Source organism: Trichosurus vulpecula, chromosome 7 (genome assembly GCF_011100635.1).
Source record: "Trichosurus vulpecula isolate mTriVul1 chromosome 7, mTriVul1.pri, whole genome shotgun sequence".
Classification (NCBI taxonomy): domain Eukaryota; kingdom Metazoa; phylum Chordata; class Mammalia; order Diprotodontia; family Phalangeridae; genus Trichosurus; species Trichosurus vulpecula.
This window is the reverse complement of record NC_050579.1, coordinates 54161981-54306159: the sequence shown is the minus strand read 5'-3', so window position 1 is coordinate 54306159 and position 144179 is coordinate 54161981. Positions and strand designations below refer to the sequence as shown.

Sequence of the window (144179 nt, the reverse complement as noted above, 5' to 3'; positions counted from 1 at the left end):
ATCAGAGATGTTTGTGCAAAAATTCTCTCCGTCCCCCGTTTTCTGCTTTCATTTTAATTTTTGTTGCATTGGTTTTGTTTGTGCAAATTTTTTTTTAATTTTATATAATCAAAATGATCTGTTTTACATTTTGTGATGATTTCTGTATTTTCTTTGGTTCTAAATTCTTCCCTTATCCATAGATTGGAGAAATAAACTATTCCATGCTCTCTTAATTTGCTTATGGTGTCATACTTTATGTGTAAATCACATAACTGTTTTAACCTTATCTTGGTATATGGTGTGAGATGCTGGTCTATACCTAGTTTTTGCCATACTGTTTTCTAACTTTCCTGGCAGTTTTTGTTAAATAATGAGTTTTTGTTCCAAAAGCTTGGATCTTTGGGTTTATCATATACTAGACTACTATGGTCATTTATTATAACGTAATTTGCACCTCATCTATTCCACTGATCCACCACTCTATTTCTTAGCTGGTACTAAATTGTTTTGACAATTATTGCTTCATAACAGAGTTTGAGCTTTGCTATGGCTAGATCACCTTCCTTCACATTTTTTCATTGATTCCCTTGATATTTGCTCTTCCAGATGAATTTTGTTATTATTTTTTCTAGCTCTATAAAATAATTTTTGGTAGTTTGATTGGTATGGCATTGAATAAGTAGGTTACTGTAAGTATATTTAAAAAGGTAAAGAAGTTTGAGGAATGTCTCTTCATTCTTCCTGTTATCAGGGAAAACTAAGTATACCTAAAAAAGAAGATAAAAGAAGAGATATAAATAGGTAGGTAAACTATTTATTAAGTACTAATTACATGCCAGGCACTGTGCTAAGTGCTGGGAATACAAATACAGGCACAAAGAAAGAGAGTCCCTGTCCTCAAGTAATTTATATTCTAAGGGGGCATGGGATTAAAAGAAGACATTAAAGGGATCTAGAAATTGTGGGGAGAGTGCTTATGCAGAGTCCAGAGTGGAACTGGGAGGAGTACGATCTTGGCTGGCTTGGATACCTCCTCAAATGGAGGTTCATGGAAGGCATCACCAATTAGAAGAGGGGAAGGAGGGCAAGTAAACAAAGTGTAAACAAAGAAGAAAAAGAGTTCCGCTGCGGCAGAGTATCTTAATGTTTGTCAGGAATTTGGGCAGTAAAAGAATAAAGAGTTAAGGATGAATACACAGAAGAGAAAGGAAAGAAGGATTGTCAAACTCTTGTGGTGAATAAAATAGGCATGATGTTCTTCTGAAGGGAAGTAGTTGAACCCTTTAAGGAAAAAAAAATTATTTCCTAAAGAAAAACAATGTGGATCCACAGGTACTATTAAATAAAAGTCATCCCAGTAAGGGTTAACAGGAAAGCAAGCAAGTAGTAGTGGCTGGTAATTCTCCAATGAAAGGAACTGAGCCAGCAAGTTATTTGTCAACCTGCTATCAATAAGGTTGAAGTTTGCTGTCTTCCTGGGGGCATGCATTCATGTGATAGAGAACCGTTCAAGACTTGTCAAATTGGATACCAACTATCTACTGGTGATTCACATTACCATAGATAATATTGTCAAAAGGAATCTTTAGAAGTTCAATAAAGATTACAAAGTTTGGGCAAAAAACTGAAAACCTTAGGGGCCTAGATAGTGTTTTCATCACATGGACTAATCAAAAGAAAGGGCTTTAGAAGAAAAAGAAAAAATTTGGGAAGTAAATAGTTGGTCAGAAAGGGGAAGTTGGGAATGGGATTTGGGTATCTGGACCATGGATTAAAATATAGTAATGGTATGTACCTGGCCAGGGATGGAACTTATCTAACAGGGCTAGGTGGTGCAATGGACAGAGTGTCAGACATGAAGTCAGGAAGAACTGAGTTGAAACCTGGCTCCAGACACTTACTAGCTGTGTGACCCTGGTTAAGTCACTTGACCCTGTTTGCCTCAGTTTCCTAATCTGTAAAATGAACTAGAGAAGGAAATGGCAAACCTCCAATATCTCTGCCAAGAAAACCTCTGATAAAGGGGTGATAGAGAGTCAGGCATGACTGAAAATGACGAAGCAATAAAAAGTTCTTTTAACTGAAAAAGGAGGAAGAGGGAGAAACCTGTCTAAAAGCTATCGGTTATGTGGTGCTTTACAAAGATTTTCTCATTTTATGCGCACAACAATCCTGGGAAGTAGGTGTTATAATTAGTCCCATTTTAGAAATGAGGAAATTGAGGGAGATTTAATGACATGCCTAGTGTCACACAACTAGTAAGTGTTCAAGCTAGATAGGAACTCATGACTTCCTGACTCCTGGTCTAGCACTCCATGCACTGTGCCTTGTATATCCACCAAACTGGATACCATAGGATCTAGTAGGGACAATGTAGGAAGAATAATGGACAGTAGAGACACCAAGAAATCCACCAAGAATGGATTTGTCATGAAAACACATGGCTGTAAATGGCTGTAAATGTCTCTAAACAGAGGCACAGCATATGGAAAACGAGAAAAGTGAATTACAGAATCTAACAGAATTATAGAATTGAGGACAGTGTCTGGCACATAGCAAAAGATTAACAAATGTTTGTTGACTGACTGACATGAAGTTGCTTTGATGGAACTGAGGAGATTTAGCCTACAGAAACAAAGGATTAGGGGAAACATAGATGTGTTCAAGGATGTGAAAAGATGACATATGGAAACAATTTTAGTCCAGCTCTACTTGTCCCCAGAAGGCCTTTTTACAGTAGAAACAAAGCAAAGAAGTTGCAAAAAGGCAAATTTAAGTTAGAGGTAAGGGAAAATTTCCTTTCAACTAGAGTTCTCCCAAAGAACAATGGACTGCCTCTGGAGGTCCTTAGGTTGTGTCCCCTTTCTTTTTTTTTTTTTAGACGGGGGAAGGTAGGGCAATTGGGCTTAAGTGACTTGTCCAAGGTCACACAGCTAATAAGTGTGTCAAGTGTCTGAGGCTGGATTATGAACTCAGGTCCTTCTGACTCCAGGGCCGGTGCTCTACTCACTGCACCACTTAGCTACCCCTTCCTTAGGTTATGTCCCCTTTCGAAGGAGATTTTCAGACAAAGGGTCAATGGCCACTTCTGGTATATTACAGGGATTCTCCTTCAGTCATGGACTAGGATAGACAGGCTTGGGATACCTTACAACTCTGAAATTTGGTGATTTTATGGTATGCTACTAGCCACAAGCCACTTGTTCCTCTGATTGACTTTTAGCTGTGGATATCTCCTGGCTGCAGGCAGCATCACCCACACCCAATGGGTGACTCAATGACCCTAGAGAATCTTGCGTTAGATTCCCAAATGGATGATACCACTTAGAGTTCTAAGCAGTTAGAAAAGGAACCCATTACTATTAGAAACTAACATATTCTGTAAAAACAAATCATGCTAATTTCCATTTCCGAAGATGTTAATAGATGGGTAGATGAGGGAATAACTACAGTCATTGGGTACCTTGATTTCTTATGGCTTTGATAAAAGTCCCCATGCTATCGTTAGAAATGAGATGGAGACATGTGGGCTTATAGATAGAATGGTTTTGGGGATTTGTGGTTGGCAGAACCACCTTAGCCTACCCTCAATTCCAGTGTCTTTCCTCTGTTGGCTATATCCAGTTTATCTTCTATATAGCTTGTTTGTACATATTTGTTTGCATGTTGCAATTTGTTCCATTGGGTTGTGAGCTACTACTATCTTATGACTTTCAGTGTGATTAGCACAGTGCCTGGCACGTAGGGAGCACTACCTTCTTAGGCAACCCTTTATTGGACTGTTCAAATTGTTAGGACTTTCTTCATATTGATCAAAAAATTTCTTTCCTGCAAAGTCCTAGCTGTGTGCTCTGGGGTCAAGCATGATAAGTCTACTGATGAGAGATCTCTTATACAGAGAAAATTAGACTTGAAAAAGGGGACTCTGGTCCTGTAGCTCTTTGTGTATGGTGCCATGAGCAATGAACTTCTTTATAAATTCTTTTGGAGGATGGTGATAATGTTGATGGGCAAAAGGAAAAAAAAATGTCTTTCACATTTGAAGAAAATACCCCAATGACTTTCTTAACCATGAAGAATCAGAAATGTGAATTTGACCTAGAGGTCATCCTCTAAAAAGAATGAAGCAGATTGGAAAGATGGATAAAATGACCCCTTTCTATGAAGCAGGCATGTGTTGTTATCTGTCCATCCACTGACCATTCTGCAGAGCCAAAGTATCAAGTATCATACTCTGGAGAAGCAGGCATTAGTGCAGGACATCCCCATTCCCACCCCCTAACAACCGTCAAGTTTTTGCCTTTGACCTCTGGAACCTTATGGTATTGAAGATGAAATCTCAGTTTTCCTTGACCAAGGCACTCGATGGACTGTCTTTGCATCAACACACCCCACAGGCACTGCACCCCAGAGAAGGAGGGAGTGTCACTGGAAAAGAATGTGCTGCTAAGGGTCATAGAGTTATTTCTCTTCCTTTCTCTGATTTACCCGATTGTACTGTGGATGTTTTCATGTTGACTCAGAAAGGAAGCAGCTAGTTATAAAGCCAGCTACCATCTCCATTAGCTCCCCTCTGATTCCTCCACAGGGTCTCTGCTCCCCCTGGGCAGGCCTGGGTGTGGATCAGATTTAAGAGGGTATGAAAGCAATGACACGGCAGGATCATTATTTTGATACATCTTCCCCTTGTTCTTCAAAGGGTAACCTATCCCTAGTTGGAGAAGGGAGTTTAAGGAGGAAGACTAGTAGAATTGGAGAAACCAGAGGCTTGTACAAGGAACTTCACCATCCTGGGTCTCAATTTCCTCATATGTAAAATGCAGAGAGGCAAGCTTCATATTAAGAAAAAAAACCTCTTCTTAATGATTAGAACTGTCCCAGTGTGGAATGGGCTGACTTCAGAGGTGGCAGGGGTTGGAGGGAGTTCCTTCTCATTGGAGATCTTCAGGCAGAGCCTGAATGGTCACTGGTCAAGTGTGTTATTGTGGAGATTTTGGGGGGTATGAATTAAGCTGAATTTCCTTTCAGTATGTTTGTGTAATTCTGAGTGAATTGAATGAGATAATAACTCACATAGAACTTAAGATTTAGGCAATCTGCTGTTTGATAAACCCAAAGACCCCAGATCCTGGGATAAGAGTTCAGTGTTCGACAAAAACTGCTGGGAAAACTAGAAAGTAGTATGACAGAAATTGGGCATAGACCAACATCTGACACCATATACCAGAATAAAGTCCAAATAGATGCATGATCTGGGTATAAAGGCTGATACTATAAACAAATTAGGGGAGCAAGGAATAGTTTATCTGTCAGATTTATGGAGAATGGAGGAATTTATGAACAAACAATAAATAGAGAACATTATGAAATGCAAAATGGATAATGTTGATTACATTAAATTGAAAAGTTTTTGCACAAACAAAGCCAATGCAACCAAGATTAGGAGGGAAGCAGAAAACTGGGAAAGAATTTTTACAACTAGTGTCTCTGATAAAGGCCTCATTTCTAAAATATATAGAGAATTGAGTCAAATTTACAAGAATACAAGTCATTTCCCAATTGATAAATGGCCACAGGATATGAATAGGGAGTTTTCAGAGGAAGAAATTAAAGCTATCTATAGTCATATGAAAAAATGCTCTAAATCACTATTGATTAGAGAAATGCAAATGAAAACAACTCTGAGGTACCACATCACACCTATCAGATTGGCTAACATGACAAAACATGAAAATGATAAGTGTTGGAGAAGATGTGGAAAAATTGGAACACTAATTCATGGAGCTGCGAGCTCCATTCTGGAGAGCAATTTGGAACTATGCCCAAAGACCGGTAAAAATGTGCATACCCTTTGACCCAGCAATACCACTTCTAGGGCTATATCCCAAATGATCATAAAAACAGGAAAAGGACCCACACGTACAAAAATATTTATAGTAGCTCTCTTTGTGGTGGCCAAGAACTGGAAATTGAGGGGATGCCCATCAATTGGGGAATGACTGAACAAGTTGTGGTATATGAATGTAATGAAACACTATTGTGATATAAGAAATGATGAACAGGTAGACTTCAGAAAAACCTGGAAAGTCTTATATGAACTGATGCTAAGTGAAGTGAGCAGAATCAGGAGAACATTGTACATAGTAACAGCCACAATGTGCAAGGACTGATTTTGACAGACTTAGCCCATCTTAGCAATGCAAAGACCTAAAACATTTCCAAAGGATTCATGCTGGAAAATGCCATCCACATCCAGAGAAAGAACCGTGGAGTTGGAATGCAGAATGAAGAAGACTATTTTCTGTTTTGTTTTATTTTGTTTTTCTTTCTCATGGTTTTGCCCATTCATTATAATTCTTCTATACAACATGACTAATATGAAAATGTGTTTAATAGGAAAGTATTATGTAGAGCCCATATCAGTTTCCATGCTGTCTTGGGGAGAGGGAGGGGAGGAAGGAGGAGAAAATTTAAAACTTATGTAAGTGAATGTTGAAAACTAAAAATAAATAAATTAATAAATTGGATTAAAAAAGAACTTAAGATTTACTAGATGCTTTCTGAGGTACATAGATCAATTATTATAACCCTTATTTTACAGAGGTTGCTGATCTTCAGAGAGGTTAGGCAAGTTGTCCAAAGTCATGCAGTTAGTGGGATTTGAAGCCGGATATTCCGACTCTGGGTCCAACATCCTTTCTATTCTATGTCTCTCCAAGATAAGCTCTTGGATTCCCTCTCTTCCTTACTCTTATTAACCTATTTTTTTTTAATCTTCAGTATGTGTGTTATGGGTTGGGCATGAGTCAGACCAGTCCCATGATAATAAAATGAGATTTACTTAACCATAGCATGGGAAATAATATTTAACAAGAATATACATGGAGGACACGCAGAGCTGGTTCCCCTGAGTGAAGTGTTCCTGCCTCTGAGTTGCCCATCATGGTCCATCAGCCATGTAAAAGGACATACCTGATGCTCTTTGTGGCTGTTTTGTACTCAGATGACTGGTATATATCATGAATAGCCTGAACCTTTAGTTCCCTGAGCCAACTAAGTCTCAAGAATGGTTTCAATTCCTTTTAAGAAAAAAAAAACCTAGTAAAAAATACGACCCATATGTTTGAAAATATTTATAGAAGCTCTTTTTGTGATAGTAGACAATTGGAAATTGAGAGGATACACATCAACTGGAGAATAACTGAACAAGTTGTGGTATATGATTGTGTTGGAATCCTATTGTGCTGTAAAAAATGATGAGGGAAATGACTTTAGAAAAAGCTGGGAAGACTTCTTTGAGCTGATGCAAAGTGAAGTGAGCAGAAGCAGAACGTTGTAAATGGTAACAGCAGCATCGCAACAATAACCAACTGTGAAAGACTTAGCTGCTCTGATCAATACAATGATCCCTGACAGTTCAAAGAACTCATGATGAAAAATGCTATCCACCTCCAGAGAGAGATCTAATGAACTCTAAATACCGATTGAAGCATATTTTTTCCGCTTTCTTTTTCTTGTTTTATTTTTGTTTGCAACATGGCTAATGTGAAACTATGTTTTGCATGACTTCATATGTATTGAATTTGCAAATGAAAATAAAAATTTAAAAAAGGGAAAAAATCATGGTGGGGGGATTCGGATACTGTTCCCACCACACCACAACTTCTAAGCTCTCAATTTCTGCCTCTTCTCCCAGCCCTGTGCTCTGTGTATATTTTCCTCCTATCACATTCTTGACTCTTGGGTTGATCAATTAAACTACATATTCTCCTTTACCCTTGAATCCACTGCCTCATATCACTTGTCATGCTTTGCTAAATCTCAATCCTGGATTGTCTCCACCATCTGCCTTCCCTGCTTTCATTCACATGTTTCTGAGTCATGCTGGAGAAGTCAAGTAACCATAACGACTTGGTATGCTCTAGGAGAGCATTTCCACTGGCCCTTTTCTCTCAGGAAAAAGGAAATGTTTCTCTACCCACTCCCCTCCACAGGGTGTGTCAGCTCATGTGGCCCAGGCAGTACATACTCCCATGTGTGCTATGTATACTGGGCTAAGGACCAGTTGAAAATAGTCTCCGCCTTCAACACTTCAACAGATCCATTTCTTCCAGGTGGAGAATGTGGCCTGGATGAATATGGATGAATGGACTGATGTCATCCAAGATGGAGAACTCTAAGGTTATATCACAAGACTGTCCTGGGACCTATTCTGCTCAACACAGGATCATAGGGTCATACATTTAGAGCCAAAAGTGACCTTGAAAGGCCATTGGGTACAAGTCCTTCACTTTATCGATAAGGAAACTGAGCCACGGCGTAGTTAGGTGATTTACCCAGGATCGTATAAGTAGTAAGTGTCTGTTCAGTCGTTCAGTCATTTATCAGTCATGTCTAATTCTCCGTGACCCCATTTGGGATTTTCTTGGTAAAGATACTAGAGTCGTTTGTCATTTCCTTCTCCAGGTTATTTCACAGATGAGGAATTGAAGCAAATAGAGTTAAGTGACTTGCCCAGGGTCACACAGCTAGTACGTGTCTGAGGTTAGATTTGAACTCAGGAAGATGAGTCTTAACACCAGGCCTGTTGCTCTATCCACTGTGCCACCTAGTGGCCCCATGATTTAAACCCAGGTCTTCATGACTCCAAGTCCAATGCCATACCCACTACTCCATGCTGCCTTTCTCATCTTAACAATCACCTTAACAATACCATAAGATGTTTGAGAGGTGGGGTAAGGGGGGAGTGTCGTATAGTAGAAAGAACACTAGCTCTGGAGTTATAAGATTTGGTTTCAAATCCTGTCCCTGAGGCTTACTACTATGTCTTTTAACCATCTTCTGTTTTCTCATCTGTAAAATGAGGGGCTTAGATTAGATGACCTCTGAGATTTCTTCTAGCTCAAGAATCTACGAACCTGTGAGCATCAGTTTTAGAAATGCTACAAAGCTTTATTTTGAATGACAGCTTCAGAATTCAAAACATTCTCAGCAGGCTGAAATGAATGGATCCTAACCAAGAAGTTGAAATTTAACAGGGAGAAATGTGAAGTTCTGGACTTAACTTCAAGAAAATCAGGAGGAAAAGTATGCAGTGGGGAAGATGAGACTTGACAGAGAGACTTAAGGGGGTTTAGTAGACTGTAAGTTTAGTATAATTCAACAGTCTGACTTGGCAGCCCCAAAGCGAATATGATCTCAGGATACATTTGTACAAGTTTTGTCTCCAGGTTGTTAGAGGTAATAAACAGGACCATTCTCCTGTGCTCAGATCAGACCATTATCTGTGCTGTGCTGTTCATTTCTGGGCATCTTATTTAAGAGGAACCTTGGCAAACTAAAGTGGATCCAGATGACAGCAAACAGAATAGGAAGGATCTGGAAACCGTATCATATGAAGAACAGATGAAGGAGCTGGGGATGTTGAGTTTGGAGTCCAGAAAACTTAGAGAACACAGGACAATTTTCTCCAAAGAATTAAATTCTATATGGTTTCAAAGGGTATCATAAACCACATTTAGAGATCACGGGATGGTTTGCAAAATTTGCTCTCCTTCAACAACTCTGTGAGCTAGGTGCTGTTACTATACCCATTTTATAGATGTGGAAGCTGAAGCAATGAGGAGTGAACTGATTCATAGGATCGTAGATTTAGAGCTGGAAGAGGCCTTTGAGTCCAACCCTACCTTTGCGTAGATCATAGATATCATAGATTTAGAGATCATACTTTTAGCTTCTCCTAAGTGACATGCTGTAGGTTGCCTTGTTATGTAGCACATTACCAACTAGTGGAAGTAATTAAGAAGAAGCTGAATGACCGGCTGTTCTTAGGAATATCATAGAGGGGATTTCTATATTGGCCAGAAGTTTGACTTAAATGGCTGGTCAGATCCCTTCTTACTTTAAGATTCTCTGAGTAAGTGAAAGGAAGTGTCTCATCTCTGCCTTGGGGTCACATCTCTGAGTAGAGTTTTTGATGATAAAACCATAAATTTAGTCCTGGTAAATGAGGAATTTGACAGGTTTTTATGGATCAATTTAATTTTGAGAAAAGTTTCTGGATGATTAGAGCTATGCAAAAGTCTAGTAGGCTACTTCCAAGGAGCCAGCAAATTACCCATCTACAATGTCAAAGTAGAAGGAGTCAGCTTCTGTTTAGATAGAGTTTGGACTAGGTGCCCCTAGGGGCACCTAGTCCATCGAACCCTAGGAAGCTACAATTCTAGCATCTCTTTAGAGAAGTGAAATGTTTCTACCATAGCACATACCAGTCAACCTGCCTCTGCACCTATTTCCTTTCCACATTAGGGAGAATGTTTTGGAATGTTCTTTTCCCCCACCCCAATTTTTCAAATGGAAAAATGAAACAAGTGCATTTAATTCCATAGAAATGGGACATTTATTTTCCAACTTTATTTTTCTTTCTTCTTTCAGATCTTTGCTAAAGCAGCTTGGCCAGGGGCTCCCTGGATGCTGCTTCAAGGCTCTGGAGTGAGAGTTTTCAAGCATTATAGGCACAGATGTTTTGGAAATTTAGAGAAGTTAGATTTTGTCCAAAGCAGTGGTCTGGAAGTGATGACCTGTTTCCAGCTAATGTGGTAATCCTTTTCAATTCAGTATTTTAAAAAAATTCTGCACATGCCCAGGGAACAGTTTTAACTCTTCAGAATGACTTTCCTACAATGGACACTTTGATATTGCTATCATTGCTTTGTTGGGGGGATTCGGGGACTGTTATTGTGATGTCTCTAATAGGAAGTCACTTGATAAAGGGAAATGTATCATTAGCTTGGCATAGTGGATAGAGTGCTGGGATTTGGAGGCAGAAGGACCTGAGTTCAACTCCTGCCTTAGACTGTTATTAGCTCTGTGACCTTGGGCATCACACTTGACCTCTCTCACAGCTTCAGCTTTTTAATTTGTAAAATTAGAATTTGCTAATTTCCTAATAAAATATAAATTAAATTTCCTAAAATAATATAAAATAAATTTCCTAATTTGTAAAATTCCTAATTTATAAAACTCTATAAGGTTATTGTAAAGACCATGGCAAGTCTTCTCTATTTTGAAAAAAAAACAACTCATTAGATCCTACCATCCCCTCAAGCTATCGTCTTATATGTCTCTTCCCTTTCATAGTCAAACTCCTAGAAAAAGCTGTCTCCATCAGTTGCCTGTATTCCTCTCACTCATTTCTTAAGCTTGGTTCTGACCTCTCCACTTGCTTGAAAACTTACTCCCTCCAGTTGCCAATAATTTCTTACTTGTTGAGTCTGATGTCCTTTTCTCTATCATGATCCTTCTCAACCTATGTGTGTCACTTGACATTTTATGATATTGATCTCCTTCTACTCATGGATAATTTCTCCTCTCTGGGATTTTTCAATACTTCTCTCTCAGTTCTCCTCCCATTTGTTTGATTGCTCATCCTTAATTTTTTTTTTGCTGATTCATTTTCCATATCATTCTGACTAATTATGAGTGGAACCTCAAGACCCTGTTCTAGTCCTTTTTTTCCTCTTCTCTCTAGTCTATAGAGTCTCATTCGCTCCAGCTGTATGTAGATGACTCCTGAATCTAAATGTTCATCCTCAGTTTCTCCTGACCTCCAGTTGTATATCTCTAATTGCTTATTGGATATTTCTTATCCCCACAAACCTTCCATTCAAGTTTCCCTATTTCTGTCAATGGACCACCAGCCATCCAGTAATTCCTCACTTTCCTTCTCTTTGCATATACAATCAGTTTTCAAATTTTGTTGTTTCTACTTGCATAATTTCTCTTACATCTGTCCACTTCTTTCTACTTATTTGGTCACCAATCTTGTTCAATGATGACAGAACTGCTGAAATAGCCTTCTAATTAATTTTCCTTCCTTAAGCCTCTCCTTTCTTTAATCTATCCTTAATAGTAGAGTGCAAGTCTGACCACATTCCTCCCCTACTTGCCAAAATATCTTCTTGCCAAATTTACCCAGGCTTGAAACTTGCTTAGGAAGATTTAGGTTCAAATCTTATCTCAGTCACATGCTAGCTCTGTGATCTTGGGCAAGTCATTTAACCTCTCTTTGCCTCAGTTTTCTCATTTGTAAATTGAAGGGGTTAGACTCAGTGGTCTCTAAAGTTCTTTCCAATTCTCATTCTATGATGCTGTGATCTCTGACCCCTCTTTTTGTCTTCATCTCTAACACCAATCTTTTATCAAGTCCCTATTGATATTTTATTCATAGTATCTCTTACATTCACATTTTTCATTGCTACCCTAGACCAGGTCCCCATCATCTTCTAGCTGGACTATTTTATACAACAACACAATAACTAGTATCCTTGCCTCCAGTTTATTCTTCCTATATCCTACACAATTAGAGTAATTGTCCTCAAACATTGTTTATAGCTCAGTAGGCTACAGTGGCTCCCTATTGCCTATTACCTAAAAATCCAAACATCCTCTTCTTGGACTCTGAGGCTTTCTATCAATTTCCTTTTGACCCTCCTCTCCCCATCCTCTTTCCCCTTTATCCTTTGGAAAAATGGAAAAAGATATACAAAAATTCACTGAAGAGAAGAACTCATTTAAAAAGCAAAATTGAACAAAATGTAAAAGGACATTAAAAAAAAGCTCTCTGAAGATAGAAATCCCTTTAAAATGAGAATTGGGTAAGTGGGAGCTAATGACTCCACAAGACATCAAGAAACAATAAAAGAAAATCAAAAGAATGAAAAATAGAAGAAAATGTGAAATATCTCATTGGAGAAACAACTGACCTGGAAAATAGAAGCAGGAGAGATAATTTAAGAATGATTGGACTACATGAAAGCTATGATCAAAAAAAGAGCCTGGACAGCATTTTTCAAGAAATCATCAAAGAAAATTACCCTGTTGCCCTAGAACCAGAAGGTAAAGTAGTCATTGAAAGAATTCACTGATCACCTCCTGAGAGATATCCTAAAGTGAAAACTCCCAGGAATATCATAGCCAAATTCCAGATCTCCCAGATCAAGGAGAAAATATTGCAAGAAGCCAGAAAGGAACAATTCAAGTATCATGGTACCACAGTCAGGATAAGACATAAGATTTAGTACCTTCTACATTAAAGGATTAGAGGTCTTGGAATATGATATTTTGGCAGGCAAAGGAGCTAGGAGTACAATCAAGAATTATTTCTGTAGCAGAACTGAGTATAATCCTTCAGGGGGAAAATGGATAATCAATGAAATAGAGGACTTTCAGGCATTCCTGGTGAAAAGACCAGGGCTGAATAGAAAATACGACTTTCAAAAACAAGACTCAAGAGAAGCATGAAAAGGTAAAAATGAAAGAGAAATCATAAGGGATTCAATAAGGTCAAGCCATTTACTCTCCTACATGGGAAGATGATACTTGTAACATCTGAGATCTTTATCATTATTAGGGCAGTTAGAAGAAGTATACATAGAACTGAATATGATGGGATGATATCTAAAAAATCTAAAATCTAAAAAATAACAGTAAAGTGTAAGAAAGGAATGCACTGAGAAAAGGGGAAATGGAGAGATAGAACTGGGTAAACTATCTCACATAAAAGAGGCATGAAAGAACTTTTACAGTGTAGGAGAAGATGGGAGAGTGATTGTTTGAATATTACTCCTATTGGAATTGGCTCAAAAAGGGAATAACAGACACACTTGGTTGGGTATAGAAATTGTTCTTACTCTACAGGAAAGTAGGAGAGGAAGTGGATAAGAGAAGGGGGGCTGATAGAAGGGATGACTGGTTGGAGGAGGCTGTAGTCAAAGCAAAACACTTTTGAGGATGGACAGGGTAAAAGAGAGAGAGAGTAAAAATAGGGGAAAATAGAATGGAGGGAAATACACAGCAATCATAACAGTGAAAAAAATTTTTAAAGAAAGTTTCCCTGATAAAGGCCTCATTTCTCAAATATACGGAGAACTGAGTCAAATACATAAAAATAAGAGCCAGTCTCCGGTCAATAAATGGTCAAAGGATATGAACAGGAAGTTTTCAGACAAAGTAATTAAACCTATCTATAGTCAAATGAAAAAATGTTCCAAATCACTATTGATCAGAGAAATGCAAACTAAAACAACTCTTAAGCACCACTTCACACCTATCAGATTGGCTAATATGATAGAAAGGAAAATGATAAATGTTGGAGGGGATGTGGGAAAATTGAGACTAATGCACTGTTGGTGGAGTTGTATACTGATTCAACCATTCTGTAGAGCAATTTGGAACTATGCCCCAAAGACCATAAAACCATGCATATCCTTTGACCTAGCAATAGCACTACTAGGTCTGTATTCCAAAAGGGATAAAAAACGAAAAGGAAAAGGATTATACAAGAATATTTATAGTAGCTTTTACTCTGGTGGCAAAAAAATTGGAGGTTGAGGGGATGCCCATCAATCTGGGAATGGCTGTTGTGGTATGATTGTGATGGAATGCTGTTGTGCTATAAGAAATAATGAGCAGCTTCTGATGTTAAAAGATGAAAAGGATGGCTTGGCACTCAGTCTTCAAGAATCACAGAACCTCCTTCAGAAAGGAAAAGAGAAAGAGATACAGTTTGAAGGGCAAGTGAAAGCACTTGAAACCCAAATTCAAACATTAAAAGCCAATGAAGAACAGATGATTAAGAAAACCAGAGTGAGTAAGGCGGCCATGGAAAACCTAAGACAGCAACTGTTAGAGCTTCATCATTCTGACTCTCTACAGTGAGTTAAAGAGCAACATGAAAATATTGTTTTATGCCTCAGAAATAAGTATGAAGACCAAGTGACATCTTTACAGAAGAATTTGGATGCTACAAATGCTGTACTTCAAGAGCAGAAAGACATTTGTTGTCATCTATGAGATCACGTGAAACAAATAGAAAGATCACAGGAAGAAAACAAGATAGAAAAAACAGAAATAATCAACAGATTAATGAAGAATCTGGAGGAGAGTCAAAAGCTGTGTGCTTCTTTGCTAGAAACAGGATTGGTACAAGAGATGAATCAATTATGGCTCCGGCTTCAGCAAGCCCAGAGTGCACATACTCTGAGTGACAACATGAACAGGGCTTTACAAGAATTAACAGAATTGAAAGGGTAAATTTCTCTCTATGAATCTGCTGCAAAACTAGGAGTATTGGCTCAGAAAAACCTGGAAAGACTTATATGAACTGATGCAAAGTGACATGAGCAAAAGCAGGAGAACATTGTTCATAGTAACAGCAATTTTGTACAATGATCAACAGTAAATGACTTAGCTGTTTTCAGCAATACAATGATTGAAGACAGTTCCAAAGGACTTAAGATGAGAAATGCTATCCATTTCCAGAGAAAGAACTGATGGAGTCTTAATGCAGATCAAAACATGCTTTTTAAAAATTTTCTCTTTTTTCTTTCTTCCTTCCTCCCTTCCTTCCTTCCTTCCTTCCTTCCTTCCTTCCTTCCTTCCTTTCTTCCTTCCTTCCTCCCTCCCTTCCTCCCTCCCTTCCTCCTTCCTCTTTCTTTCTTTCTCTCTTTTTTCTTTCTTTCTTTCTCTCTTTTTTCTTTCTTTCTCTCTTTTTTCTTTCTTCCTTTCTCCCTTCCTTCCTTCCTTTCTTTCTCTTTCTTCCTTCCTTCCTTCCTTTCTTCCCTCCTTCCTTCCCCCCCCTCTCTCTTCTTACAACATGACTAATATTGAAATGTATTTTACAAGACTGCACATGTATACCCTTTATCAGATTGCTTGATTTCACAATGAGGGGGTAGGGGAGGGAGAGAGGGAGAGAATTTGGAACTCAAAATTTTTTAAAAAAATAAATGCTTAAAATTTTTACATGTAATTGGGAAAAATAAAATATTAAATAAAAATAAAATAAAACAGGAAAGATCTCAGAGGAAAGGTACTTGGGGGCAGGGAGCAAAACTCCAGAGGGTAGCTGAACCAGATTGAAATATGAATGAAAAATTTTAACAAATAAATGAAAATATAATACAACATAGAAAATAAATGGTAGCTCTTTTTAACTCTTATTACTATCTGTCAAAAGAAAAAGCCTGTGACCAGCAAGCCACAACTGTGTGTTTACTTGCATCCACATTGTCCACATAGATTGGCCTCAAAGACCCCCCAAAAGTAATTTCTCTATGAACCACATTTCAGTGATATTCAGCCAATGATGGATTCTACAAAGGAAAAACCTGTACTTTTTGAGTTTGGTCGATCCGACTTTAGCTCAGAGTCTAGAGAGTTGAGTTCAGAAAGTTGAAAACTCAGCAGAGGAAATAACATAGCAGATTAAATGGTTTTGAGCCATAACAAAGAGAGTTTTCCTTGGAAACTGTCTTTGTTTCCTTTAATCAAAAGTAATTCCTCTCAGGCTATAGGAAAATACAAACCAGAACTTTGGTCAGTTTGAATAGTCTGCTCCCTTAGATGTCAGACAGTTAGTCAGTCAACAAACATTTATTGAGCTTACTATGTGCCAGTCACTGTGCTAAGCACTGGGGTTACAAAGGAAGCTAAAAGAGAGTCCCTACCTTCAAGGAGCCCACCTCCTGATGGGGGAGACAATGTGCAAACAACCATGTGCAAACAGGTGCATGGGCCCCTTCTCCTGACTCCAAATATGATTGTAGGATATAAGAGGCAGGATCAAGAGGATATTAGCTTGTAGAAAGGATTTAAGGGGCAGGATCAAGGGGATGTTAGCTTTGTGGAAAATTGCTTCCTTTGATAAGGAGCCTAGAGCTAGAAGTAGCCTGAGAAGTCTTGTTGGTTAACCTCCCTACTCTCCATTTCACAGATGAAGAAACCAAGACCCAGAGACAGTTAGTGACTTGCCCAAGGTGATACAGGTAAAAAATAGCAAGACAGATTTGAACCTTAGGCCTTTGTCTCCAAATCTACTGTTCTTTCCATGGTGGCACACTACTGTTTGGGTTGCTTAGTTGATTCTTAACTTCCTAGCTCACCAAGTATTTTTATAAGGCCAATGCGCATCATTATTTGTTGTTATTAGGCAATGGAAGCTTGATGTGGTCTAATCATCTTGTATTGTGGAGTTGTGAAGCTTGGGTGTTATAGAAATATCCATTATGTAGAACGGTGTGGTCAGGTAACTGACAAATGCACAGAAGTCAGGACATAATAAAATGACACATTAGGCTTAGCACAATTAATTTCTTTTTTTTTTTAAATGTAATTTTATTTTTTTTCAGTTGACAACAATCTATTTTCTATTTCTCCTGCCCCTCCCCTGTTAAAAAAGAAAAAAAAACCCAAAATCCCTATAACAACTATGCATAGTCAAACGAAACAAATTATACCATGTGCCATATCCAAAAATTATATGTCTCATTCTACATCCTGAGTCCCTCACATCTCTCTGAGGGGATGAGTAGCATTTGTCCTCATTGGTCTTCTAGAATCATGGTTGGTCATTGCATTAATCAGAGTTTGTAAGTTTTTCAAGGTGTGTCTTGCCAATGCTGTTGTTATCATATAAGCCAAGGGTGTTGAACCCATGGCCTACAACATGCCTGAACCAGATTAAAATGTAATTGGGAAATACATGACAAAATAAATAAAAATGCAATAGAACTTACATGATATTAATGCAGTTTTCTAACTCAACTTTTGGCCCAAAAGGACAGAGGTCTTTTTGTATGCTTTGGGGGTAGCCATTTCTATTTTTTAAATAATATTTTTTCCAGTTACATGTAAAGACAATTTTAAACATTCATTAAAAAATTTTGAGTTCCAAATTTTTCTCTCTCCCTCTCCCCTCCCCCTCTCTAAAATGGTAAGCAATTTGATTTAGGTTATATATGTGAATCATGTAAAACATATTTCCATATTAGTCATGTTGTGAAAGAAGAAACAGACCAAAAGGAAAAACTAACTATGAAAAAAAATAAAGAAAGTGAAAATAGTCGGCTTTGATCTCTATTCAGAGTCCATTAGTTCTTTCTCTGGAGGTGGGTAGCATTTTCCATCATGAGTCTTTTGGAATTGTCTTGGATCATTGTATTGCTGAGAAGTGCTAAGTCATTCATAGCTGATCATTGCACAATGCTGCTGTCCCTATTTCTATCTGAGCATGACACCACTGGTATAAATTTTTCTCCTGTTCTGCCTCCTTCACTCTGACACACTCAGTTTCCATTATAGCATCTCCCCACCCTTTGCCCTGTAGCTTTCTGCACCAGCCTGGGCCCTGAACAATCCCAAATATTAATTGTACATCAATACTAGCACTCCACATCTGGAGTAAGGGCCCAGAATTACAGGGATTGTGGAGTCCACAGATCCTTACAGTATTGAAGAAGCATCTCTCTTACTGCTCCTTCCCTATTCTCCATATACAACATCCCATCTCCTGCATCCATGAATCTGCACAGGATATCTATTACACCTGGGCTACCCTCCCCTCTCTCCTCTGGCTCTTAGAATCCCTGACTCCTTCAAGGCTCAAATCAACTGTGACCTCCTTTGTGCAATTTTTACTGATCTCTTCCCATTAATTAGTGCTTTTGCCCCCAGTGATTTTTCATTTATTTTGCATATATCTTTCCTTTCCTCATCTATACATGAGTCGTTTTCTCTTCCTCCACCCCCACCCCAATACGCACACCAGTAGAATGCTATTTGAGGGCAGAAGAATTATTTTCCTTTTTATCTTTATATATCACCCTATAAAGTGCCAGGAACAAAGTGAATGGGTATTTAATGGGTGCTAATTAAATGGGCAGCTAGGTGACTCAATATATAGTGTCAGGCCTAGGGTCAGTCAAGAAAACTCATCTTCATGAATTAAAATCTGGCCTTGGACACTTACTAGATGTGTTACCCTGGGTAAGTCACTTACCCTTGTTTGCCTCAGTTCTTCATCTATAAAATGAGCTGGAGAAGGAAATGGTAAACCACTCCAGTATCTTTGCCAAGAAAACCCCAAATGGAGTCAAAAAGAGTCAAACATGATGGAAACAGCTGAACAACAATAAAAATTGAATGGAATTGGATTGCATGATGCCTGACTGCCTTGAACTAGATTCTAAATTATTTCATGTGAAATTTTGAGAACTAATATGCTCATTTCATGATCTTGACAAGAAACATAGAATCCTAGACTCTGAAGAGATTTTAGAGATCATCTATACCAATTTTTTTGCCTTGGATGGATCTCCTCTGAAGTGACTCTAACAGCAACAACCACCATAATAATAAGTGGCATTTATTCAGAACTTACTCATGTGCCAGACACTATGCTAAGCCCTGGGGATTCAAAGAAATGTGAAAACATAGTTTCTCCTCTCAAGGAGCTCACATTCTAATGAGAGAGACAACAGGCAGATGTTAAGAGTCAGCATGGACAACTATGTACATGCAAGATACATACAGTGTAAATTGGAGTTAATATCAGAGGAGAGGACATTAGCAGCTTTGGGAACCTTGTAGAAGGTAGAATTTCAAGGAAGCCAGGAAAACTAGGAGACAGATGTGAGGAGGGAAAACATTCCAAGGATGGAGAATATGTACATGCACTCCCCTCACTCCATGCCAGTACGTGTAGGAGTAACGGCAATAAGGCCAGGGTTTCTGGGTCATGGAGTACTTTGTAGGGAGTAAAGTATAAGAAGATTGGAGAAGGAGGAAGGGGCCTGGTTGTGAAAGACTTTAGATGGCAAACAGAGCATTTTATGTTTGACTTTTAGGTAATAGGGAGCTATGGGAGGTTATTGAGTAGAGGGGCGATTTAGGTACATCACTTCAGTAGCTATCTTGTTATCATCATTGGTTTGAGGAGACTGGCTACCAAATGGTGCAACCCTAGGAAGTGAGGGAATGTTGCAAGCCTCATCTTGTGGATTACTCAACACATAGTGTTTAATGTTTCCTCGCATCGCTTGCAAGGTTTGTTTTGGATGTTACCACATCAAGGTTGGGCCAACTTTATGGCTCATGAGAGGGCAATGGGCTTTGCAATGTCCCATCACAGGCACAGGAAGCCTGCTGCGTATCCCCCATGCAGCCTCCTTGTACAAGTGTGCCCAGTAAAGACAAGGAGGACTGGGCCATGGATGAGCACCCACCCATCAGCCAGCCCAGTATGATTCTCACCTCTTTCCCCATTGTTTCTGGGTGTACTCAGGAAATGTGAGTCCATGTAAGGACAACCTAGGGAAAATGTAATCAGGAAGGACAATCGGGTGCTGTATCAAAATAATGTTTGTAGAGATGAGTTGGGGATTAGCTGAATTACCAATAAACCTTACTGTAGAACTCTAGTTCAGACTGGGAACCAAGGACCCTTAAGTTGCTACATTTCACATTCCGGAAAGGATGAAACCACAGTGGCTTTCTTGATCTCCGTGGGTGTGTTTACCCTTCTTTCTGTGTACATAACCCCTGGGAGAGGTGCCATTATCTAATCCCATCCTGGAACACCAGATTCTTTATCTGTAGGAGACAGTGCTATTAGATTGCCTATGTCCTGGCACCCAAGCACTCTGCTGGCCAGGGTTTCAAATCTTCTATCCTAGAGACTTGGTAGTTTTGGCAAAGTTACAGAAGGGAAGAGGGGAAGCTGCTTTGTATTAACTCTCTCTGTTGCCCTTGGGTATTATGGCTATGACTTCAGTTCATTACTGGGGCTTCAGGACTCATCTCATAGACCAGGGAGGTCTTCACACTGGGTTTTCCTTCGGAATGAATGAAGGTCTAAGCCCCAGAAGGGCCATCTTAGAGTCTTGGCCTAGGGCTTAATGGCTTTGGTCAGTGGGATGAATTTGGTAAGACCTTTGGGGGACTGGATATTTTGTAAAGGGCTTATGGTCAAGTCACATGAAATGGTGCTCTTAAATCAATTTTTAACAGAATTGATGCCTGCTATTGTGGATGCTGTGTTTGTTGGCAGAACAGGGTAAGATAGGCCCACAGAGGAGGTCTCACATGGGATGTGGACTGGGTGGTAGTAGTGGGAGAAGTGGGCCATCTGGTCATTTCCTTTTCTAACTAATTATTCTTGCTTCTCAGGTGCTATATGCAGTTGTCTCTAAGCTACTAAAGGACAGCAAGTGCTGTCAGTACCTTCTAAATTTTGCCCCGTGAGACAAAGCTCCAATTGCTCCACCCTAGCTACAGCTCTGATGACTCCTCATTATATAAGGGGTCTTAGATCCTTGGAAGAAAAGTAAGTGATATGAAAAGAAGTTTAATTTGGAGAATCATAATTCACTATCAATAATACACCCTATGAATGTAAGCTGATATGTAGATCCTGAGATGATTTCTCCCTGCCAGCACCTCCCCAGGCTAATAAGTATGTGGTTCAAGAGTATAAAATTATTGTTTTCTTTTTTTTTTGGAGGGGGGAAGGCAGGACAATTGGGGTTAAATGACTTGCCCAAGGTCACAGAGCTAGTGTGTCAAGTGTCTGAGGTCAGATTTGAACTCGGGTCCTCCCGACTCCAGGGCCAGTACGCTACTCACTGCCACCTAGCTTCCCTGTGTAAAATCATTCTAATGTGCACATAAGGAAAACAACACAATAGGAGAATAAATCCTCTAGGGGAAAATACTATAATGCTTTCAAAAGCCACATTTAAATGTTTCTTTTGATTTATCATAGAATCATAGCTGCTGCTTTGGATTATCCAGGTCACTCCAGGGCACATAAGAAGAGGATAGCTATGTGCAATTGGTTGTATTTGTTCTTCTGGAAAGTTCCTGTGTTTAATCGTCTTTTAAGTTTTTGTCGACACATTCAGGCCGAGGAAAAGTTATCTGTGTGGGTAATCAAATGAGATAATATATGCAGAGTGTTTCATGAACCTCGTTAATTATGATGCTAATAGCTGACATTTACATAGCCTTCAAGATTTACGAAATTATTTATATGCTGTGTTGATCTTCATAACAACCTTATGAGACAGGTCTTCTAGCTGTAATTATTACCATGTGAAATCACAGGCCTCTGTGTTTATTCAGACCCCTCACTCGGCTGCACCTGGTTATATACGTAAGTAGACAGACAGACAGACAGATAGATGTATGGATAGATAATAGAAGGATAGATAGACTTGTTGTTGTTGTTTCAGTCATGTCCAACTCTTCATGACCCCATGTGGTGTTTTCTTGACAAAGAGACTGGAGTGGTTTGCCATTTGTTCTCCAGCTGATTTTATAGATGAGGAAAGTGAAGCAAATGGGGCTAAGTGACTTGCCCAGAGTACATAGCTATAAGTGTCTGAGGCTAGATTTGAACTCAGGAAGATGAGTCTTTCAAACTCCAGGCCTAGCACTCTATCCATTGCACCATCTAGCTGCCCCTGAATGGACGGATAGATGTATGCATAGATGGTTAGATGGATAGACAGACACACAGAAATGAATGCATTGACAGATGATGCATGGATGGACGGAAGAATAGATAGATAGACTGATAGGTATATGGACAGACAGATAAATAGATGGATTGATGGATAGGAAGGCGGGTAGATGGAAAGAGAGGGAGAGAGGAAGGAAGGAAAAAAGGAGGGGGTGAGAGAAAGAGGGAGAGAGGGAGAGAGAGGAGGGAGAGAGAGAGAGAGAGAGACAGAGAGAGAGACAGAGAGAGAGAGAGTCACTATATTGCCTTTTCGGTTAAACTCCCATAATCTGGGCAATTTTTGTTTTTCCTGCAGGGGTAGTTAAACCAATCTCTTTTTCTTTGCCATGGATCTAGTGAAAAGAATTGGTGGTGTTTTGGTGCTCTATTCAATTATTTCAATGCTCAATGTCATTTCTTTTTCTATAGCATCTCTCCTGTAGGTCTACTTCCCAATCCACACAACTACCACCCTCGTTCAAGCCCTCATTCCTTCTTATCTGGAATCCTGCCTCAAGTCTCTGCTCATTTCCAACCATATTCTAGAGACACCAATGTGACTTTCCCGTGGTGCAGCTTTGATCAGATCACTCTGCTACTCAATGACTCCGGTGGTTCTCTGTTGCCTTTAGGATGAAATATAAACTACTTGATACTCAAAGCTCTTCCTTCATAAACCGGCCTCTTCCTCACCTCCCAGTGTACTCACACTTTTCTCACTTCCTCACAACCTGTATGCCAACCATATCGATCTAGTTACTGTTCCACACAAATGATGCATTTCACTTGGATTGAACACCATGCTTAGAGTGCCTTCCATCTCCACCTCTGCCCCATGTAATTTCTCATTTAATCTTCACAACAGCCATGTTAGAGACCTATTGCCAACAGTGTTACCATTTTACAAATGAGGAAACTGAGTCTCAGGGAAGTTATGTGCCTTGCTCCAGGTTACACAGTGAAGAGGCCAGGTTTAAATTTGAGTGCAGGTTTGGCTCCACTTGATTTCCAGGGTACATACCCATGAACCCTGGAAAAGACAATCACAAGAGGAAGAGGTAGGGAGAGGTAACATGGTGACTATCTTCAGATTTTTGAATGGCCATTAAAGAAGAGGGAGTAAAATTTTTCTGGGTTCTTTTAGAAAACTGAATTAAAGACTGGTGAGTAAAAGTTGGAGAGGAAGATTTGGGCTCAATATAAGGAAAAACTATTTTGCAGTTAGGATTTCAGAATCTCAGAATTGGAATGATTCTCAAAGGCCATCGAGTCCCGCCAATAACTGAACAAGAATCCCTTCTGTACCATATCCGATAGCTTTAGACTGAAGACCTATTGATGGGAAACCAGCTATCCTTTGAAATAATCCATGCCACCAGTGCATAACTGTAATTGTTAGGGAAATTTTTCTTGCATAAAGCCTGAATCTCCCTCCTATTCTGCCCTCTGGCAACTTTTGGGAAAACACCTATTGAAGGAAATAAATAGGCAGAGAAACTCTATGAAGGACTTAAGTCATGCCAACATTTATTAAGGACCTACTATGTGCCAGACATTCTGCTAAACACTGAAGATACAAAGAAAAGCAAAAGATAATTCCTCTGCCCAAGGGGCTCACAGTCTAATGGGCGAGACAACATACAAACAACTATGTATAAAACAAACTATATAAATAGTTTAATACAAACTATAAACAAAACAAGTATAAGTATATAAATAAGTGTATATATATATATGTATATATAAAATAAGCATATATAAGGATAAATAAATAATTAACCGAGGAAAGACATTAGAATTAAAACGGTTTGGGAAAGCCTTCCTTCAGGCTTCCTTGCCTCTTCTGCTTTTCAGTCCCTTTTGTGTGTTGTCTTCTTGCTTTAGAATGGAAGCTCCCAGAGGGCAGGGACTGGCTTTCTTTTTGCTTGTATTTTTATCCCTAGGACTTAACAGTTCCCAGCTCATTTTTGTTGTGGTTGTTGAGTCATTTCAGTCATGTGTGACTCTGTGATCCCATTTGGGATTTTCTTGGCAAAGATTTTGGGTTGTTTTCTCATTTCCTTCTCCAGCTCATTTTACAGAGGAGGAAACTGAGGCTAGCAGGGTTGAGTGACTTGCTTAGGGCTACACATAAATGCTCATTACCTTTACAAGAGCCTCCTAATTATTCTCCCAGCTTCTAGTGCCTTCCACTCCAACCCATTCTCCATATAACTATTAAAATAATTTTGGTAAAGCACATGTCTGACTACGTATCTTTCTTTTATAAGAATTTTCAGTGGTTCTGGTTGGCCCATAGAATCAAATACAAGGTCCTTAGCTTGGCATTTAAAGTCCTTCACAGTCTGTCTCCCATTTACCTTTCTAGATTTATTTCACATTACTTCCTTCACTCACTCGATGTTCTGCTCAAATTATTCTATTTGCTATTTTTCAACTCAGTATTTAATTTCTCTCCCCCTTCTCTTTGCACAGGCTGTCCTACATACTTGGAATATGCTCCCTCCCCTATTCTGCCTCACGAAGGAAGGATAAAAGGATTTATTAAGTACTTACTACCTTCCTCGCACTCTGTGTGTGTGTGTGCGTGTGCGTGTGCGTGTGTGTGTGTGTGTGTGCGAGTGTGTACTTTATAAATATTATTTCATCTTCAGACAACCCAGGGATGTAGGTGGTATTATTTTCCTCATTTTGCAGTTGAGGAAACTGAGGCAGACAGAGATTAAATGACCCTCCCAGAGTTATATAGCTAGTAGGCATCTGATGCTGATTTTGAACTCAGGTCTTCCTGACTCTAGATCCAGTGCTCTGGGCACTATGGTGCATGCTAGCTGCCTCTCAGAATGCTTAGTTTCCCTTCAAGGCTCACATGTGCGGTTTCCTTTAGGAGGTCTTTCCTGATCCCCTATTTGTTAATGCTCTCCTTTCTCAAATCATAATTTAAATGTTGTGTTCCTTCAACAGAATATTACCTTCCTGAGGGCAGGAGCTGTTTCCTGTTTATTTTCATATTGTCTTGTACATAGCAGGTGTTTCAAAATACATGCTGAATTGAGGATTACCTCACTCATTTTGGAAACAGAGTCTTTATTAACATAGATCAACCTTACCACCTCTTTTTGTCTCTCCCATTTGTTCTGTCCTTGCTGTCTTTCTCTCTTGGTGTGTCTGCAATTTCCCACTTCCTGTCTTGGTTCTTCTGTTCTGCAGCCCATTAAATGTAGATTTAGTTCATGCTTCCTCATGCTTCCTCCTCCCTATCCCAATCCATCTACTTCCAGACACCAAGGTAGTGGAAGAGGAAGAGAATTAAGAATTTGAATCACAGAGGACAAGAGTGTGACCAAGCAAAAGATAGGTTTTAATATTTTGATTCCTTTCCATTTCATTTAATTAAATTAAAGGAAATATCTACTAAGCCCCTCCTACTACATACAAGGCATCTTACTAGGTGTTGGGGTTACAAATATAAAAACAAAACTGTCCCTGACCTTAAAGGACTTAGGGATCATTCTCTTCCTCCTACCATTAGCTCAAGGTCAGGAGGTAGGGATGGGGGTAGGTGTAACATGTACAAAAGAGATGGTGACGAAGTTTATGGAGTCCAGGCAAATCCTACAGGTGCATTGTGGATAAGGGTCTCTGATTGATGCTCCTGGACTTGTCACCATGATGCTCAATTGCAGTTGGCCAACCTGGTATGTTTGAATCCTTGCCCCGCCACTCAGGAGCAGTGGAATCCTGAGCAAGGATTGCGTCCCAGTTTTGCCCATCTGTAAAATGAGGATGGTAATAATCCTAATACCCAACTCCCAGGTTCTTTTTCAGGATCAAATGTTCCTTAAGAGCTGTATAACGTTGGCCAGTCATTTAACCTCCTCGGATGTCAGCATGCTCATTTTTTAAATGAAGGGGTTGGTCTAGATGGTCTCTGAGGTCCCTTTCAATTTTAGACATGTGATCCCATGAGCCCATGAAATGTTAATGCGTGGAAAGTGCTTTATATCTTGCAAGTGCCATGTAAATAGAAGCTTGGCTGCAAGATGGTGCGGTGGATAGAGTGCTGGCATCGAGTCAGGAAGACTCATCTTCCTGAGTTCAAAACTGGCCTCAGACACTTACTATCTGGGTAACCCTGGACAAGTCACTTAGCCTTGTTTGCCTCAGTTTCCTCATCTATAAAATGACCTGGAGAGGGAAATGGCAAAACCACGCCAGTATCTTTGCCAAGAAAAGCCCAAAATAGAGTCACGGAGAGTCAGACATGACCGAGAAATGACTGGACAGCAAGAATAAATAGCTTCTATTGTTGTTGCTGTTGTTTTAACGAATAATGCTGTTTGTGCCACTCTTCTAAATACTTGAAACGAGCCCTTCTATTGGTTAAGAGAAAACAGAATTCTGATGTTTACCATCCGGAGTTGGGACTGGAGGTCCAGCTCATGCTCCAGATGGCCTCCATATGCTAACAGTCTGATCCTTCTCAGTTCATTGTGTATTCAGGATGCAGATTTGAAGAGCCCTATAGGTTTTTCCCCACTTTGTGTTTATACACTCTCCATGCAGGATGTGTGTATTCTGTATTAATTATATTTTTATTGCTTTTCTTTGGACAAAGCTTCATTTAATCCACAAACCATTGGAGATGACTTTCTCTTTTTGACTCACCAAATACACACAAACCACAGGCCAATAAGACGGTGATTAAAGGTCTTTATAGAATAAATCTCTCCTTGACTAGAGCTTTGCCTTCTGTTACCACAAGTCATCAAAGCCCTTTGATGTGTGTTGGGCCCTCTTGCTCACAGACCTCAGCTTTATCATCACTTAGCAGGACTATGAATCTTAATACCAGTGTGAATGTTAAGTTTAGAAGAGGTCATGTCCAACAGGAGATACATAGGGAAGTTGGAGTTCAGGCCGGGAAATCAGAAAAAAAGGGAGGGGTGGGGAACTAAAATGAAAGGTAAGTCCAGAAGAAAGGAAAAGAAAATCAGCAGAGACTGGGAAATCTTTCCCAGCTGGAGACCTTGCTCTATGTTGAGTTCCTGGGCCAGTATCTGTAGTTGACGTCATTCCTACCTCGAAAGGCAGCAATGGATACAAAAAAGATAGAATGCATCTGACTTAGGGGTAGACATGCACACACTTTGGCCTCTTGGTGCTTATCCAGTGCTGAATTATGGGGCAGGCTCCAAAAAGTTCAAATTGCCCAGTGATATGTTTTCCAGAAATGAATGTGCATACCCTGACTCAGGGCTGAGTTTATGGGGCACCAAATTTCTGGGCGCAAATGCAAGCAATTCACTCCATTATCTGTATAGCTGGCCTCACACAGACAAAGACAAAAGAGTTGCTTTGGGCAACTATTCATCGAAAGGGGCGCTAGCTGTCCATCAGTTCTGATATTAGATGGTTTGAGTTCTTAGCAACAGTTTTCTAGCAAAGTTCTCCCTGGAGCAATGGTAAGTCTCATTTTTCATGGTTTTCATAATCTTCTTCCCAAAATAGACCAATATTTTTTGTTTAATGGATGAAAAAGAGATGGTAATTATGACAACAACTCTTATAGCCCCAGAGCTGAGCCAGCTAAAGAGCAAAGGAATGGAGATGGATTTTTTTTTCTTTTAAAGCCACATTCTTCAAATATGACAAACTGTAAATAAACCCTATAGTGCTTGCCGAGCCCAAGTAGAGTGGTGGAAACACCACATATGGGCACTGGAGAGCTCCAGTTTGGGTTTTTCAAAATGTTTCAGAACACTCCTGACATGGCCTGGCTGTTGGAAGCCATCTGCTTAAAAAGGAATGAAGACAAGCTCTTGGCGGTTGGTGAAGGCTGCCAGTTTTACGCACTTAATTTTGAAACCTCTCATTCGCCACTGCAGCAACTGCCCATTTTCGGATCAAGGATAAGTGTGTAGGAAGAGATTCTTGGGTCTTGGATAAGCTGCCCCAGTTAGAGTAAGGATTAGTCGTTTAGTTGTTTTCAATCACGTCCAATTCTTTGTGACCCCTTTTTGAGGTTTACTTGGCCAAGATATTGAAGTGGTTTTCCATTTTCTTCTCTAGCTCGTTTTACAGATGAGGAAACTGAGGCAAACAGGTTAAATGACTTGTCCAGAGTCAGATAGCTAGTAAGTGTCTGAGGCTAGATTTGAGCTCAGTTTTTCCTGACTCCAGGCCCTGCACTCTATCCACTGTACTGCCTAGCTGCCCCTAGTTTTATTGGACACAGCTTAAGGATCTTGGCAATGTAGAAGGAGATCAGGGCTTTGATGGGCCTTTCTCGGCCCCCTTCTCATCTTTTACAAGTAGAAATGAATCTGTTTCCTCCAGTGAGCACATATTGTATTTCCCACATAGAATGTAAGCACCATGAGGACAGGGACAGTTTTCCATTTTGTCTTTATAGCTCTAGAACCTTGTAAACAACAGGTGATTGTTGGAAGAAATGCTTATTGGATTGGAAAGGACTTGCCCAAGTTTATGTGGAGAGTGAAAGACCCTGAACAGGGTCTATAAGTCCTCCAGATACTCCTTAGCTCACATCCAAGCCACCCATCCTCATCTCTACTGGCAGAGCAGCCTTTGCTCAGCTAACATCTGTTCCTAGAAACCCAGCTCACTTCCATAGCTCAGATGGATCAAAATGGAAGGAACAGATATTTCAATAGATTCCCCCTCTCCCATTGGAGGGTCTCCTGATGATATTTTACCATTTCCTCCAGAGGACAGAGAATCACATCAGGCAGGAGCCCAGTCAGAGGCCCAAATGACCAAGACAAGTGTCTGGGTGTCCTCCTATCAAATACAAATTGTATAACAAAAGTAAGTTAAAATGCTAATTACTAAAGGTTTGTTTTTTTTTTTTTTGGCTGGGGGAGATCCGAAGGGATAGTAACAATAAGTTATTTACCTACTGACTTAAGACTTACAAAGTGTTTACTTCATGACTCCCTGAAGGGGGTACTATGAGGTATACGCTCATTCGGAGGGCTGAATTCTGCTATGACCGTTAGGGTAGGCCTCATTACTTTATAGTAGCAATGGTTGCCATTTACACAACACTTTAAGGTTGGCAAAGTATGTTGCATACCTTTTCTCATTTCATCCTCATGATCTGTGAAATAGGTGTTTGTGTTGCTCCCATTTTATAGACAAAGAAGTGGAAATGTAGACTTGTCTAAGATCATATAGATTTAGAAAGGGAGGAGAAAGTGAGGCTGGTGACCTTGCACAGCCCTCCATCACCCAAATCAAAGTCAACTGCAAGTCATGTTATCACTTCCCTGATGTCATGGCCCTCTTTGAGAACGAAGGACAAACACACAAAATTTAGAAAGCATCTGTGGCAAGATTTGAACCCAGATCTGCCTCTTCAAAGTGAGTATTGCTTAATATATGCTTATTTCCTTCCTTCCTAACTCAGAGGATAAATCACTTAAACTTATCTTGGCCTCAGTTTCTTCATTTGTGAAATGAAGGAGTTGAACTAGCTGGCCCGAGGTTCCTTCCAATTCTAGACCTATGAAACTATAATCCAAAATCAAACGCTATTCACCACACTAGCCTACTACTGTTGGAATTGTTGTTAATCCTTATATATTTTGTTTGCCTACCTAGACTGTAAGGCCTTCAGGTGAAGGGAATAGCTTATATTTGTCTCTCTCTTCCCCTCCACCTCCTGTCTAGCAAACAATCAGCAGACAATAAATAACCACCTATTGTGTGCAGATCAGTTAATGAGCATTTATTAAGCTCCTCCTATGTACCAGGCACTGTATACACAAAAGAAGCATACAAAATACAAAAAGAATACAAAAAAGAAATACAAAAAGAAGCAAAAGACATCCTGTCTTCAAGGAGCTCACAGTCTAATGGGGGAGACAAAAAGTAAACAAATATGTACAAACAAAGTATAGACAGGAACAATAAAAATGACAGTGGCAATGCAGTAGAATTAAGAGGAGTTCCTGTAGAAAATGGGATGTTAGTTAAGTCTTGAAGGAAACTGGGAAATCTAGTAGGCGGAGATGAGGCAGGAGAACATTCGAGGAATGGGGGACATTCAGAGAAAATGCCCAGAGTCAAGAGATATAGTGCCTTATTCAGTGAAGAGCCAGGAAGTCAGTTGTCACTGAATTGAAGAGTATGTGGTAGGGAATAAGACATAAAAAGAATGGAAAGGTAGGACAGGGCTAGGTCATGAAGGACTTTGAATGCCAAACAGAGCATTTTGTATTTAATCCTGGAGGCAATAGTGAGTTCAAGGTGTGTGTGTGGGGTGTGTGTGTGTGTGTGTGCGCATGCGTGTGTACATTGGTGGTGTTAATGGAGGAGTGGAGGGGTGGGAAAAGTATCAGACATGGTCCAAATCACTGGAAGCTGAATGGAAGACGGACTGGAGTGGGGAGAGACTTGAGGATGGCAGAGCCACCAGTAGTCTATTTTAATAATACAGACGTGAGGTGATGAGGGCCTGCAACGGGGTGCATAACTATAATTTTTTGAGCTATTTGAGCTAGTTAAGAAAAAAAAGATCCACACACAATTACTGTCTCCTCCCATTATTGTGGATAATTTAGAATTAGCTGTTAAATATAATTATTACTGACTTTGGGTTTAATGCTATCCAACAGATCTTCCTCTCCCTGACAACCTATATAAATACACAAAGAAGACAAGTGTTCAAGATGGCGGCGATAGTTGGCATAAAGGAAGGGCAAGTGTAGCAGAGGAGAGAAGGGGACATATTCAAGAGATGTTGCATTGGTGAAAGAATACTGTAGACAGGACTTTGTATATGATAAACCATTCGTGGATGATGTAGAGGGTGCTGGCTCATACCATCTGTGTGACATCACACCAGTCCCCTTTTGAACCTTATTTTCCTCATCAATAAAATGAGGGGATTTCACTGCATAGTCTTTAAGATTCTTTACAACTCTAAAATTCCTCTGTAAGTAGTAAATTATCTCCCTTTGGAAAATGACGAAACTAAGGTCCAGAGACAAAAAATGTTATGTCCCATGGTCACCCAGCCAGTATGTCTGAGAGCTATGATTCTCAGCCAGGTCCCAAGACACCAGGTTCAGCCCTCTTTCCACCAAGCCACACTCCCTGTCAGCACGGAAAGTCTACAGCCTGGCTGAGCACTTGGAGAATTATAATTAGTGTCTCCAGGCTCTGGAGAATAAGCCTTTGCCTCCAGTAATCTCCTGGCAAGAGTTAACTCTAAGGTGTAGCTGAAAGAATGTGGAGCCGGCTGGATCCAGCAGGAGGGGCCGCCCGCCTGGACTCGGGTATTGCAATCAGAAGACGGCCCAAGTCCGAGTTCCAGAGCCCTTTGAGGAGGTGCCAGGGCTGACACATGTTTCCAATTCTCAAATGTGATCTTGAGACAGTGTACAAGTTGCACTTTCATTTTGTCAAAGTGAGAGGCATGGTGAGGTCGAGATAAAGGGAGAAGCACCGCTTTTTTGGAGGCTGTGCCCAGCAGGGGCAGCCAATGCCAGCCAAGAACAGGAGCTCATCCCCATCCCCAGAGCCTCACCTCTGGAGAGCTGGCCACGGAGAGAGCATGCCCTCCTCCCCTTGAGCTTTATCCCAGGTGGGCTTTCTTTCCCACCCCTTTGGGGAGTAGAGAGAATGGAGATGATGTGTTTGAAGGAGTGTGGTCCTCAAGCGGATTTGTTGGTTTTTTGGGTTAGCATCCTTAAGTGTTCAGCCTGGAAATACCATGCATCTTAATTCAGTAGAGGGTGACCTGCAGTTTAAAACTGAAGAGAGATCTTAACCCTGATTGCTAGTGGTACTCATGAAGTTTTGGACAGAATGTTTCCAAGTTAAGCTGAGCCAAGACAGAGGGATGCTTTTGAGTCATCCAGTGGAACTAGGCTATTAGAGACACTATCTAGTATATTGGAAAGAGCATGAGCTCCAGAGTCAGAGGACCTGGGTTCAAATCTAATCCCTAATGCTTATGGCTCATGTGACCTTAGGGAAGTCATTCGTAGTCAAGAGGACCCCGGTCCTACTCCTACCCCAGATACGTCTTAGCTCTGTGACCCTGGCCAAGTTACTTAATCTTTCTCAAACTCAGTTTCCCTAGCTTGCATTAGGTGGCCACTGAGGTCCTCTCTAGCTACAGATCTATGTTCCAGTGAAAGATCCTTGTTAGCCTACTCTATACTGACACATTAATAATTGCAGTTAACATTCATACAACTCTGGGGTTTGCAAAGTACCTGTCAAATCTTATCTCATTTGAGCCTCACCATAACACAGTGATGTAGGTGTTATTATCCCCGTTTTACAGGTGAGGAAATTGAGTCGGAAAGAAATTAATAACTTTCTAAGGTTCAATCACAACTATTAAGTGTCTGAGAAGGGATTTGAACTCAGATTTCCCTGATTGGAAGTCTTCCAATCTATCTACTGTATCACACGTTGGGAACAGACTCTTCCTTACTTCTCTTTCATTCTCAGTAGATTTACAAATATTCCAGATGAAATTAATAACATATTTCTGTCATGCTTTTCCTACAAGTTTTTTCAAGCAGGTATTTAAATACTGTTATCATTATCACTATTACTTGAAGCTTTGTAAAGCGCTTTATATACCTTGTCTCCTTTGAGCCTCTTAACAACACTGTGGGGTTGGTGTGAAGTGGAAACTGAGGATCACAGAGATGAAAAGACTTACCCAGAATCACAGTAAATGTCTGAGGTGATGTTTGACCCCAGGTCTTCCTGACTCCAAGTTTATCGGTCTCTCCATGTTGCCTTTTTAAGTAATGTTATTTCCAATTGGCAGATGAGGAAACTGAGGTTCAAAAACCCCAAAGTAGCCTATGGCTATTTACTAGCTGTATGACCATGGGCAAGTCACTTAACCTTGTTTATCTCAGTTCCTCATCTGTAAAATGAGCTGGAGAAGGAAATGGCAAACCATTCCAGTATCTGTGCCAAGAAAACCCCAAATGGGTCACGGAGAGTCAGACATGGATTGAAATGACTGAACAACAACCTGGTCCTAGTAAATGTCAGAGCTAGGACTTGAAGTCAGGGGTTTTGACCCCAAATGAAGTACTCTTTTGCAGTACACCACAGCTGTACTGATTGCCTTTTGTATGTAATAATCATAGGATCCCCAGAAGGGCCCTTTGAGGTCATCAAAGCCAACCCTGTCTTTTGACAGGTGTGAAAACTGAGTCCAGAACAGGTCAACTGACTTGCTCAAAGCTCTGTGAGAGGCCCTGTGGCAAACCCAGCAAAATATAAGAATAGTGTGTATTCTCAAGGTATTTCCACCTTGTTAACTGGTCTCTTGGCTTGGGGGTTGGGAGGAGGGTGGGGAATGAAGGCAAGTTCTGCCTGATGAGGGGAATTGGCTGGTGTGAGCAGGTCTGCCCATTTTGCTCCTGAACATTTGTCAAGAGAGAGAGAACTACACTAAGAGTTGTTCCCATGAACTCAGGTGAACTTTAGGAAGGTGAGGGATTGTCAGAATCAGACAGGAGTGTATTGGGGCAAAACAAATTCCGCATATTGGACACGTGGAAACTCTTAGAGCCAGTGGTTTATAAATCTGCCAAGTGGCCAGGGAGTAAACACATCAGGGAAGAAACATGGGGTAGCTCTCCTGCAGCTGATGCACGCAAGCTGAAAACAAGACTCTTTGCAGCCATCTGCCTCATGAGAGCCATAGGACTGGATTCAAGAAACATGCTTGAGGTGCCGAGTAAGATGGGGGCACCTCCTTGTGGGAGCAGCCCAGGCATCTCCTCCCCTGGGGGTGGAGCACCAGCCTTGGAGTCAGGAAGACATTCTTCTTCATCACTGACTAATGACCTTATGTTTAAGCAGGGTTAATTAGCTGTTTGGTCCCTGCTGAAAATCTGTATCCACATTATAGGTCTTCTGCTTTTAGGGGAAGCAGATTTCATCTGGGTCTGGTCCTCTAGCAGAGGAGAGGTCAGAAGGACAAGTATGGGACATTAGCCAGAGTCAGGCAGCATATTCCTCTCATCTCTGGGAACCAGGAGTTTTGCCTGAAGCTGAGAAAGGTAAAGAATTGTATCATTTGGGAGGATGAAAAGGGGTCTGGACACATTTATTTGGGCATTGTGGGGGATGCTCTTGAGGGAAGATGGGAGAAGAGGAAGAGAGGGATGGGCCTTAAACTTTCAGAGTTTTGGGAGAAACTAGACAGAAAGGGCCTGATGGACATAGTGTTGGAAAAATTCCTTTGATTGTGCAATGGCTGTTCTTCTGCACAGAATAATGTGAAATTTTGGGGTGTTTTTCCAACGTGAGTTGGAGCCTGCACATTGCTGGCCTCTGTGTCCCTGGAGGCAGCCTGGGGTAGGTCTATAAACCAGAGCTCCCTCCAGTGTGTGGGAGCAAGAGACCAGGCAGCTGAAACCACCAGGCCAGCAATTGTTCTCTTGGAACCCTCCAAATGGGGTACAGCCAAACTGATATCCTTCTGTGTTGTGTGAAAACATTTGCTCCCATGTTGGGACTCCACACTTCGGCTCAGGGCAAATTTTGTATTTGAGAAAAGTGGGGGAGTGAGGAGAGTCAGTGACCAGATGTTGCTGAGATCCTCTCACACCTGGCGATGCTGGGATGATAGCTACAGCTGAAGCCCTGGTGCTAATAGCTTCTTCTCTACAATCAATTTTTAGGGAAGTCAGTAGGCTCAGGTAAATTCTTCTCTAACCTTTCACTCCAGGTGTTTCTGCAATTGCCTGGTTTAAGTTCTTAAAAATACCTTTGGAAACTTTTTTTTCCTTCAAAATTCCTAATTGCCTTGTGTGCAAGATATATCCTTCCAGCGCCGTGTATAGTGGTGTGACAGCTTGTAAGGGAAACCTGTCCCAGCCAGGAGCTTCCTGAGTGGGATTTCTCCCAGGGGCCCCTTTAACCTTCTCTAGGATTTGTTAAGGCATGTCAATGCTGCACAGGAAAGAGGCCCCAGCAGCTAAATCTGGGAAGGCCAGATCCCTTGGTGCTGAGAATCCCAGTTGCTTTTTACAAGCAGCAAAAGAAGAAGAAGTGAGATCTTGAAGGATGGAGCTCTCTCCCTCTCCATGGTCCCTATCTCAAATAGTACCTCAGCACAGAATGTTCTGGGGGTTTCTTTCACATAAATCTTTATTCTGGTAGTAGCTTTGATAGAAAAAACAGGGCACATTTCATCATGTCTCTCAGGCCAAGCTCCCTGTTTCTCATCTGCCTAGTTTAGTCATGGGGGTAGGGAAGGAGAATGTTGCAGAAAGCATTAACAACTCAATGCATATTTTTCTTGGGAAGACTTTGGCCAATTTTCATGGGGAGAAAACTGGGAAAGAAATCTCACTTGGGGAAAAAAATGAAAGGATACAAATGTTAAATGTCAGTCAGTTCTGGGGCTGTAAAAGTGGTTTTAGGGTAGGAGAAATGGAAGGCACCTAGGAAGAATACAGCCTAAGGAGAAAGATCCTGGCTAGCCAGCTCTCAATCTTAACATAGATTGACTCCCTTGGAGTCATAGACATAAACTCTCTCATCTGATTATAGACCTAAATCTGGACAGGACTTCAGAGATCTTCTGGTCCAACTGCCTCATTTTACAGATGAAGAAACTGAGGTCCAGAGAGGTTTAAATGACTTGCTTAGGGTTATATAGTTAGTATCTTGGATAGGATTCAAATCCAGGTCTTCTCAATTCCAAACTCTGTGTTCTAGCCACTAAATTATCATGCTCTGTGAGTTCAGCTTCCCGACAATGCTCACTCTGCTGCTACAGGTTCTGTAGCCTAGTGGGAAGAGCCCTAGATAAAGACTCAGGAGCCCTGAATTCTTGTCCTGACTCTTATCTCTCTTGTTTTATTTATTTTTTTAAAATGAAAAGAGAACAAAGTCATCTTACGAAAACTGTATCTCACTTTGTAGATTTAAAAAAAAAATAACTTGCAATGGCTTTGTGTTACTCAGGACAAAAAGTCACTCAGACTTTCTAATCCTTGGTTTTCTCATTTGGAAAATGGGGATGGGAATACCTGCCCCTGCTACCTCACTGGATTGTGGAAAGAATAAAAGAGATATAATGGCGGAACAATATCAGTGCTGGATTTGGAGTCAGATGCTAGCTGTCTGACCCTGGGTAAGTCACTTTAATATTTATGTGCTTCAGGCAACTCCATAGGGCTTATCTGCTAAGCCAGTGATGGGCTGGATATTCATGGGAGGAGTTAAGCTTAGGAAATTGCAGATCTTTTCTGGGTCTGTAAAATGAGATCGCAAATATAAAAACATTTTGCTCATCTGTTATGCGTTACACATGTATGGGATTAGTTTGATCTGAAAAAAATGAGAAGGGGATAAAAACTTTGAATTTATTGGGGGAACAAAAGAGCAGAAGAGCCCCCCATGCTGTCTGGGAAGAGACTTCCTCTTTTTTTTCTTCTCTTTTTGTTTATTTCCTCTTCTCAGGGTCTGGTCTCCTGCTTCTTTACAGAAGCAGTACTTGCTGCCATCTTTGGAAACTTACGGTCTCCGTTGCAGGGGAGAAGCTAGCGCAAGAATGTTCTCGTTATATGCCCATAAATTGATTTTCTCCGAAGTACCCATGATATTACTGTTGGAGGGAAAATCTTTTGGCGGCAAGTGGGCATAAGGGCTTTTAGAGAGGGGTGAATCTTCATAGATGGGAAGACTTTCGAAGGTCAAAAAGTTTTTGTTGGACCTGAAATAATGTCACTAGATTATAAGCTGAGAACCAAGGACAAGTCATAATAATGAAGGCAGATTTAACATAACATCAGATCAACTGAGAGAGTTTATGTATGGCACTTTGCAAACCTGCAAACCCTGTAGATAAAAGCTTTATTATTATTATCTAATGTGACATGTCTAATCTGATGGAGGGTGGTTACATATCTGGGCAGCTTTTCAGCAAAAAGTCAATTCTGCTTTCTTTCGCCCCCTTTCGTCTTTCCTTTGCTCCCTCCCCTCTCCCAAGAGTTGTCATCTAAATTTCTCTCTCTTAAGTAGGTTGTACATTCTTTGAAAGTGTGGTATAGTGGAAAGAGAGTTGGATTTGGTATTAGAAAATGTGGGTTTAAATCCTACATCTCTCATTTATTAAAGGGTGTGTGAATGTGTGTGAACCTGGGAAATTCATTTAACCTACCTGGGCCTCAGTTTCCTTGTCTGCAAAATGCAGGAGTTGGCCTATATCAGGGGAGTTGAATACTCCCCAACTGCAGCACAAACCAGATTAAAATGTAATTGGGAAATGATTAACAAAATAAATAAAAATACAATAGAACATAGATAATGTTAAGATGTGGTTGTCTAAGTCAATAAGCTGCCAGCAAGGATTCTTATGTATAGTTTAGTGGTCCCCATTTAGATTTGAGTTTAATATCAGTGGCCCAGTTGATCTCCAAGGGCCCTTTCAGGGACAGAAACCTCCCTCTCTTTTCATGACCTATGACTAGCTTTGTAGCACCTAGGATAGCACTGTCTTCCTACATGTTATGTAGAAAGTCAGACATATTACAGTAAAGTTGCAGTTATCCATCTGGTGGCTTTGTATGTATGAAAATCCAAAAACCTCAGGCTATTTGATTTTTACATGTGGTCACATGAAAGAATGAAGATTTTCTTCCTAATTAATATTTTCTTAGGCTGATACCTAAAGTTATTTTGTGTTGCCCGTAATGATTAATGGGGGAGGGGGATTGGAGTGAATTCTTGGGAGATGTGAATTAAGGATTAGAAAACAGAAAATCAGAAATCACTGGCATTGATAACCTACCTCAGGGAAACCCAGTTGGATACAGGAAGGTGACTGAAGGGACTGAAGCATAGGATGTTTCCAAAAAGTTTAATAAATAATGTTTTTTTTTAACTGTATAAACTATAAATACACCATGCAATCCTTATAATTTAAAATAATTTACAGACTGAGGTAGGGAGGGGCCTAGGAGAGTGTTGGAGGGCAGGGGACCAAGGGCTCGCTCCGGCCACGTCAGGGTCTCCCAGTCTTCCTGCTGAGCACGCACACGCAGGCAGTGTCGATCCGGATGAAGCGCCAAGCCGCCTGCTTGCCCTCCATGGTCAGGGCCTTGACGAAGGTATGTGTGGTGGTACAGTAGGAGTTCCAGTGCTTGGAGTCAATGCCTCGGCACCCGCTGGAGACGGGTTTGGGGTCCCTGCACTTTGTCTCGAAAAAATACTGTTTGAAGACGTTGTTGTTGATGTTGACCTCTGCGAGCACGGTCACCTCCTTACCCTTGATGTCAGTCGCGGTGTTCTTGTCCCCGACCCACACGCTAACGCTGTCGCACACCGAGAACTCGCCCCGGTGGAAGACAGGGTGGGCCGACCTCTTGCCCCGGTGAGTCCGGTTGAGGGGGGCAGAGTCATCAGCAAAGTCCACGTCCTGAGCATCCGCAATGACGGGTGGGGGCTGAGTGCTAAACAGCACCCGGGGTGAACGCAGCCGCCTCTTTTTAAAAATCTTGGGGTCCACAGTGACGTTAAGAGTCTGCCCGGCTGCCCTGCTACCTACTGTCCCAGCTGGGGCGCTGTGGGTTGTGCGGTGAGCTGTGTCAGGGTCGTGTGGGGGTTTAGTCCGGTGGGGTTGGGGGATGGAGTGCCCTGCTGTACCATTGTCTTCCGTCTGGGGTGTTGCCTGTATGCCGATCAAAAAAGCTGTGATCAGAGCGTAGAACAACATGGACATCACTCTGTGCACCTGGAATGGAACAAAAACAGGTTACCAGAGGTGGCCCTGAGTTACCTTTTCAGCAGGATCCATCTCTTCCAAAAGAACATTGTCCCAGTAGCCCGTAGGGTGACCTGCATCTTTGCCCTTTTCTAGTATGTCCTTACTATTCTCCAAAGTCCCCAGTTCATGTTATCCCTCTGTGCCTCTGCATCTAGGATGAATGTCATTCTCACCTCCAGTTCCTGCCTCCTTCAAGCCTCAGTTTACATGCGGTCTCCTATACAGAAATCCATCCCGATCTCTCTAGTAAGAACAGCTAGCATTTATATAGTGGCGAAGCACTTCACAATTACTATTTCACTTTCTTTTCGTCTTCACAACCCCATGCTTTTATTATTCCCACTTTACAGGTGAGGAAACTGAGTCAGAGGGAAGTTAAATACTTGCCCAGGGTCACACAGCTAGTGTCTGGGGTAGGATTCAAACTCAGATCTTCCTGACTCTAAGTCTAGTTCTCTATCCATTGCACCATCTGGCTGCCTCTAGACCAGGCATTTTTAATAGTTTTATTGTTGTGTATATCATGGACCTTTTTGACAGTCTAGTAAGCCTTTGGATATCTTCTCAGAATGTCCATATATTTTGATATGGGATCCAAAAGGTAATTGATTATATTGAAATACAGTTATAAAAAAGTTCACAGACCCTAGGTTAAGAACTCCTTCTCCAAATTTTGCTGTGTATACTTCTTTCTCAGTTTTATTTAGTTTATTTTTAATTTGCATACTTTATTTTATATTTTGAATTTATTTACTTCTAACAATAAAAGTTGCTATTTGAATAATGCTTAGGTTTGCAAGGAGCATCACAAACATTACTTCATTTGATCCTCAAATGTGATGGAGGTGCAATTTTTATCCCTAATTAATAGATGAGGAAAATGACGTTCAGAGATTTGCCCAGGTTCACAACAGTTTATCTGAGGCAAATTTGACTGCAAGGACTGGCTTTGTTTTAGTCTTGTTTTTGTTTTCCTAGAGCCTAGTACAGCGCCTTTCATATTGTTGACTCTTAATAAAGGCTTGTCAAATTGTATTAGATTATGTAAGAAGCAAGAGTTTTACCCAAACTTTGTATTCTTGTGTATCCCAAGTTTTTGGCCATGCCAAGGTCTACTGTGGGTCATGATGGGAACAAGGGGTGGTACTGGTGGTCGGGGCAGAAGGAGGCATCAGGGACATTTTTGTGGCTTGTAGGCTGTGTTTTTAGCACTCTTCTCACAGAGCAATAAAAGGTCTTAGACAACTAGGGTCACCAGATTGGGTTGTTTTGGGTTTGTGCTGCTTGTGTTCAGAGCATTCATTGCCATAGCTGGGACATGGCTTGGGTGTTCCCTGGGCAAAGACCGGAACTTGCATAATCCATCTTCCCCCAATTCTTCACTGGAGGCTTTGGGCCTTCACTATCACATGTCCATTTCAGCTTATGACAAAATAAATATTATCTGCTATGGAGAGAGGAGTTTTCTGGTGGCAAAAAAGGTACATTTATTTTTTTTAAAAAAAAGAGCCACAAAACCTAAAAAGATGTCCCTTCCTATCTCCTACTTTCCTGTTTGGTTCTAGGCAGTTAATACTTGCCTTGCCTGCTAAGTCTGCCCCCTGCAGACATGTGTGTATCTTACAGAGTCAGAACCTTTATGTTCAGGGAGGAAACCTGACCATTTTCCCACAGCCTCGAGCTGGGGATGTGACAATGCCTCTTTTGCCTGCCTATCTCTAGGTCCCTGGCCTCATTTTGCATCAGGGCTGCAAAGCCCTGGTGGGAGGTGGAAAAGGTCATTGGTTCTATAAGTATCCTCCTTCCTGTCACTCTCAAGGTAGAACATGGGTTCTTATTCTTTGGGGAGGGGAGTCATGGACTCCTTTAGCAATCTGGTGAAGCCTACTAACCCCTGCTTGGGAAAACCATTTGGTGCCTACATTCATGATAGAAGGAAATGCTCAACATCAGTTAGAGGCTAGTGAAAATAATATCCAAGTTCATAGACATGGCCTGCCCCTGAAATCTATACATGGACCCCAGGTTAAGAGCCCTTGAGTTAAAGCTACACACTAGATTGCAGAATTGAAGCAGCCACAGGCTTCAGAGACACATATCCACTCCTCCTCCAAAGCAACAGGGCTCCTTGCTTGGTGAACATCCCAAGAACCAGCTTCTATCCCTACCATAACTGCCTTCCTGAGCTATAGTCTCAGGTTCAGTTCACTCTATCACCAATCTAAACCCAGCTCAGAGATGAAAATCATAGCATCATAGATTTAGAGATGGAAGGGAACGTAGAGGTCATGCAAAGTCAACCCTGCTCCTTTTACAGGTGTGGAAACAGAGGTCTGCAGAGAAGAGTGTCTTGGCCAGGGTCATGTAGGTGACTGAGACGGGATAATCAAAGATCCTCTCACTCTGAATCTGTCTCACTTACAAGTGTTTTAACTCTCTACTTTTTACATTGATTTTCTTATTTGAATAGTCACAGAAACTGAGTTGGAAGGGCCCTCCTAGGACAGCCTATCCAGCCCATACCTGAATAGGGAATCCCCTCAACAACAGACCTGACATCTTCCAACCCTACTTGCCTCGGTGGTAGGGAGGTGAGGGGTTATTATTCCTCTCTGAAAGATGAAGGAGCTGACACATGGAGAAATGAAGTATCTCGCCTGAGGCCACATTCAGATGGAGTGAGCGCCAGAGTCAAGGGGACAATTCAGACCCCCTGCTGTTCTTTCCAGTGCACTACCCTGCCCTTCACAAGTCAGTAATTATTTCCATTTATCAGTGACAAAGAGGATGCAATCCATCCCCCTCCTGACCAGAGTGAACATTATGCTGCATTCAGAGCAGTTGTGAGCTCTTTATTGGGAAGATTAACCAATTTTACGTATGAACATATCAGCTGAGCTTGAGGGCTTCCTGTGGAGGGGGCAGATGCTATGGAGACAGAAATAGGATTGGGTAAACCCTGGGTCCTTGCTCTTCTGGGTGCTGCTGGGCATACTTTCCCTGGCCTCAGCTGCCCCCTGCCTCCTCTAAATACTCAGATTCTTCCCATTTCAGTCAAAAACCCATGTCTCTGCCTTTTCACTCAGGGCTCAAATCCACCAAGATATTCTTCATCACACCCTCCAGAAAGAAGTTGATGAGGCAGGAAGGGGGCCAATGCAACAGTTCTGGGATGTGAATGGCATGAGAAAATCTCCATGTGGGACTGGATCCCATTCCTTTTCTTGTTTGGGGTTGTTTCTTTACATCCTTCTGATCCAGCTCAGCTCTCTGGCTTTTGGGTGTCAATAGACCTTGTTAATGTGTCAAGCCACGTGGGACTGGATCCCATTCTTCTTCTTCTTGTCTGGAGCTGTTTCTTTACAACTTCTGACTCAGCTTAGTTCATGCAGGCTTTTAGGTGTCAACTGAACTTGTTAATGTATCAGATCATGTACTGAAATGGCAGGGCACTGAAATTTCCCTCTGGATTCAACTTTGTTCCTGTATCACGACTTCCATCTTTACTAACTTGGTGACTATGGGTGAGTTACTTAACCCCTGAAAATCCACATGCATCTCATGTGTAAGACACTTTTGATACCACCCTCCCGGGATTGTTGTGAGGAAATCACTTAGTAAACCTGAAAATGCCCCATCAATAGTATTATCTTACGGCATCTGACAATAGTAATAGCTAACATTTATACATCACTTTTCTGTTTGCAAAATCCTTCACATATATTACCTTGTTTAATCCTTACAAGAGCCCTGAAAGTTAAGTATTATTATTACCCCCATTTTACAGATGAAGAAACTGAAGTAGAGAGTATCAGTGACTGACTCTGGGTCATACAGCTACTAAGTGTATGAGGCAGTATTTCAACTCAGGTCTTCCTGCCTTCCTACATTCCATTCTCTATGACACCCAGCAACCTCTCATATATTGTCTTAGTTAGGCTCCTGCTGCTGCATTGCTCTTAGGAATGGAGATGACCTTGGGATCTTAGGGGCTGTTTCAGTGGAGAACAAACCCTAGTAGTTCCTATGAAGCTTGAAAGAAGTTGGGTTTTCGCCCAGGAACAGACTGTGCGTCTACAATCCAAAGGTCAGCTCACTAAACACAGACAGACTCATCCCTAGGGACCTGGACACCGGATGGTGGAATTTTTTTTTTTTTTTTGCTACAGCAAGTCACAAAGATCATTTTTTAAGGGCATGGTGATGGGGGAGGGGTGCAAACTGTCCACAGAAGATGCATCCACACTCATGAAATTAGAGATCTCCACTGTTTTTGTGGTCATTATTATAGGTATCTCTAACCACATCTTCTTTCCCCTACAAAAATATAATGTCCTGGAGGGCAGGGATCATAGCTTATTCATAGAATAATAGATTAAGAGCTAGAAGGAGCCCCAGAGGCCCTTTGGTTCAACCCCCTCATTTTCCATAAGGAGCCTGAGATTAGGGAGGTTCCATGTCAGTGCCTGAGGTCACAAGGTAGAAATAGCAGAATCAAAATTAGAACCCCAGGTATCCAGCTTTAAAGCCATCTTACAAGGCCTGGCACAGGATCCTCCTTGTGGTAGGTGCTCAATAAGTAATCTTCAAATCACTCAAAGAATGGGAGGTAGGATTAGGGGCTAAAATAAATCACTTCCTGATTTCTTTTAGTTAGTCTGATTTCTTTCAGATTTCATCAGAGCTGTAAATAATAATGTTGTAATGATTGTACCCTAAAAACACCTATGGGGCACATAGTGATGTAACTGGTGAATGGGGTAGGGTGGCTTCCAGATGGGCCCTGGATATTTGCAAATATGACAGTGGCCCTGTATGACCCTGTAGGTGCACACAATCTGTACAAGACACAGACTTTCATCTTTGGTAACTTGTGTAGATGTTAGGGAAGCCAACATTCCAACCAGATATCCTTTACCTTCTTTGCTGTCATTCTTCAAATAAGTCTGATTTGGTCTTGAGATACCGGAGTACGGTCTGGAGTGCCATGCTCAGTTCTGGGCATCACATGTTTAAAAAAAGACTTTGGCAAAATGGACAGCATTTGGAGCAGGGGTTATTCATCATTTTTTATATCATGGATCCCTTTGGCAGTCTTGTGAAGCCTATGGACCCTTCCTTACAATCACATTTTTAAATGCATAAAATGAAACACATAGGAATAGAAAGGAAACCAATTTTGTGAACATAAATATGTAAATTTTCACTCCCAGACCCCCTGAAATCTCTCGATGGACCCCAAGTTAAGACCTCATGATATAGAGTATGATAATGGAGATGGTGAAAGGACTGAGTTCCTACTGTATGAAAATCAGTCGAAGGAATTAGAGATGTTTAATTTGGGGAAGAGAAGTCTTAGGATGGAGTAGCTCAGGGGTGTGCTAGAGCCAGCTCATACTGGCTCGAAGGAGCCCATTATTAAAAACTTGGAAAGACTTACATGAACTGATGCAGAGTGAAGTGAGAAGAACCAGAAGAGCATCGTACATAGTAACAGCAATATTGTATAAGGATCAACTGTGAATGATTTGGCTATTCTCAGCAATACAATGATCCGAGACAGCCCCAAAGGACTCAAGATGAAAAATGCTATCTGCCTCCAAAGGAAGAACTGATGGTGTCTGAATACAGATGGAAACTCCCTCCCTCCCTCTCTTCCTTCCTGCTCTCTCTTTCTTTCTCTTCCTTTTTGAGTTTTCTTCCACAAAATGATTAATGTGGAAATATGTTTTACATGATTGCACATGTCTAACCTATATCAGATTGCTAACTATCTCAGGTAAGGGGAGAGAAGGGAGGAAGAAAATTTGGAAGTCAAAATTAAGAAAAATGTTAAAAATTATTTTATATGTCATTGGGGGAAAATAAAATATTATTTTTAAAAAAGAAAGAGCCCACTATTAAATTTTAAGTATGAGCATTGACACCACAAAATCCACAAACATTATAAATTGGGGCTAGATGTTTTGTTGATTGTCTAGACTTAAGAAAGTGATGGGGAAAAAGTTAACAGTGCAGATTAAATGTGTGTGTTGTGCACATAATTCCCCTTCCTCCCAAAGCTGGTTGTTAAACATTTACCAGCAAGTGTCTAGGTCACTGTCTTCAAGTATATGAATGATTTTTACATGGGATAGGGATTCAACCACTTCTGTTTGTCTCCAGAGGGCAGAGCTATCAGCAATGGGTGGAAATAGCAAAGGGGCAGTGTGGTATAGTGGATAGATCAGTGGGCTCAGGAAGCTCTAGGTTCAAATCTTGCCTTAGACATTTACCTGCTGTGTGACCCTGAGCAAATCACTTGCTTACTGCAATGGGTCTCCATTTCCTCACCTGTAAAATGAAGTGGTTGGACTTCATTGCCAACTGTTAGGCTTTAATTTTGCAATCCCATGTGTCAAATTTCAGACTTTAGTAAGAAAAAAAAATCCTACAAGTGGGAAGTCTTTGAGCAAAGTCTGAATGTTGGACAGGGGGTGTCCCAGGCCAGGAATGAATTTAAACTAGATGATCTCTGGGATCCTTCCAACCCTGAGATACTGTGTGAACTTTGGCAGGCAGAGAAAGAGGCAGTGGCACTGTGGAACTCCTAACCTGCTTTTCTCTATTTTCTTGGCTCCCTTGTTGACCTGGAGATGGAATTCCAGTGAATAACTTGGGGATGTTAATGTCTAGTTAGTGGATTTTCCAGACCCTGGAGTTTTGTGTATTATTCCTTATGCTCCTCTTCCTTACCTTCCTTCTATGAGTCACATTCAGTGGAAACTGACCTTGGGATCCTAGGATCTAGATCTCCTTCCCCAGCTTTAATAATTATCACTAATATTTATCACTAATTAATCACTAATATTTATATAGTGTTTGTTGCAAAGTACCCTACATGCCATCTCATTTCATCTTCATAATAACTCTGTAAAGTAGGTGCTATTATTATCCCCATATTACAGATGAGTCAACTGAGGCTGTGAGAGGTTAAACAAAATTTGTTCAGAGTCACGTAGCCTAGAAGATGACTGAGGCAGGTCTGGGACTCAGGTCTTCCTTACTCTCAGTCTGGTACTCCAACCACTGGACTCCACCTAACTTCTTGCATCATATTTTCGTCAGAGGAATAACATGTACAGAGAAAAGCAATGAAACCCATCATCAGTTTGGTTTTACACTCATCAGCTTTGATCGGTCTTGACAGGCAGAAACTTGAAACTCTTAAGAGGTCCAGACAGCTCATTTAGCTTTATTCTATTCCTCCCAATCCCCTTTGTCAAGGATTCAATCCAATTCACTTCAACTCAACTCAGTGATCAAGTTAGTGGCTCTGACCCTGACTTGTCTCGTGACCTTAAGAGAGGTCTTTAACCTCTGTGGGGTTTAGTTTCCTCACGTGTAAAATGAGAGCATTGTACTTGGCCATGGATAGGGGCTCTTTCCACTTCAATGATCTCAGAGTCTTAAAGAGGCATTTCCTTGCCAGCAGTATATTCTACAGGTCTGGTCTTTATTGAACATATCTACATATAGCTCCAAGTGCTTAGTACTATGTACTAGAACCTGGCTAGCTGTTTATACACACACCCATTTGGTGCTTTATATAGATAATTCAGATAATTATACATAATTATAAATATATATTATATGTAACATTATATATGCATATCTCTCTATATAACTTAATGGAAAATAAGTAATCCAGGTAGACACGCTAAAATTTAGAATTTGATGACATATAACCATAACAGAAACATGTATGAAGTTAGAAAGTTTTGACACTTTGAAATGTCCTGAGTATGTTTCTTACCGGGGGAGGGGTAGGGGGGTAGAGAAGAGAGAAATTTTTTTCTTCTTATATACTTTTCTTAAAAGTTGGGATAAGAAAAATTAATCTGGAGATAGGGGCATTGTCCATTAGATCTTGTTTTCTCTCTCTTTTTTCCTTCTACAATTCCAAAAGATTCTTTTTTTTTTAAAGTCTATGCCCTTTATTCCAGTGATATCATTCAGTAATTATGGTTGAAAAAAGAAACATTATCTCTTTGGTTAGTGGTGAACAATGGAGGGGGCCATATATGTTTGTTTGTTTATTTAAAGAAAAACAAAATGCTGAGCCAATGATGATCCTGCATTCTGCTCCACCAACCAACCTGAGTGCTACCATGGCCTAGCTGTGGGAGAGGCAGCTTGGGTGAATGACCACATTCAGGACTGGCTCTGGGGTCAGAAATCAGTCATTTTATTCAGTCATGTCTGACTCTTCGTGACCCCAGCTGGGGTTTTCTTGGCAAAGATACTGGAGTGCTTTGCCATTTCCTTCTCTAGCTCATTTTACAGATGAGGAAACTGAGGCAAATAGGGTCACACAGGTAGTAAATGTCTGAAGCCAGATTTGAACTCAGGAAAATGAATCTTCTTGACTCTAGGTCTGGTACTCTATCTAATGCATCACCTTGCTGCCCCTGGAGTCAGACCTGGGTTCAAATCCTACCTCTTTCTTCCTTTCTTTCTCTCTCTCTCTCTCTCTCTCTCACACACACACACTTCATTTGGCCTCTTTTCTAAAGGAGAGCTAGCCACTTTCTTCCAGAGACCTTCTGAGACCTTAAAGAAACCACTTACCCAGAGAGGGCCTTGGTTTCCTTATCTGGAAAATGTGAGAGTTGGCAAAGATGGCCTCTGAAGCTCCCTCCAATTCCAGAGCTATGATTCTATGAATTAAATATTTTATTTATTTTGCCCCACCCTGGAATGGAAGAAAAATGGCTAGAAGTAAAGAGGCAGGTCAGAATGCCCCACTGGCCTGGTTCTATCCTCTTATATCATCTGCCCATAATTCTGTCTGGAAGGGGTACCATATCTCTAGCTTTGTAGCAGACTGGTAAGTTTAATCAGCACTCTCTGATGAGTCACCTGGTCAAAGAGAACTGGCCAAAAAAAAATACCCTACTATAGATTCCTGTCCAAAATCCACCTTACCTGACTGGGTAATGCAAGAGCTGGATGGAACTAGGCAACTGGCCCACATATTTGAACAGGCCTTGTGGAACCAATGGCACCAAAAGACTTGGCAAAGAAGATTAATGGGAGGGAGCTACAGAAGGGAGTAAGAATTTCTGCTAGGAGCCAAGAGCTATGCTAGTGATTCTCAGATCACAGACTGGACTAAGGAACCAGAAAGACTATGTGTTTAGAGGAAGAGGAAATTTTTGCTGCTAAATGAAGATTTTTCTTCCTCTTTCTCCCATGTCTTCTCTTCCTCTTTTTCTGTTTTGCTACCTATCATTTCTCTTCCTCCATTCTTAGAAAGGCTCAAAGGCATTTCTCCTTTCTTTCCTTCCTTCCTTCCTCTCTCCCTTCACTCCTTTCTTTTCTTTCTCTCTTTCTTCCTTTTCCTTCCTTCCCTTCCCTTTCTTTCCTTCCTCTCTCCTTCTCCTTTCTTTCTTTCTCTTTCTTTCTTTCACTTCATTTGGCCCCTTTTCTGAAGGAGAGCTGGCCACTTTCTTCAGCTCAATGAAACAAACTCCCTTGGAGAGTAGATAATTCCACAGACTTCCCAATGGTCAATGAGAACAGTTCTAAGGCTCCCCTTAACATGAATGATAGCATGTTTGAGCTGGAAGGGCTCTGGGAGGTTATGTCATCCAACCCCATCACATCAGAGATGAGGAACAGTAGGTTAAGGGAAGGAGGGACTTGCTAAGGTTGCCTAGCTAGTTAGTTGTAGATGTACGGCTTGAGCTGTGGCTCCCCGAGGTCCAATATGCTGTGCATTCTACTAGGCTATGCTTTGTGTAGCAGCATCCCAGGTATCTGATATTAGAACAGTGAAGGGGAGAATAGAGTAAAGCCCAGAGTTACCATTGCTTCTCCTCTTTTAGGATTTATTGGGAGGTCTGATATGCAGGATGTGCTCCTTCCATAGGAAGAAGACCTAACTCAATACCCCTATTAAAAAACCTAGTAATTGACAGGAGTATGGGTATGCCTATGTAGCCTTCAATATCCAGATGAAAACTCAGCCAAGTACTCTGTGTGCTTTGTCCCAGTGATGCCACATAAATATTTAGATAGATGGAAAATATTTAGCTAACTGATTTTTTTTTCTGCTGACACCCAAATATTGGGCCCAATGTAGATCTAGCCTAAATGGTCTCTGAGAAGAGCATTTACATGCCTGGGAAGTCAGCACAGGTGGCACAAATGCCCAGTTTGTATGCCCTTGGGCACCTCCAGCTCTGTTGGTCATCCCCAGAACACATGTGTATTCATTGAATTAATGGAAAAAGAATCTATGATATCAGTCTACAATTCCTGAGATGAGTGAAGGGAAATCCAGGGAGGGGTCTAGGTGAAATAAAGCTAAATGACCTCAAAGGAGCCAAAGTCAGCTTTGAATGAATGTGAATTTTGCTAGTGGGTCATTTGAGAAGAAAATGCCCTGAATTCAGACACCATGCCAGTGGGCTAGAAGCTTAAAGGTGGGATGGCTCAGATCCCTGTGATGCTGGGAGAGATGGAGTCAGGAGGAAGGCCCTTTAGGGAAATCTTTTCCCAGATAGGTTTGGAGACCTCTGTGTGCATGTGTTCATTAATACTGACAAATCCTCTCATGTCAAGTTCATAATCCAGGCCCATGCTAAACAGCACTGGAGCTCAAAAATATTTCTTTTCACAGTCCAGTCACCTTCTGGGTCACTTTCCTGCAATGCAAGATGCTGGTGGTGTTTGGATGATCACATAAGCTCTTACCTCAGTGTGGCCTGGACGGAAAGCTGCTCCACGGGGAAAGCTTTTATTGGGTCCAGACACTGAGCTGCATTTGGGTCCAGCATGCCATCCAATCCCCCAGACTGCACAGCAAAGGGCCAGTGGAGCCTCGGTCCAGGACTCTGGAGGAGAAACATCACCCACATCAGAAATAATATCTCATTAGAATCAGAAGTAGGAATCCCTGGTATTCTCAAAGCTCCAAATAAGGTAAGATTGTCCCCAAAGGACAATTGGAAATTTACCTGGTGGCCTGTGATATTACCTGTAACTTTTTTATTTTTCTGTGGGTGGGTATAAGAGAAAAGAAGGAACAATTGTTCTTTTGCTCCCAGAAACTCTATCCTGTAGACTGTGGATTGGCTTAGGCAATGTCCTTTGGAAGAAGGGTTAGTCTATGACCCTTGTGCCAGGATTAATTCCTCTGGTTTGTTCTTGGGCATGGTCCATGACTACTTTTATACCCAACAAAGCGACTTCAAATCCAACAACAGCTTCATGTGACTGCAGACAGAGGCACCCTTATCAGATGACAAAAATGAAAATCATTTTGTATGCTACACATTTGCAGAAATAGAGCCAACTTTGGAACAGTATAATGAGGGTAAATCAAACTGAAAAAAAAAATGCCCTGACGATTCAGAACAAGTCAGTGCTTTGAAGAAAAGTCAGATGAGCAATCAACAGTAAATTTAAAAATGCAAGTATTTGAGAGATAAGGGTAAAGTTTTTATGAAAATATGACAGAAATCTCAGAGAACCAGACCATAGTTCAACTTTTAGGAATCTAGAGATAGAGGGAGAGAAGAAAATGGCTGAAGGGGGGAGGGGTATCATTTAGTCTTTAAGTTTTTAGCACTGGAATGGGATAGAATTTCTTTATCCTCCTCTTGCCCCTCAAACAATTATTAAAGATTTGAATGAGGGGTGGAAGATGGGAAGATACTATCATGGCATTCTTTCTCACCCAGAACTGACAATGATTGCTCCTATCCTGTATCTTCCATCTTTACCTAGCCTCATTTGGGGGATTAATCTTTTCCCCCTGCCCTCAGGAAACCTTCTGGATACATATTTTTCCAATGCTAACACACAAGAATTAACAAAAAGGATTGGAAGAGGCTTTGTCCATGTACTATAATAATTTTCTCCCTTGGAAGTAACACCCCATCTCTATGGTGCTTTCCTTACAACAAGTCTACAGTAAGGTAAGTGGTATGAGAGCTACTGTCTCCATTTTATGGATGAGAAAACGGAAGAATTGAATATCCTCTAATAAAAAATACTGGGAATGCCCCTCCCCTTTCCTGCTTCAAGCTATGAAATTTGGTTTGGCCTCAAGAAATGACTGAAAGCACCTCTGACTCTTAATTAGGTTTTAGCCCTAGAGGGAACATTTATCTGGCAGTCGTTAGAGAGTCAGATGCTCATGGGGAAAGACTGAATTCAAACGGTTCCAAGTCAGAGCTTGGTTTCTGGAGGGAGGCATGCTCTGGGGATGTATGAGAGAAATGAGCAGGACTTATCTACTCAAGGGAAAGAGGACATGGGCAGTCATAGTGGGACAGGGAAAAACTCAACCAGTTCCTCATTCGGCGCTCATGTTGGTGAAACCTGATAAAATCACTCCCCCCCGCCCCCACTCTCCCACCCCTCCACTCAGTAAGTTCCTTCAGTGGGCTGCCATTTTCCCAACTCCAAACCTGACCTTGTCGATTGCAATGCAGTAAAGCTGAATCCAAGGCAGGATAATATAGTGAGAAAAAGCATTAGACTCAGAGCGGGACCTGGGTCAATGCCAGCCTCTGACACCCAGGAGACGTGTGACCACTAGCACATCACTTAACCTCTCTTCAGTTCCTTCATTTATAAAATGAGGACCACAAATACCTGTAATAATTACTTCCCATGGCTGATCATGAGGAGCAGATAAGATAATGGGTATTAAGCGCTTTTTAGACCATCAAATTTTCTACAAATGTCAGTTGTCATCATTTCTGCATCCCATTCTATGCCTGGCATCTTGGCCTCTCTTGTTGGTTTAAGTTGTCCATCCTTCATTTTCAAAGAGGACCAATGACATCATGAGGGTGCTAACGTGCCAATGAATTGGATTGAAATGAAGCAGAGTTGTGCAAAGTCATTGGCCTCACTCTCTCTTCCAGCTAATAGAGTCAAGATTCTCCTTCTGCTTGGAATTTCAACTCTAAGCTGTGGAGGTATTTTCTGAAGCATAGATTAATTCTAGCTGTGCCTCCTACCTCTCTGACTTGACTGCTTGGAGAGGGGAAGGGATATACAATCTGTGAGGGACACAAGGGGTGGAGGGGCTGATCACCTGGCTACTCCAGAGTGACTCTGCATCTATTTTTTTTCTTTCTCTTTTCTTTTTTTTTACTATTTATTTTCAGTTTTCAACATTCACTTTCATAAGTTTTAAATTTTCTCCCCCTCTCTCCCTGCTCCCTCCCCAAGATGGCATGCAATCCGATATGGGTTCTACACATACATTCCTATTAAACACATTTTCACATTTGTCATGTTGCAAAGAAGAATTGTAATGAATGGGAGAAACCATGAGAAAGAAAACAAAACAAAAGAAAAGAGAAAAGAGTCTGCTTCACTCTGCATTCCAACTCCATAGTTTTTTCCCTGGATGGAGATGCCATTTTCCATCATGGTGACTGTATCTATGACAAGCCTCCTGGCATCCAGGGTCCAGGTCAAGATTATGATGACTACTCTAAATACTAACATCCTCTTTTGTCAAGGCATCCGACACCTCTTGCTGTACCAGACTGTAGACTCAGTTTAAGTTTCTTTGATCCCTTCTCCTATATCCTATAGCGGTTTGAACTTATTAACTGTGTAACCTCAGGCAAGTTACTTAACCTCTTGGGGACTTCCTTTCCTCATCTGTAAAATGATGGGTTTGGACTAGAGGACCTCTAAAATCCAGTTTAACCCTAAAGTCTACGGATGGACATCAAAGGGCTTTGAAAACAGCAGAGTGCTATAGAAATGGGGCAGTGTAGCAGATAGACGGCTGAACCTGGAGTCAGGAAAAACTACGTTTGACACACTGGCTTTTTGTGACTCTGGTCAAATCACTTAATCTCACTTAGGTCTCAGTTTCCTTGTCTGTAAAGGGGAGATAATAATAGAGCCTACCTTACATGGTTATCATAAGGATCAAATAGGATAATATATGCAAAGTGCTTTGTAAATCTTATGCTCTATGTAAATGCTGCCTGTGATGAGGATGATGATGATGATGATGATGGTTACTATCCATGGTTTCTCTGACATCGCTCCACTTCACCAGTGTAGTTCAAACTCCACCAGTTGGTGGACAGTATCTGTGAATTTCTGTTTTAACTCGCTAATATTTTGTCTGATTTCATTTCCAGACTAGCATCCATTGGGATGAAAGGGAAAACTAACAAGGCATGCAAGATTAATTCATCATTATAGCACCCTGACCTAGAAAGGTCCCTAGAGGTCATCAACTCTACTCCTCATTTTACAGATAACAAAACTGAGGCCCAAAGAGGGAAAATAACTTGCCCGAGGTTACCAAGGCTGAGGGAGGATTTAAACTCAGGTCCCCTGATGCTAAGGGCTCTTTTCCATGGAAGGAGAAGAGAAAGAGAATACACATTTGTATAGTACCCTACTATGGGCCAGGCACTGTGCTAAGCTCTTTCCCAATACTATCTCCTTTGATCATGGACCACTTAGACCTTCTAACAATCCTAGGAAGTAAGCAGGGTGGAGACTGTTATGTTCATTTTACAGATACAGAAACTGAGCCTCTGTGAGGTTGAATGATTGACCTTAGATCCACTGGTAAATACTAGAGTCCAGAACCCAGAGTTTCTGTCTCCCAGGGCAGCATTCTATACATACTGCTACACTCCCATGTGTCATTTATTGTGGAAAGATTATTTTGGGAAGTGAGGATTAACAGCCTGATTTTGGAATGGTTGGAAGGTTCCAGCCAACACTTCACGTCTCCTTCCCTCTCTCTCTCTCTCTCTCGTTCTCTCTCTCTCTCTCTCTCTCTCTCTCTCTCTCTCTCTCTCTCTCACACACACACACACACACACACACACACACTCCAGCAGGAGTGTAGCACCAAGCTCTTCCATAAGAGCATGGAAACAAATCAGGGTTTACCTCTGCATCACACTCCTCCCTCTCCACATGTCACTGAGGGAGCAAGTCCTTCAGCTTTGTATTCTAAGAAGCAAAGGCTGAACTTTCCAGCAGTGAACCTGGATGCTGGGCTCTCCTGTGAGGCTGCTCCAGTCTATTTACACCGTGCATGCCTATACCCTGCCCCCCATCCCTAACCCCCATACTCTGTGATCCAATGACATTGATTTCCTTACTGTTTCTCAAACAAGGCACTCCATTCTCTCAACTCTCACCATTTGCCCTGATTGTCCCCATTTCTGGAATGCTCTCTCCTTATCTCCATCTCCTGGTTTTCCATCAAGCCCCACCTTAAATCCTATATTCTACAGGAAGCCTTTATCGATCCCCCATAATTTTAGTACCTTCCGTCTGCTGATTACTTCCTATTTGTCCTGTCTTTGGTTTTTTTGTACCTCGTCTGCATTTTTCCCCCATTAGACTGTGAGCTCCTTGAAGGCAGGCACAATCTTTTGCCTTTCTTTTTTTTTTTTGGAGGGGGGAAGGCAGGGCAATTGGGGGTTAAGTGACTTGCCCAAGGTCACACAGCTAGTAAGTGTGTCAAGTGTCTGAGGCTGGATTTGAACTCAGGTCCTCCTGACTCCAGGGCCGGTGCTCTACTCACTGCGCCACCTAGCTGCCCCTTTTGCCTTTCTTTATATCCCCAATGTTTGGTACAGTGCCTGGCACGTGGTAGGCAATTAATAAATGTTTACTGACTATAAGTACTAACAAATGAATTTCACTTTGTGTAGTAGGAGTAGTCCTGAAAACTAGTGTTAGATTTGTCTTTTAACTTATTCATTTAAAAAATTTATTAAGCATATGGTACCTGCACAGCCTTGTACGGGTGCCAGGGGTAGATAATGAAGATAAAAAGAGACTTGCATCCATCCCACTAGGAAGACAAAGTTATTTAGATATGGCCTAATTGGCATTCTGTAAAAGGCATTGATTTGAGACCCTCACACCAAATATGTTCCAATATGAAGAGCATGAGTTCTGAGTATGGTACCTTGCACACAGTAGGTATTTAATAAATGCTTGTTGACTGCCTGGGGTCAGAAGATCTTGGTCAGATCCTACTTCTGACAACCTGTGTGACCTTGACCTTAACTTAATCTCCGTAGACCTCAGTGTCCCCATCTGAAAATACAGCGAGTAGTCGAAAAGATGACTTCTGTGGTCCCGTCTATTCTAAATCAATGAGTCTGTGATCTAGGAGTCTATCATTCCTCAAAAAGTTCATAATCCAGTCAGGAGAAGTAATGATAATTATTATTAATATAGTTATAATAAATATATTTAATAACATATAAATCTAATTTAAATAAATCAAATTATAATAAATATAGTAATAGAAATATGATAACATCTAGCATTTATATAGTGAGAGCTTTAGGGTTTGCAAAGCACTTTACAGATGACATCAATTCTCTGAGGTAGATTCTATGGTTATGTCCACTTTACAGATGAGGAAACTAAAGCACAGACAGACCCTTTGCCTAGGGTCAAACCACTAGCATCTGAGACAGAATTTGAACCCAGAGCTTCTTGACTTCAAGTCATACAGTCTTTCCACTATGCCTTTTACAGATAAATAGAGAGTAAGAGAAATGCATAAAAGAATCATGAAGTACCATGAGAACAGATGTGGGAGAAATTAGTTCTAGGGTTTTATGAAGGAGGTGGAATTTCACCTGGATTTCGAAGCTAGGTGAGGTGTCAGCAAGTAGAGTAAGGGGTGGATGGGAGAAGACAGTCCAGGTGGAGGGAACAGGTGTGGAGCTGGGAAAAATGGAGACATTTAGAGGATGGCAAGTAATCTCATTTGCCTCTGCTCACATTTTAAATGTGCCAAGCAAACTTCTGGGTCACCTTAACAACTCCTAATGTGAATCCCTTTATAAAGTCTACAATCCTTTTGTAGAATGTTTGATGTAACCTGAATTTATCTTCTGGGCAAATATAGTCTTGTACATTCTTGGGTCTTCAGGGAGGTATGCTTGGTGGTAAACAGCATAGGGAAGAGTGTTAATGATATCTACACAGCCCAGCCTTAATAAAGGGATGCTCATCATCCATGGATGATGAATTTGACACATTCCATCAATCGATACAGGAGAATTAGCAACGGTATTTTTTTTTGGTTGAAATGATCCACAATGGATATGGGAAAGACCCTAGATTCCCTTTCCAATTGGTTTATGCTAACAAAGCTTCTTGGGCACTTTCGCTGGCCTCTAAAGGCAGATCAACCATCAGATCCAGGTCTAACTGGGCTTGCTGAAGGGGAGAAGGTGGATGCAATAGGGGGGAGTACATGCAAGCACGTGTGTGCATGTATGTATGTATGAAAGAGAGACAGAGATAGAGCATGCTCCATAGGGTAGACTGGTGGTCTCATTAATTCCAGGGGTCATCCTGTTTTTTATGACACTACTCATTATGGAAAGCAATAATACAGGTTTGGAAAGCAGCGAACTAGGAGTCACAAGCCCTGGGCTTTAGTCTGGGCTCTGTACTAATTATCTGTGAAGCCTTAAACCTAGCTGTCCTGCCTCTCAAGACCTCTTGTTTCCTCACCTGTAAATGTGGAGTAAGGGCTTGGTGACACCAGCTGATCTCTAATAAGGCCCTGGGCCTGATATAAGGCCCTGGCTCAGACTAACGTTGACCCTTTAGCCTGGCTAGGTCTTGATGATTTTATGTCAAGTTCAGCTAAGAGTCTAAGACAAGTAGCAAATGTTTCAAAATTACTATCCTATTCAAGCCAGACCTTAATGGAAATATCAAGTTTTCTGCTAGTTGTTACATCCAGGGAATGATGGCCATGTGGCTGAAGCCAGCTTCTAGTCTCTGCACTGCCTATTCACTCATCTGTTTCCTTAGTTCTAGTAGTTCTGAAGTTACTTTTGGGCCAGACTGAAAGATCTCATGGACCTTCTCCCTTCTACTCTCTACCCCTTTCCTCTCAATTTATCCCTTCCTCTTCTCACTTGCCACTGCAAGAAATTCCTTACTGGTATGATAGGAAGACTGACATTGTCTCTGATGGAATCCCATTGAGATATCACATGAGTTGATCTATTCCAGAAACAAAAATAGGCATGAAGTCAGTCCCTGGGGCTATCTCAGGGATACTTAGAGATACCTACACTGACTTTTCTGACCCTTTCAAGGTATGGTGGAAGAGAGCACTGGATCGCAGAGGGGGCTCACCATTAGAATGGGAGCACCTTGAGGGCAGGGGCTATTTTTAATCTTTCTTTGTATTCCTAGTCCCTCCTTACCACAGTGCCTGGCACATATTAAGTGCTTAATAAATGCTCTTTGATCGATTGAATTTGATCAATTCAGAAGGCTTGGATTTGAATTCACCCTCTGTCATCTGTTTCCTTGGTGACATAACCAGTTAGGGCTGCATAGGATCATAGACTTAGATCTTAGGGATATTAGACAACACCTTCATTTACAGACAAGGAAACTGAGTCCCACGGAAGGGAAGTGACTTGCCCAAGGTCACACAGGTAGCAAACAGAATGGGATTTTAACCCAGTACTAAGTGACCTATAACACCTCTTCTCTCCGGATATATTGTGCCTAGGTCTGCTGCTTTCTTTAATCTATGTAGGTGTGTATGTTAACGTGCATGCGTTTGAAGATTACTGTTTACATGTATGATTAAATGTCAAGGATTTAGGAAGACTACCAAAAAGCCCCCTCTCCCCCTTCAGGCCGACCTTTCATCTCTCTACCTTTCAATATGTTTTTGAAGTGAATGCTTAAGAGTAATGGCTAGCTCAGATGGTAGAACGTTTCTAAAAAAGTAGTAATGCAATCCCAACATCAGAAAACTAGAAAAGTCAGAATTCAAATCCAGATCCTCTGATGCTAAATCCTCTGCTTGCTAAATCTTTCTCAAGATCTTCATATAAATATGGAGCATGTAACCTCTCACTGGAGGTATTCAGACAAAGACTGGCTACCCACCTGTCAGATATGTCCTTCCTGGGTATCACTTTCATCATCTGGAAAAATCAGGAGGTTAGCCTTAGATGGCTTCTGAAGTCCCTTCCAGCTTTGTCATCCCATCATTCTGTGATTGCTGTGACTTTTGCGGGATGAGAAATGCTACACCAATGTAGTTCAATTCAAGGATCAGCAAAGTAGGAATTTATTTAGAGTATGCAAATATAAAATATTAACATAATAATTACCATTATCATTACCATACCACAAGTCCCTCCTTTCTCTGCCAGCTCTTATTCAGAGTATATGATTGTGGGAAGAAGGGGGATGGAATTTGGGTACTTGTACTCTGGACGCCCGATTCGTTTTTTCAGTCTAATCTCCCTGTTCTCCTTATTTTGGCCTAATCAGGAGCTCTCCAGTATGGAACCTGACCATGATGCTTGCCAATTAGTGGGCTTTTTAGTTTCATGGAATTAGAAAAAAAATCACTTTGGTTAGTTTCAACTGATTGCAATGTTTGAGAAAATGCAACATGTTTAACTATCTAGTGGTTTTGGCACATCCAATAGGAAAATAGCAGACCTGGTACCGAGGCCTTGGGAAGGCATTAAGAACTCAGAAAATTGCCTTGTTTTTAAACAGAAAATTTTTTAAAATGGACAGTTTCAGGGTATGTCCCTTTCAAAGAGAAGCGGTCCAATGGATTCCTTGGGGGAGATCCTGGATGGATTTCAGGAACACTTGCCAGCCACCATCAGCTACCCTTTGGGTCTCCCCAGAGACAAAGGCGGCTTAAAGGAGAGGCCATTGTGGTTGGCTGACCTTGAAACTTCAGACTCAAAGGGACTTTGATGTGCCCTTGAGTGGCCTGCTATTGTTAGAGGCTGTCCACAGAGGGCATGTTATTTACCTGACTGGGCTCATGGTATGTGTAGCAGCCTACATTACAGAGAAACGGTCATAGAACAGTGCCATTAATGTGGTCAACACAAAGACAGCTAAACACAAAGCAGCCTGCCATGAGGACAGTATATTTTTGTAAGCCTACACTGCTGAAATAGTAACCCTCCCCTCATCATGTAGCCCATCGGCTTAGTAATACTAATGATATATCTATAATCTCTCCAGCAGTGCCAAAAACAATCCTGCAATTTTTCAAACTTCTTTGAGACCCTAAGAAAACATTTCCTTGGTTCCAACTGGCTGATCCTTAAACCACAAGAAAGATCTGTTTCTGTTATGTTTTTGGTCTTTCTCTGCTCTGTACTTTGTGTACTTGTGACTGAGGGTAAATGACAGCACCCCGTCAAAGGGGACCACTCAGGTTAGTTGGTGGCAAGGTTTCCGTTGGATGATTCTAGCCTAAGGTTGAAACCAAACATGGCATCTGGACTGGCTGCTCAGGTCCTAGCTCTTTATTCCCAATGGCCTGATCAGATTAAATGTCCTTAGTTTTGCCTTTTCTTTCTCAGTGTGAGGTATGTTTTCCAAGTAATAGGTCAAGCAGTGTTACAATACACAAGCATATAATGCAATTCAGATGTCATTTAAGAATAATCGAGGGAAGCTGCATCCCTTAAAAAGATCAGGTCAGAGTCTAACTTAAAAGACATGGAGACTTAAGGGCTTTCTGAAAGCCAAGACAGTAAGCTCCACAATTAAAGAACATTAGTGGGGGAGTGACAGGGCTTTAATTTAAATATTTCAGCCATGAGGCTAGCCCCTTTGTTCCCAAAGACATTCTATGGAGTGTTGAATTGTCTGCTAGAACCATGGGGCTGTTTCCAGTGAGAAAATCCCAGCCTATCCCCATCCTTCACACTACCTTGTGTCCAAGGGAAACATCAAGCACCCATGCCCTGAGCCTGGTGAGGTTCACATAGGAGAAAACTCAGTCCCTGGGACATGGTCAAACCAAGTTTTGGCTTTATCCCTACCCTTCTGCCCCCATGATTCTGCTGAAGGCACGTGGGAGCAAGAGTTGACATAAGATCTTTGATGCCTTTCCTGTTTCTTGCTGACATTTCTTGGCATGTCCACTCACTTCACACCCAGAAAATCTGACTCAAGGCATGAAAGAGATAACTTGGTCCCACTCTGCCCAGACTTGCTTCTCAGGCAGATCCTGGGTAACTCAGGGCTAAGATAAAGGACAGGGAAGGGAGGTCCTCTTCCAGAAATGAAGAATTTCCTCCCATGGCTACATTTGTCTGGAGCCCTGCATTTTAGCTACTTCCTGTATATTATTTTTTTTTTACTGGCCAGAATCTTAAGTTGGCTCTTTCCTTCAATTGAGTGCCGAATGCGCTTGATGGAAAATGGTGGAATGTCAGCCAAGCGGTTAACTCTAATGAAGGACTATTTGAAGGGGGTATTTTTAAGCTTAGGTAAAGCGGAGCTCTTTCATTATCTCAGGAGGAAAGGTCAGAGGAGATGGAAACCCGCTGTCCTTCTAAAGTCACATGATTCCCATATAATTACATCTCAGAATATTCCCAATCTTCTAGAATTTCTCCTTTTGGGTTTCATTTGACCGTGACATTATGAACAAAAGGAAAACTGCACACCAGGGGAATTCACCGAGGGGTTAACAAGAGCCCCACAGTGTGCATCTGTCTCTGGAGGCCCCAAACCTTTTGAGTAATAAGAGAAGGCCAGAGATTGAGAGCAGATTGTGTTCTTCCTTCCCTCCTCAGTGTTACAGTCTCCTCTGTATCCCACTGCACACCTACAGGATGAAGAAAATCCGCTGGCATTTAACCTGTTACTATTTCATGTTTAACACTCAGGAAAATGCAAAAGTCAGCATTTTACATCCGTAGTCGTTTCAATTCTTTATTACCTTGTTTCATCAAATCTTGGGCAGGATCAATGATCTAGGGATGGAAGGGACCCATTTAGTCTAACTTCCTCAGTTTTCAGATGAGGAAACTCAGGCCATGAGAAGTAGGATTTGAACCTAGGTCCTCTGACTTCAATGCCAATGTTCTTTCCACTGGACAATGCTGTGGAACTATAGCGATTAGGTAATCCAAAGCCTTTATTTGGCAGATGAGAAAACTGTAGGCTTGGAAATTTATTTAAGGTCACATAGCTACTTGGTGTCAGAGCTGGACCCAATACCCAGGCAATTCAATTTAGTTCAATTCAGTTGAATTCAATTAAACAAATTAAGTCCCTATTGCCTAAAGCAATACTGATGGGCATGGAGGGACATAACAAAACTTTAAAAAGACTAGCACCTCTCCTCATGAAGCTTATAGATAAGATGCATGCATAGGCAATGTCACATGTTACATACAGTAAAGTAGTAATAACACTTGCCATCAGAGACACAGGACAAAGGGAGTGAAAAGGATGTCATTGCTGAGGGGAAAGGGGGAAGGGAAGATCAGAAGAAGGCTTTAGGAAGGAAGTGTCCAAGTTTGCCTTTAAAACATGGGTACATGGACGAGGAAGTTGCTATTCTGGTATACTGTGTTTCATCCCCAAACCAGTCACCTCCTCTGGCCGGGAGAGATCATTTGCTATTTGTACCAACATTTGGTCGGAATCGTTGGCTGCACATGCCTGGTGTCTGCTCTGTAACTGTGAGATACAGGCAAAGATCCTGCAGCTGGGGTGCCATTATCTGTAATCACTGAAAACAAAGATGCTGAGTAACAGACTTAAAAATTATTTTTGAAATGACCCATTTTTCTTCATTCTTAGGCCGTCAATCACATCGCCGTTTGGGAGATGCACAAATCTCATTCATCATAGGCTCCTGTTAGAGCTACAAACAGGCACCAGAGGGACCAGTGGACAGTATGGCCTCAAGGATAGGGCACTGGACTTGGGAGTAAGGACAAAGTAGCTTCAAACATACTCATATCTCTCCCATCTTTAAAAAAAAAACACCCTTGCTTGATCTGACCATCCCCACTAGCTGTTGTCTTATATTTCTCCTCCCCTTCTTGGCTAAACTCTTTGAGAAAGATGTCTACACTAGATTTTTCCATTTCTTCTTACTTGTTTGATTCAAACTTGAAATATGGCTTGCAACCTCATTCTTTAACTGCAACTACCCACTTCAGAGTTAGTAATGAATGATTTCTTTATTGCCAGATACAGTGGCTTTTTTCTCAAGCACCATCTTTGTTGACCTCTTTGCAGCTTTTGACACTGTCAATTACTGTCTCCTACTGGATATACTCTCTTCTCTTCTGGTTCTCCTCTTACCTGAGAACTTTCCTAATCTCTTTTTGCTAGATCTTCATTCAAGGCAAACCCACTAATCATGAATGTCCCCTAAGAGCCTTTCATGGACTCTTTTCTGTTCTTCCTCTTTGCTATCTAGCTTGGTGATCACATCAGCTCCCACAGCCTTAGTCTCTCTCCTGAGTTCTGGTGCCACATCACCAACTGACTTTTGGACATGTCCAATTAGATGTTCTGTAGGCATCTTAAACGCAACATGTCCAAAACAGAATTCATTCCTTCCCCTCCCCCCCGGTATCTTTCCCTTCTTCCCAATTTTTCTTTTACTATCAAGGGTACCACCATCCTCCCAGGCTCACAACCTTGGTGTCATCACTAACTCATCACTTACGCTCAACCACTTAACTGTTGTCAAACCTTGTCATTTCTATTATCATGACATCTTTCATAGATATCTATCTGTTTTTCTGTATTCACATATCTATCCACTGGCACAGTCTGAGACCTTCATGGATTTTTGCAATAGCTTTCTCCTAGGTCTCCTTATCTAAAATCCTTCCCTATGGGGGCAGCTAGGTGGCACAGTGAGTAGAGGACTGGCCCTGGAGTCAGGAAGGACCTGAGTTTGAATGTGGCCTCAGACACTTGACACACTTACTAGACGTGTGACCTTGGGCAAGTCACTTAACCCCAATTGCCCTGCCTCCCCCCTCCAAAAAAAAAAAACCAAAAAAAATCCTTCCCTATTCCAATCTATCATCTGCTCAGCTGCCAAAGTGATTTTCCTAACGTGTGGGTATGACCACATCACTGCCCTATTTAATAAAGTCCAGTGGCTTCCTATTGCCTCCAGGATCAGGTAGAAAGTCCTCCATGTGGCTTTCAAAGCTCTTCACAACTTGAACTCTTTCTGGTTTTCTAATCTTCCTCCATTTTATCTGCCCTCCCACACGCCCACTCATTCTACCATAAGGCTACACTGGCCTATTTGCTCTTCTTCACACACATCACTCCATCTCCCAAATCTGTGGCTTTGTATTGGCTGTCCACCATGCCCAGAATACTCTGCCCCTTCACATCCACCTTCACTGACTTTCTTCAAGACTCAGCTCAAATCCTGCCTTGGGTTACCTTCCATCTATATTATATACATATATACATATATATATATACACACGTATATACATATATATATATGTATATATGTATATATCTACTTACTTACAAGTTGTCTCTCCAATTGGGATGTGAGATCCTTGTAGGCAGGGACAGTGTTTTTACCTTTTTTTGTATCTGCAGTGGTTAGTATGGTGCCTAATAAATGTTGGCTTATTGCTCCTAGTTATGTGGTGCTAGGTAGGTCAAAATCTTTCTGTGCCTTGGTTTCATTATCTGTGAAATGACCAAATGGCCTCTCAGGTCTTTTTCCAGCTCTAAATCCCCAGAGAGGGATTCCATAGCTTTCTCCTACTTTCTGATACTGTCTCATCAGTAAGTAGTTAATAGTTTTTTGGGGTTCACCTAATTTCTGCAAGAAGATACTAAATTCAAAATACTGCCCAAGAGTTGTAGAGAGCTTGGAAAGCTTCTGCACTGGAGATGTCAAACTCTAAGAGGCTCTCACAAAACTCCCCAGGGGCCCAACTGGATTGAAATGTAATTAGGAAATGTTTAACAAAATAAAAATATAACACAACATTACATCATTTATGGTAACATTAACATAGATAATGTTAATTTGTGGTTTTCTGAGTCAATCTGAGGCCTACAAGGATGCATTTTTATTTGTATTTGACACCAGTGGTATACAGTCACTCCAGGTCATTCAGCAAAGGTGGACTGCTTTAGGACTGAGTTATTGGAATTGGCTTGAAGACAGTCTCATATTTACAACTCCAGGTTACTGGAAAACCTCCTTTATATGTTGGCTTGGCTAGCCAGGCCTGCAAATTGTAACAAGTACTTTTGAAAGTAGGAGAAAGCTATCTAGGCAGACAGAAGACAGGTGGATGGAAAGCTTTTGGCCGCTTAACTTCTGATGAGCAGAGACGCTGAGGCATTAGTAGGCACTGGTTCCTGCTTAAAGTTGGGTACTTAAAAAATGCCCACAGGTACTGTGGAAAACTAGCTGGCTTCCCACTCCAGTTTGTCTATTTTCCGTGTCCATATTTTCCATGAATGAAGAATGCTGTGCTCTGTCCCAGCCTCTGGCTGTGTGCTGGGCCCTCTGGAGAAGGCAACTGCCTTGTTGTTTAGTTACAACCCGTGATGTGAGGCAGAAAATGAAACACACACACACACACACACACACACACACACACACACACACACAATGAGGCTGGAGGTTGTGCAATCAGTAATGAAAACCATTTGTGAGCATTTCCCTCCTGTCTGCGTCGAGATCCCTGCGGAGTCGAGGCCCAGGTCTATGCAAGGCCTCCCTGTGACTGATTCCCCAGCTTCGACTTCTAAGGAATATGGATGGGTGTGTGAGCCACTGGCTGAGATACCTTTCTACCAGAGGCTGCCAAGCCTGACTCTCTCTCCCCCCATCCCAACCTCCCCAGACACTTTCCATTTTCTGCTCCATGGGCTGGTTATCATCCCATGCAGCAGTGTGTCTGGTGCAGTTATTTTTAAGCTTTTTCTCCCAGGTTGATTTTATTTTGAAGCAGAAGGCAGACATCCAAGATCCCAGAATTAATTTTCTTTGTGGTAGAATGGAGTTTCACTTAATATTCCTTCCTTAACTTAATACTTAATAATAATGAAAAAAGCTAATGTTTATATCTCTTTAAAGTTTACAAGGCACTTTGAGCAAATTATCTCCTTTGGTCCTCACCCCTTGGCCTCTTCCTGACATTCTAATGTTCTTGAATCTTCTTCCCTTCCACTTATTCTAAGAACACTGTAGCTATTGTCACCCCCATTTTAAAGACGAGAAAACCAAAGCTCCAAGAGTTTATGCTACTTGCCCAGGTTCACACCGCTGGTAGATGTCAGAGGCAGATTCTGATCACAGACCTTTTTGACATCAAGCCCAGCATCCTTTCCCCATACCACAGATCCCTCGAAAACTTGGACTTTGAGGGGCAGGGCAATAAAAGCCTACCTCATAGATATTAACTGTGTGTTATCAAAAAATTGCATCTCATCTGGGACAAGGCTTGGTTTGAAAGCTGTGGCCTCTGGGCAGTGTTACTGCCCACTGGAGACATAGAGGCTTCACAACAACTCTGGTGCACCCATGATCCCTGTGGTGTAGATGTTCCCTTAACCAGTGTAGAGCCTTTTCGTGCTGTAAATCAGAGGTGTCAAACCCTGGCAGTGGGCCAAAATCCCCAGTGAGGCCAGAATCACATGGTGTAACCGGGAAATATTTAATAAAATAAATAAAAATATAATGGAGCATAGATAATGGTAATATGTGGTTTTCTAAGTCAATATGTAGCCTGCAGGGATCCTTATGTATAGTTTAGTGGCCCTATTTTTGAGTTTGAGACCATTGGTGTAAGAGTCTTGCTAAGGGAATCATAAATCAGTTATAGGGAATTTATATAGTGTCTTAGAAGCCTTCCTCTGGATACTCTAAAATTTCCTAGACCTTAGGACAGCCCTGTGGGCATAGCTGGAGGGATGGTCTATCTGTTGTCCCTTCCTCTGGCTGCATTTGCAGCCCATCTCTTTTTCCAGCTATGCATACACATGTACGCACATATATATCTTCCATTGATACATTCTGTGGTGCTCCTTGAATGTAAGTCATGTTTGGAAATACGTGGCACCTTCCCTGTATCTACTATGAGTATTTTCTCCCCCTGAAATTAAGGTTGTTCTGAGAGTGTGGTGTTCTACGAATCAGTTAGGACACAGCATTACCAAGAAAATATTAGTGTTAAAAACAATAGCTCCTGCAGTTTTGGGATCATTGAAAGGGTTCTATGTTTTTCCCAATGCAAATCTAGCCTACTCTCCTATTCAGCTCTGGTCTCAGCCTACCCAACATCTGCAGTACCTGTCTAAGATTTATGTCATGATGGACTAACTCAATGCATCATCCATCCAATTGTGTGTCATCACCTAGTGATAGGCATTCTTCATTCTCTTTCTTCTCTGTGTTTGCATGGCGAGGTCAGTTTCTTTTGAGTGATTGTGGATTACATCAAGGAGGTCTCCTAGAGTATTCTAGGATGCAATCAGCCTAATGTCATTCAAAAACAAAAGCATCTGGAGAGCTTCACTAGCTATAAGCAATATTAAAGCCCAAGACAGGGAGACAGACATATGTTCACCGCAGGTCTTCATCAGGGTCACGAAGGACCAAAGTTTAAACAGACTAGAGATAGTAATGCAGCATGTATTTTCTCATATTATGGTTATCTGTTTGCCTCTTATGCCCTCCTATACCATAAGTTCCATGAGAGTAGAAATTTTGTCTTAAGTTAAATTCTTCTTTTTACCAGAGCTTAGAACAGTTTAGGACACTGCACACAGTAGGTTCTTAATATGTCTTGAATGAATACAAGGGACTCGGACTAGTGAAAGTGGAACTTCTGGCATTGAAATATTCATTTATTCTAACACTTGCCATTCATAGTGTTTTTAAGGCTTCCAAGGTGCTGTATGTGCATCATCAAATTTGATTCTTACATTCTTTGAGGTAGGTGCTGCACATGTATTATTCTGATTTAGCAGATGAAGAAACTGAGGCTCAGAGAGGTTAAACAACCTTGCCTGGTCATAAAAACTAGTAGCTGGGGACAGCATACAAACCCAGCTCTTTCCAGACTCCACGTCTGGTTCTCTCTTCATAGAATCACATTTATGACAAGCAGCGATTAGGGACTCAATCTGTCCCTGTCCTTCTTGGCAAAGGGAGTTTCCTCATCTGGATGTTCCCCATACCAGTTTCCTCCAAGATGAGGAAACTCCCTCTACCAATATGAGTTGGTAATTTGTCTCCAACTTATAGTCTTAGAGAATTGCCCTGAACACTTGAGAGGACAATGACTTTCTGAGGGGTATAAGGCCAATATGTGTCAGAGGTTAGACTTGAACCTAGTTCTCACTTGCTCTAAGGCTGGCTCTTTATCCATATGCCACACTGTCTCTTGACAAGTAACTAATAAGCCTTTAAAAATCCATCATTATGAAATCACCTGCTGTGTATTCTTCCCCCAGTCCTGCGCATTCTTCCCCCAATCCTGTGTATTCTTCTCCCAATCTTGTGCTGTCTTCCCCAATCCTGTGTATTCTACCAGAGACAGCTAAGTCCCTGCTCTAATTCACTCTAAGGTTATAAGGTTGTGACTTTTAGAGATTCCTGAGTTTGACAGCAATCTGCAGCCTGGACTGCTTTGCATTTAGGTCAAGAGCTACACAAAACCAAAAGGAACCACTGGAAATATTTAATGGCAAATTCTCCCAGCCTCCCTGGCCATTGCTCGTCCTTGCTTGAAGGCCAGCTCTTTCTCCATTTTACCTGTGGTTGCCTCTCATGACTAGCTAAAACCACTAAGTCTTCTTCATAGAAGCTGCCTGCCAAGTAAGCAGTCTGATCTGAAATGTGTGCTGAATGTGTGCAGTCTATCTGGCTTTGAGGTAAGATGGCCTTTTAATTTTAACATGCCTCAAAAATCAGTGGGGCTCCTGAATCCATATGAAGAGGAATTCGCTTGTTTGAAGGAATAGCTTCATCATCAAAGCTTGTATAATGAAATGTCCACCCTTTTGTCACATGGTAGGATTTTTCATCTCTACTCTGGAAATGACCAGACGAAAGGGAGTTGGTTTAACCTAGAACATTCCTCTTTGTAGATACAGCATTGGTACTGTGGGTAGGGAAGCCAACAGACTGAGCAGGTGAGGTATCCAGCTAGTAAGTGAGCTGCCATTATGGCATGCAGATTAGTTGGGGTATTTAAAGAGGAAGGATGGTGACCAGTGCTGGTGAATACTTTAATGGTCATGACTCTGCGGGCTTAGGATTGAATTGGTTTATCAGTGGGGAGAGAAACTGACTCAGGGAGGTGTAGGAAGTGTGAGGAAAGTTATATCTCCTACTGTAAGGGTAACCCGAGGTCACTTCCTTTATGTAGGTACTTCTGCGGGCTCCATTTTATCTATGTCTTCTGTACATCAGGAAACTCTCACACTGTGATTATACTTGGCACCTTCACTCAAGTAAGAGGGTCTATTCATTAGAAAGGTGAGTCTTAGAATAAAGTAATTCAGATGCAGCCTAATTAGCATTCTGTAAAGGTCACTGAGCCAAGATCCTACAAATTAGCCATATCACACTGAAAAAAAAAATTAGCTCTGGAATCAGAGGACTTGGATTCAAATTCTGCCTCTGATTTAATATCTGTGTGACTTTGGACAAGTCACTTAATATTCCTGGTCTGCAGTATCAATCATCTTTAAGACAAGGATGTTGGACTAGATCAGAAGTGTCAAACTCATAGTCCATGGGCTGCTCCTCAGTGCGGCCTGAACCAGATTAAAATATGATTGGGAAACATTTAACAAAAGAAATAACAGTAATACAATATAGATAATGTTGATTTATTGCCAGCAAGGATCAGTTTCTATTTGCTGGAGTAGATGATTTCTCATGTATTTTCCAGTATGAGATCTATGATCCTAAAATCACTCCTTTAAGGGGATCCTTGAGTCTTACATGCTCAAAAGTAAATAGCTAAGTGGCCCAGTAGACAGAACAGTGGGCCTGGAGTTAGGAAGCACCAAGATCAAATCCTGCCTTAACTATTTACTAGCTGTGGTACTGGGCAAGCCTCAGTTTCCTTATCTTCAAAATGAAGGGCTTGGCTTCTAGCTTTAAAATTCTAACTCTAAAATTCTTAGCTTTAAAATCTATGGGCCTATAAAACACTACAATGTATTATCACATTGATATACTCTCTAGATTTTTCAGCCTGTCTACAGGTGAATAACAAACCTTAGGCACAGGTCGTGGAATATTGTCCTTCTTACATGTATAATAGGAAAAGGAAGCTTGTTGAACTGGAAAGAGCAGTAGATTGGGGATCCAATGATCCATTTTTAGATCTTGTTCCACCATTTGCAAGCTATGCGACTTTGGTAAAAATTACTTAACTTTGCTGAGTCTTGGGGTAGTCCTCTGTAAAATGAGCATAGTAAAATGTATACCACTTATGTCCTGTGGCTATTGCAAAGATTAAATAAGATCATGTATGTGAAAATACTTTGTGCTATAGAAAGCTGATTATGGATAAAACCGATGGTAACAAAAGTAATCCTTTCCCTAAGTTCTCTCATACCTTATTGGAGCATGGGAAAAACCCCTAGAGGAGAAGACTATGCAAGTAGAGGCCAGGGTTGGACGGGTTCCTTCAAACTTAAAACCAAAATCAATCAACCAGTCAGCAAGAATTAATTAAGCACCTGTTACATGTCAGGCACTATGCTAAGTAACAGGCAGCACTGCTCTCCATGGGACATTTCTAGCTGTATGGTCCACAGTGATATTAAACTGAACATATCCAAGACAGAATTCATTTACTTCCTGCCAAAGCTGCCTTTCTTTCAACCTTCCCTATTTCTGTCCAGGGCACTATCATGATTCTAGTCACTCAGGTTCTTAACCTCAGAGTCATCCTGTACTCTTCATTCACCTCCCTCCCTGCCCTCATATAAAAGCAGTCATCAGGCCTTATTGATTTGACTTCCACAAAAGCTCTGGCATCTACTCCGTTCTCTCTGCTCATCCAGCCACCAGTCTTATTCAGGCTGTCATTGTCTCTTGCCTAAACTACTTTCCAATTGCTATCCTTGCCTTAAGTCTCTCTTCTCTCCAACCCATCACACACTTACTCTAAAGTCATCTCTAAAGCATAGATCTGACCATGTCACTACCACACTCAAGAATTACCACTGGCTCCCAAATGCCTCTAGGAAAAAAAATACAAATTCCTTTGGCATGTAAAATCTTTTGAAATCTGGCTCTTGTCTAGATATGCTGCAGCTTATCATTGTCCTTCTGAAACGTGGTGCCTAGAGCTTAACCCAATGCTGCACATGTGGTCTGATCAGGGCAGAGTACAGAGGGATTAATAGGGGTGAGGAACCTGTGGACTTGAGGTCACATCTAGGTCCTCGAATGCAGTCCTTTGACTGAATCCAAACTTCACAGAGCAAATCCCTTTAATAAAAGGATTTGTTCCATAAAACTTGGACTTAGTGAAAAGGCTGCACTCAAGGACCTAGAAGGCCACATGTGGCCTCAAGACCTCAGGTTCCCCACCCCTGGACTAGCAGTTCCCTAGTCCTGGATGCCGTACCTCTTAATGCATCCTAGGACTATGTTAACTTTCTTGGTTGTCATATCATAGTGTTGATTACTGTTGAGCTTGTAGGCCACTAAAACCACAAGATTTTTTTTTCAATTAGATCATTCTCTACCCACCATTGCCTTGTTTTGTGCTTGTTGATATTTTGAACCCAAGCCTAAGACTTTATATTAATCCATATTACATTTCATCTTATTAGATCTGTCCTATACCCGGGCCTTTGGCTGCACCCTCTTTCATTCATTGAATTAATCATACCTCTCAGCTGTCACCTACAAATCTGATAATTGTGTGCTTTTATCCAAGTTACTGAAGAACATTAAAAAGCTTAGGGCTAAACCCAGATCTGGAACCTACCAATAGAGAAGTCTTTCCTGATGGATATCAAATGATTGATGACTACTCTTTGGGTCAGGCTTGTTAACCAGTTCCATGGGATTACAGGAACACAGCTTCTGAACTGCATGGGATCTCAGTGGTCTCTTGGTCCAACCATCTCATTTTACAGATGAGGAAACTAAGGCCCAGAGAAATGAAGTGACTTGCTGAAAATAAATGGCAGAGCTAAGATTCAAACTCAGGTCCTCTGACTCCAAATCCAGAGCTATTTCTACTCTAATACACTTCCTTGAAGCCACTTAACTGTACCATCCTCCACTATCCCATGTTTCCATGTCTGTCTGAGAACAGTGTATGAGCATTTGTCAAGTGCTGTCCTAATATCTAGGTAAACCATAATCACATCAGACCCCTGATCCATAGTGCCTGTTCAGTCCCCCTGCCCCCTGCCTAAAGGAAATGAGACCAGTTTGATATGACTCGTTTTTAATTAAATTATGCTGCATTTTAACGATCACTGCTTTCTTTTCTAGCTGTCCACTAATCATCCATTTAATAATAATGTATACTAGATTATTTTTTCAGAAGTGAAAGTCAAGCTTACTGGCCTGTAGCTTGCCCAAATAAATTTAAAGCTCATACCTCAGAGAGAGTGAAGGACCTCTAAACAAGCCATCCCAAGAGTCTGAGCTCACCTAGCTGGGGTGGATCCAGCTTGGGATCATCTGGGCAATCGTAAAGTTTTATCTAGACACAAAGGAGTAGTCACTGATTCTGACTGGATAGAATACTTGTTAACCTGAGCATATCTGGGAATGTTCAGTAGATCTTTTTTTGCGGGGGGGCGGGGGTTACAAGTTATGAATGTGACTTGCAAGCTGAAATGGTTTTCATCCACTTTGCTGGCTTAATTCAATATTAAAATTGGGAATATGGAGAATGATCATAAGGGAAGCCAGGGGCTTTTCTTAGCCAAGGACAAAAGCACTCCCCAATTTCATATGGTGGGGAGTGCTTCTTGATTAGTCAAGTTTTGGGGGGCATCTACAAAGACAAACTCCAAAGTTACTATGGCCAAGTGTTTTCTGTTCATATTTCCATTCAAGGCCATGCAATACAAAAAAAAAATCTCCTACACTTACAGGAAAACCTAGAATATAATATCTTTGTCAAGCTTAATCAGAACCAGAGTAAAATTCCAGCCGCCAAGAATAGAAACAGACGCTAATGATTTCATATTTGGTCCAAACTATACAGTGTTTGCTTTGCCGGTTTTGTTTGTCACTTTCTCAAACAAGGAATTAAAGAAGGATGACTAGTTCGAGAGAGTACAAGAAACCAATCAACATGGAGCAGATAGTAAAGAGATCAAATGTCAAATGTCCTCAGGGAAGATCTTTCAGAAGTGGATTCCTTTTTTTCCTGGCATCTGTGTCAATTAGTCCATCAGTGGTGAATTAGCTTTTCCTTATTCTCTCAGCAGCCAGCACTATATGTGAGAAGTAATACCACAAGGCCAAAGAAAGAATGCTTGGGGGGGTTACCATCATTCTTTTAAAAGGAGATGAATCACAGAATCATAAAATACCAGAATTGAAAGGAACCTCAGGGGTCATCTTAGTGCAATCCCTCAAATGAAGTATGCATCTTATCTACAGAGACCCAGCAAGTAATCATTCAGCCTCTGCTTGAACACCTTCCAGGTCAGGAAAACCACTCTCTCCTGAATTAGCCCATTCCCTTTTTAGCCATCTCTGATTGTTGGGGTAGTCTTCCTTATATGAGTTGAAATCTGCTTGCTTGTAGGTTCCACTCATTGGCCATAGTTTGGTCTTTTGGGACCAAGTGGAACAAATCTGATTTCTTTTCCATACAACAGCCCTTCAAGTATTTGAAGGCAGAGACCATGTTTCCATTACATCTTCCCTATGATAAACACAGGGGTGTGCTGAAACCAGGCCTTACTGGCTCTTGCCGATTGTTAAACTTTTAGTCTAAATCTCAGAAATTGACAAATACTACAAATCAGGGCTTTGCTTACTATTTTGTTGACTTCCTAGACTTAAGAAAGTGATGGAGAAAATGTGAATAATTCAGATTAAACTTGAAAGTGTGTCATGGCACATTTTTTTGGAGAGCCGGTTGTTAAACATTTACTCGCATACCCCTGGATAAATGCCACCATTTTTTTTCCAGTTGAATTTCTTAAGGCATGGTTTTCTCATCCCAGTGGCTTTCATTTGTACTATGTCTAGCCCAGAACACAATACACCAGATCTCATCTGATCAGGACATAGTAGTATGAGATTATCACTGATGTGTACCATTGTCTGTACACCACTGTCATCCTAACAACAATAATTCATCCTATGCTTCAAAAACCTCCAATGATAGGGAGATCACTATCTCCCCAAGACATCTTATTTCATATTGGGACAACTCAAAATCTTAGAAGTTCTTCCTTCTTCTGATCCAAAAATCTTCCTCCCTCTAACTTCTACCCAATGGTCCTAGATCATTGGTAATAAACATGAGTCCTTAATATTAAGATTTCATCAGACACTTATTAGGAATCACAGCATTGTTAATATATAGGGGGAAGAGTATAGTGGACCTGGATGTCAGTTTAAACTCCAACCTTGGGGACAAAATTTTGAAACCTCATCTCTCACCCTTTGGCCTCCATGGAGTCCACTGACTTCAGAAACCCTTTTGCCATAAAAAGGGAGCAGTTAGATCTTTTTTTGTGGGTCTTCAAGCACTAAATTAAGACTATTCTTTGGCTATGTTCCTTCCATTTCTCGACCTATACATGAGATTTGAAGGATCGTCTTTGTCTTATTGGGAGGTTGTACGAATGAAGGTAAGAGAACAGGCAAACTGAGGCCAGCCTGTAAGGGAATGGGGTGGCTCAGTCCACTCATTTTCCTGACCCAGAGAGGGGAAGAGAACTGCTCAAGGTCACACAGCTCGTTAGTGGCACAGCCAGACTTGAACTCTAACTTCCTGATTTTAACCCTAATGCTCTTCCCCTTACATCATGCTGCTTCTGTAAAAAGCACCTTTTTGCCCAGTGGAACAATTATTGTTAAGTCAGCTAGTGCTTCTCCAAACCAAACTATTTGCATAGCCTGCAAATCACAAATACACAAGTTGGTCATTAATTCTGAAGTTTGGACCCAAGCCCCATTGGGCACTAGCTGTGAACTGAGTAATGTTGGCACTGCAGCTGGTCCTGGCAATGGTACTGGAGCGGCTGAGTGTACTTAGGGGCCAGCTCAGGGCTGAGCTCAGGGCCCTGACTGAGGGATCAGTCGACAGTGTGTCTGTCATACTGATGACAAGTCCAGTGCCCAGGTCACTACTCATCCTGTATGGACCATATCTATATGGAGCCTGGCATTTGTATGGATTGGGCAGACTACTTAACTCATGGCCTTCCCCAGTTTGGAGCCTCTCTGAGAACCATTATATATATAAAACCTGCTTTTAGAGAAAGAGCAATAGGTAAAGGAGAGGAGGGAGCTTGTACATGAGAGAGGGAGAGAGAGAGAGAGAGAGGAAGGGAGGGAGAGAAGGAGAAAGAGAGAGAGAGAGACAGAGAGAGAGAGAGAGAGAGAACAGAACAGAACAAGACAGAGGACAGAGAAACCAGAGAGGTCCTCCGTCCTGAGAAAAAAAAAAGGAGAGAACCCAGAGGAATGAGGAGGGGAAGGGGAGAGGAAGGCAGAAAGAGCAGATAGAAAGTTGGTGAGACAGAGAACAGAGAATGAAAACACACGCAATGAGAGGAGTGAACACATACCAAGAAAACATAAACACACATAGAAGAAGAGAGAAAGAACACAGAGAGGGAAGGAGGTGGGGGAGGAGAGACAGAGACAGAGAGAGACAGAGACAGAGAGACAGACAGAGAAACAGACAGAGAGAAACACAGAGACAGAGATGGGGGTGGGGAAGAAAAGGCTTTGAAGATGACCTCAACACTAGCTCTAATGAGCAACAAGAAATCCCTACACAAATCACAACCAGATTCTTCATCTACAGCCTGAGACTTACTGCTCCTCTTGAGGAAACCTCTCTGTGGGCTTGGCCCAGACAAATATGCACAAGGAACAGGTAATAATTGCCATATATGACTGACAATCACTCCCCAAAGAGCCCAAACCTAACTCTACCAGCTTTCACTATTGTTAAAAGATCTTCCTGATGTTGCTGCAGTCATCAAATCGTAACAAGAGGGTAATCTTGCTGGAAGAATGCCAGATCTCTGCCCAAGAACCCCATGGCCACGACACATGTCCTTGGCAGAAGAGCAGCAATGATTCCATTGGGAATGGGATGGACTCCTGGGATTCAGCAACATCTTGGAATCCTCCATGTCCTCAGCACAGATACTGTTAACTTTTGGGCAGCTAGACTGGACATGAGAAAAATGAGACTGAATGTCTTAATCATCATCTGATTCAGAGAAAACGTCTAGGGAAAGGACCCGAGAGTAAAAAGGACAGAGGACAACATCAGGGGAATTGAGGCTTTCCACTGATGCTTGGATCCAGCTGGAAAAAGTTATAATGTAACTCCATCTAATCAAATTCATTGCCACTATTAAAAAAGAACCCAAACAAAATGCTGATAAATGATGTTGAACTTCGCTTGAGTTCGGCTAGTTGTGCTGAACAACCACAGGTCATAAATCTGGGACATTGGCTCCAACTCACATTGTGGATGATTTGATCTGTCTCAAGCATGTGTTGCCATGACTCACTGCTTACTACTGTCACTTTCCCTAAAATACACCTGCTTCTTTTCTTAACGACCCATGATGAGGTCAAGGGAAGTCATAAAGGTTAAATCTAAGACCCCTAGCTCTTCTCTTCCATTGAAAGGAGGAGGGAGGGATGTTGACATGCTAGCGAGAGTCCAAAGGAAGTTAGCCATAACAGTGACAGATCTGGAAACAATTTCACATGAAGACTGTCTGAACGAAGGAACTGGGGGTGTTAAGGCTGGAGAAGAGACAGACAGGTCGACAGGGACAAAGAGACATGGAGGGAGAGACAGAGAGATACAGGACAAAATGAGAGGGGGAAAAATGGAGGGAGAGAGAAGGCACTGAGGTATAATTTTAAGAGGACAGGATTGAGAGTCAGGAGACCTGGTTTGATTCCTGGCCCTCTATTTATTAGCTATGCGGCTTCATCACAAGATCTCTGGGCCTCAGTTTCCTTTACTATCTTTTTGAAAGGTTGAATGTACAAAAAGAAGAAATCTAATTCCAACCTCTTTCTAGCCTAACTGTATATTACCCCATCTTCTGCAGACTGCAATTCAGCCAAAATGGTCATCTCTTTCATAGGGGTATATATGTGTGTAATGCATGTGTGTGTGTGTATATATATATATATATGTGTATATATATATATATGTGTATATATATATATATATATGTATGTATGTATATATAGAAAGAGACAGACACACAGACAGAGAGCACCCTCACCCCATTTCCTTTCTCTGTGCTTTTACACTGGCTGTATCCTGTTCCTGGAAGGCACTTTCCTCCTCGCCTCAGTCTCACAGAATTCTCCTCTCTTCTTTCAAGGTTACCTTCGGTGTAAAGTCTTTTCTGCTAGTGCCCTTCCTCTCTATTGTATATTTATTTTCCATATATTTATATGTGTGCTTATTATCTCTTTTTAATAGAATCATTGACAGTAGGGGTTATTTCATTCTTTGTATTTGTAGCCTTAGCATCTAACATAGTGCCTAGCACATAGTAAATGCTTAATAACTGTTTGTTGGATGACTGATTGGGTAGCTTTGTCCTGTGTAGCTTGAGGGTACAACTGAAAGGTTAGAAGGTTACAAGAGCTCAGATTTTGGCTCAGTTAAAAAGGAACCATCTTATGGCTGGATTTGGACAGCAATAGAACAGGCTGCCCCATAAGGACTAATTCCTCCAATAGAAGAAAATAGTAGTAAAATTTAATTAAAAAAATTTCCTTTCAGCTTTTGGAGACTTTCAGCTTTATTACAGAAGAGATTTCAGCATTAAGGGGAAGAGTGAACTAAATGGCTTCTAACATCCCTTCTACATAGAATCTAGAATCTTAGAACTGGAAAATATCTGAAGTCACATGGCACCACCCAAGCAGTCAGCCTGTCAATAATATCCCTGACTAGTGGTCATCCAGACTCCATTGGAAACCTTCAGAGTTGTATAGAACTCACTGCTTAATAATAACCATAATGATACTTGGCTCTTATAGGGTGCTTGAAAGTTTGCAAAACTCTTGATTATGTCATTCGATCCTCACAGCGACCATGGCAGGTAGGTGCTATGATTATGCCCATTTTTGCTGCTAAGGAAACTGAGGCTGAGAGCAATGAAGTAACTCACTCAGGGTCACAAAGCTTTTTAAGGCAGTCCCATTCTGGTTTTGTAAATGCATAGAAATGGCTCCAATTTTCGGGAATTACAACCTTGGGTTGAACTGAAATATGCTTTTCTACCATTTTGACACTATTTCTAGCTCTGCAAGATGGAGCTAAGTAAACTATATAATCCCTTTCCCCCATGATGACCCTTTAAATACCTGAACACAGCTAGCATGCTTCCCTTTGTAAATCCTGTCTTCTTCAGCCTCAACCCAACAATTCCTTCAACCGATTCTCTAATGATAAGACTTAGAGTTCTCCCATAGTCCTGGTCACCTTCCTCTGCGCACATGGCAACATCCCTTCTAAAATGTGGCTCCACAGAAGTGGACACAACCCTCTCCACCTGTGGTCTGATCAGGGCAGGACGCAGTGGGAGAATGACATTCCTGATTCTGGATAATGTGTTTTTAGTTATTCAGCCAAAAGTCACACTGGTTCTTTTGGCTGCTATATCACACTGTTGACTTATGTTAAGCTTGTACTCCAATGAAGCTCTAGATTATTTTCACTTGAATTGCTTCCCTGCTCTATCTTCCTCTAAGAACCACTATTATTTAGCATTTTCCTTTTAGCTTTATTCATTTTCTCTTTTTAGAGTGTTGGATATGGAATCAGAGGACCTGGGTTTGAATCTTGGCTTGGCTAGGACCATAAGTAAGTCACTTCATTTCTCTGGGTCTTGGTTTCCTCATCTGTAAAATGGGGTGGTTAGATGAGATCACCTTCAAGGTCCCTTTTAGCTCTAAATCCATGGTCCCATGATCCTATGTCTCTGCAAATGTTGGATCCCAATTAGTTCTTCCAAGCCTCATGTTATACATACATTATACACACAGACACACAGACACATGATAGATATAGCCCTATCATTTGTGCTTTCATCTAAGTCACAGGCAAAAGTATTAAAAAGTGCAGGGCTAAGGGAAGATGCCTGAGGCATTCCACTAGAAACATTCCTCCAGGTTGACATTACTTTCCAGGCATAGTCATTCAACCAATTCCTAATCCACTTAATTGTACTATTATCAATTTCACAGCTCTCCATCTTGTCCATGAACATATCATAAGAGCCTGTCAAATACTTGCCGAAATCTAGGTATACTCCATCGATGGCATTCTCCTGATTGCTCAGTCTAATAACCTTGGGAAAGATGCTGACAGTCTATGCTTGGGATACTTCCAATGATGAGTAGATTAAACCTCACAGGGTGGCCTTGTCCATGGTTGGACAGGTCTAATTGTTAAAAATATTCTTCTGATGGAGCCAAACATGAGCCCTGGTAATGTCTAGCCATTAATTCTGCTCTGTGGAGCTACACAGTAAGCACAAAGTTATGTCTTTTTCCATATGCAGCTCTCACAGAAGTAGATATCATACTCTCCTTTGGTCTTTTCACAGAATTATAGAACATTAGACACAGAGTGACAGATGAATAAAAAATACTTAAAGGAAAAAAACAGGAAAACTTTAAAAAGAAAGAAGTGGAAAGAACCTTAGAGATCATTGGTCAAGCCCATTCGTTTTATAGATGAGGAAACTGAAGACTAGAGAAACGAAGGCCACACAGCCAGAAATCGGAAGGGCCAAGACTTGAAGATAGCTCTCCTGACTTTCAGTCGAAGACTCTTTAATCTACACCATACTGCTATTCTCCCACTCCTTTCTCCAGTCTTACACCCCCAACTCCTTTAGATATTCTTCATGTGAAATTGTTTCCAGATTCTTCACTATAATTCCCACCCTCCTTTGGAGTCTTGCTCTAAATTTGTCAATAACCCCCTAAACTGTGGAACCTGGAAGAAAGGGGCAATGGGGTCTTAGGCTTAAGCACTGTGACTTCCTTTACCTCATCACCGAAAAAGAGCAGGTGTTCATTAAGTGAGCAGTGGGTCATGAGGATATGCTGAAGCCAGTCCATATTTGGATGCAGGGTGGGCCTGAACCTATAATCCAGATTTATGACGTAGGGAGGTTCAATATGATGAGGTTAGCCTGGCATGACTTGTTCTCAATGATGCCATGTTGCCTTATAGTGATCACCATTTCCACTTCTAAGTGCTTACACATCATGGGGGCATCATGGAAGGAACATTGGGTCCCAAAGTGACATATTAGTTGTGTGACTCTGGGCAAATCCCTTATGGTTTCTGAGTGTCATCATCCTACCTAGTCTACAAAATGTGGCTTATAAAACTTGTACTACTTACTTCATTGGTTTATAAATAAAGCATATTATAAACCATATGATGCAAGATAAATGGGTCATTAATGTATTCTTTCAGGGCTGGAAGACTTTCTTCTTGTTTTTTGGTATCCCCTGTATTTAACATAGCGTCTGGCACATAGTAAACACTCAATAAATACTTGGTGACTAACTGAAGCCAGGCTCATTGGCCTGTAGTTTGAAGGATCATTTTCTCCTCCTATTTGAAAATTAGAACATTTGTCAGTATGCAGCCTTGTGATGGTGATAGGTTCTTCCCAAGATTATATGCTGCAGTGTGGTTGAGTAGTATGATGGTACAGTGGATAGGGACCTGGAGAGCCTCGAGACTTGGGTCATCTCAGGTTGGCTGGCCTTTGATGAATTTTGTGACCTTGGGCAAATGGCTTTATCTTTCTTCATCTATAAAATGAAAGGATTAGACTTGATCTCCATGGTAGCTTAGGGCCCTAAATCTATGATCTTACAAGCCTAAAGAAGCATTTAATGTGCCATGTAGATTTACTTCACCCACCTCAGAAATTCTCTACCGTAATCCCAAGCTGAGTACCTTCATCTCAACCCTCCAGTCCCTTTTCAGCTGTCTTTTCTCTGTTGTTTGCCCCCATCAGAATGTAAGCTCTTTAAGGGCAGGAATTGTCTTTCTGCTTTTATTTGTTTTCTCAGTGGTTAGCACAGTACCAGGCACATAGTAAGGGCTTAGTAAATGTTGGTTGGCTGAGGGTCTGACTGATTTTTCTATTGATGAGCGAAGCTTTTTAGTTATTTGAGCACTCCTTGCCTCTCTGAACCTTTGGTCTTTTCTTACGGTGGGTCCCTTTATAACTCTGGTATACAGTTTAGTTATTACAGAATATCTATGTTACAGGCCAACCACTGGCAGTTTAGAGTAAGTATGGTTTGTTTTCAGTTAACTTACCTTGCTAATGATGTGTTCAAATCTGTGTATGATAATAGCATCTGCCTCACAGGGTTAAGGATCAAACGAGATCACACACCTAAAAAGTGCTTTGCAAACCTGAAAGTGCTAAATGTTAGCCTCATGCTAGGAATGCACTGCTTCCTTACATCTGCTTCCCAGACTCCCTCTCTTCCTTTAGGATACAGCTTAGGTTTGAAGCCTTTTCTGATACCAACCGCCTCTCCCCAACTGTTAGTGCCCTCCCTCCAAGATAACTTTGCGTCGAACTACTTTGCATATATTTGCATTTTTTACTTTATATTTATGCTATTTTTACATGTACTTGATGTCTTCCCATTAGAATATAAGTTCATGGCAAGGAGATACTGTTTCATTTATTATAGTTTCCCCAGCACTCATGACAGTGTCTAGCACATAATAGGTACTTGACAGGCAGCTAGGTGAATAGAATGCTGGACCTGGAGTCAGGAAGTTCAAACCCAGTTATCAGATACTTACTAGCTAGGGCAAGTGATGTAACCTCTTTCTGCCTCACTATACTCACGTGTTAAATGAGGGACAATAATAGCCCCTACAGCACAGGGTTGTTGTGAGGATTCAGTGCAATAATATTTGTAAAGTGCTTTACAAACCTTAAAGTGCTATAGAAATGTTAGCTATTATCATTAACAATAATAATAAATACTTAGAGATTCACATGTTAGTAAACTGTGTTACAAGAGGGCTCTTCAACAATTTGGAATTATGCCTCCAAAGTTACTAAACTTTGGGGATACCCTTTGACCCAGCAAAGCCACCACTAGGCCTGTGCCCCAAAAAGATTAAAGAAAGAGGAAAAGGTTCAACATGCATGAACAAAAATCTTCATAGCACTTCTTTTTGTACTGGCAAAGAACTGGAAACTAAAAGCGTCCAGACACATCAACTGGGGAACGGCTGGACAAAATATGGCACAAGAATAGAATTTATTCATTGGGAAAATCACTTTATGTGCATGGAATGTTATTGTGCTATAAGAAGCAACAACAGGAACAGTTTCAAAGAAACCTGGAAAGACTTGTATAAACCGATGCAGGGTGAAGTGAGCAGAACTAGGAGAAGAATCCACAGCCATACAATACAGCAACAATAGAAAAACAAATGATGTTGAAAGATGTGCAATGACCATAGAGAAGAAGGCTAAAGATGAAGACCACAGATGAGGAAGGCTGCCCACCTCCTGACGGGGAGGTGACGGACTCAGGATGCAGAATAAGACATACAGTTTGAAACACAGCCAATGTGAGGGCTTGTTTTGCTTGACTATGCATGTTTGTTATGAAGCTTTTATTTTTGTTTTTTAACAGGTGAAGGGAAGTGGGAGGATGAGAAAATAAATGTTTGTTCATTAGAGCTCTTCTGTAACAACCTGGTGTCCAACACATAGTAGGTGCTGAATAAATGCTTGTTCATTGATTGGTTCTATAACTTAAGGTTTTGTCCTTTTGCTGTGTTTCTAGGTGCTCATCCTTATGTTCAAGGATGCATAATTTCATTGAATATGGGTCTTCCCTCTAGGTGGCGCAGCGGATAGAACACTGGGCTGGGAATCAGGAAGATTTAAGTTCAAATTTGGCCTCAGACACTAGCTCTGTGACCTTGGCCATGTCACTTAACCCTATTTGCCTCAGTTTCCTTATCTGTAAAATGAACCGGAGAAGGAAATGGCAAACCACTCCGGGATCTTTATCAAGAAAACCCCAAATGGGGGTCACAAAGACTCAGGCACAACTGAAAAATGACTGAACAACAAACAAATAAATACAAAACAATCCTCACTTGGTGCTGATGAGTCTCAAGGAATTAGAGTGGTCTTTGTATGAAAAGATGCACAGTCCACCACTGGCCCTGTACTCAAAAGCCTTCTAGCTTAGATTTAGATCTGTAAGTGGCCTTAGAGGTCTAGTTCAACCCCATCATTTTCTAGATTGAGGTGTGGAAGTGAAGTGGCCCAAATCACGCATGTAGCAAGTGGGCAGATTCAAAATAAGAGCGCCAATCTCCAAATCCAGTGACGTCCCCATTGTGCCACAATGGGTCACCTTCATGCCACAATGAGGCATTAGAGTAGGACTTTATTCAATAGTGATTTAGGAGGGTCTTTAAATCCTTTCATGTGTTCCAGTTCTTCCTCCCCCATCAGACTAGGGGAGACAATGAATTTTTCAAGGTCAGGACCTATTTCTTTTCTTCCCCCCGACCCCATCTCTGTCTCTCTGTCTTTCTGTCTCTCCGTGTCTCTTTTTCTCTCTCTGTCTCTGTCTTTCTGTCTGTCTCTGTCTCTCTCTCTCTCTGTCTGTCTCTTTCTGTGTTTCTCTGTCTGTCTCTGTCTCTCTCTCTCTCTCTCTCTGTTTTTAGTAAGCTCTCTTCCCACAGTGCCTAGCTAAGGCTCTGTCACATTGTGGGACTGAAATGAATGCTGCTGGCCAACTAAGAACCTCTCCTCAATTTCCCCAGCCAGCCTTGACTTGTACAATTCTGCCTTATTGTCAAAATTCAGACGATGTTTGAATATGCAATTAATGCAGGCTTATCTGCTTTACTATAAGAAAAATAGTAGAAATGCCATGAAATCATAGACAAAATTTGACCCTGGAGAAGAGTTGGGAAAATGCACCACTTCCCTTCCTTCTTTGCAGAGCTGAGGAACTATGGCTGTACAGTACAGAGACAGGTGATGTATTGATTGGCTTGATGAAACTTTTTTTCTTTGAAAAAATTCTTTGTCAAAAGGAATGGCTTGGAGGATACTGACCCATCAAATTCTGGGGGCCACATCATACCAGGAAATCTTTCCTACAGCACCTAGGCATTTGAGTCAGTGTCTGTTAAGGGTGATCCAGAGACCATGAAGAGGAACTGAAGCAATTCAATGCAGACAGGGAGGAGGCAGCCACAGTGGGACACAGACGACCAGGTTAGAAAGTCCAATAAGGGAAGGCAGCTAAGTTTTAAACCATCTAAGTTTTGAGTGTGAGCATTTATACTTCAGAAATCTTCCAATGTTCCAAATCAGGGTTTGATTTATTGTTTTGTTGATAGTCTAGATTCAAGAAAGTGGTGGAGAAAATGTTAACAATGCCAATTAAACTGAAAAGTGTGTCCTGCTGCCCCGCTCCCTGCCCCCCGCACCCCCCCCACCCCGGTCAAGAGCTGGTTGTTAAACATTTCCTAGTGCTTCCCTTTCAGTAACAGACAAGGCTTAACCAAGGTGGGAATAATGCCTCAAATGGGGAAGTATGACAAAGAATGACAAAACCTTAGCATTAGTGAAGATGAAAGAAGAGGAGGGGAAGTTTGTGTAAGGGAGGCAGCAGCGTTCCTCTATAGTAACACAATGAAAATGCCCATTTCCTGGTGTAAGTTAGCTGAGGAGGCAGGGTTGACATATACCCTAAATATGGAAACACATGGAGACATAGGAACAATGACCAGTTAGCCACTGGGCAGCTGTTCCTAATTACTCTCCATCATTACTAATTAGGAACAAATCTATTTAAGCCAATGTTGGAGTCAGGCACCATGCTGGTGATCATTAGCCTGGCACATTTGATTCCAGGGAAGTCGAAGAAATTGTATTGTGGCAAATCAATAGATTTATGGTTCAGGAGGTTGGAATAGGGTCAATGATCCATGGGCGTTCTTGTAATGGCAGGGATCTTGGGGTTCTATCCTTCTCTGTCCCTCTGTTAATGGCTATAACTCCCCATAGGGAGTTTGAAGAATGGCAAAGGCTTGTCTGTGTGCATTTATACTGAGCAGGGAACAGGGACCCTGCTCTGTCTTATGAGTTTGTGGGTTGTGGGAGCAAGCTGGGATATAACTTAGCTTTCTCAGATCAAAGAGGGAACCTGTCTCTGATATAAAATGGCCATGGGTTCTGCTAAGTACTGTTGTCATCAGAAGAGGTGGAATGATACCAGGTAGGTGGTCTATGATAGTCAGTATTGACATTCTGAGCATTCAACTGTAGATGCCAGGAGAGGGTGGTCTAGATACAGTTGTATAGCTAAGAGAAGCCAGGCCAATTTTTAAGAGCTGGCTATGGATAATCTATAAACTAAAAAAATCCATGTGAAACTAATCGAGTTGACTTTTATCATTAGATCATAGCAATACTCAGTGTAATTATGTTAAGATCCAACCACCTCTTCACATATGAAACCACGATTGTGCAGAAGGGCAATTAATATGGAAAGTGTCTAAAGGACTGTCTCCTGATAACACAACTGGAAACTGCTTAGGAGATGTAATTCAAGCATGCGACAAATCTAGCTGCCAAAGCCAAGTTTAAGTTCGAAATGTATACACTGAGTTTACCGTGAAATTGGCAACAAGAAATTAACAACACAAGTGTTACCAGTTGTGGCAAAGCCTAATCTGTATTAAATTCTGTAATGAATAGTTAAACAGCCTCTTGATTCCCAGGGATTTCCATGTGTCAAGTCAAAAACTTGGCTGTTCTCCTAATCCGAGGTCAAATTGTGAAGTTCTCAGCACAGATTGTGTCTATAAGCAGAAAGTAAATATATCCAGTTTGCTGTGGCTTGTCTATAAGGAAGTATTCACTTGAATGGCAGTGTGAAGGCAAATTCTAGCTAATCAAAAGCTTTGGATTAAACCTAGGTGTCTGAGTCAGAGTGTCTGTTAAGGGTGATCCAGAGACCATGAACAGGAACTGAAGCAATATAATCCAGATAGGGAGGAGGCAGCAACAGTGGGACACAGAGAATCTGGTGGTCCAGTAAGAGAAATCTATGAACAGTTCACCCCATGGAGTGAACCACATGAGGATTCAGGTTCTGGGCTCTGGTAATGCAGGTGCATGCCCAAAGTTCTATTATCTATGGAGAAATTCGTTGGTCCCCTCCCCCGACAACAACCTAGACATTGATGGGCTGCTGGAGGAGGAGGTGATGGTAGTCCTGGACGATGATAGCTGTGATTTCCTCCCCCAAAACCCTCTATTTTATTTTGTTTTCCCCAGCCTTCCTGGCAGATTTCCAAATGGTGAGAAATATTAATGGCTACTAGACTATCTTCCACAAAAATTCTAAAACTGCCCATCCTGTTGGCTTCTCAACCTCATTGAGAACTATTATCTGAATGTAATATGTAACATGTTTTCCTTAAAGCTTTCAAATGTCAGATTTACTTTTTTGATCAGCCTCTAATAACTTATGTTCTATGGCTTAAGAAGCATTTCTCTCAATTCAAAGCTTTTAGTTACCTTGGGCATAGACTTTAGATTTTTTTGCAAGGATCTAAAGGAACATTTAGTAAATTTACATTTTTGTAGATTTGCCAACCTAAGGAAATCAAAGAGGGAGTAAGTGAAATCCATTTCAACAAGCAATTTTGAATTCAAGACAAAGAAAATGATTATTCGTGCATTTTAGACCCTCCACCAAACCTGACCCTTGACAGCCCCTGCATTTGGTAGAAATGAGGCATACATCTTGGGCTCTATCTGAAATGCCCAGATAAAATTACACAAACAAACACTATGGAGAACATCAGGCATGAAAATGAAGGCAGAATGATAGTTGATAAGGTGTCCAAAAAGTCAAAGAGAAAGTAACTGGTAACAGGGTCAGACATAGTATTTATATCCTCAGATGTCTGCATAGCATTGCAAAGAGTGATGGGTAATAAAAGTGTACCCAGCAAATGGGAAAAGATGGCAAAGGCTGGGAGTAGTCAATGTTGTAGAAAGACACATAAATGCCTTGGTGGAGGCAGGAATTAGGACATTTGGAATTATGTAAATAAAGTCACTAAAATTTCCATGTTTTGGCCCAGAGAGTTCCCTGCTGGGCATACCACCCCCTGCCAAGATGTCACTGACAAAAAGGCTCCATATACACCAAAGTATTTATTGCAGCACTTTTTGTGGGAGCAAAGAATGAAAAACACAGCAGACACTTAGAAACTGGGGGAATGGCTGAACAAATTGTGGCATATGAATGGAATGGAGAATTATTGGGCTGTAAGAACTTACGAATAGATGGATAGAGAGAGGCATGGAAAAACTTGCATGAACTAGTGCAAAATGAAGCAACAGAGCCAAGAAAACAATATATGCATTGACTATAACATTCTAAGTAAAAATAACGGCAACCACAAAACAATCAAAACCAATTTTGCAAAATTACAAACAAGCTTGGCCCCAGAGAAGAGACATGAAAAGATACTGCCCCCTACTCTTTTGCAGAAGTCCACAGATATGGAATATTGCATATCATAATTGCATATAATGTCAGATTTTTTTAAAAAGAGTTGATTTTGCTGAATTTTTTCTCTTTTCTTTATAAATAAATTTTTTGTTACATAGGAAATCTCTCTGGAAGGGGGCAGATGGAAAGATATGTGAGATATTTAGATGATGTGAAAACATAAGATGTCAATAAAAATCTATTTTTAAAAAGTGAGGAGTTAGACCTTATGACTAGAGTATAGCAATAAAAAGGAATGACTTGTTCTTTTGAACAAACAAATCAGATAAAAGGGATGGCAGAGTAGTTCTGTATTACCTGTTTAAGAACACTACACATGTAGGGAAATCCTAACCTGAGACGGTCAATCAAGAAACATTTATTAAGTGCTACTGTGTGTGCCATCCTAGAAATATAGCTGTTTCCCATGTAGGAAACTTGACTGGTGCCCAGAAGCTGGTCACCTTTTGAAGTATATTCAGAAGATCAGGGGTAGGGATAAGAGATTGGAGTTGACCGAAACTCTTTGGGTTAAGAAAGTTGTCAGTACAATCTCACTCCCTTGAGCAAATGGAAGTGTATCTCTTTGTATCACTGCAACCCTGTTTAGATGCTCCATTTCCTGATCTTAGCTGAACTTAGACCAGATTTGTCTTTTTGGTCCCTTGGATCCCGACTCCACTTCTGGGCTTTGCTTCTGAATCTCAGACACTCTTCTTATGTCTGGCCCCTTCTTATTGATTTTGTCATCCTAGAAGTTCTGATGATGGGCTCCTATTCCTTGAATGGGCCACCCCATATTAAATCCCACATTAATTAACATCATCAGTAAAGCCCTCGCTCCTAGGGGCAGACCAACATAACAGTGTCCCAGACCAATGTACAGACAGCTCTCAGTTATACCCCTCACCCAGGCTTGTCCTTGCCTACAAAGACTCACTGGGTACATTGTAAAAAGAATTCTTGTGCAAGTGTGGGTTGAATGATATGGTCTTTAAAGTTGCTTCTGAGTGTGAGATAAAAATGATTAAAATCAAGTGAAAGCACAGAATATCATGAATCAGTTGTATAATGCATGGTATTATAGAGAACTTTGGAGATAGTGTGAGTAGTTTGGTTGTTCCAGACAGGGTGGGAAACCTGCAGCCTCAAGGCCACATGTAGCCTTCTAGGTCCTGAAGTGCAGCCTTTTGACTGAATCTAAACTTCATGGAACAAATCCTCTTAATAAAAGGATTTGTTCTGCAAAACTCAGACTTAGTCAAAAGGCTGCACCCAAGGACCTGGAAGGCCACATGTGGCCTTGAGGCTGCAGATTCCCTACCCCTGGGTGTAGTGTATTTACAGGGAAGTTATGTGAGAAAATAGTCCAATGGATAGAGTATGGGGCCTGGAGTCAGGAAGAGTCATCTTCCTGTATTCAAATCTGACCTCAGACATTTACTAGCTATGTGACCCCGGCAAGTCACTTAACCTTGTTCACCTCAGTTTCCTCATCTGTAAAAGTGAATGGAAGAGAAAATGGCAAACCACTCTGGGACCTTTGCTAAGGAAACCCTCAATGGGGTCACAAAGAGTTGGACGTGACTGAACAACAACATTATGCAAGAAGATTGGGAAGGTAGGATGCTATTAGATTAGAGAGGGATTCGAATGTTGAACAAAGGAGTTTGAACTGAGGTCCAGCCTGAGACAGGAGGGGCTAATCAGGGAAGACTTCCTTAAGATGAATTTTGAGTAACTTTATGAGAGAGAGGAGGCATGAAATAGCAGATTTCATACCCCCTTAGATATGTGAAGGTGGTTGAAATGGATCTACTTGAGCATGGGAAGCTGGCATTCCTCCTTTTTCTGCCCATCTAGGTTCAAGGAGAGGTGAATGCCATTTGATGGAAAGTCACCTAATGAGACAAGCGGCGTCCATTACCCTGACCAACTATAGAAAAAAATCTGCTGAAGAGACTGCCAAGGAACAGCTTCATGATGCTGTGATGAGAGGTCTGGAGAAGGGACTCAGTGCAAGGGAAAGCTGATCTGCTTGGATGTTAAAATTCTAATTCCTCTAGGTGTGCAATGAAATCTCCTCTTTTTCTTTGCCTTTGGGTCACGTTTCCCTCTCCTTCGGACACCCTCTCCTTCTTATGTTCTTCCCAGTTGAGTCTTTGACTAATACGGCTGTTATTCCATTATTTTCAGTTGTGATTAACTCTTTGTGACCCCATTGAGCGTTCTCTTGGCAAAGGTACAGGAGTAGTTTGCATTTTCTTCTCCAGTTCATTTTACAGATAAGGAACTAAGGAAAACAAAGTGAAGTGACTTGCCTAGTGTCACACAGCTAGTAAGGGTCTGAGTTCAGATATGACCTCAGCAAGATGAGTCTTCCTGACTCCAGGCCTGGCACTCTCCCCATTGAACCACTTGGCTGCTTAGAATTAACATATAATACATATATACACATAATACCTACATATTTGTATATACACTATACATGATACATTTATAATACATATAATATACACACTAATGTGCATATACATATATACAATAAATAATATATTATACACACATACACATACATAATGTATGCATACTTACATAACACAAACACACGTGATACTGGCTTGGCCACATTTCCTTCAGGTATCCTCAAGGACCCCAGGACAATCTATATTTGGCTTTGCCTGTAGGCAAAGGGATGGACTAAATGATGCCCAGGACTTTCTGCTTCTTTGATTCTCAACATGGCAGACTTGTCCTGGAGTCACTATATGTCTGGAGAAATGATGAGACAGAAGGGCACCTGAAGTATTCAGGGTATGATTTGGTTGCTGTGTTGGAGCTTCTGTGTGCTCCAGGGGCCAGGGGCTACTTGTTGGTTTTCACATTCAGTATCACTTGACCCCAAGGCTCTCGTTACTTTTGGAATTTCTCCAATCCTGGTTTAGGTCAAGTTTTGATCTAGCGGCTTTTGGGGTATGGAAGCTGGGTTTAGCATTGTTCTTTGTCATTAGTGGTGTTGACTTCATTATAGAAAAAAAAACTATGTATGAAGTCTGGAATTCCACCCACACATGGAAAACAAGGCTCATAAAAGAAAACAATGGTGTTGTGTTTTGTTACCCGCGGACCACTCCATCCAGCCACATGGTATAATTTTTCTTCTCTCTCAGTGCTCTTCACTTAGGATTGACAAGGAGCAACAAGTGAGCTAACGTCAGGAGACCAACTAAGTGATTACATGGTACAACATAAATATTTGGAACCTCTATGTAACTGGGAATACGTTCCTACCACTGGCAGAAGTCCCATCTTTACTGTGCTGTTTGGATAATTATCAGCAAAAAGATCTTTATTTAACAATATTTAGACAATGACTATAATAACATAAACGAGTTAATTATTTCAACGTTAATAAGGAAAACATGCCTTCATCTCCAGAACAAACATATTTGAGTCAAGTAAATTGGTCTCTAGGTCGGGCCCAAAGCAGAATGTTAAAAAGTAGGCAAACCTGGTCAGCAGTGTTGCTTAATCCTGCTCTCTAATTTGTCTCTTCTTAATACCCTCCTTTACTTTCATTGGTCCTTCTTCAGGTTTCTAGTACCCTCTTGTTGCCTTTAGATGTGAATACTTCTTATGGCTATCCATGGATGGCCAGCTCTTATAGTGGATATTTCCTGTTCATCTATCCTAAAGGCCTCCATTATTCCAGCTCCCAAATCAATCTATATCTACCCTTGGTTCCATTCTTTCAAGACTTTATTAGGTAGCACAAGAAGATTCATACGTTAGTTCCTCAAGGATTCATGATTTTGCTGAAGTGGGGGCCCCTTCATTAATTCAGATTACAACCTGTCCACATATTAGGACACTGTCTTTGTGAGTTTTAGAGGCCATCAAAGCCATCACTTGGTAGCCAGTCCTGTGGTGATGGTCCACAGGCAGTGTACTCAAAGCCTTTCCAGACTGACTAATTAATGGGCAGGACTTGCCCATTGCATTTTCCAGACACAGCCTTCAAGAACTCAAGGCCACTTCCAATGCCATAATGAAGCAATGAGAAACATTTGAATTCAAAGAAGAAACAAAACCAAATTCATATCAAGTTGGTCTTTAATACTTCAACTGATTTATGACCTCCTCCATATAGGTACTCCCTCCAACAGTATGGAATAGATCACAACCCATCCATACTTTCTCACCCATAGACTTTCCATAAATCTATAAATCATCTGTATAGTGTCTAGCCAATGTCCTAGGGGCCTTCCTTTAGTTCTTAAAACATTACCCGGGCAGCACTACAAGCAGGGGATGCTATCTCTCACTTTCATTACATGGTTACCTACCTCCTTTTTCAGTCATACATCTCTGATTCCATTTTACATAGATTCTGTGCTTTGCAGTTCATTGTTTGCTACATGCTGTTGCCTATTTACACCCACTCTGCATCCTTCCATCGCCCTCTGGGTGACCTGCAATTTGGAGATTGTGCTATCTAAGATTTGCAGCCATATGTCATCAGTAGAAGATACTTACTGGCACTAGAAATAGAGTGTTTTATTTCACTGAAGTTGTATAAAGCACTCATCAATTTCCCAGATGCAGTTCAGCCCACTCTTCTCTGATTTGATTCTGGGCCAAATTCATTGTCCAGCTGGAGTATCTCTACAAAATATATGTCCTGATAGATCAGCTCAATGGGTCATCCATCCAACTACGTATCATAGCCTAGACAATATTCATTCTTCATCGGTTTAGTTTTTCTTGGATTGTCAGGCTAAACTTTTCTGAGTGGGTGTGAATCTCAATTAGGAGGCTCCGCAAGGTCATCTGCAGACAGAGAGAGCTGGAGGACCGCACCATTCTATATGGAATTCCTCTTCTATTTGGACTCATTCTTTATGAGAGTGGCAAGTGCCTTTAGCAAGCAACAAACCCCTCCCCCTCTCATATCTTGATTGATGTTAATAATCAGAGAATCATCAAAGTTATTTGTAATTGCCTCTCTCTGGAGGAATCCTGAATGACCTAAACACATGCATGGAGACACCCTGTTGGAGGAGATCCCTTAAGGATGCATTTTTTTTTCTACTAATTTAAATGCTTTCTTTAAAAAATCATCCAATATATGACTATGGGTAAGTTGTTTAAATTCTCTAGGTCTCAGTTTCCTCACCGGTAAAATAAGAATAAAAGAGGTGCAATGGTTGGAGTACTAGGTCTGGTGTCAGGAATACCTGAGTTCAAATCCAGCTGTAGGCACTAATTAGCTGTTAACTTCTGTTTGCCTCAGTCTCCTCATCTGTAAAATGGGGATAACAATAGCACCTACGTGGTAGGCAACATATAAATGTTAGCTATCAGCATCATAGCCTTACTATAAGGACCAAATGAGATAATGCACACAAAGCATTTTCCAACCTTGATGTTAACCAGTGTCAACAAACATAATTATTCTTGTCATCATTTATCAGTTGCCACGTTCAGAGTTCTCTAGAACCAGTTTGCATATGCACATAACTCTTGGAGAGAGAGCAGAAGTAGCTTAGGCAAAACTATGAAGTAGGAGACCTGTGTCTCTGATGTTATCTCATGTCTCCTTCCCCTGCCCCCCCCCCCCACTCCTTTCTTTCTCCCTCCAGGACCCTCTCCCAGCAGTTCCTATGACCAAAACCTTTCCCTTCTCCACATTAAGCTTACTAAAACTCATTTCCTTTGGGCCCTGCTTGGGTTTTTGCATTTCAGTAGAAACTTTCTGGAAGTTCGACATTAATTACCCCCAAGGGATCCATATCTAGAAGTGAGAACTTTCAGGCACTGTACCAAGAGAGATGTTGGTACATCTTTCCATCATAACCAATAACTAGTGATCATCAATGTCTAAGACTGGCTCCAAGTGGGAGATCTGGCCGACCTCGCCCTGTCTCCCCAGTGTTGTGCCTAGTATTATGGTCACTCAATAAATGCTTGTTCAAGCTCCAGAGGGGAGAGGAGGATTTCCCAAGCACTAGTTCTCCTGGCCCCATCCTTCAGCAAATTTCTACCGGCCCACAAAACTTTTACTCCCCAAGGCCCTTACTTCATCAAACCTATCAGCCTGAAGAAGTGACTTTTCTTCCTTCTGGCTGCATTCTGTTCTGCCTGCCCAGAATCATTCTCTGCCACTCCCCCACCTTCTTTCTAACTTGGGTTCTAAGCCATAGCTTCAGGCTGAGTAATAGCAGGTACAGAACTTGGGTGTTTTACTGGCCCAAAGTTTAGTTTGGACAGGGAAATATGTGCCTTCTGGAGGGTGCCTTGGCTTCCTTTCTCTTTCTATAAACCTCAACACCTCTTAGTTTTGTTCAATGCCCCGTTTTTCAAGGGGGGAGCTTACAGGCTTGTAAGAGTATGTAGATTTAGATTTAAAGAATATTGTAGACTTTGTATAGGCCAGTGTTTCTCAAACTGACCTCCAAGAAACCATGAAATACTTCGAATTACTGTTTTTCTTAATGTCCTACTTTGTTTGGTATTAGGCTTTAAAATAATTTTAGAGGATTTTATAAGAGTTCTGTGAAAGTTTCGTTTAAAGTGAGGAACTCTTTCCCTGCAAAACGTTTAAGAACTACTGGTTAGCCATTCATTTTATAGATGAGGCAGCCAAGGCCCAGCCAGAGACTCTGGGTCAGGTCATACAGGGAGTAAACACTGGGATTCGAGCCCAGGTTCTGTGACCCCCAAATTCAGCACTCTTCTCAACACTACACCTGAGCAAGGGATTTCCACAGATCAAGGATATCTATCTCCACCTTCTAATCCTTCAAGCCTGCTACTGTCAACTACTTTTTACCACATGACCTCATACCCGCTCTCTCTCCCCTTGCCTTTCAGTTTTCTATGTGATGTGTGCACTCACGACAATCTAGAAAACAGAGCATTTCCATTGGGAGTCTCTTCTCCCTAGGCCAGCCTCCCAGCTCCCATCTGCCAACACCACCCTGCCCCCCATCCTTTTAAAAATTCCTCTGGAAAGCTGGCCCCACAGTGGCCATCTGCCCACAGAAGAACTGGGAGAAGCATGTATGGTGGTGACGACTCTGGGCTTTAAAAGCTGCTGGAGACTTGTGACTCTGAATTTTAACCATCTCCTCCCACCTGGTATTTTTGGTCTATAAAAATGCATCTCCCCCAACGATCTGAGACAGATCTCTAAAAGTGCATTATAAAAATGATCTGAGTGCAGCTCTCAGTCCTTAGGCTGGGGCTGCTGGCAGCCCAGCCTAATATTAATGAAGAACAATGTAGGCCTAGTAACCCCAGCCTGCTACCAAATTCCTGAGGGGTCAGAGACTGACTTCTGGTCTCCCCATGGCTAAATGTCTCATACCCTGCCAGGCACATGTGGGCGGTTGATAAATATCATTACATGATGGCGGCAATGGCAAAGACCGTAACAATGGGCCTTTTCTTTGGTTACTTGCTATTTAAATTTCTAGGATTTTCTTCAAGTCAAGGATAAACCTGGGAAGAGAAGGGATTGCCTTTCCCCACCCCCCATTAAGGGAGAACAGGGAAAAGGGACCCCTACTTGACCTGGTTGGAGCCTCAATGGCTGCTGGGTTGGCCAACATGTCTTGTAGCCATATTTGGTCTCCAGGCTATTCCAGTTACCCCATATCCTCAATTCAATAAATATATATTAAGTAGCATCTAGAAAGTGCCAGGAACTGGGTGGTAGGCACTGGGAATAGAGAGAAATGGACACAGATGAGTAAATACAAAATGTGAACACAATAAATCCAAAGACATTTTCTTGGGGCTGGGGTTGGGGGGAGGGGAGGAGAGAATACCAAGAACAAGGAGGATTGGTAAAGGCTGCTTGGATAAGTTGGTACTTGGGCCTTGAAAGGAACTGGGGTTTCTAAGAAGTGGAGGTGAGGAAGGAGAGCATTCTGGGTATGGGGGTGCTTCTGATTCAATTGTACATAAGCAGAGGATGGAATGTCATGGATGGTGAACAGCCAATGGGCCAGGCTGCTTAGAAGAGAAGATTCGTGGCCTAAACCTTTGCACTTTCATCCCTTTACTTTAGTTTTCCGGAAACAGAGTTTGGGTTATTCTCAAGAGGGCCGGCTTTACTAGGAATTAAAGAAATTAAGGTAAAAAACAAACAAACAAAATTTACTGAACATAGAATTGTCAAACCACAGAGAATAAGAATCTCCTCTATCCTTAATCTAGCCATGGAGGCTGGGGGCCATCTCCAATCGTCTTGATCTATATCTGGCCACTGGACTCAGAAGGATCCAGAAGAGAAAGTGAGGCTGGTGACTTTGCACAGTCCTCCCTCACTTAAATACGATTCATGTGCAAGTCATGGCATCATCTTCCTGACATCACGGTCCTCTTCAAGAAGGAAGGACAGACAATAACAACCATGGAGGCTGGCACAAGTTTCCTGTGCCAATTAGTCCTGCTCTCTTTGAGCTCTCTTCACCTCAGCCTTGCCACATGGCCAGAGTGCTGCCATGCCCAAAGCCCAGGTTCTGCATCCGTCACCCCTTCCCTGCCCCCCAGTGCAAATCCATGTCCATGTCAAAGCTGTTACCCTCTCTGGCCTATCCCATCAACTTCCTAAGTCAGTGTTTTTCAGCCACCTTTCACATTAGCCTGTGATTTATTCAGTCAAAGCCTCCTTCTTACCCTATCCCTACCCATATGCCCTACCCAAACTCACAGTATCTCAGACAACCACATAAGTCCCACCCAGAGTGAGAAAACAGTGATTTCTTCCTACATCCACTATCTGAAAATTCCCATCTCAGAGACAGAAGACACTACAATTCTCAGCAGGCCCAGAACACCTGGTCTCAACTTCCTCCTTGATGGGTATCTGGAGATCAACTCTCCACATATAAAGGGGTCAGCTCCCACTTCACCCATGGCCTAAACCTATATACAGCCACTGAAATGTATGAAAGCATGGTGATTGAAAGAGGGTGGATCAGGCAGAAAATGATCTCACTGCTACTAGATGGGTCTGCTTAATTTCTACCTGTGTTGCATTTAACTCTAGCTATAATGACACACAGAGCCATCTGTAGCCAGAATGGCCTTTGTTTTCTTTGAATGACTCAGCTTACCTCATTGAGCCTCTGGACACTGTGGCTTGCTCTTCCGGGGCAGGAAGCCCAAAGAGCATTCCAGGAAGCAGACAACTTCCTGTGTGATGAGTCATGGGGCTGGCTGAGGGGAGGTGTTAACGGCTACGCTAGGGGGAGGGGCCAAGTCAAGAACCAATCGGCCCTGGTCGTTCAGGCGGTGCTTGATGATGTCAAAAACTCTATAAGAGGGGAGAGGACAGCTTGAAGATTCTCTTTTCCTTTTCCGGTTGGAGCCAGAGACAGTTACAGCGACAGTTACAGCGACAGTTACAGCGACAGTTACAGCTACAGTTACAGCTACAGTTACAGCCACAGCCACAGCTGAAGCAGGAGCTGCCAGTAGCAGAGCTGACCTACGGGAGGAAGCTGAACAAAGACTTCAGGCCAGTGGGTAATCTTATTACCATAGAGGGGGAAACATGATTTTGCTTTACGCAATCATGCTTCTCTGTAGCCTCCTGGTTACTCTTTCAAGGCGTACTTATTGGGCCTGGAAGCTTTTGATCAATATATCAAAATGGGGTTGCTGGTTCATGGGTTGGTTACTGTGGAGCCTAAATAAATGTTTTGATTCTTCTGCCTTCTACTTTGAGAGTTTCTTATATCCGGCGGTTCCGAACGTTTCAGACATGTTTATGATCCTCTTTGAGATTATAAACTCTGCCCTCCTAATACACCATCTTACTTTAAAAAAATTATTTCACTTTAAACCCTGTATGTAGACATTGGAAAGATATTTGAGAAACACTTTGTGTTCTCAGCTCAGCCATTATATATAATGACAGGGTTAGACTAGACCAGGGGAGACTTTTGATTTCTAGGGGATTTGTTCTGTGAAGTTTGGGTTTGGTTAAAGGGCTGCACTTCAGAACCTAGAGGGCCACATGTGGCCTTGAGGCCACAGGTTCCCTACTCCTGGACTAGGCTGTTCCTGATATCCCTTCTAACTCTGTAATTCTATGAATCTCACTGGAAGAACAAGTTATTTCAGTAGTTCCTTTTTTCTGAGGGTGAAAGGAAGGAAAAAAGAGAGGGAAGAAGGGAGGAAGAAAGCAAGAAAGAAGAAGAAAAGAAGGAAGAAAGGATGGAAGGAAAGAAGGAAGGAAGGAAGAAGGAAGGAAGGAAGAAGGAAGGGGGGAAGAAAGAAGGTTGAAGAAGGGAGGGAGGAAACAAGTATTTATTAAGTACCTACTATGTGACAGACGTTGCATTTGCTAAGCACTTTATCAATATTATTTCATTTGATTTTCACAACCCTGGGAGTATATTCCCATTTTACAGGTGAAGAAACTGAGACAGATAGGGGTTGAGTGACTTGTCCAGGATCATATGGCTAATAAGTGTCTGAAGATGGATTTGAACTCAGGTCTCCCTGACTCCAGGAGCAGCCCTCTTTCCACTGTGCCACCTAAGTAGAAATGGGTAGAAGGTGTGAAGAATGTGATGCATTGCCTTGCAAAGATTGTCAATCTGTGATACAGAACTGGAATGAACCTTAGAGCTCAGCTCCCTTATTTTATAGATGCGGAAAAAAACTCAGAGAAGGAAAGTGACCATCCACAATGGAGGAAGAAACATACTTAATGCCCTGACTCTAAATCCTGTGTTCTTTCAACAATACCATATTACTTCTCAGGGATACCACCGTTCTATTCCCTTCTGTCCTTTGTGTTCAAAGTCATGAGGGAATGGGGTAGCTCCTCCTTGGCCCCTGATTCCATGTCCTCCCAAACTGAAGTGAATAGGCTTGACAAATGTTCTTTCCCAGAAGGGTAAATGCTAGATATGCCACTGACTGATGTCAATGGGATATAAGCTCCCTGTGGGCAGGAACAGGGCCTTCTCCCTTGAGCCTCCTGAGGTTAATTAGTTAGGCTGTTAGTTGATTGACTACAGGGTTGCTACCATCTTGTAAATGACCCTACCCCTCTTCATTGCTCTTCCATTTTTGCTTGTTGGATACCTTGTAGTGGAGAGTCCTTTAGGGGCATGAATTGGGCTAAATGATCCATAAGATCCCTTCCAATTGTAACATTCTGTGTCTAGAGAAGGCCCATATCACAGATGTGAGAACTGTTTGAGTAGCATTTTTGCCTCTGCCGAGAGAAAAAGGAAGCAGTTGCCAGGGGTTGTCCCTGGGTGAATGATGAGCTGGGAGGGAGATAGGATCACAGAGATCATAGATTTAGGATTGGAAGGGACCATAGAGGCCATTGAGTCAAATCTCCTCATTCTGCAGATGAGAAAACTGAGGCAAAGAGGTTAAGTGACTTGCCCAGGGTCAGCACAGCTATCAAGTGTCTAAGGAAGCCCAAACTCATTGCAGGTATTTTCCCCATTCATCACTGCAGTACTTCCTTGTCTTTTCATTCTGCAAAGTCCTGAGGTAACTTCTGGTAGTTTCCTATTTTAACTTCTTATTTTTACTAACTAGGCACTAAACTCACTTATTCCTATGCTACTGAAAGACTTCAAGTGCTATGGTCCTCTCTACACTTTGGCGCCCTGGAGCAAAGCCCATGCTGCCTTACTCTAGTTGGCCCTGGGTCTTGTGTGACCCGCCCCCCCTTCCACTTCCACAATTGGGAGTCATGGAAAATGGAGCAAGGAGCACCAAGAAACACAATTTTTATGGCCTTTAGAAACATTCATATAACTCTAGGGAACACCGGTATAAAATAGGATTTTAATAATAGTGATGATTGTTGCAATTGTAGTAGTTAACATTTATATAGCACCTACAGGTTTCAAATTGCTCATGCCAAGGATGATTTCCTTTTATCCTTATCTCAACCCTAGGAAGTAAATGCAGTTTTTATTCCCATTTTACAGACGAGAAAAATGAAGATGACAGAAATGAAAGAAAATTTTCCAATTTAGAGTTGGACTTGCCTAGCGTGGTAAACCTTGAGCTTCTTTGGTTTGTCTCCTAGGGCACTGTGTAATAAAAATGCTAATCCCTAGCTTTTTGTCTACTAGGTACCAGGCACTGTGCTAACCACTTTACAATATTATCTCATTTGAGCCTCACAACAGGCCTTGGAGGTTGTTGTTGTTCGTCCTTCGTTCTTGACGAAAAGCGATGACGTCACCAGGATGATGTCTTGACTTGAGTGTGAGTTGGATCTGAGTGAGGCAGAGCTGTGCAAAGTTGTCAGCCTGGATCTCTCCTTCAGGGTAAATGGAATCCGGTGGCAAGACAAAGGTCAAGATGCCTGGCCATGATGGCCCAGGATGCAGTGGGTGATCTTGACCTTTTAAAATTAAAGTCTTTCTCAGGTCTCGGTTTGTCTAAGGCCACACCCACTCAATGAGAAAAGGCTAGGTAAGAATTACCTGGAAGGTATGTGCTATTATTACCCCCTTTTAACTCATGAGGAAACTGAGGTAGACATCATTTAATTGACTTTCCCAGGGTCACACAGCTAGTATCTGAGGCCAGATCTGAACTTGAGTCTTTGCTTTATCCACAACATCACCTAGCTGCTACCTCTATTGAATTAGCTTGACTCTGGAGTGGCAGTGTAGCCTTATCTAATGACACAGGGCCCCTTTGACTTTCCCTCAGTAGGCCTTGTAAAACAGCTTCCTGGGCTACAGCTGTCCGTCAAACGGGTCTTTCTGATCACCTGACCCTAAGACAAAAGTGTAGTGATGAGTTTCTACATTCTAGGAGCTTCATTTCCTTAGAGCAGGGGTTCTTAACCTGGGGACCTGAGACTTTCAAAAAAATCTATTCTGATAACTGAATTTTGACATAATGGTTTTTCTTCGTAATCCTATGTATTTTATTTTACTTTTTTTTTTTTTTGGTGAGGCAATCAGAGTTAAGAGACTTGCCCAGCATCACACAGCTAGTAAGTGTGATATTTCTGAGGCCGGAGCTGAACTCAGGTCCCTTAACCTAAGAATAAGGTTTAAATCTTCTTGAGAGGCAGATACCCTATGAGAAAGGTAACAGTTCAAGTTGTTATCAGTGAGTTCTACCTTGATGTTTTTTAACATCCAGGCTTCATATTTTGATTGATGGAGGGCTAAGGGAATGGGGGAGGGGCATTGAGGATAGAGGAAAGGGAAGTGGGAGGCTGCTAAGGACCTGTCTGAAAGTGCAGGGAAGGACCCACCTCCATCACTTTACCTCCAGGTGGCCCTGGACCACAGAGGTCTTCATGAATCCAAAAGTAAGAGCGAACAAGATGGCATTTCTGAGGGCGCAGGGAAGTAGATGTCCTCAGCCAAAAGGAAAAGCAGATTTTATGACTTCCCCTGGCCCATGGCTTCTTGTTGTGGGTGTGATCTTTCTGGGATTTCCAAGCCTTACAGCTCTATAGCTGCAACGAGGCCAATTCTTCTGGAAAACCTGGACTTCTATCAACTGTGAGTCAGTGTTAATTAGAGATTAGAATAAGCATTCACATTTGAATTTCACTGTCATATCAATCCTCGTTCCTTGTAAATGCCTTGATGCTGCTCTTGGTATGTCTCAGGTAGCTTCATTCTAAAGGACTGTAAGACTATATCAGTAGGCCAATAAAATGAGGCCTGAGCAGGCTAATCTTCTTGGGAATGCCTTGGCATTCTGACTGCAAGAGGAGACGGAGTTGTGAGTAAGTGTCCTGGCATGGTCCTGTGGGCAGAAGGCCTTGATTCCATCCTGTGCGATAGCCTAGCCCCAGCTCTAGACTGAGTACAGGCTGACCAGACCATTGGGATGCCTTGCGTCTCTAGGATGAATCAGCAGAACATCCCCACAGACGTGGCTCCCTTGCCAGTCCTCTCTGTAAGCACTATCCAGGGGGCAAGGAAGAGTTTTTTGAGGGCTATGACCCTGAGAGTACAGCCCTTGATGACGAGTGTTCCGCTCAAATTCATGCCACTTGGGAAAGATTAGAACTGAGACGGAGAGTTAAGGAAGGCAGCTTGGCATCATGGACAGATTGCCAGGCTTAGAGTCAGGGATAATAACATTCACTAGCATTTATGTAGTACTTTACATGCTATTGCCTTTGATATTCATAATAACCCTGTGAGGTGGGTGAGGAAACTGAGTCTGAGAGAATGCCACACTCAGGGTTAACGCAACTAGTAAGTGTTGGAGGCCAGATTGGAACTCAGTTCTTCCTGATTAGGAAACGAGCCCTCTATTCACTATACCATCTAATTGTGTTTCTTCATCCGAGAGTTTCCTCCATCAATGAAAATCATTGGTTTGGTTATTGTTCACTTTTTTCAGTCATGTCTGACTCTTCATGACACCACTTGGGGTCTTCTTGGCAAAGATACTGGAATGCTTTGCCATTTCCTTCTCCAGCTCATTCTACAGATAAGGAACTGAGGCAAATGTACCTATTCCTAAACCATTGGAACAATTATGAATTTTCAATATCAGTGGATGTGTTCTCACTCTTTTTCTAGCTCTGTAATTACCAGCCTTAGGTCATGACTCAAATTGGCATCAGGCAGAGGACCACAGAAGGGCCACAAAATATCCTTCCAGATAAACACAAAATGGAATGGAGCTGTTTTGGTAGGGCAGGGATGGTCAGTCGAGGATGGGTCAGTCTTCACCAGTGTGATGACTGCAGTAGCTTTATCGTTGCCACCCCCCATTTGTAATACCCCAAAGATTTGCTAGTGACCTCCAGCTCTGTATGGGGCCCACTTTATTTGCCTTCTTTATTTGCCATTTGGCCTATTAGGAAATGCAAAGCAAGGATGGGGAAGGGGAACAGACCTTCTATGGCTGGATAACATGCCCAGAAAGTTAAAGGAGTGCAGCTGTTTTCTGGTACAGGTGCCCTGTGTAGGTAGAGTTCGACCTCTTCTTAGCTCTAGGTCTTTCCTTCCTGAATCTGAGAAATCTGGTTTCTCTCTCTAGCTGACTTTGTTTTCTTCTAACAACAGTCTAAGCTTTTCCCGACATCCATTGATAGTGAGGACTTGAGGTTTTTTCCAGCCGATTCTCAGGTACAATGTCTGGGGTTTAGACAAAATAGTAGACATTTCCCCACACCCCAGAGCTGGTTGATTTTTCTCCCTGGTCCCCACACCCAGAGTCTTTTCTTCTTCTCCAAACTGCTCTTCTCCTGCTCCTGACCTTAATTAACTTAATCCTTTCTCTTCCCCTCTGACTCATCACAGTGTTTTTCCTTCTTGTTGTTCAGAAGTTTCTGTTCTCAGACTCCTCCTATCTCATCCAACACCTCAAGTCCACACTATCTTTCACCTTTTGTTCTTCTCCAGTATTCTATATTCCAGTCAAACTAGCCTGCTAGATGTTCCAAATATATGACATTTCTTCCATCTCCCATCTTGGGGACTTGGCATAGGTGACCTCACCCTACCTCCAAGCACACACCTTTAGGGAACAAACTCCCTTCCCAACCTCACCTCACCTTATGGAATCCCTACTTTCCTTTAAAGCCCATCTCAGGTGTCACCTCCTATGCTCCTGAGTTTCCTTATTTTCCCCCAGGGGTCAGTGATCTCATCCTCTTGAAATTACTTTATATAACTTTCTATGTAATTTGTATGACCTATCTGTGTCCGTTCTTAGCACCCTCTGCTTGCTTTTCTGTCATTCTGTCCCTATTACTGTAAAGTAAAATGAACAAAACTAAGGGATAGTTCTTTGTTCCATGTATCTGAGGTAGATAGGCTGGATGAAGAAGAACTGGGGTCCTAGAGTTAAACTGGAACAGAGCAAGCTGAATTACCTTCAGCAATCACAAAACCCCTTTAATGACTCCAAATTTCCATGAAAACAAAGATGCATCATTTTAATGTAAACTTTTTGCTGGCATTACCTTATGGCAAGTGAGACATGGAATCTAAAATACATACCACATAGAGGTCAATGGAGAGGTGTCTGGTGGGTTTGTGAGCAGACTGCAACATAGGACAGGTGAGGAACTCTGCTGAAGAACAGGAGTTAAAGTATCCCCTCAAAGAACTGTATGATAGTAAGATGAGGTGGACTGGTTATGTGGAAGGGTGGGGTAGGGGTGGGGCTGACTGTTGGAAGCCTGGACGGCTCCATTGTTACCCTCTTCACCTCAAAAGAAACTGAAGAAAGCAAGTTGGGAGACTTGAGGAAGACATGGTCAGGAGTCTCCAAAGATGGGCAGGCACAAATAGATTGGGACTTGTATTACTGGGGGGAACTTCCAAATTGATGAGATCACAGATCCATTTTAGTACTGAGTATATCTGTATATATGTTGCATACTGACACCTGCCCCCCCACCCCGCCCCAGTCAATAGAATTTAGGCTCCCTAAACGGACCAGTTTCAACTGCTTCTAATGACACTAACTATAGGATCATTGATTTAGAGCTGGAAGGGAATCAGGAGAAGCCTTGGCATCCACTAAACCTGGGTTCAAGTCCTTTCTCTAGCAAGTATTAACTATGATTACGGATAGATTACTGCACCACTCAATTCATGAGGCAATTCTCTCACACTATCAGTTATGGTTGTTGTTGCTGAATCCTTTCATTCGTGACCAACTGTGTCCAACTCTTTGTGATCCCATTTGGGCTTTTCTTGGCAAAGATACTAGAGTGCTTTACCATTTCCTTCTCCGTCTCATTTTACAGATGAAGAAACTAAGGCAAATGGCTAAATGATTTGATCAGGGTCACACAGCCAGTAAGTGTCTGAGGCTAGATCTGAACACAGGAAGATAAGTCTTCCTGATTCTCAGCCCAGTGCTCTATCCACTACATTGCATAGTTGCTCAGTCATGGGCATCTTTTCTGGTGGAAGAAGTTTCCATAGTTGGCATCTATGATATTACAGGTTCACATATACAAAAAAGGCAATTTTCTCCTAGCACATGAATTGCTACCAAGGTAAAATGACTGGGGATGGGAATGGATACTTGCAGACTTCATGTAGTCAGAGTTCTGATTAGAACACACTTTGAACAATTGGCTGAATTTAGTAAAATTTCACAAAACACTTAAAAAGTCTTTTAAACATTTAGTGGTTTATTTATTTTAGAGGGAGAGGCATGTCGTGAATCAAACCAAAATAAAAAACACACTTGAAAACTCCACCTCCCACCAAATATTTTCTTTCTTTTCCAAGATACAGAGTTGCTGACACATGGGCAGAGAATCTGGAGGCAGAGTTTGAAGTCTGACCTCTTTAAGAAAAATCTTTGTAATTAGTGACCCTTCTTGTAAAATAACAGACAACACTCTTGAACCCAGTTCAAAGGAAAGTTAACTCCTAGAATTATTCGGTTTCATATGTGGTAAGAAACTTTCTCTCCTGGTGTGTCATATTTTGGGACAATTGGCTCCGTTTGCCTTTGCAAGTTTCAGAAAAGGGTGGGAATGACCATTTTTTTTTTTTGGCACTGGAGCCAGAGTCAGTATTTGTCTTTTTCTGAAAGTCAGGTAGAAGGAAAGCAGGCCAGGTCAACTGAGTAAAAAAAAACCCCACGGATGTTTAATAGCTTATTTTCTTTCTCATTGGGGGCCCAGGCAACCTTCGCTTTGCTCGATGGCTATGAATCATCAGCTTTAAAGTGGGAGCTAGAGTGATGTGACAAATACAATGAAAGGTTCCTTTGCCTTCACTGTCCTGTTTTTCAAGCACGTGGAACCCAAGTCACTTGTAATTGTATAATTAAGGGGATGCCATTCATCTTATTTTTAATGTAAGACGTCTTTTTTATTATGAACTTAATAAACATGAACATTTCAATATAAAGAGAACAGAAAAGGGGATTGTGAATTTCTGCTGGGTACCAATTGAATTTTTTAAAATGTGTATATTAAATTTAACACTGCAATAATAAACATGAGCTGCTCGTCTGAGTCCCCTTTTGAACTTCCTTCTCTCTTCTTCTGTGTATTTAAAAAAATGCCATTCATTTTACAGGAGAGAAAGGATCAGATGGTAATATGGATGGCAAGGATTGATGTACAAATCTTTCCTCCCCACTCCCAAAGGTTATCTATTCTTATGTCATGCCTTCTGACTATACATACGATTAGTTCTTTGTTGACCCAGGAAAGAGTGAGAAAAGGCAAGAATTTGGATTAGGTTTGGATAAAATATGCTATCAGATTGGATACCATCAATGCTTTCTTTGCATCTAAGAACTGAAAATGGAGCCCTTTGTGAGATGTTCCCTATTTTGAGAGAGGAGCTGTGGGGTAAGAGACATGGGAGAATATCCGAGATGGAAGAAGATAAATCTAGATACAAGATCAGGCCAATCATTTGACATTACTTATCTGCCCTTGGAACTTAAATTGCATAGTCTCTCATTCAAACTGTCATCTGGTATCTTTTTTTTTTCTTTTTTGTGTAATAGCTAACCATTTATATGAACATGAAAAAAGGTACTATTATGGTGATTCACTTTGACCCTCAGTTTCTTCATCTGTAAAACATATACACTACTAATATCTGTAGTGTTTACCTCAGAGTTATTAAGGATTAAGTGAGTTTCATCCATTCATTCATTCAACAAGCATTTATTAAACACCTACTATGTGTCTTTAAGACTCCTCTCTAACTGTACCTTCTTCAGGAGGCTCTTTTTGGTTCTCCTCACCTCTGAGACTATCTTGCTTTTATATAATTTGAGAAGGGATGAGTGTCTGAACTACCGTGTAAGTAGAAGAAAGATGGTGGCTGAGAGATAACATGGGAGATGAGATCAACAATATTTGACAGTTGATTGAATGTGCAAAAGAGTGAAAGCTAGATCTGATGTTGGGATCCTAGGTGATTAGAAGAATGGTGATGTCCTTAACAGGTGGAATAAAGTTAGAAAGAAGGATAGGTTACAGAAGAAAGGCTAGGGCATCATCGGTTTCATAATTGTAATTCAATTCATGGGAGCTGATAGGATTACTAAGAGATGGTATATATGGAGAAGAGGTCATAGGAAAGATCATTGGTGGGTACACCCAGACATGAAATGGAGAGGGGCATGAGTGATGATTCAACAAAGCATAATAAAAAGGAATTTTTTATTATACATACATACATTTTTTTTTATTATACATACAGTTAGGAAGAGAACCAGGAGAAAGCAGTATCATGGAAAATCTAGGGAGGAGAATGGCCCACTGTGATCAAAGGATTCAGAGCTGGAAGGGGCCTTAAATACCATCTAGTCCAATCTTTTCCTTTTAGAGATGAGGAGAGTGGGGGGCCAAAGTCAGATACAGCCTACCAGATTTGGTTCTGAATGAAGGAGTTCCTTTGATGATATTCACATTTTCTGGTTGCTGATTTCACCAAGAAAGACTCAGACCCAGGACAGCACAGAACTTCCCCTGTTATGGGAAAATTCTAGGCCCAGGGCTCTGGGAAGAAACTTCTTTAAAATTATGACAATGTCAACATTTTAATAGTATCTTAGCCCTGTTGGCCTTATAAAAATATACTATGGGGGAGGGATGTGATTTTGTGGGAAATTAAAGCCCTTTCACAGACATTGCAACCAGGATAAGATGAAATCTTGCCTCCATCCCTAGTCACCCACCACCTCCTCAGCCCCATGATAAGAGATTTAGGCAGCTTCTGATCAACTGTGAATTTTGCTTCTAAAGAAGCTAACAAATCTCAAGGTCCTCATAGAATTACAATGACAGTTGTTCCTAGTGATGGAGAAACTGTAAGGACGAATCATGGGATAATAAACTCAGAGCTGTAAGGGGCTTTGGAGATCATTTTGTCCAAACCTCTCCTTTTACAGATGACGAGACTGAAGCAGAGATGTCAGAAGACTGGCCCAAGGTCACAAAGGGTCATAAAAGATGGTACAGCGAAGATTCATCTAAGAACCTCATTCAGGATGCTGGACTGACTATCAAAATATCAGATGGAGCATTTGAACTCAGGTCTTCCTTGACTCCAATTCCAGCACTCTATTACTTCTAAAAAGGAGACCCTCCCTAACAGAGTAGTGAACTAAAAGATACTATTTAATGATGGGAGAAAGAACACATTCAGAAGAATTTTTTCCTACACAGCAACAATATGTATAGCTAGAATCTAAATAGTGCTTTAAGCTTTGCAAAGCACTTTACCAATGGTATTTTGTTTGAGTCTTTCAACTCTGTGAAGTAGAAGCTATTATTATCCCTAATTCACAGATGACAAAAATGAGGCTGAGAAGCACAAAGGGTCACTCAACTATCTGCATCAGAATTTGAATTCACGTCTCTCTTACTTCTAGTCCAACACTCTATACACTATGCCAACCAGCTGCTATGATCATAGTGAATGAATGAGTGAATGGAAAAAATATATTATTAAGCGCTTACTATATGCCAAGCACTGTAATAAATCTCGAGGATACAAAAAGAAAAAGCAAATCAGTCCCTACTCTCAAGAAGCTTCCACTCCAATTTGGGGAGAGAATGCATAAACAAATTTCAGATACAGCAGGGAGAGTAGAAAGACCCAGAAGTAGGTTCAGCAGTAGGAGGGATGGCAAAGCCCAGTGTCCTCAGGCTTCATCTTTGGGGGGGTGGTCTCTTTTCTGATGAAAAGCCAACCCATCACAGAAGCCTTTATAGAAATCCTAATTCTGATATAGTTGAATAATACACCGCTATGCAAAGAGATGAGCATGGTTCTCGGCTCTCTCTTTCTCCTATCTAGACAGGCAACAGCTTTGCTACTACAATACTTGAGACAATCATACACTTTGGACCATCCAGATCAGAAACATCAGATATAAAATACTGAAAAAATTACAATATCTGACAAAGCTGCCCCCTCAGAAACAAGCTCTGCCTAGGAAATCATCTAGAAAATATGATCATCAGATTCACAAACCAGGAGGTTTCTTTCTTTGTCATCCTTCCTTTCTTTTTCCTTCTTCCTTCCTTCTTTCCTTTTTTCTCTCTCCCTCCCTCCTTCCTTCCTTCTTTTCTTAACAACCATATGATTTTTCTTAATGCTCATTTACCTCCTACTCTGAATTTTCCAATTACAGAGGAGATGATTTTTCTCTGCTTTGGGAACCTATAATGTAAAGTGTTAATGTACTCTGACAGGACAGTGAGCAGCCACAATCTAATAATAAACATTTAAAGAAAAGAAAGCTGAATGAAGTCCAGGACATGTCAAGAAATATTAGGGACTATTTTGGTGACTTTAAACTTTATTTAAAAAAAATACACCCAGGGATTGGGGAAGAGGAAGGACAGATTTCTGGATTGTCTGACCAGTTGGCATGTGGGTCGCAGGCTCCTTCAGTCTTAGTTTTCTACAGAAGTATGTCTTCTCACTTTTTTGCACATCACAAATCAAATCTAAAATTAGGTTTCTTTTTACTGGAGTGTAAATGTGTGTGTGCGCGTGTGTGTGTGTGTGTTTGTGTGTGTGTGTATGTGTGCGCACATGCGCAGACATGCCCTGGCTTTTTGTTGTAGGGATGATTTTGTTTCTGTAGCCAGTAAAGATACCAGGATCAGTGACTATCTGAACCAAATTTTAGTAGGGGGTAGGGAAGGGAGAAGAAGTGGAGAAAAGTGAAGTCCAGAATCAGGTGGCTGGTTGGTCTCAGAGCTGATGGATGGCCCACACAATGACTTCACTCCAAGCAATGTGAAAACTAATTGAGAAAACATGTTCCAGTGATGTCTTCATGGAAAAATCCAGATTGGGGCATTTTTTTATTCCTTTAGAATTCCTTGAATATTTGTTGTGCGTGTCTCTACAGCCTCCTGGATCGTTACCCCATTCTTACTAAGAAGGACTAAGATTTGCTGCTTTATCTGAAGTTAGTGCTGTGAGGGGTGGAACTCCCCCAGAGGACTAATGGACCAGTGGTCAGTCAGAGTATGGGGCAGAGAGAAAGATAAGATGCCTTTTTTGTGCTTTTCTATGAAGAGGGAGAAGCAACAGCTCAAGTTCCTGGAAACTCATTTTCTCCTACATCCATCATGGGCACCCCCCATACACACCATGCCTCAGTCTGTCCACGATGACTTCCCTCCACAGAAAACCTTCTTTCCATTTCTTTCTTACTTCTATCAAAGTCCCCTTGATCCTTCAAGGACCATCTCCTCCATGAAACCCTCCCTCCAACAATTCCAGTCAACTGAAGAGATACTTACTAAACTCCTCCAATGAGTCAGGAATTTAACTGGTGTGGAGGATATAGAGGGAACAGAGAAGCAGTCCCTGGCTTCAAGGAGTTACACTCCACTGAGAGAATATTCCATCTTGTAGAGAATTAGAATCCAAGTCATTGAGTAAATCAATCCATTAAACAATAAACATTTTATAAAGTACCTACTATGTACCAACACTGTGCTGAGTACTGGGGATACAAAAAAGAGGCAAAAAATAGTCCCTGCCCTCAAGGAACTTACAATTTCATGGAGAAAACAACATGCGAATACAAAGCAAATTATATGCTGTACAGGATAAATATAAAATAATTAACAGAGGGAAGGCACAAGAATTAAAGTTGGGGGATTCAGGAAGGATTTCCTGGAGGAGGGGAAAGAGAAGAAAAGGGAATAAGCATTTATATGGCACCTACTGTGTGTCAGGCATTATACTAAGTACTTTACAAATATTTCATTTGATTCTCACAGTGACCCTGCAAGGTAGGTGTTGCTAACTATCCCCATTTTACAGTTGAATTAATTGAGGCAAACAGAGGTTAAATGAGTTGTCCAGAGTCACACAACTAGTAAGTATCTGAGGTTGAATTTGCGTTTAGGTCTTCCTGACTTTGGGTCCAGCACTCTATCCACTATACCAGCTGCCTCAGGAAATAGCACCTGAGCTGAGCCTTCAAGGAAGATGGGAATTCTGAGAGGCAGAGAGGAGAAGAGGTTGAATTTAAGGTGTGAGAACAGCTTATGGGAATGTACTTTATGGAAGCATGTCGAGTTCTGGGAACAGTATGTTTGTCAGTGATACTTAATGGGGAGGAGTGTGACAGAAAGCTGGTGGGGTAGGGTTGAACCAGAATGTGGAGAATGTTAAATGCTAGGCTGAGGAATTATCCCCTTTATTCCAATTCTGATAGCTCTTAGTGTCTGTACTAGGCAATTTAGCATTTAAAAAGCTAAGCAATTTCTCTTTCTTCCTATGTTTAAATACTTTCTATGTAGAGGAGAAAGAAAAAGGGGGCATTCCATGCCGGGGCAATAGCTTGAGTGGAGTGGATGGAGGTGTGGGGATCTTCAAGGAAGCACAGGAATGACTATGAGGTGTGTAGGAGATGTGTAGTTCTATGTCTGACCTTAAAGGTAAGTCCTTTGAGGACTGGAACCATGCCTTATATTTCTTGGTATTTCCAGTAGTAACTCGCATAATACCGAGCTTTTACATAGATGCTCAGTAAATACTCATAGAGAAAGATGGAACTGATAGATGGAAATCCAGTCTGGTAGCTTGGGATCATGGGTGTTTGTTCTTTCTGGGCTTCTTAATAATCACTTCACCCTTTGTCCACAGGTTATCATCTGTCAACTAAGAACTTTATCTAAATGCAGTGGAGATAATTATTTTATCACTGATTGTTTCATAAACTTTGCATGATAAGCTGTTTCTTTCTCTAAGTTTATTTCTTCCTATCTACTTTACCTCCCTAAAGGTTAAAAGGAAATAGTCATATTGTTGGATTGGGTAAGGAACTAAAATAAGATGATAGAATTTAGAGCTGAAAGAGATCATGGAGTCCAAAACCCTCCTAAAAATACCTACAAATGCCTTCAGTCAAAATGACAGCTTTCAAAGAATTCTGAATTGAAAGGATGATGTTTTATCATTTCCAAAATGAAATCTGGGGCAAAAAAATACATCTGAACATCTACTGATCTTTCACCCAGATGTCAAGGGGCTTGTAAAGATTATTTAAAGTAGGGAATGCAAACCAACCAGAATGTTAATTATAAAATGTCAAAACATTCAACAGTGTAAATAAAAATGATTTCTTGTGCCAGAAATACCAATAGTAGATTTACACAAATTAGGACATCTAAAATGGAAATGAAATGGGGGAGGGGGGACAATTGCCCCAGGGCTTAGTTTGAAATGGAAAGATAGATCTAAGAAATGCAAATGGAGTGTACAGTATGTTAGAAACCTGCCTTTTCATTCTTATTTTCTCTGGAGCTGAGCCCTCTACCCCAATCCCACAGGCTTGCCTCTGTATTGTCAACATACCATTTCCTTCTCATCAGTATGGATTAGTGGATAGAGAGCTGGATCCGGTGTCAGAGAGATTTGGGTTCAAATCCTACCTTGGTCACTTACTGCTGTGATCTTGGTCAAATCACTTAATCTCTTTGGACTTCAGTTTCTTTATCTGCAAAATGATGGAGCTGGTACCATTGGTCTCTAAGGTCCCTTCCAGCTATAAATCTATGCTCCTATGATCCTTTCCCCTTCCAGATAATATCCATCATTTAGCACTTTAAGTTGTAACAATTAAAAGATCAAAGAATGTGGAAGTTGGGAAAGATAAAAGGAAAAAAAAGGAAGCCCAGTGGCTCCCAAATGTGAAGTAACTTGCCCAAAGTACTATGGCAGATCCAGGATTTGACTCCAAATTCCATTCTATCGTTTGGTATGCTACTTAAGGGCCAGGACCACATCCCCAGCACGTAGCGCAATTAGCTCAATAAATGTTTTTTGGCACCTGTCAATCTAGGCTTTTTCATCTGAGGCTGTGTTCCATTTAGTAGAATGAGCAAGCATTCATTGTACCATGCTTCATTACCAGGCAATTAGAACTCCCTTGACTCATATTTCTTGAGGGTGAGGTGAGGAAGGGGGAGCAGGGAGGGTCAGAGACAACACTGGCCTACTGGCTTATTACCTTTGATGAATCTGTGATCTCACTAATGCGGGTCCTCCCTCTAATGATGCAGAATATAAGCCATCCATGCCCTCTCATCCTGTATGACTGTGTCCATGCACTCCCACATGAATGAATGAAAAGTGTTTCTTAAGCTTTTAAAGAATATCCTAGAAGTGTATCACTGAAAAGAAAGTGGGCCTATCTCCTCCACAGGTGGGTCCACCCAACAATCTGGAGACCTTCCTTTAGTTCATAGGACCACAGATTTAAACCTGAAAGGGACCTTAGTGGCCATCTAGACTAACACCCTCTTTTTGTGGGTTTGGGAACCGAAGTCCAAATAGCCAAACAAAGAAAGCAACAAAACCAAGTGACAAAGTCAGGATTCAAACCCAGATCCTCGGAGTTCAAACCCTGTGTCCTTTACAATGCACTACATTCTCTTGACACTGAGTGAATGCCAATGGAGCATGTGGGCTTTTACTCCATGACTGGCCCACTTTCTTTCAGTGATACACTTCTAGGATATTCTTAAAAGCTTAACAAATGCTTTTCATTCATTCATCTTTTATGTGGCTTCTCTTGTGAAATTCTTGGATGTTAATGTTTATCGTCATAGGTGCAGAATGGCAGGGTCTTTTGATCTAGGATTTTCCATTTCTCTTGAGAGAGATGGGCATTCAATGTAAAGAATGAGACACAACTGATTGTAGATAGGGAAATCATAGCCGTCTGAGACATACCAAGGCGGTTCAGCACATCTGTACCAGATAGCAAATATTTTGTGGTTACTTGGAGACGATCACTGTAGTATAATGGATTGTAAATTTCCTTATAGTAAAAGGCTACTGTGGTTAAGTTTGGACATCAGAGCCCATTCATCCACCATCTCATCGTAGTCAGGTCCTTCCATTTCCAAGGCTTTTTGGTTTTCAGAAAAGACCACTGCTGGGCCCTAAATCTCTCAAACTTCTCCTTAGTCTAAGAGTAAATTTACAAGGAAATTCTGAGTTTCTGACTCTGAATCCAAAGACAAGAAGGAGAACGAAGAAGAGTAAGAGAAGAAAGAAGACTTTATACACTACAAAATCAATTAGGCTCCTGGATAATTCAAAACAACTATTTAATTGGGTCATAACTGAGTGGATGATTAGGAGAAGTGTGGTGCTGAAGAAAGAGTTCTGGATTTGGAGGTAGAGGACATAAGTTCAAATCTCAGCACTGTCACTTATTACCTGCATTGTTGAGAAGTAGAAGGGAAAGGTCTTAGCCCTAGGGGAGGGGCTTGTTGGGAAAGATACTGCCCCATGGAAACAGATGGTAACCCCTGGGGCAGGGACTCTAGTAAGATGCTGCTGGTGAGGCTGTCACATGAACAAGGAGCTTCCCACTTTCTGCAATTTCTGTTTTATCTCATTAATTAACTTAAGAGCCAATTCTTACCACCCTGCCCCATCATCATCTTCTCTTCTCTGTTCTTAATAAATATCAAACATCTCCTTGTTATTGGGAATCTTGGTCCTGGGACTGATTCCTTTTATTCCTTCCAAAGACAAGTCACCCAAGCTACTCTTGTCCTTCTGAGCTATCCTGGGAAAGGTAATGGATAGGTGGAAGATGGATAACTCTCAAGCAATTTTCTAAGCCTCTGTCTCCATTGTAGGAAAGTACCCTAATTTGAAAATTAAATGGGACATTATAGACTCTCATTTATTCTAACAACTTGTGCCCATTTTTATTCATGTTTCATGAAGATGTATGAGTCTTGTATTAATTGGCCTCGCTAGTAGGGAAGGTCCTACTTCACTAATGACTCAAAGGAGGAACCCTCTGGTGAGTTACTGAGTGTGATCTAGGGTAGAATTTCCTCCTCGTATCGACACTGTAGACATAGGGGTGGGTGCAGACAGGCTGCCTTTTTTCCTTCTCAACATATAGTAGAAAAGAAAACCATTAAATCACAACCTCTTCTCTTGCTATGTCTCCACCACATTCTTCCCACCCTTCCCTTGTGCCCCATTCTCAATATTCTCTGGTTCCCATCTCCCTGGAGTCGACCACCTGTAGAAACAATGACAGATGTTGAGGGTAGAATCACTGGACTGGACTGAATATAGATGTCATTTTAGGGGATAGGCAACATATGTGTTTAGGTAGTGATCTAAGAGGATCTGGATTCTGAAGTCTCAACCAAATGATTCAAACAGTCACTGTTTCCTAGAGAGCAAAAAAAAAAAAAATCTTTGATTCTCTTGCTTTGGCTCAGCTCTGTTGCTAGAAGTTCTTACCTACTAGGGATAAATGCTTCCATTCATGGGATCAGAAATTTAGAACTTGATGGAAGCTTAGAGACCACCCTCTTCATTTTACAGATGAAAATAACACTGTCCAGATTACGTAAAAATGACTTCTCAAGTTCGCAGATGTAGATTGGGACTAGGGTCTTCTTCCCACAAGTCTTTCTTCTACCAGTTCCTTGGATTTTTATGATTTTTTTCTCCATTGAATATTGATGTGTATCACAGTCAGGTGGCCCATATAATTCTGGGAATTAGAACATTTGCCTCTTCTAGTTGGTGAGGAAGCAAGGCCCCATTGCAATCTATAGGCTCTGTAAACCAAACCAAACCAAACCCACACCTGAATTCGTGCTTATCCTCGGTTTTTTTAATGAAAGTTGTTTAAAACTGCTCAGGGAAAAGCCATCTTCTGGACATTAAGTATGTGAATGGTTGATCTGTAAACTCAGAGTTACCTGAATGAATCAATAAAAAGGTCCCAGGTACTACTTGGGCTAAGTGCTGGGGATTCAAATACTGAACCACAAGCAAGAGACAGTCTGCCTTCAAACAGCTTACAGCTGAATTATGATGGAGTGTCCCACGTGGGGTGGAAGTCATAAGGCAAATGATTGCCAAATCCTTTCCCCGAATGATACCTTGATAGTTTTGTACTCAAAACTAAGGGGTGGAACTCTGGGGAGAGGGAAGAGTATGTTACTGAAGCCTGGGTCCCACCAGATGTAGAGATCTTTCACCAATCAGGAGTTCAACTAGAAAGCTGGACAGAAACCAGACTGAGGCAAAGGCAAAGAGGATAGAGTGAGATGGGATGATATGAATATGAATAGAGAGAGTATGCTTGGGCTTGATTTACGGAAGTGTGATTTGGACTCCTGGCAGTCATAACTGTATCAAGATCAAATTCATGTTAGAGGGTAGAAGTATGTATGATGGATGCCACAGGTATAAGCTGCATAATCACTTGTCCAGTGTGTTATATGGGGATTCTTTTTTTTGGGGGGGGGGGCGGTGTGGATCATGAGTTGGACAACATGACTTCTGAGGTCTCTTCACATTCTTAAATGTGGTGATTCTGTGAGTCTGACTGTAGTTGTGCCTATGGTTTACGGGTTGAGAAGGAAAGTAGACCCTCAGAGAGGGGCATCATGGTGACAGGATGCTTCAGGTAGGAATGCTATTATTGTACTACCTGCTTCTGGTCTATGTCCCCATCCTGAAACAAAGACCCATCTATTCCACCCTAAAAGTAATGCTAACCATAGGTCATCCATTTGGTAACTTCCCAAAGCAGATACAGTAGTTACAAAACCAGTACAAATGAGGGGGCAGAGCCCTGCTTCTAATGTGCAAGGAGAAAGTTTGATGTTAGCAAAAGATATTAGTGTCTTTCATGAATTTCTAGTCCCTACATAGATTTTCTACAGAAAGGCCTGGCTTCCAATGTCAGCTTTTAATTTCAGTATCTGCTGGGGGCACTCCTCATCCATCCCTCAGAAGTGAACCCCCTCTTATAGCGATGAGCACTTCTCATCCAGTCCTTAGAGGTGAACCCTTCACATGGTGATGAGCATAATGGAGTGGCTGAACCAATTTTCTGTAGCGTCTGCTCTGTGAATGAAACCAAGTGGCCACTGGAGTGAGAGCATTCCATGGACATGTGTGGAGTAATGCTTGATATCCGATTCAAAGAGCAAACTTCTCAGATTTTTTTTTCAGCAGTTTACACTCAGTAACCATGAGAAACTTTCCTCAGGCTCTTCCCCTGCTCTCCTGGCAGCTAGGGGCCTTCCTCTTGCCCTGACTCCCAATTCCATCTCAGTCCAGTACTCAGGGGATTGGGTGGGAAGCAACTGCATCAGCCTGAGTCTGGAACCTGCCCCAGCTCCCACAGGACTCACTGGGAATATTTGGGGTGGAATAAGAAGAGTTGGGATGGGAGTTTCATTTTCCCAGAAGTGATTAGGAAAGAAGGACTACTAGACATGCTCCAGGTTAAGTTAAGTTGGAAGGAGGCCTGTTTTGAAAGGATTGGGCAGAGGAGGAGATAGTATTATTCCTCTGTGCTCAGGGTCTTGAACATGGGTTTACAGGATCAACTAGTCAGTCAATAAGCATTTGTTAAGCACTATTGTGTGCCAGGCACTGTGCTAAGAAAAACTAAAGACAGTCACAGTTCTTAAGGAGTTCACAGTCTAATGGGGAGACAACGTGAAAGCTACTGTGCACAATCAAGATACATACAGGATAAATGGGAGATGATCAACCTAGACAAGGGACCAAGCATTAGGGGGCAGGAGGAATTGATTGCTTTAGCAATCAGAATTTTAATTGGGACTTAAAGGAAGTCAGGGAATCCGGGTGGTGGAAATGCATGAGGAACAGCCAGATGAGACGCCTGGAGTCTGGAGCGGGAAGGGACCTCAGAGGTCATCTTGTCCAGCCCCTTCATTTTACACTAGAAAGCTGAGGACCGTGGATGTTAAATGATTTGCCCAGGGTTACACAGGTAATAAGTGTGAGGAACCATTTTCATTGTACCAAGCTTCTTCATAACTGTTTATAAATTAAACTAACTCAAGAGAAAAGGAAAAAAAGGGAGGAAATCTTGCCAGCAAGAATTCCCTATCACCTTCCCCACTCCCAACCAGCCTTAACACAGCCTTTAGGCTTCACATCACCCTTTAGAGACATCTCATTTCAAGTCTGTTATCAGGAATTCATCAGCATAAAAATGTAGGGGGTGTCAGCAGGAATTCAGTGATTTGTATGGGGAAAGGCTGATAATCAGCCCTCATTTCAAGGTAGGCCCCTGAAGTTTATAAGAGTTTGGGGACTTTCGTTTAAGTCGGGGAAAAACGAATACACCTTCCCTCCACGCCAGGTCCCTGCCTGTCTTTTTGCTACTGGGTGTTTTAATTTATTTTATTTTTTCTGCTGACAGACAACTACAGCCTTCATCAATAGCCCCTGGCTAGGAAATGAAACGTGAGCTGCCTGTATTGATACTTGGCTATGGGAACAAAAGAGGCACATCAGGTTGGCTGAACTTACTGCTCTTTTGGGAGTCTAAGTGTTCACCTGACAAAGGGAGAGAGAGGGACCGAACTAAGGGAAAGACCATAAGATCAGGGCGTTGTCCAGTCTCTGGCACAGGACAGGCATTAAATAAATGTTTATAGGATTGAATGGGACCAGAAATTCCTCCCCCAGGGCAGGTGGGGGCGGGGGAATGTCTTCAGTCTCTGAACAGTCTTGGTTTAGATTCTCTGGAGAAGTTGCTCCTGGCTTTTGGCAATCCCTGGTAATTGCAATCCAGTTCCTAGTTCCATAGCTGGGAGTCCTAAGTAGGGATCATGACACACCAGTCAGTGAGTGAGGGTCTGAGGACATAGGCAGAACAATTGCTACCCTCATTTCCTTAACTTCAGATTACACATTGAGAGTAGAATCCGTAAAGATTTTACTTCTTTTGTTTCCAGCTGGGACGTGTACTTCGTTTCTCTTAATACCCCAAGCACCCAAAAGGCTTTGCTGTAATAGACTTTAATGCCTGAAACACCCATAAATTATCCTCCAAACTGTTACAACTTCCAATCTGGAACGACTTGGAAAAACCAGCCCGGCAAGCAAGATCTTTTTTAATCTCTCACTTTTTAGGAGCACAGAAAGTTAGAGCAGCAAACCCTTTTCATTATAATCTGGGAGTTATGTTCCTAGGAAAAGAACAGCCTCAATCAGCCCGAAGTAAAGTACTCTCGGGTGTCGTTGCCTGACCCTGAAGTCTTCTCTCTCCCTCTTTCTGTCCTCCCTGCTTTAGCTGAAGAAGGTGCTGCCACCTCAGCCAAGCCTCCCCTGCACCTGGCAACACCCGGCAGGGAAGGATGTCCCAAGAAGGAGGAGCTGAAGCCTTGGCTACCTCGGCCGGCACCTGAAGGTGCCCGTGGCGTTTTTTTTTTTTTTTTTTAAATGAAAGGCTGGCGTAGCCCAGCCCTACTGCCAGTTTCTCGATAGCACATCAAGCGTTCCCATCCCCAGAACTGAGTCTTTGACCTTGGGCACAGCCAGAGTCCGTGAGCTCAGGAGGCGAGACTTGATCCCTCAGGGTCCCAACTGCTACGGTGGGGGAAACCGGAGGGGGACCAGAAAGTGAACGCTAAGCCGATTTTCTGGGCTTTGAGCTGAGCTTTTCGTCTCACCTGGGGAGCCCTGGGACCGCGCAGCCTTAGGGCAGCGGGGTTACTTTCCGGACTCAGCCCACTCTCGTGCACTCGGGAGCAAAATACTAGTACTTGGCTCTCCCAAGCCTTCCGCGTGATCAAAGCCAGTGGCCCCCGCCCCCACCCCTCACAAATTCGTTCCTTCACTTGCAGGTTTCTCTCCCCAGGCGCCGCGTGCCCGCAGAGAAGCCTTCCTAGGGCCTGCGGGGTTCGCGGTGTGGAGCGCAGCTAAGGCGCACACCGTGGAGCCATCGGAGCCTGGCAAGATCCGCGTGCCCCCCAGCCCAGTCCGGCTCCCCAGTCGCGCTCTCGGCAAAGTGCCGCCCAGTTCACTCACCTTGGGGCTGTGCCTCTGGATACCCGGAGCCTAGGGGTTGCCCAGAGGGTCGTTGATTTCGCTGGACCCGCGTCCGTAGACACTCTCCCAGGCGAACACAGCCATCCACGCTGCCCCAGGTCCTCGCCTTGTGCGCCTCTGCCCGTGCGCTGCAGTGCCGGTGCTCTGGGGCAGTCCTGACTCACTCGGAGCTCAGCTCCCCTCGGGCTTGCAGCGCTTTCTGCTGGAGTGGCTGGCTCATGCTCTCCTCCTTAGCATTTTTTTATTTTAGTCCCTCCCCTTTCAAGGCTGCTCAAAACCTCCCCCCCCCCTTACCCGCCCCCACCCCCACCCCCACCCCAGCACCTGCTCTGACTGACTCTGAAGGGTTGTCTGCTCCTGAGGGGAGGGGTCCCAGGGCTAGTCCAGGGTTCCGAGACTAGGAGGGCTGATCGATCCCAGGCCAGTGCCAGACCCAGGAAGCTCCGGAAGGGAGTAGAGACATTGTCTCTCGTTGTCACTACCTCGGGCAGCTTCTCTAAAAAAGGAGAGCAGGACAGGGTGAAGGGGCTGCACACAGGTTTGGGAGGCGGAGGCTCCCAGAGATACCCAGGGCTAGGCGTTGTGTTTGGGGAGGACGGAGGTATACTCTTTTAAGCTCCCAGGTTCCCTGGTTGCCCCCTCCCTCCTGGTCCAGCTTGCTAGCCTCTGGCCACCTCGAGGGTGGGCACGCACTTCTCTGCATCCCTCTCTGATTTTCGCAGGTTAAGAGTTCTTCTTCCCAGACATTTCGGAGCTGATCCCTAGGAGAGAGACCCTGAGACGCAGACCCCGAGGGGCGTTCCCACGAAACGGAGGTCCCAAATGGAGCCCCAACGCGGTGGGGTGCTAGCCGGGACTATAAAACTCGTGGAACAGAGGCCCTGAATTTGGGAGAGACATAGTGACAGCAGGCAAAGGCGTGACTAAGGGATGGCCACGGTCTATTTGCCAGGGACGGCCGATGCCAAGGTGGAGGGAATAGGTCCTCTGCCTCTAACTAGAGTGACACCCCCTCTCAGCTGAGACACATACACCTCAGACCCTTCCCCACAGCCCAGTAGCTCGACTGACCTCTCTTCTGAGCTGTTCTCCACACTCCTTCCTAGGTTCCTTCTGTCCCTTTGTGTGTGGAGCGTTCTTGGTTAAACCCCCAATTTCTGCCTTGTAGCTTCCTTTTGAAAGCCAAGTTGGAGGGGGTTTGGTTGGTTGCCTGGGCGCAACAAAGCCCCACGTGGCCCAGCCAAGCGCCACAGACCGTGCCAAGGGCCTTCTGGCACATCACCCACTGCCATGCCAGGTTTTCACCAGTGTGAACTATTGAAGGGGCCAGAGTTATCCCCCGCCTCACCCCCCACCAAACGCGGTGTCTCTAGGAGTTCTATTTTATTCTAATCTTTGAAAAAATCCTATTCCGTCCTGGCTTCACAGACTGTTAGATTGTGAGGTTGGTGAGCGAATGGGGGAAGGGGGTCGCCTTATATAGCCTTGTTGAAGTACAGCAAAAAGACATACTGCTACTAGCCAAATGTCTTTCTGTCTCTGTCTTTCTCTGCCTCTCTCTGTCTCTGTCTCTCTCCCTCCCTCTCTCCCTCCTTTCCTCTCTCTTTCCCTCCCTCCCTCTCTATGTCTCCCTCCCTCTCTCTGTCTCCCTCCAGGTGCTCGCAGGTGGTGGAGGTATTTTTGATTGATCTCACTTGGAGTTCTTTCTCAGAAGCTCCAACGAGGCCTGAGAAGGGGAGGGAGGGCTGAAGTGCTCTCCTCTCCCAAGACCCTTTACCTGCCACATCCTGGTGTTGCAGGCTGTTCTAGTACTGGGCAGAAAGGGAAGGTGTTTCCTTTGACCTATTGAAGGGAAATACAAGGGAAACCTTGAGACCTCAGGTAAAGTACCATCTTTGTGAGTTCACTTCCTTTCTCCCGTGCTTTTTGCGACTGGGTCAAAGATGACCAGGCCTATCCTAACCTGCTCATCTGTGAAGGCTAAACTTTGGAGCCTCCACTGCCACTTGGCAATGAAGAAAGGAGGGCATTGAGGTAGTGACCAAAGCCTAGAGGGGGATTCAGAGGTTATCTCAGGCTTTCCAGCTACTGGAAACTGGAGGTACCAAAAAGTGAAACAGTGACAAGAGCCCCCAATTTGGAGTTAGATCAGGAGTCTTGAGAAAAGGACTAACAGTTGTGGGAAGCAGTAAAGGCTTCTTGGAGGTGGTAGTACTGGACACTAGCCTTGAAGGGACATAGGTGTTTATTGGATGGGATTTGATTGGACCAGAGGCTGGGGCCACGAATCTGCATCCTGGTTCTGCTGTTTACTGCCCTGTAATGGTGGGCAAGGCATTGCACTTTTGTGGGTTTCATTTTTGTCATCTCTAAAATGAGGGTATTGAATGGAATTATCTTTATGATTCCTTTCAAATTAATTCTAGCCTGATTATTCCATTGCACAGCTGGGAAAACTAAGGCACAGATATTCAGTGCTTTTTTCAAAGTCCTGCATTAAAAGAACTAAAGCCAGTCTTTCACCTCAGACTTCCTATTTGTTCAGTATAACTTTACTGTCCCTTAGAATCATAGATTCAGAGCTGGAGCCTTGGAAGTCCACTAATCTGAGTCCCTCATTTTATAGATAATGAAATCACAGATCAGAGAGGTTAAGTAATTTGCCAAAAGTCACACAGGCAGTAAAATGTACAAAGTGGGCATTTGCATCCAAGTCTTTTAACTTCAAATCCAGTGTTCTTTGCGCTGCACGTTAGTGAATACATACATTACCTATAGGGTAATAATTCTCTCATTTCATCTTCCCACAATATTTGAGGAAAATAGTGCAAACATTATTAATAAAAGGTTACAGATGGAGAGAGTGTGACCTAATGGATAGAGAGAGCCAGCTTCAGAATTAGGAGTCCTGCCTTTGACCCTTCCTGGTTGTGGGACTCTGAGCCAATCATTAACCTCTCAGTATTTTAGGGAATTCTCTAAGACCATCAGCTTCAGAGAAGGCACTATTTTATAAAGGTAGAGGAATTTCTTATACCAGTGAAGTCACAGGTCCTGTCCTTATCCCTTATTCTTTATCTTAGAAGGAAAATGAGCCTCCCGGAGATTAAATGGTCTAAGATTCCTTGCCTATATATGACACTCTGGTACTCAAAATTAAAGTCTTCCAAATACCTATTTCATTAAACCATGTGAATATACATGGTGAGAATGTAAATGGGGACTGAGGCTGATGTTAAACTATGGTGTCTTCATTTCCACTTAATTATCATCATCACCATCACAATTCACACTTAGCCAGTACTTTAAGGTTTCTTCAGCATTGCTCTCAACAACCCTGTGAGGTGCATAGTACAAGTGCTGGATTCCGATGATGCCACTAAGCTCGAGAGCCAGGATTTAAACCAGGGGCTTCTTATCACCTGTGGGATCGAACACAAAATCCTCTGTTTGGCATTCAAAGTCCTTCATAACCTGCCCCCTCCATCCTTTTCAGTCTTCTCCCACCATACTTCCAGCCATGTACTCCTGTCTTCAGTGACACTGGCCAGTAGCTGTTCCTTGAACAAGACACTCCATCTCTCAGCTCCAGGCATTTTCTCTGGCTGTCCCCCATGCCTGGAATGCTCTTCCTCCTCATCTCTGCCTCCTCTGGCTTTATTCCAGTCCCTGCTATAATTACAACCAATCCCTCTTAATTCTAATACCTTCCCTTTACTAATTATTTCCCATTTATCCCGAATATTAGCTTGCCTGTGTACATCTGATTGCTCATTGTCTCTCCCATTAGATTGTGAGCTCCTTGAAGGCAGGGACCATCTTTTGTCTTTCTTTGTATCCCCAGGGCTTAGCATAGTGCCTGGCATATTGTAGGTGCTTAATACATGGTTATTGACTGACTGACTGAGTTATCTCCTGTCACTGAGTTCATCAAAATTAGTCCATTGTTTCTAAGCCCCCTAGAACCACAGATTGGTGCTGAAGAGCTGGGTTAAAAAAATAACCCAAGGATTAGAAGTTGGAAGATTTCTCCCACTAGTCAGCTCTGTTTGGGGTGCTATCTCTATTTCTCAAGACAGACTTCCCCATTTCTGAGATGGGTTTTTGCAGAGCAGGCCAGTCAAGACCAAACCTTGTAAATTAGCAGGGTTTGCAGGTGAAGGCCAGAAGTTCAAGGAATGCCATAAATGGTCCTTTCTGCATAGACATCATCACAGTCAACATTATCCATTAGGAAATTTATCATCTTCAATTAAACAAAGGCATTTTCAGACAATAGGATATTATTTAGTTCATGTGTAAACTTGTCTAAAGGCAACAGCTCAACCTTTTGTAATAACTGCCCAAGAATTTGGGGATGAAATTTAAACTTTAGATGAGCAGAGAGTTCATTTTTTGGAAAGTGGAGCTTCAGTAGATGTGGCCTCATGAGTGTTATTCTGAAGGATAGAAAGGATTTTGAAGCCATGAGCATACTGGACTGTTTTGGTTTTCTTTCATGTGCTAGACGGGAGAGGAACTGGGAAAGGAGGGAAACAGGACTGAATACAGGGCAGCCCCCTACTCTATGTGGTTTTCTTGGGAGTGTGTACAAGGAGGACTTACTTAGCTCTGCTGCTTACTAAGTATATGACCATGAGCTAGATTTAGAGTCAGAGATCCTGGGTCCTGATCCCAACTTGCTACTTACTGACCTTGTTGGGCAATTCACTTAACCTCTTTGAGACTGTTTTCTCATCTGAAAGACAAAAGGGTTAGACTGGAGATCCCTCTGAGGTCCCTTCCAGCTTTACATCTATGAAATGATATGAAACTTAGCCTTTCTGAGCCTCAGTTTCCTTACCTGTAAGATTGAGATAATCCCCAAAGGATAATAGGGAAGAATGTGCTTTGTTTTCTTATACTGTCCTCTCTTCTGAATTCTCTGTAGTCCCACCTAACTGGCTGACTTCTGTTCCTCAGAGGACATGCATTCCCCTGTCTCTTGCTTGGCAGACTCCCTGCCCCCCACCCCCAAACCCACCCCCGTGCTTTCTTCTCCAAGGTTACCTTATATCAGCTTTGTATGCATTTTGAAGATAAGTACGCCAATACCTATACATCTATATGTATCGCTATATACATATACAAATATATAAGGCTATATATAGCTTTCATATATAAATATATAGCTATATACATGTATATATATAAATATATAAAGCATATATAAATATGCTATGTGCATACACATACACATGTTTAGACTTAAACATAAATATTTAGACGCTAAAGAGACAGCATGAGTGTGTGTGTGTATATATATCTATGTATAATACACATCTTGTCTCTCCCAGCAGAATCTAAGCTCCTTGAGGACAGGGACTCTTTTTTGTCTCTGTATCTCCAGCACTTCGCACAGTGCCTGGCACAGAGCAGGCACTTAATAAATACTTGCTCTATTGATTATAAATTATTATAGAACTATCCCAATACTTCAAGGATCTTTGGTTTCGTCTGCGTGGTAATCCTTCTACTAAATTGCTTCGCAATCCTTCCATACTTAACAGATAGTTTTTGTGAATTGTTGTCCCCCTACTCCTATTTTTATAAATTAAAAGAAAACCATCATTTATGGGATACTCTTCAGATGATAAACCTTTCTGAACTTAGAGAGCCTTCTCTTTGAGTGACAGGCACAATCTATAGCTGACTTCATATCTGGAACCTTTTTAGCTTGGTAGGATCTACTAAATCCTATGCCCCATAGACATAGTCTAAGGAACTTAGAGTTCAGCCTCTGACATGAGGAAGACTTCAGTGGAACCTACTATAAAAGTCCAAGATCATAAGCTCAGGGGATTTAGAGTTGGACAAGGATCTTTGAGATCATATTGTCCAAAAACCACATTTTACAGGGGAGAAAACTTCAGCCCAGATCAGTTAGAGGACTCAGCAGCAGCCTCGGGATTCAGACTAGGGATGTGCTATAGTCAGAAAGACTATTAACTTTTCTGAGTGAGCCTTTACCCCTCAGAAATCAGCAAATGGTACAAATCAAGGCTGGATTTATTGTTTTGTTGATTTCTAGGCTTAAGAAAGTGATGGAGAAAAGGTTAATACTTCAAGTTAAACTCAAAAATGTGCCCTGCATACATTTCCTCCTTACTCTGCTGGTTTTTAAAAATTTACCAGCACACCCTTGATTCAAAACCAGGTTCTCTTACTCTTTTTGACACTGTGAAACAGAATATCATAAATGAAGGGGTATTCATATGGAAAACATAAGGTATTTGATAGGTTACAGAGGGAATTTGGCATCATATTGTACTGCTCTTTGGAGGAAAGGAAGAGATTAGTAGCCAGCCACAACCACTTGGGTAAGTGAGGCTCAATATCTGTTATTAATAATAATAGTTAACATTTATATATCACTTTAAGGCTAGCCAAGTGTTTTGTATTCACAGTAACCTTTTGAGGTAGGTAATATCCTATTTTACAGATGAGAGAACTGAGGCAGAGATACATTAAGTATGGGCAAAAAGTTTGTGGGAATTTTAACCTCAGGCAGCCTAACTCCAAGTCTATGACTCTACAATAGATAGTTGCTGATCTTTCTTTGGCTGTTGGGTACAGAAATGGAGAGGGGAGGAGTTGGTGAGGAGGACTTCAAAGCCAAAGGGATAGTCTGGAGCACATACCAAGATGTGAGTTGGTTCAATGTGTGATTGGCCTGTGAGACAGCCAAGATGCAGACAGGAGGGCACACAAGAACCAGGACTGAAGTCATTAGTATAGAAAAGGGATCTCGATGCCCTTCACTCTGTCCTATGTGAGTCGATTAACACATTTTATTTTCATTGAGAGAAACATAGATTTAGATAGTAGTGCATATGGATTGGTGATAGCAGCTTAGAACATATCTTTACCATTTGAGACTCCTGGGCCAGAATACCCAAATCCAATCAGAGGTATGGAATGTAGGTGCTCCAAGAGAACAAGAGAGGTGTGCTCAGCTCACTGAATGCTAACCCTTTTGAGACAGACTGGGGTATTCAAGCCAGGATCCTTTTCTACATCACTTTCCATCCTCAAGGGAAGGAAATGGAAAAAAAGTTATGTAGTGCATAGGGGCTACATAATGTGCCAGGACTATGCTAAGTGCTTTTAAAATATTATCTCATTTGATCTTTACAACCACTCTGCAAGGTAAACGCTATTATTCCCACATTTGGCAGTTAAGGAAACTGAAGCAAACAGAGAATAAGTGACTTGCCCATGTCACATAGGTAGAAGTGTCTGAGGTCTTCCTGACTCCAGGCCCAGCACTCTATGTACTGTGAGTCAGCTGCCTCCGGCACTCAGGGCCTATGAATTTCCCTTGGTTGTTTGGTTAGGAACAGTGTACTTAATTTGACACTTAATAAATGCTGAAATTAATAAAATTATAGTTTTCCCCCCACAGCATCTAACACAATACTTTGCTCATATCATATGCTGGTATGGTGTGTTATCCTGATGTTAAAGAAGGAAGAGGAAAGACTCAGAAAACTATAGGCCAGCAAGCTTGGCTTAGATTCCTGGCAGCATTCTACAGCATATTATTAAAAGGATGGTTTATGACTAACTAGAAGAGGAAATCGTAATTACAAAGAGGCTTCATTAAGAATAGTTCATGCCAGAATAACTTAGCATTCTTTTTTTAACAAGGTTTTTTAAAGAATGATAAATTAAGGTGATGCTGCATATGTGGTTTACTTGGACTTGAGCAAAGAATTTAACAAAGTTTTTTGAGATGGAGGCAAGCTGATAACAGGGTTAGGTAGATTTGGAGCTGGGTGAATGACCGTATCTAGGAAGGGGTCACCAATAGCTTGATGCCATCTTGGAAGAAAATCTCCAGGAGAAAACCGATGGGATCTGAGCTTCACCTACACTATATAAAATGTTTATCAAAGACTTGGATGACATACTTATCAGAATTTTGGATGGTACAAAACTAAAGGGATCAGCTAACGTGTTCAGTGACATAATCCAAAAAATATAATTGAGCCCCATCTTTCCCCTCTGGGGCAAGACTCCCCACTCCCCTCAACCCTGGCAATCTGTGTTATTAAAAGACTATAGGGATCACTATCTCACAAGTGTCTGACCACAAGCTAGGGTGAGTGTATGACCCATTTCCTTTTGTCTCTCACTTTCCCCCCGCAACTATTCAATCTCTTCTGTCCTATTCCCTCCTCCAAAAAGACAATGATTCATATGTGGGGAATCAGAAAATGAGGCCATTATTCATCACTTCAGCAACCACTTTTGTTTATCCCCAATGTTTGTTTCTCTGAAAGCTTTAGCTCCTTATGGCCTATTTATCCTTTGATTGCTGTTTTATCTCATGTCAATCTTTCTTCTCCCCTCCTCCATGAAACAATAATCTCTCTCTCTCTTTCTCTCTCTCTCTCTCTTTCTCTCTAAATATGTATATATATATATGTATATATATACATACATATATACGCATACATATATATATATTCTTATCATTTGGTATAACTGACAAGCGCACTTATTTATCTTTCTTGTTCTGTCTTGGGGTATTTGTAGTTGAAATAATTTGCTCATCTCTATTTTGTTTCTGTTTTTCAGGGATACCCCAAATGCCTTCTTCTTCTTGCTCAGTTTGCAGCATGTTATTTGGGGTTGCAATTTGAGCTTTATTACTCTTTGGAATACATTTTTCCAATCCCTTCTCTGATTTCTCCTAACTACAGAATTATTCTTTTATCACATTTGAAAATCTTTCTCCTGGTGGTTTGCAAAAATTGTTGCTTGTCATTGAAATTATTAAATTTGATCACTACATATTGTGGGCATTGAAATGTGGAGCTTTATTTTGGGAGCAATTTGTGGTATCTCCTGATCCATGATTTGTTGACTGTATTCTGAAGTTCCATACAGTTTTAATGTATTATTTCCTACATTATGGTATCCAAGCTTTTTGATTTGTCGTGTTTTTTAGGAGACCTATGATCCTCAATTTCTCTCTCGTCATGCAGTTTTCAAGGCCAGTCGTATTGACTTGTCTATATACAATTCATGGATTCTTGATATTTAACATTCTTTTGTTTCTCTTCTGTCAAAATGTCCTCCATTTTGATATTTTCTGTTGGAAATCGAATCTCTTTTTTCATCCTTCTATTTCTTTCCAGAGAGTCTCTATCATAGATTCAATTTTCCTAGCCTGCTAATTATGTTTTTAAATTCTGCAATGAGACTCCATTTTCTGCACTGAGAGGTCTATTTTTTTAAAACTAATTTCATTCATAAGTTGTTTTATGAGTTTTTCTTTTTCTTTTCAGCCATTTTGAACTTTTTTGTTGTTCTTCCATGCTGTCTGGGGAATCAACAAGATTCTGTTTTTCATCAAGCACTATTGGTTAACTTTCCTTCATATTGCAATATCTGCTAATCATACTCTGATTTCTTTGTGGTTTTACTCACTTTTCCTTCTGTTTTTAGTATCTTCTTGGCTGTTTGATATTTGTGATCTTGGCACTTAGTAATGCTTTCCCTCATGATATCATTGGTGTTTTAGCTTTTTAATTATATTATATGTTATTCATTTTCTGCCCCCACCCCTTACACTGGTGTCATAGACCCCTGTGGTTTGGTTGCAGCCTCTTTGTATAGAAAATATGGAGTTTCCAGTCATAGTCCCTGCCATGAGTAACCTCCAAATCACTGGACTGATGCCAGCTGGGTTTCCTGTTCCTTTTCCTTAATGTCTGTCACAACCATCTGGGAAAAATCTACTTTCAACCTCTCATTCCTCCCTTTCCCATTCCCCTCTCCCCCTCCTCCTTTCATTAACAAGGCTAGGCACAATCATTGTCTGTTGCTTCAGGGCAAGCACATTGAACCAGTCATTGTAGCCAAAGACTTGACTATCCTAGGGTCAGGCCTCCAGTCAAGGCAGAAGATTTTCAGTTCACTGGAACCCCGCCAATACTATCTTCCTTATTTCATGTGACTAGGCATTGCCAGCTTCTGCTGCTTCTTAGGTGACAGGGATGAGAGAAATTGGATAATGATGTTACCCTTGGAGGATGATGGTCTGTACTCTGAGTAACCTCCAGGATGTGAGACTAGTCCCCAGCTGGGTTTCTAGTCACCTTTCCCTCAGGCCCAGTGTAGTTGCCTGTTTGACCTCACTGTTTCAGCTAGTTTGATTCTTCCCTCTTTTCTTTTCCTTCACTTACCTGGAAAGAATCAGTATTTTCCACTTCTTTTGGATAGGGTATTTGAATAGAGTCACTGCAGCATGGGGAAACTAGTTGGCACAGTGGATAGAGTGCCAGGCCTAGAAAAGACCCTGACATTGGGAAATAGTGAAGGTGAAAGGAAAAGAGGAGGGCAGAGAATGAGATGGATAGATAGTGTCATGGAAACAACGAATGTGAACTTGGAGAGACTTCAAAAGATAATGGAGGATAGAAGGGCCTGGCAAGTGAAAGAAAAGAGGAGTTAAAAGACCCGAATTCAAATTCTGCCTCAGACACTTGTTAGCTGTGTGACCCCAGGCAGCTAGGTGGCACAGTGCATAGAGTGTTGGGCCTAGAATAAGGAAGACCCCTCTTCCTGGGTTCAAATCTGGCCCCAGACAATTGCTAGCTATATGATCCTGAGCAAGTCACTTAACCCTATTGGCCTCAGTTTCCTCAACTGTAAAATGAGCTGGAGAAGGAAATGGCAAACCACTCCAGTATCCTTGCCAAGAAAACCCCAAATGGAGTCATGAAGAGTTGGACATGACTAAAAACAACAGCTGACCCTAGGCAAATTACTTAAAACTCTGTTTGCTTCAGTTCCCTCAACTATGAAACAGAGATGATAATAACATCAACGTCATAGGGTTGTTGACCCTGTGAGGATCAAATAAGCTAATATTTGTAAAGCACTTAGCATATAGAAGAATTGGACATGACTGAAATGACTAAACAACAGCACATAGTAGGCATTTAATACATGTTTGTTCTTTCCTTACTTCCTGTCTGTCTCTGTAATGATGGTGGTAGAGGGGTAGAAATGGAGGCATAAGGTGACACTAATCATAGTTTTAGAATACATATGTGTGTGTGTGTATTAATACTTTTGTTGGCATTCTAAATGTGAGATTTCTGTCTATTCATCAATGAGCTGCCATATTGGTAGAGAAAGTGAATGACATCAATATTGAATTTTTGCTATAAATAAAACCAGAAGAAGTTGTAAATAGATGGAAAGATAGCTCATCAATTCTTTTTAGAAAGGTAAATAAAGGAGTGGATAGTTTTGAATCATGGTCCAAAAGGCAACAAGAAATGTAATTTCATGAGACATTTGATCATCTCATATTGTCTCAAATGCAGAGACAACCTAAGGATCATAGGTCTTCAAGAGGAATGTGGCAAGTGAAAAACAAACAAGCAAAAACCCAACCAAGTCCTAAACATTATAATGAAAGAAATAGTACATGGAAATTACAGGAAAAATACAAGAGTTCTCATTATAGAAAACAAAATGCCAATCAAAAGAAATCCAGATCATCTCAAGAAGAAAAGAAAAAAGAACCTATGCTGCAAACTCTGACACATATAATGGTTAAGTAGAGCTAATTCAATAACAAACAGTGAATTCTGCAAGTAACTAGGAAAAAGACCTTCAAATGTAAAGGAAAGGATATTAAAATAACACAAAACTATTCTGTATCCACTGGAAATCAAAGAAAGAAATGGAATAATGCATTCAGAAGAAATAAGGAACTCACGATAGAACCCAAGGTGACATACCCTGCAAACCCGAGCCTAACCATCAATTTAAAAAGATAGATATTCAATAAAAGAGGGATATTTGAAACATACCTACTAAAGGTAAAAACAAAACAAAACAAAAACCCATAGACGTGAGTAGATTATTTACTTTGCAAACACTCCGTGTAACAGAAACACAAGAAAGATATATAAATACAGCCACCAAGGCAAGCACACATAACAAAATAAACTAGTCTATAAACTAACATGTGGAACTTATTATGTGAGTTTTTTCTTACTCTTTTGCTTTTAAAAATGTTATTTTATTATACAGCATATGTCTTAACAATAAAATGATTTCAAAATACAGATGGTATCTACTTAACACATTATCTTTTTCAATTAATATTCTCCATTCATTCCCAATAATAGTCATATAAATAGCAGTCCTGACCTATTAAAGCAATGCATTGAAATTGCTATGCACCATCGCATAAGAATAAATTAAATTGAAATAAATACGGTATGTCATAGCATAAACATTCTTCATTGTTACAGGTTTTTTCTTTTTTTTTTATTAATCTGTTCTTCCTTCTACACTTCACACTGAGCACCTTTTTAAAAGGCCCTCAAAACACACAAAACTGCATAGTTGGTCAAAACAAATGTCTTTATTGGCCATATTCAAAAGTATATGTCTTTAAAAACAGAAAACAGTATATGTCTTTCTGTATCTTAGTCTCATTACCTCTTGGTCAAAAGGTGAGTTATGTATTTCATCTTCCTTCTTTTGGACTCATGATTTATCTTTGCATTGATCAGAATTCTAAAGTTTTTGAAGTTATTTTTCTCTGTAATGTTTTTATCATTGTATAAATAGTTCTCCTAGTTCTGCTCACTTTGCTTTGCATCAGTTCATAGAGGTCTTCCTAGTTTCCTCTCAAAATGTCCATTTCATCATTTCTTATGGTACAATAATATTCCATTATATTCCTGTATCATAATTTGTTTAGCCATTCCCCCATAGGAAGCTATCCTCTTAGTTTCCATTTTTGGCTACCATGAAAAGGACTAATATAATTTTTTTTAGCATATAAGCCTCTTTCCTCTTTTTTTGATTTTCTTGGGGTCTAAGTTTAGTAGTGCTATAGCTGAGTCAAAGGGTATACATATCATAGTAACTTTGGTGGCATAGTTAAAATTCCTTTCTAGAATGACAGGACCAAATCAAATTTTCACCAATAGTACAGTTGTTGTTCAGTCACATCCAACTCTTTGTGATCCCATTTGGGGTTTTCTTGGAAAAGAAATTGGAGTGGTTTGCCATTTCCTTCTCTAGCTCTAGATGAGGAAACTGAGGCAAACAGGATTAAGGGACTTGCCCAGAGTCACACAGCTAAGTAAGTGAGCTAGGCTACATTTGAACTCAGGTTTTCCTGACTCCAGGCCTGGCACTGTATCCACTGCACCAGCTAGCCACCCTAATAGTGCAGTAGTATCCCTGTTTTCCTGCAGCCCCTCCATTTCTAATCATTTTCCTCTGTCGTAATCTTTGCCAGTCTGATAGATGTGAAGTGGAGCCTCAGAGTTTCTTTAATTTGAATTTCTCTGATTACTACTGATTTGAAGCATTTTCCCGTATACTTGAATACCTTCCCTTTGAAAACTTCCTGTTCATATCCTTTGACTATTATCTAGCAAAGGATGGTTTGTAGTCTTATAAATTTGAACCAGTTCCTTGTATATCTTGGATATGAGTCTTTTATCAGGAGTATTGGAGATTATGTTGCGGTACTCTGCTCTTCTCAGGCCACATCTGTAATACTGTATTCGTTTCTGCATACCTCATTTTAGGAAGGACATTGACAAACTACAGAGGATAAAGAAAGGGCAACTAGGTTGTCAAAAGCCCTCAAGACCATGGGACATGAAGACAGGTTGAAGAAACTAAGAATGTAGGCTGGTGAAGAGAAGACTTGGGGGGCAAGAGAGCTGTCTCTAACTGTTTAAATTGTAGAAGAGAATTTTTTTCTGTTTGTCTCCAGAGAGGAAAACCATGTAAAGAAGAACCTCCTGACAGAACTACCCGAAAGCCCAATGGCCTGCAGTGGGAGGTTGTGGGTTCTCCTTCACTGGAGGTCTTCAAGACAGCTTGTGGCAGATGTTAGAGAGGAGATTTTTGGTCAAGTACAGATGGTGTTTAATGGCTTCTAAACTCCCTTCCAAATAAGAGGCTTTGTAATGCTGGAATGAATGAAATTAGTAATTGCTGAAGACTACTAAGGTCATTGACACTTACTTAATCCATGGGATTTGTTTCCAGAGGATTTGAGGTCAAGTCAGCCACAGCTGGGAGACCTAGTAAAATTAATTGTTGATGCAGTGGATATAGTGCCAGGCCTAGAGTCAGAAAGATTCATCTTCTTGAGTTCAAATCTGGGCTCAGACAATGACTAGACGTGTGACTCTAGGCAAGTCACTGAACCCTGTTTGCCTTATTTTCTTCAGCTATAAAATGAGCTGGAGAAGGAAACAGCAAACCACTCCAGTATCTTTACTGAGAAAACTCCAAATGGGGTTATGAAGGCTGAAATGACTGAACAATAATAATCTAAACAAGGGGACTTTGAACTGAAAATGGGGATGGAACATGGGGAGACAACATCAGGTATGACATACAAAGGATTATAGTAATGACAGTGCCCAGAAATGTACGAATGTAAATGGGAAAAATGTTGGAAGCAATATTCAGAGTCCTAGATAACTATACAAATGTGTAGAAAACTGGGAATAAATGAAATGGATTTGAAATTTTGACACAAAGAGACAAATACAACTTCTAAGGTATCCCTGAGACTTGATATGATAAGATTCATGCCTGAAATATAGCAAAAGAAACATATTTGATAGAAATAGCAGAATAAAATTAATGATTTGGATAAAGAAAAGACACATATTAAGCAGGAATCATGGACCAAATCTAACAAGATAAAATTGAACAGGGATAAACGAAAACTAGTGCACTTAGGTTCGAAACATTAGTTGTGCAAAAAAAATATGGGTGAGATGTGACTTGATGGAACTTCTTCTGTAGAGGATGTAGTTTAAGAAGCTGGATGTGAATCAACAGTCTGACATTGATCACACACACACACACACACACACACACACACACACACACACACACACCAATCTAATATAATCTCAGTAAAAGTACAGTGTCCAGAATGAGGGAGGGAGTAGTCCCACTGCACTCTGTCCTAGTCAGACACCATCTGTTGAATTTGTGTTCATTCTTGGGAACCACATCTTAACGGGGCTGATGATATAAACTGTAGTAATACAGCAAAGAGGGACAAAATTGTTAAAAGTCTTGGAACCATGTCATATAAAGATTCATTAAGGGAACTGGGACTGTTTAGACAGGAGGTGGCAGATGGAGTAGGTGCTGTCAGAGGACAGGTCTAGGGTCTTGAGTAGAAGTTACTGGGGGGCATGTAGCTCGATATAAGCAGGGGTATGCTGGAACTAAACTCTAACTGGCTTAGGAGAGCCAACTGTTAAATTTTCAGTAGGACCTTTCATACCTTAGAAATTGGCAATCATCATAAATCAGCGTTTGATTTGTTGATTGTCCAGACTTAAGAAAGTGTTAATAATGCATTAAATTTAGAAGTATGTGGGCATACTTTTCCCCCCAGAGATCCTGATTGTTAAAATTTTACTAGCACACCCTTGTGTTGCTCTATAAATATTGCTTGAGCTCAGGAGCAGTGGAAGAGGCTCAGGAAATGAAGTCATCACCAAATTGGAGGTCTGACAGAGGTGACTGTAGGCTACTACTACTACTACTACTACTACTACTACTACTACTATTACTACTACCACCACCACCACCACGACCACTACTACTACCACTACTACCATCACCTCTACTCCTACTACTCCCACTACTCCTACTACTCCCACCACCACTACTACTAACTGGCATTTATATAGCATTTAGCACAATGTTTGACACATAATAGGTGTTTAAATATGTATTAACCAACTAACTGGCTTTTCAAATTGTTTTACATGCATTATCTCATTTAAGCCCTACTATATCCCTGAATATAGAAAAGAAAGTTCTAGCAAGTAGAGCTATCTGCCAATGTCTGAGGTAGTTAACCCCCTGTGCCTGGAAATGTTCAATCAGAAGCTAGATGACCCCTTGACAAGGAGGTTTTAGGACAGATTCAGGCAGAGGGTTAGACTTGATGACCCCTAAGATCCCTTTGAATCCTAAGATTCTATGATTCTTTATCTTTGAGCTGGATCTGCCCATCCCCCTTTCCTTTCCAGTCTTCCATGAAGAATAAAAAAGGAAATGCCACCCCCCCCCAGCTGGGGTCATTTCCAGAAACATCTCTCCACCCTTGACCAGCGACCAGTAAACAGCATCGATAACTGTCCAACATCTTCAGGAAGTTGGCGTGAAAAAGGACAGTGCAAACATGCCAAGGGTATTTTTCTGCATGAGATTTTCTTGAAAGAGCTTTTATCTAGGGTATCAAAATAACCAACAGCTGAAGCATTTGCTGACTCGCAGGGGGAAATGTAGAACGCACAGTAATTGTAGTTATTTCTGAAGGATTCAGAAGCCTGGAGCCGGTTAGGTCCTCGTCAACAGCAACACCTCCCCTTAGCACTAAGCTACTGCCTAGTTCTTCATTCCAGAAGGCCAGAACAAAGTGCACGAGCTATTTAAAACAGGAGGTTTGGTGGTGATCTGCCAGCAAAGATGGGAAAATGTGATCCATTCACTACATATGCGTGAAGCACAGAAATATCTTCCCAAATTTTCACAAAAGTGACAGGTTTTTCTCCAGTACCAACCTTCCCAACCCTTCTTAATTCTAGTGCCTTCACTCTTAATTATTTCCCATTTCTCCTATATAAAGCTTGCTTTGTATATATCTGTTTGCTTCATCTCCCCCATTAGACTGTAAGTTCCTTGAGGAGAGCAAGGATCTTTTGCCTGTTTTTTGTAACCCCAGGGCTTAGCACAGTGCCTGGCACACCAGATGCTTAATAAATGTTATCGATTGATTGAATTTTCACAAAAGTGACAGATTTTTTTTCTACTGTCAGCCACAATCCCCAAGCACAGTGAAGCAAAATCCCTCCTGGTAACTCAGAAGGTCATCAGAAATTCAGACCAACTCAAATCAGCAAACATTTATTGAGTACCTACTAACCTACTATGTGAAATGCACCATGTTGGATCCTGGAAGGACAAAGGAAATAGTGTCTTGCTCTCAAAGAATGTATGTTCTACTGGGACATCATTTGCAGTTTGCCAGAATGGAGGCTATGAGAAAGAATGCCTAACTTAGGCCAAAGATTAGGAAGGATTGCAGGGTCACAGATGTAGAAATGGAAAAGAACTAGAGGTCATTGGGGCCAAGCCTCTGAATTTCACAGAAGAAGAAATTGAAGCACAGAGAGATCAAGTAATTTTTCTAAGGTCACATAGATGATAAGTGTCTGAGATAGGATTTGAACCCAGGTTTTCCTGACTACAAGTCCAGCATCTAATAGACTACACCATGCTGCCTTGGTTAATACGTACATTCTCTCCCCTCAGGAGCTGATCCATGCTCCCAACTCCAACTACCAATTTTGATGAGGATTCTTCCTTAGACTAGACTAGTCCTTAGACTTCCTTGGACTACTCAACCAAATTCGGTCTGCAATGAATATTTTTGAATGTCCACCAGAGCTAGTGTAGCAATTGCCGTGGGTCAACCATCTCAATTCCCAGTCATGCTAGCAGTTTGAGTTCCCAGAAGATGGTTACTAAGTTCATTCAGAATACTCAAGTCCTCTCTAGTGGAGACAACACCGAATATCTAGGAAGAAGAATTGCTTTCCAGTTCCAAGTTTGCCACCTACTAGTGACCTCTGACAAGTCATCTCATTGCTTTGGACCTTGGCTTTCCTCTTCTGTAAAGTGGGGACATTGTGTTGGATGATCTTTCAGATCCCTTCTGGCTCTGGCAGTCTATGAACTCACTGTGGCATCACATGAAAAGTGGATCACGCACTAAGTACATGTTACACATCTAGATAAAACAAATGAATGTGGCTTTCACATGTTTATATACAGCCCACAATAGTCATCATATTTAGAGATCTAAGGGACTTTAGAGATTATCTGGCCCATCTTCCACCACAGTATTTTATAGCTGAGGAAACTCAGACTCAGTGGGGTTAAATGACTTGTCCAAGGGACTTTCTAAGGACTCCAAATTCCACTACACCATACACCAGGAAATGATAACTTTTCTTTACATGGGGGCTTTGCAGTTTGCAAAGTACTCAGTTAGTCAAAGAGCATTTATTAAGCACTTACTATAAGCCAAGTTTTGTGCTCAGTGTTGGATATACAAAAAAATGAAAAAAATAGATACCTTGCCCTCAAGTAGATGACGTTTTAATTGGTGAGACAATATCTAGATAACTATGTACATCTCGGAGGCAGCTGGTGGCACCATAATGCATAGAGTGCCAGGTCTGGAGTCAAGAAGATTCATCTCCTTGAGTTCAAATCTGGCCTCAGACACTTACTACCTCTATGACCCTGGGCAAGTCACTTAACCCTGTTTGCCTCAGTTTCCTCATCTGTAAAATGAGCTGGAGAAGGAAATGGCAAACCACTCTAGTTAATATCTTTGCTGAGGAAACACCAAATGGGGTCATGAAGAGTCGGATACAACTGACATGACTGAACACACATACACATAGGCAGCTGGTGGCACAGTGGATCAAGTACCAGGCCTAGAGTCAGAAAGACTTGAGTTCAAACCTGGACTCAGATACTAGCTGTGTGATCCTGGACAAGTCATTTAAATTCTGTCTGCCTTAGTTTTCTCATCTGTAAAATGGGGATAATAATAGTACCTATCTCCCAGGTTTGCTGTGAGGACCAAATGAAATAACATATCAATGTTAGCTATTATTATTATTATTATTGTTATTGTTTGAATTAAAATCTTTTCTTCCACGTCTCTCAACATTCACTCACACATCAGATATGTAGCTGTCAGCTTGGCTTGTTGAGTGAACTTGCTAAGATCCTCATGCTTTAAGGCAAGGGTTCTTAACTTGTTTTGTGTTGTGAAGTCCTTTGGCAATGTAGTGAAACCTATGAGTCTCTTCTCAGAATGATGCTTTAAAATATATAAAATAAAATGGATAGGATTACAAAGAAAACCAATTTTACTGAAATGAAGTTATCAAAACATTTTTTAAAAGCAAGTTCATGGACTCCAAGTTAAGAATACCTGCTTTAAGGTGTCACTGGTTACAGAATTAATAGCCTCTGTGGTCTGCTTGTGTATGCTGCCCTTATAGTGGGCAGAATCATATATCTCTATTCTGTGTTCCCTATATAATTCATTCCCCCTCCTGTCTCCATGTCTTTTCACTGATTTCATTCTGTGCCTGGAATTTGCTCCCTCATAACTTCCACCTCTCAGAATCACTGCTTTTCTTTTTCTTTTTTTTTTTTGCCTAAATGAGTTTTTTATTTTTTTATTACAAAAACTCAAATACATAATAAGAAAAAATGCATGTTATGTGCACAGCAGAATGTAAGACAGGATTCAAAATATATAGCAATAAATTGCCATTTCAAGAAAGCCCATGTAGTAAGTGCTCCACATTGTTTTGAGAGCTGTTTGTCTTTTCTTTGCTTCCTTGTTAGTTTTCTTTTGTTCTCTGCTGTGCACTTTTTGCTTAGTTCTTTTCCCTCTCCCCCCCAGAAGGCTACAATTAAATGTGGAAATATTTATATATAGATATAAACATATGCTTATCTACACATACATATACATACATACATACATACATACATATATAGACATATACTTTCCCTGACAAATTCTCCTTCTGATCTTTGTTTTTGTGTTTGTACTACTTTTCTTCAAAACTCAGCTCATGCTTCCCCTTTCAAGTGAAGACTCTCTTGATCTCTCCAACTTGATCTACTATAAATAAAATATACTATGTATACATATATACTATATATAGTAGCCTTCCCCTACAATAGTGCCTTATATCTATTTTGTATATCTTTATAACAGAAATTCATATTATCTGCTCTGATAGAATATAAACTCTTTGAGGGCAGGGCTGGTTTTACTTTTACCTTTGTATCTCTGCCACCTACCATGGTGCCAGATACACAATATAAACAAATGAAAAGCTTTATTATAACTATTTATTATGTGCCAAGCATGGTGCTATGCCTGGAGATATAAATGCAAAAATGAAGACAATCCTTGCCCTCAAAGAGCTTGAATTCTAATAGTAAAAATACATAGAGGAGAGTTATGGTCAGAGAAGGGCAGTCTGGGAAGTCATAAAGATGATTTATGGAACAATAGAGGGGCCAATTAAAAATTCAGTCCAGAGTTTAGGATAGTGGTAATTTGATTGCAGTACTCAGAAAAGAAGGGGAAGGGGGCAAGAGAGTATGCTTAGAGAAAGGCTTAGAGAAAGGCAAAAAAATGGGGTGAAATGAGGAGTCATGGTCCCAGGGAGTACAGACCCCAGTGGCTTAGCTCCTCCTAGGACATGGAACAAGAGCAGCAGCAGGAAAAGAGGGGGAAAATGGCAGGGAGGAGGATGAAGGCACAGAGTAGGCACTTAATAAAATGCTTATTCATTGTCTTGGCTTGGCTTGGTTTGGATTAGAGAATTCCTCATTTCCAGAAGTTTTCATGAAGAATCTGGATCACTCTTTTCTGGTTGGCTGGAAAGCTTCGAAGGGGATTGATTCATGTCTGCAGAATGGCACTGAGCACAATGACTTTTAAGGATTCTTCCAAATCTAAAATTCTATGATTTACGATATCTGACTTTTTTTTTTCAGCCCAATGTTCTTCCCACTGTGCCATATTCTGATCATAATAGTCCATTCTTTTCTACTACATTTTCTCAAGCCAGAAAACATGCTGGTTGGGACCATGGGCCTTTTCAGGTGTTTACATGAAGAGTTTAAGTGAAATGAATTATCCTAAAATTAAAAGAATTAATCTAAAAAGTAAAACAGTGTGGGATAATGGAAAGAGTTTGAGATAAATTCTTTCACTTGGGGAAAAATAGCAGAGAGGCATAGTAGAGATAGGGAATGGGTGGACATGGGGGACCAATAGTGATACGGCACACAATATGACCACAGGGGCTGTCATTATGTTAGAAAGAGTTTTGATTTCACCCCCAACCCCAGGGAAACTAGAGTGAAAGGCAAGCCCAGGACATGGATGAGGCCATAGCGGTGGCATCTAAACTCCTTGTGGTAGCAAGTTGATAAAGGACACCATAATAATTTCTAAAAGGAAATGATATTGGAGATTCTTTGCTGCAGGGAGAAAATTTGCCTTTTCCATTGTGGAGATTTTTCTCATCCCCATTTCAGTGCCTTGGGACAAAGCCCCATTTGCCTTGGGCTAGTCATGGCCTGCTCTGAAGTGCTGGATCCTAGTTCCAGCACAAACACTAATGATTAGATATTAGAAAAGTCACTTTCTGTCCCAGTTTCCTTACCTGAAAAATGAATGTGTTGGACTAAATGCTGGTTAAGGTCCCTTCAAGCTCTGGCCTTCTGTGACTGTAGGCTCTAATGGTAGAACCATGTTACCGGGGGATGCCTACCATCCAGTCAAGAGAAGGTAGAGAACCTACACTTTGCGGTTCTACTATTCCCTGAGGCTGTGATGTCCTCAGACCATCCTCTCTTTTTTCCCTCAAAAGAGACAATATTTTAGCTAAGGCTTTTCTGATGTATATTCATTTACAGGCATTCTAATTTTAAAAGTTCTCCATGTGAAAGAATGACTTTGATATTCAGCAGGAATTTATTTCTTCCTATTAGCATCACATTATACAAGTCTCTGACAGATTAATCACAGCTATTGTTTTGCTGTTTATTCTTACCACAGTATAATTTTACTTTCAAAATGTTTTTTTTTAATTAAGAAGGAAGTACAGTAGGGGGAAGGCATCTTTCCTGCCAAAGGCTTCTCTAGCCCCAGGGGCATGCAGGTGGATGATGGGTGCTGCCTGTAGTCCCTGTGAAGACATCCCACCAGCCATTGCCAGGGGAGAAACCTGTCCTAGGAGGTGACAGGAGCTCTCTGAATGCTTGGTTGGCTCAGAGCAATGTGTTTAGCTAATAGTTTAGCCTTTTTGTCTTTTTAAAATTAACATCCTTGACCTTATGGCAAAAAAAAAAATACCTGCAGTTTGATAAAGTCTTTTGATCACCTTTCCCAAGTGAAGCAGGAATGCTATCTGTCCCATTGTCACCCTAGAATTAGGAAAAAAGGGGGAATCTCGCAAGGTAGGAAGGGTTTGAGTCCACCTCCTGATCTGAAATATCTTGGATAGGCTTCCCAGATTGTTAGGTCTAGTACACAAGATCACTGTAAAAAACGCAAGTATTCTTACTTGCTATTCACTTGAAGGATTAATAGGTTTTTTGGAATCTATGTCCTAGCTTTAATTCTGTTCATTTCAAATCTATCTTCTAGCCTTGATTCTGTTGATTTTGAATTTGACTGTGTTCTAACCTTGATTCTGTTAATTTTGAATCTGTGTTCTAGCTTTGATTCTGTTTGCCTACTAACTAGGTGACCTTAGTCGAGACACTTAATCAGAGCTTCTGTTCAGTGTCCTCATTTGTAAAATACTCAAGTGAATTTGTGAGTTCATTTGTATGGATGGGTCCTCCAGTCATTCATTTCACAACTCCAAAGTGCCTGATGCATAGTAGGTGCTTAATAAATGCTTATTCCTTTCCTCTTCTTTTCCCACTTCTTACCATTTGCCTTCTTACCATTTGTCCACCCATTTTGTGGGGTGGGGGGCATCCTTATTTTCTATGGGTCTCACTGCCTGTAGGTGGTTTCTCCATTGTCCCTAATACTCACCCTGTGATCAGCCCATCTTTTTTCCCCTTTAGTGCATTTCTTTGATGATTTACTCCAGTTCTCCTTTGTAGTTCTTTGTATGTGATGTATTTCTTTGTATGTGATGTATTTCAGCCTGCTCATACCCACCATTTGACTCTCCATTGTCCTCTGAATGATTTTTATTTTTAATTCTTCTGAGATTATAGTGTTCCATGGCTCCTAGCCATGCAGCTACACTGGTAGAACACTCTATTTTAAAGATGAGCCTTTATTTCAAAGAAAGTTTAGAATCATTTAAAGCAACATTATCATTTCCCAAAGGCAATCCAGTCTTCTCTCCTGCTGTTCAGTGCTGGACCCACTTCTTGGTCCATTTGCAGTAACTGTCCGAGGTACCAATACATCTCATTAAAGTTATATCTACATCCTTACCAGCCTTACCTGAAGAGCTTTAGCACTTTCATCTGACCTACTAGTGTAACCTGAGGTCCACTGGGACTTTCCATTTGCTCTGCCGTTCAAATATCTTTCTTGTGTTGTCTCCCCCAAATAGAATGTGAGCTTCTTGAGAGCAGAGACAGTCTTGCTTTTTTTTTTCTTCTTCTGTCTCTTAGGACAGTGTTTGGCACATAATAAACACTTAAATGTTTTTTCATTCATTCATCCCTACATCGCTATATCTCTTTCTCTATCTCCATCTATCCCTATCCCCATCTCTATTTTTGTTTTTTGTTGTTGTTGTTTTTTGGAAGGGGGAAGGCAGGGCAATTGGGGTTAAGTGACTTGCCCAAGGTCACACAACTAGTGTGTCAAGTGTCTGAGGCCGGATTTGAACTCAGTTCCTCTTGACTCCAGGGCTGGTGCCCTACTTGCTGTACCACCTAGCTGCCCGCCTCCCTATCTCTATTTACCAGCCTTCAGTAGTAAGTCTAGCTGAGGAAAATCTCTTAACCAATGAAGATTAGTAAATGCTCTGCAACTTAGGGTCTTAAAGAGTAGATTAGGTTGCTGAGAAATTTGGTGACTTGCCTAGAGTCACACATGTAATATGTGGCAGAGGCAAGACTATTTGACTATTATTCCACATTTTCTTCCCTCTATTGCAATTCTCTCTCTCTCTCTCTCTCTCTCTCTCTCTCTCTCTCTCTCTCTCTCTTACTCTGTCTGTGTCTCTGTGTCTCTCTCTAATATATGTATATATTCATAGATATTATATATATAAATAGATAAAAGATAATTATACATCTACATAGATATCCATACCTTTCTATTTTTATACCTATCTATCTATCTATCACAGAATTAAGAGTAAGAAGAGATCTTGGTGGCCAACTAGTTGGTCCAAACTACATAACAAAGGAATCATCAATACAGTTTGACAGGTGGTCATCCAACCTCTTATTGAAGGCTTCCAAGAAAGGAGAACCCCCCCCCAACTCCTCAGGATTGGCCATTCCACTTTTGGTGACAGTTTTAATTATTAGGAAGACTAAATTTAATTCTTTTGAAGGATGCAATGATCACTGAGACATGTCAAGAAGTTATTAGATGCTTTACTTTTGAGAGAGAGAGAGAGAAAGAAAGAGAGAGAAAGAGAAAGGGAGAGAGAGAGAGAGAGAGAGAGAGAGAGAGAGAGAGAGAGAGAGAGAGAGAGAGAGAGAGAGAGAGAGAGAGAGAATCCTTTGGGTGATATGATTTGTGACCATGAGAATCACATAAAGTGGGGAGCTGTCATACATTTTCATAAATCTTGGGAAAGCCTCTTTTATGTCTTGTATACATGCTCTAGGAAGAAAAGAGATCATCATGTTAACAGATTGACAAATAGCTTCCCCTTTGCCCCTGAAATGGGAATAATCAGCTACTACTGTTCCCTTCTTCTTTCTCCTGATTCTTACTGGATGATCTTACTGGGTAGGGTGCATGTGGTATTCAAGGAGGACTAGCACCTCTGTTGTGAGGGCTTGCCAAGCCCTTTTCAGGGCTGCTCATTCACCTTTGGTGTTCACCTGTCACCCAACCCTCACCTGGGGCTCCAAGAAGCTGTAGCATACACAGCAGCCACACCTTAGTAAATCATCTTGGAAGAAGAGCTGAAACAGGTTGAGGATAACCAATAGGCCTTGAACCCATCAGTGAGTTAAGGGAGTGGTTACCCCAAGCATGCAAAGACTTCCCCCAGTGGCATGGGCAGAGGAGAACAATTTGTTCCAACGGCCATGGAGGGGCTGTGGAGTGCAAAGAACTTTGTCAGACATAGAAGATGCCAAGGTCATCTACTTCATCTCGGGCCATTGCCGTTTGTCTTGGAATTTGTCTTGTCAGTGGTCTTTGATGACTCTAGAAGAGAGAGGGAGGCTGATGACTTTGTGTAACTCTAACTCATTTAAATCCAATTCATGTATGAGTCAAGGCACCACCCTGTGATGTCATTGGTCCTCTTTGAAAATGAAGAACAAACTATAACAACAATAACTAGATGATTTCTAACCTGCTAGCATCAGTGTCTCTACTATATAATCTTTTTTGGAAGGACAATAAGCTTTTCCTTTCTCAGAGTGTTCAATTTTCTTCTCTTTGGGGAGAGCTTCAAATCTGTTTTTTAAGCTCTAATTTTAATAAGCTCTAAAAAGCTGTCTTTTTTCCTTCCCTTTGCCATCTGCGTAACACTTTGCCACTTTCTATTATCCCAACAAGGGTCATCTCCTCTGCTTTACCCTGGATTTCCTTTTCCCCCATTGAAGTACCACTCCTCTTTCCTTTAGGAAATTCTTTCTAATTCATTCTTGCTAATATTCTGGAGTGTGTAAAAATGTTCTTTTGAATACCTCCACTTTCTTCTTCAGGAAGGGGATCAACCTATCTCTTTA

The 144179-nt window shown here is 41.4% G+C and overlaps 1 protein-coding gene across 1 annotated transcript; it reads right to left on the bottom strand.

Annotated features, from left to right (window-relative positions):
- Positions 1-38185: 38185 nt before the first annotated feature.
- Positions 38186-118717, bottom strand: NGF (nerve growth factor). Its single transcript, XM_036767920.1, has 3 exons — positions 118563-118717; positions 49851-49990; positions 38186-39077 (listed from the first exon to the last, which is right to left on the bottom strand). Exon 3 carries the CDS (start codon positions 39063-39065, stop codon positions 38349-38351), a length of 717 nt encoding a protein of 238 aa, XP_036623815.1. The 5' UTR covers positions 39066-39077; positions 49851-49990; positions 118563-118717; the 3' UTR covers positions 38186-38348.
- Between the last annotated feature and the right edge of the window lie 25462 nt (positions 118718-144179).

Bases quoted from the DNA above. Each gene is read 5' to 3' on its own strand.
- NGF (XM_036767920.1), bottom strand. From the start codon at position 39,065: ATGTCCATGTTGTTCTACGCTCTGATCACAGCTTTTTTGATCGGCATA.